General features: G+C 40.2%; 3 protein-coding genes and 1 non-coding gene across 8 annotated transcripts; 2 read left to right on the forward strand and 2 right to left on the reverse strand.

The window, feature by feature from the left end:
• Positions 1-9,242: 9,242 nt before the first annotated feature.
• Apoo (apolipoprotein O) lies at positions 9,243-75,882 on the reverse strand. Of its 5 annotated transcripts, none has more exons than XR_009589133.1 (9): positions 75,764-75,882; positions 65,245-65,352; positions 62,943-63,062; positions 53,526-53,580; positions 48,803-48,898; positions 44,621-44,712; positions 40,512-40,592; positions 27,540-27,601; positions 21,446-24,300 (listed from the first exon to the last, which is right to left on the reverse strand). XR_009589133.1 is itself a non-coding variant. In XM_060376753.1 (9 exons), exons 1-8 carry the CDS (start codon positions 75,770-75,772, stop codon positions 27,570-27,572), a joined length of 597 nt encoding a protein of 198 aa, XP_060232736.1. In that variant the 5' UTR covers positions 75,773-75,882; the 3' UTR covers positions 21,446-24,300; positions 27,540-27,569. The 5 variants fall into 5 exon arrangements, 4 of the variants coding, with proteins under 4 accessions (XP_060232737.1, XP_060232736.1, XP_060232735.1 ...); XM_060376753.1 differs by having other exon boundaries at positions 27,540-27,605; XM_060376752.1 differs by having other exon boundaries at positions 27,540-27,626.
• Positions 75,883-78,399: 2,517 nt separating this feature from the next.
• On the forward strand, positions 78,400-103,294 carry CXHXorf58 (chromosome X CXorf58 homolog). The gene is made up of 9 exons (XM_021664887.2): positions 78,400-78,506; positions 80,582-80,675; positions 82,101-82,247; positions 84,379-84,473; positions 84,964-85,075; positions 95,313-95,444; positions 98,861-99,090; positions 101,590-101,746; positions 103,121-103,294. The coding sequence occupies exons 1-9, from the start codon at positions 78,400-78,402 to the stop codon at positions 103,292-103,294; spliced, it is 1,248 nt and encodes a 415-aa protein (XP_021520562.2).
• Positions 86,957-88,738, forward strand: LOC132651498 (protein FAM90A1-like). Its single transcript, XM_060376756.1, has one exon. The coding sequence runs from the start codon at positions 86,957-86,959 to the stop codon at positions 88,007-88,009; it is 1,053 nt and encodes a 350-aa protein (XP_060232739.1). The 3' UTR covers positions 88,010-88,738.
• Positions 91,014-91,116, reverse strand: LOC132651533 (small nucleolar RNA U13). Its single transcript, XR_009589150.1, has one exon. It is a non-coding gene; the product is annotated as a small nucleolar RNA U13 (small nucleolar RNA).
• Positions 103,295-144,179: the final 40,885 nt, after the last annotated feature.

Here is a 144,179-nt window from a genome sequence, read left to right on the forward strand (position 1 = left end):
TCTAGGATGGGTAATTATAAAGTTTGCCTATATAGATTTATTTGAGATAAATATGGTTCTAAAACTTTTATTTAAGGGATATGGCAGAATTAGAGATTATGACATTCTGCTTCATAGGATGCAATTTAAAATAGATAATTAAAAGAGAGATGAAGAATAATTCACATATGCTGGTCCTGAAGCTTGTCAGAGATCTGATGACTATGGCATTTTAACATGTGTAAGCTTATTATGACAGAGAGTCCCAAAATCCTGGCAGTAGCTCCCCCAAGGTCTCCAAGAAAATTTGGGCACAACGCGACTCTGGATTATGGTATGCTAACCACTGGGAGAAACTGCGTCAAATGGCCCACTGCTAGGGCCCAGCCTAAACTGTGGACAAAACTGTGGACACCTGGAGAGTCAGGGTTTTACATTGCTAAGGGCGAAGTGAGGCTATTCTCTCATTTCTTTCTCCACAGAAAAAGTCTCTCATCTTCTGTGCCTGGTCACTGGACCGCCCTGCTCATGCTGCCATGAGACCACAGGAGCCAGGAACAGCTGCCTAGAGTGATGGACTGACTAGTTGTCACTGTCATTTTGATTGGAACATGGATTGGTACATATTTATCCTTCTCAGGTCTCTGATTACATGGATGGCTAAGATAAGCCAATGATTAGCTTGCAGCTAAAGAGCAGATAATTAGATCCATTGTTAGTTCATTTTTTTAATTTATTAGTTTCTTAAAACTACCGGATACTAGGTTTTTTATTTAAAAAAGGCAAGCAGGGTTGCCTTGCCTACAGGTTCATGATAATTACCTATGTCTTATGGTGAATACCTGGATAGAAAGCAAATGGAGTTTATGTAGGGTCTGAGGATATAGAAGTTTAGATTTTGAGAATCTAAAGAATGCTGTCTGGTCTGGGAAAATGTTTCAGGGTTGATGAATGCAAGAAAGATTGGAGGGTCTAAATAGGTGTTTTAAGGTATATGAATATAAATTGTAATGATAAAAAAATGATTTGAGGAATATTAAAAATGGAGATATTTTATATTTCTCCCCACCCCCCCGTCACTATTGCTGTGCTTAGGTTGCTATAAGATTCCAGAAGTTCAGAGTTTTGCCTTTTGCAAACTAAAAATTTATATGTTTCAAGAAATCAAAGTCATGAGACCTGAATCTGACATAGCTCAAACAGACCTCAGATGAGCTTTTCCCTGGTCTTGGGGTACCTTACTTTTCCCATTTACTAGACAAATTTTAATTTCTGTTTCTAGTATGAATTTATCTCAGCAGATATTCACCTGGTTGAGATTGCAAGCGAAGATTTGAACTTGCTGGAAGCTGACATGATTGTTCCCTGCCTCTTCAGGTAGATCACCTAACCGGACACTTCTGAGGACTGCCCCATTGCCCAGCCTTTGGCTGGCATTTCAGCCATCCTAGCCCCTAATGCCAACAGTCCCATTGTTAACGCTCAAAGAGTTTCAGAAGACCAGACTCTCGGCCCCAAATCCCACCTAACAGGCTGAAATGCTAAGTCAAATGGAGCTCCCTGACATTAGCTATTATCTTGGGGACCTGCTTAGCTGGAGCAGAAACAAGTATCACAATCCTGGATGTACAAAGCCAGAATTATAGCAGCTCAAAGGCAGAATCATTTGCTTTAGGTCATTTTTGGATCATGCTTGCTTAACAATTGTTAGGATATATTAGGCGAAGACTAGGGACTATACAGTTGATGGTAATGAGAACCCAGAATCACCAGTTTGTGGCTGACCATGGACTGTAAGAGCCTAAGATTGGCCTCTTTATAACAAGAAAAGGGGAGAATGAAGAGTTTAAGTTAGCCTAGGTATAACTCCATTTTGAAATAAAGAGCCATCTTGACTGGAAGCTGAACTCAGGTTCCAGGAAATATCACAAAATATGCACTTTGCAGAAAACACAGTTAACTCTCCTAGCAACTGCCTCCAGGAAATATCACAGAATAAATTCTTCATAGAAAATAGAGACAATCTCGCCTGGCAGCAATCAATGAGAATTGGTGGGGATCAGCTGGGAAAATTCTCCCCAATGTTTCAGATATAGTTTAGAAGAAAAGGAATTGTAATCATATGCCTTAGACATTGTGATTATGTGCCTCAGAGAAGGTCACCTCGCCACTCTAATTTTAGCTAATCCTATAACGTCAAGGCATGCCCCCCCACTTGCTGTCATGGAAACATGTGACCCCCTGTTTGTTGTCATGGAAACCCCTGCTCACAGACTTTCCCTTTAAAAATCCTGCTCATTCAGGGCTCCCTCCTCCTCGATAGCCTTCCTCCCAACATCCAAGCCCCACTGGGCAGCCTCTCCTACTTGATTTTCCTGTTCCCCATTCTGCCTTCCTAGAGAAAGACTGCTTAGAACACAGGTCCAGGCACATCACGTTCCAGGTCAAAATTTTCCAGTATTTTCCAATGTCCTCTGGGGACAGGGCCCCTCTTTTCAATCATGTTGTTGTTTGTTCATAAATGGATCAGTGGGATCACCCAGGTGCCTGTGTGCCTGCTGTTCCCTTCTGCTCTAGCCCTAACTGCTAGGACTATCTTCCTTGCAGAAACTGGCCTTGGACCCCCAGTGCAGTCGTAGTTGTTTGTCTTTGGCCTTTTCTAGGATGGCATGTTCCAGGATAACATGGAAATTGGCATATGGCTCTGTAAGTTTCTTTAGGGTGCCTCGACCTCCATTTAATGTCACTTGAAACTTATGGCTGGTACCCCCACCCTCTAGAGTCTGTGTGAAGCTGTGACTCACGAAGTGAAAGAGCCCTGTGACTCAGCTTGCTGCACAACGTCCATCCCCCAAAGGACCATTTTAGTTAAAAATGACATGAAAATGTTCAGTCCTGCCAGACAGGATCCTGTCCACCCACAATCCCAGCAATCTAGAAACAGAAACAAGAGGCCAACGAGTTTGAGGCCAGCCTGGGCTACACAGCAAGAGCTTGTATTAAAAATAAAGGAAGTCGCTAACTTAGGAACTGAACTCGTATAGATTAAATCTTCCTTACTCACTTGCCAATGGAAATTTAAACTAATCTCACGTTTAGTCACCCACAGGGCACTGCCTTCTCTTCGTGTAGTCTTTTCACCCTATCCCTACTAGGCTTCTCAGGGATGGCAAAGCACAGAGGCAGGCAAGCACAGGACACAGATTAGCCTGGGACCCTACTTGGTTTTGGTTATGTGTGTCACCACCCTTTTGTACTAATGTATCCAGCAGCTCCTTCACAGACTCACCTCCACAGTGCAGCTAGCAACACTGCACCCCCTCAGCACCCACCTGCATCTGCCCATGCACACTCTGACCTGTGAACAATAATGCAGATTTTTTTTTCCAATCCTAGTTAGAATGAGACTTAGACAGTTTCAGGTTTACTCCTGAAGTAATCAGGCACAGGGCTAGAAGGCCTGATCTGTCCTGAACTGGTTTAAGATACTTAAGAAGTATGCCAAACACACAATGACCTTCAAGTGAAATTTTAGAGGGACTATCCTATTTACCACGTTAGGTTTATACACAATGGGCAGGAATATGATTGAAACCAGACACATTGTGGGAAAGGACATGCAGGAAAAATGAATATATGGTGTAATCCATCAATCAAAATGGAGAGCCACCCAAAACATTCCCCTTAGAAACCAGCTTCTTCTCTTAAACTGCCTAAGAGGATGTGCCAAACAATAATTGGGGCTGGTGAATACTCTCAGCCATGTGGGCCAGTTAATCCTGACAGTGCATTTCTCTCTAATAAAGTGATCTGCTTCTTTTGCATATGTGTGGGAGCCTTATTTTCAGTTGTTTGGGTAGGAGGTCTAGAACCAGGGAACACCTAGTTCCTAGACCCTGAGCACTGGTAACAGCATCATGTTCCTTCTGTGACACTGTAAACTAGATATTAAAAGCTTGGATCTGGGCTCACATTTCAACTCCAGAACTTAGGGAGTTCTGGACATTGTGACATTTGGCCACTTATGCTCTCCATCATGTTTCCAAGGTATGCATTGAGGGTTATAAGAAACCTTCTAACTGTTCCTTTCTATTTCAGTAAAGTCCATTTTGACTGTCATTCAGCTTCCTGCACCTTTAATTGATTCCAGGGCAGTGCCTCTGCTACATTTTCAAGATTTTTTATGTGGCAACTCTCTTTTCTGAGCTTTGTTCTCCGGCCAGTTCATTCTTTCCTTTTCTGTCCACCAAATTGACCCTGTCTGTGTTTCACTTCTAGCCCCACAAGCCATCTTTCTTACCCCAGGCCATTTTGTCTCCACTCCTCTTTGCCAAGCCAGGACCCATGGCCAGCTTCATCAAGATGCACTTGTTCACCTGGCAGTCCTACATGCCTTTCTTTGAGTGCTCTCCACACCCAGATAGCCCTTTTCTTACTGTCTTGGCTTATGAACTTGTGGGAAGAAAATTTATTTTCTCCTTTACCATCTCCTTTATCATCAGAAAAGCTCCCTGACTCTCTTCAGCCTTCTCCTGCCATGGCTGAGGAGTCATCAGTTCCCTCACCAACAGTCTCAGTCACCCCAGCTCCCCACCCCCAGCGCCTGCTCTAGGCTTCCTTCAGAAACCATCATCTATCTTTCCTCTCGGGCACTTTCTCCGCCATCTTCTTCCCCTTGGGCACTGAATGCACTTCAGAGCTCCTTCATTTTCAAACCGCCCTCTCAGCTCTCCACTCTAGACAACATTCTATGGCAACCCATCTCTCTTTTAACTTCAAAGACTAGGCTCCACGGCTTCTTGACCTACTTATTGCCTGCTCACTTCCTTTTTTCTTTTTGAGGTTTTGAAAAAGGGTCTATTTGTTATGTAGTTGAGATTGGCCCTGTTCTTCAAAACAGCCCTGTGTTTCAAATGATTCTCTTGCCTCCACCTCCTGAGTGCTGGGATTAAGACATATGTCACCATGATACCTGTCCTGTTCGTTTATTTTTCTATTAAATTGTTTAGGCCAGCAAATTTGCTCAGGAAGTTAGAGCAGTCTGCCTCCAAGCCTGACCACCCAATCACATCCACTCCTTCCATTATGTTAGTTCCTCACCCCACCCGTGTTCTTTTTCTATTCTTTCCTCCATCTCTACCTTTTCCCCTTGTATATTTACAATCTTTACATCTTTCCTTCTGCGTGTGAGAGAAAACAAGCCCGAGGTCCTGAAAATCTTCCTGCCTCAGCGTCCATGTGTGCAGAATCCAGGTGTGAGCCACTATGCCCAGTATATTTTTCCTTGGAAAGGAGCCAGGGAGGAATCAGGAAGCCCTTGGGACTGACTACACACCCAAGTTGTACAGCCCACTTCACAGGTTCTCTGGAAACAAATCACCCAAACTGGAAGCCAGGCCCACTTCCTACCCCAGCCTGATTAGAGAGAGAGGAAATGCACAGGTATGGGGATGTAACCCAGGCTCTCCTGATATCCCCCCTTACTTACTGACCCTGAACATCCTAGTCAGGATTAGTGCCCCAAGGCAGGGACAGAGGGAACAGAGAAAAGCTATGTGCTGGGGAGAGAAAGGGCTGGGTAAGAAGAGACACAGTGTGGTCTACTCACTTGCGCCTGCAGGCCAGGATCTCTTTAGAGAACTGCTGTACATATGGCTCTGGCCGGCATGAGATGTACAACATCTCCCTTACATCTCCAAGGTCTAACAGGGGCACAGTGGATGGTGCCACGGACACACTGCTTTCTAAGACACAGCCCCTCTCTGTCTGAGTGTACCCACTTCAGAGTTCCCACACACTTCTCCATCATCAGCTGATTTACAGCACTGGATACCTCTTACCTCCCTTCTCCACAACTTCAGCTTCAGGGATCTGAACCTGTCTCTCGTTCAGTCTGCCGAGGGAGAAGGAAGCCATCCCCTGTCCCTTCAGTAACGCATTGCCCAGTGTCTCAGGCCTGACTCACCCATGATCAATCGATGTTCAACTACTCTTCTATAGTAGACTTACCAAAGTAAAGAAATGAATAAAGACAAACAACTGTGCTTAAAAAGACATATAAGCAGGACATGGTGGTACATGCCTTTATTATTCCCAGAACTCAGGATTCTAGGGCAGCCTGGTGTACATATGAGTTTCAGGCCAGCAAGGTATACATAGTGTGATGGTATATTAAAAACAACAACAATAAAATCTCATTTTAAAAAACTACAAAACACTATGCAATATGAACTTCATTGTATTTAACATGCACTTTTGTTTTTAAAGTATTTTCAACCTTTCTACTCTAAAGAAATGATAAGTGGTGTGAACTGAAGTTCTCAGGAAAAAAGCCACATCTACTTTAAACATTCTACAAGGCTGTGGACAGTTGGAATGTTAAGGGACCAAACCCAAATTATCTTGGGCTATCATAACTCTTAAATAGAGCTCTAGTCAACAGATGTGATTCATCAACCTTATACGTATTAGGTAAATCTCAAAGGCTAAGAACAGTATTTGAAGCCTAAATCAGAGCTTCCCATTCCCTCATTAGAACCACTGTCAAAGAAAGAAACAAGTTTCCCTTCAAAGTGATAAAAGATTTCATTTATTCTGGAGCCAAACATGAGTTATTATTGGCCCATGAACACAGATTTAGATCTCCCCAAAATATCACATCCCAATGACATAGCAATATCATAAACATTTTATAGTGACAGAACAAGAAGTCCAGAAATCAAGACACTTTTCCAAATATATCAGAGAGTACATCAGGCAAGTAGGTAAGAGTAAGATCTGGAGAACCCTGTTTTGGACCTTGGATGCCACCTGACACTTCTGGTGCTTTGGTCACTGGGAAACTTGGATTTTGTTAAATTAATACATTCCTAAATGTCTTATCTGTTTTTCAGGATGTTAGGTCTGACAGAGACAGAGAAAAGAAAAGGCTGTTTAGTAGGATAAATGTCACCCAAATTGTAATTAGGTCCTGGAACTGCAACAGTCTAGTCTTTTCACATCATTAAAGAGGGCTGGATTTATTTATTTGAGAAAAGATATCTCTATGCAGCCTTGGTTGTCCTAGAATTCACCATGTACAGCGGGTTGTCCTCCAACACACAGAAATCTGCCTACCACTGCTGGGATGAAGGCAGGCATCACACACACACCAACAGGCTCTGCAGGGTTTTAAGCAATCAATAAGCTTCTGCAGACGACTTCTTTCCAAGACTTCTCACTCATATCTGACCACCTACGTCATATACATATAACTGAAATCTGTGTTCCAAGGCCTGGGCTACTCATCTCCACACTAAACTTTCTCTTCTGTTTGAGGGGACAGTTATGTTTTTGTGTTGACAGCACATAGTACACAATGAATGAACAAACAAATAACACAATAAATACATTCAAGATTGAATTCTAAGTATGAAAATACAGTTCAAGAAAAAATAAAATGTGCCATTAAGCATAAAAATCTTGTAAAGAAATGTATAATATACAATGGCTATGGTGACTGGACACATCTGGATTCCAATTTTTCACAGTGATGTTAACTTTTTTCTATGAACCAAACAGTATGTGGTCTCAAAACAAAACTATATCCTTACATGGCAAGACAGCTATGATAACAGCACATTCAATAAAGAAAAATACATGTAAGTAGTTGGAGTTACCCAGACAGCAGATACTGCATAGTAAAAGAATTCTGAACACCCCATGGAATAGCATTTAAGGGAGAAAGCAGGAAAAAAAAAGGAAGAAAAGAAAGGAAGGAAGGAGAGAGAGAGAGAGAGAGAGAGAGAGAGAGAGGAAAGAAAGAAAGAAAGAAAGAAAGAAAAAAGAAAGAAGAAAGAAAGAAAGAAAGAAAGAAAGAAAGAAAGAAAGAAAGAAAGAAAGAAAGAAAGAAAGAAAGAAAGAAAGAAAGAAAAGGAGGAAAATCAAAGGGGGAGGAGGAAAAGAATCTCCCTGGCATTTTTTTTTTTTAAGTACAAAGGGCGGGGGTGGGAGAAAGCAGGTAGCAGGCACCAGCAAGGAGCAATGTCACCATCTACTGGTCAAAAAAACAGCAACAACAAAAACTCGCTTCAACCACATCTAAGGAAAATTGATCTTTTCCTTGGCTCTTAGATTCACCGCCCTAGGAAGGCTGTAGGACCCAGGCAGGATAAATGAGAAGATAAGCATCACAGGAGGCAGGATAATGTGCACTATGCACACAGACCATAAGAGCCTGGCAGTACTGCCTGTGAAGCCATAGCAAAGGCCCCAGGAAGTCCTAGACACACAGGAAATACACTAGCTAGAAAGTCATTGGATTGGAGGGCTTTGGGCCTGAGCAGTGATCCAAAGTGAGATCCCTGTTGCTGTCATTCACTCCAGGATCCTAACAACTTGCCTCCTAGCACACATCAGTGAGCAGACAGCCCCTGCAGTCTCTCCTATTCATGGGCCTTCTGCTTATCCGTTCCAAAGTCTCAGAGACTGCTTTTTTTGTGGTGTATCTGAGCAGAACAGGACTCCTGCCCCTGAGAAAGTTCTGTTTGTGTAAGCAACAGGTTACAATCCCCTGGCCTACATGAGCTCGAACTTTTATCTGAGTTTAGTGCTCCAGAAAGCAAAGGAAGATGGAAGACAAAGAAAATTATGAAAACGAATACCCTTAGCATTACTAAGGCATACCAGTCACCCCAAAGTAAACTATGAACTCCATTCTGCAGCACTGACAAGCTACTTCCAGCACAAACACACACATAACCAGTGGAGCATGTACAAAGACTTGAGTTCGAAACCTAGTACAAAAAATGCTATACTTCCATCATCCATTTATATACCTTTTTAAATTTTTAATTAAAATATAATTACTTCGATTCCCCCTTCCCTTCCCTCTCCCCAACCTCTCCCTTGCCCATTCTCTCTCAAGTTCATGACTTCTTTTCCTTTCATTGTTATTTTATGTTTTGTGTTTGAGGATGATTGTCCCATGGGTTTTTTATATCTATAAAGTGTCCACACAAAACACAACACTCATCTCAAAGCAAATAAGAGTGTTTGCTCTTAAGCAAAATGTAAGTACCCTTGGCCTAGGAAAACAGTATTCAGGGAACTCTGAATCCAACACTTTTTATGAAGTTTTTAAAGCTACAGAACAACAACAACAAAAAAAAACACGTCATAAATTGTGACATTGTTTATATACATTGGCAGAAACAACACATCACAGCAAAGCAGAGAAAATCTTCACTGTGGGTCTCAGCTCCTATCCAGCTGACACAGCTTTTGGGCTGCTGGAAGTTCTAGCACAGAAGCAACTCCTGAGGAAGGAATGAGGGGTACTTTACAGAAATCTTTAAAAGTGTTTCACACAGGATTAAGTCACAGAATCCAACCAAACCAATTAACAAACAATATTACAAGCACTGTTATTTATCAATCAATATCCAAATCTGTGCATTGCAGATACTCATTTTATAAAGTGTTTCAACCACTACTTTTGCTATTTACAGCAAATGATACACATGCATTACTCTGGGTTAGAGGCATGGCAAAACTGCGTATTTTAAGATTAGCTTAGGCTGTAAAAGTTGATTATGTGGAAAATCCATGGAGAGCAAGACTGGAGGTTACAGTGTTCTCTTGAAGGCAGGCTAAACAAACAAGCTTACTGAAGTGACCTCGAAGTATATTACTAACATTAGCTGTGAGGTCCAGCAAAAGTTCCAGGCTTCTTAATTGTAAGAGATATTTTCTACGCATGCAAACACGCCCAGTACACACATGTGCGTGTCTGCGTGCACACATTCTCTCCCTCTCCTCCCCCTCTCTCTATGGGTAATGTATGATAATTGCAAATCTGCAAGTATTTGGAAAAATGGAGGGATTGAACTAGAGAGATAACCTAAACATTTACTGCCTCTAAACTAGTTTTTACCTTGTGCATTCAGCAAAGTCCTACGTAATAAAGTTTTCAGAAAACACAAATAGGCAGCCTGCTTTAATGAAAATGTAAAATGATGTGTAAAACATAATGATAGAACCTGGCTATTTATAAAAAAAGAGCTTTTCAAAAAAACTACTTGAGTTAAATGAGATGCTCAAATAAAAAAAATCAAACCTTTTTTAGAGTTTATATCAAAAGTAAAGATAAATTCTAAACTATCGCCCTATTTGGTTCTTTCTTTATTCTTACAGGTCCCCTTGAGCAACTCTGCCCCCTTTTTTAACTCCCATGCTTACTATAAAGTCTTTATAACACCAATCAGTCCTAAAATTCCTTTCAGCCTTAAAGCTCAAAGTCTCCCTGAGGGGAGGTCCATACAGCTTAGGGGAACCCTTCAGGCTGTAAAACATAACCAAATGAAGCTAGGTCCCTGTCCTCACCCCAATATTCCTAGGAATTTATGCTGAGACCCATCTTAACTGTTGGGGCATTTCCCTGTCTGTCATTTGTCTGACAGTTCCTGTTGAACATGGGTTCTGTGTTCCTTGGCTTCTGTTTTATTCTAACATGAAACCCACTAAATGTTTGAGTGTCACTAACAGCAAAAACAGACATTTCCTAGACACATCCATACTCTGTTCCTGGGTCGTGTGTAGTAACACACTGCTTTTCTGGGGAGTATTGGCACAAAACCTGATTCATTATGTATTTGCTCTGGCAGAAATAAAGATATTATAAAGAGACACAACCTGAATATTAGACACAGACCCTAAAAACATGAAAAATTTCCCAGAAATCTCATGCTGGGAGAAGCAAAGGACATCAGCCAGAGAGGGAACTTGTCTTAGGGGAAAAAAATTTTCAAACAGTTCTAACAAGTTGTCAGATCACCTGAAAGGATGAGAACAAAGCCCAGATAAGTGGGTGTGAACACATATTGACAACAAATGCTTGGATGTGGATATGCTTGGCCTATTTAAACCTTGATCTTATTCAGGGACCCTTAAATTGAACTTGAAGGATTTTGTTTCTGTCCCTTTCCCAATACGACTGCATCCAATAAAACTCCCATTTTGGCTCTTTTAATTGGCTTGAGGAAGGGTGACCAGACCTGACTTGGCATACATTGTGACCTCCAAGTTCCATAACACCTCCACATCCTAAACCAGTTTCTTACCTCTGAGAAAGCAGCCTGGTACACAATAAAAGGGTGAAAAAAAAAAAAAAAAAAACACTTCAACCTCAGCTAATTAAAGAAAGAGAAGAAAAGGGACAGAGAAAATATTACCAAACTTAACCTCTTAATCGTTTGTGGTGCTAAGCCTTTCTCGCATCGTAAAGAAACAGGGACAAACGTTCTATCTTTTATGTGTCTTGTGTGTCTAATAATTGCTTTTGTATGTTTTTGGTTGTTCTCATGCTTACTGTGTCAAAAAGTATTTTAACTAACCATGGAGACTTCAGTTCTCTTTTAATTAATTTTTTTCGGTGCTAAAAATATTTTTGGTGTACACAATTAAAATCCAAGGTTTTAATTGGATTACAAATTAAAATATTGTGATCAAATATTAAAAAGCTTGAAAAAAAAGTATTAACTTACAAATTTGGGTACTCTAAGCATCCTAAAATATATTAAAATATGTTAACAATTCATGGTTCTAAAATAATGTTTTGTAAAACTTTAAAAATGCTAATTGTTTATATAAAACTACACTCATTAGAGAGCCATAGAATTTCATTAAGCTTATTAACATTCTATACATATGTTTTGATAAAAACTTTCTTCTAAAACACATTTTAAATATGTATTTGTAAATATTTTTCAGTTGTGCCAAGGGAACAATGATTATGGTTTCTTTTCAAAAATGTTAAATATAAAATTGTTTTATTAAGTCTGGATTATATATAAATTAATAGACATATGTTTATTAAAGATTTGATAAGTTTCCTTTTCATAATGGGAATTATAAGGAATTTAATCCTACCTGTCAGAACTGCTAAGCTCAACAAAAGTAACAGCTCATACTGGCAAGTAAGGGGAACACTCCTCCATTGCACACTTGTATAGCCACTATGGAAATCAGTGTGGCGGTTCCTCAGGAAGATGGGAATCCGTCTACCTCCAGATCCAGATATACTGCTCTTGGACATATACCCAAAGGATGCTCCATCTTACCACAAGGGCACTTGCTCAAACATGTTCATTGCTGCTCTAGTCATAATACCCAGAAACTGGAAACAACCTAGATACCCCTCAACAGAAGAATAGATCAAGAAAGTGTGCTATATTTATACAATGGAGTACTACTCAGCTGTTGAAAAAGACATCATGAAACTTGCAGGCAAATGGATAGGACTGGGGAAAAAACATCCTGAGTGAAATATCCACTTACACGTGGATTTTAGCTATTAAGTCAATGATAACCAAGCTATAGCCCACAAAACCATAAAAGTTTGGTATAGGGTAAGGGACTAGGGATAGGGAGACAGCTATCTGTCCTTAGGAAAGGAAGTACAACAAATAGTTAAGGATGAATGGGGAGAAGCTGGAAGATCACAGGGAGAGAGGAAACTGAGAAAAGGAATACGGGAAGAGACAGCGAAAATTAAGGGGTATTTAAGAAGTAGTATGGAAATTTCATACAATAGAAACTTCCTAATATGTACAAATATGAAGGCGATCTTAAAAACTGCCAAAAAATGGTGCAGAGTCACCAAATAAAGCCATCTCTTGTCACCAAATAAAGTCTCCAGTACCAGGAATGGATTACAAACAATTGAGTTGTTGGCCAAAGGAGTCCCATGAGATTTCCCCAAACAACCCATGCTGTATATTGCCAAGACAATATAGGTTGTTCTCCACAAACTGATGGCAAGGCAGAACTGCTGAAGACAACACACACACAACTCATTGAACATGGAGAGGTTGAGCTGGTGCCTACCTAAAACCTTCCTTCCTATGTTCTAGTGTCTTTGGTATGGGAAGGTACTCTCTGCAGACTACCAAAAGATAAGTATACCCACCAACCCAACCACAAAATCCTTGGATCTACAATGTTGTCCTGTCTGCAAAATATGCCAGGGCAGTGGTGGCACAAAGTTTGTGGGCATAAACAACCAATATCTGATTTGACATAAAGCCCACTCCATGAGATGGAACTTTTAGCCAATACTAACAGGGTCCTTGGATAGCCCAAGGACTAGGGTGAAACCAAATACTACTTGTCTAAAAAGGGGGAGGGGGGGAAATGTAGTAATGATATTGTGCTATACTCATAGACCGTTGCCTCATTCAGCCATCCTCAGAGAAGCTTCCTTCTTCAGCACATGTGAACAAGTTCAGAGACCCAAAGCCAGATATGATCCAAAGAGTGAGAGACCTTGGAACACTCAGATGGAATATCACCCTCTCCCCAAGGCTCAGGAAACCATGCAGAAGAGAGGGCAGAATGGAGCCAGAGAGGACGGAGGGTACCGAGGGAACAAGGCCCTCGAAATCAACATGAGAAAAATCTCATAGGAACTCAGACGGAAACAGAGTGTACAGGGCCTGTATGGATCTATACTAGATCCTCTGCATATATACTATGCCTTCCAGTTTAGTAGTAGTCTGGTTCTTGTGGTATCTCTTTGGCTCTTCTCCTTGTCAAATTCTAATGTAATACTTTTTGTTTTAACTTATTATCTTTTCTTTTGCTGTATTTCAATATTGTCTCTTAGAAGCCTGTTCTTTTCTAATCAGAGACAGAAAGAAAATGGATCTGCATGGGCTAGAGGTGGGGAGGATCCAGGAGGAGTAGAGAAAGGGGAAGCTGTAATCAGGATATATTGTGCAATAAAATAATCTGTTTTCAAAAAAAGGGAAAAGTAAAATTCGAAAAAGTTTTATTTATGTTTTCAGAGAGAACTGAAAGCACTAAGTGCTAGGATAAGATGCGAGGCTCGCACTCCAAGCAGCCTTCACCTTCCTTAACGCCAGGGGACAAGCCTGGCAACCATCAGTGTTCTGAGATACAGGCAGCTAAATATCTTGTAGACAAACTAAAAGAGAACTGGGGACATGCATTGCCATAGTCTTTGTCTGACTTTTTTTTTTCCTGTTAAAGATAAAAAATTCCCTGTGTTATTTAACCCTTCAGAACCTTCATGTTTTCTATTATTTCCTGGAAATTTATTTTACAGTCTACATTCATCTTGTAGTAATGTACCACTTACACCTCTGATCTTCTCTGATCCTTACTAATGGAATTCCTTGGTTTCCAACAAAAATAAATTATGCCAGTCTTTTGGGGAGGCAAGAATTTGTTTCTCCTTATTAACTAATATGAGATACTAGTTTTGGCTTGGTAACATCTTACTTTGTTATCAGCACAGATGAATTAACAAGAAACAGGAAAAGAAAATGATGGCTCATACATCATTACGGGGCTTATAAAATAATTGAGAACCTGTGAGATGGCTCAGCAGGTAAAAGTGCAGCAGATAAGTCTGACCACCCAAGTTTAATTCCCATGACACACATGACAGAAGTATTGTTCTCTGACCTCCACACTGGGATTGTGGTATGCACTCCGCCATAAATGAATGTAAAATAAGATTTGAAAAATAAAGTTAAACGTAAATTTTAGCCCACAGTACCAGACCCTGTCATGCTAAATGTAATTTCCACATGATGACTTTTAGAAAACAGTCATTTTTCCTTATGATTTTATAAAAAAGGCCTTGCTTTGGCAGTATCACAGACAGTATGCTTATCTATATGGAATACTAATGCACTCTGCTATGTTTGTAGGTGAGAGTATAAGTTGGTGTTGCTATTATGTAAACGACTGTACTATATAAGCTACTACATAAAGATTCTTTACAAAATGAGTAACAGAACTAAACTATGATCCACCAGTACTACTTCTAGGCATGTATCAAAAATAAATTCAATCAATGTTGCAGAGAAAAATATCTAATGGCTCGTGTTCACTGTAGCACTATCACAACAGCCAAGATGAATGGATGGATATATTTTTTAAAATGTGTTCTGGGTTACCATTATAACCTATGGATCTCCTTACAACAATTCTTGGCTATTTCAGAAATGTCCTCTATACGCTTTAAAAATATCCACCTATATGTATTAAAATATATATGAACACAATATGATGAAAGATACCAGCGGGAGATAATATTGACTTAGACAAAGATGACATGATGAATTTGCATATGGAGGAATCAAAACACATTCCTGGTACTTTATGTAAAAAGAAATCAATGGAATTAAGTGAGTAGAAGAGAATATTTTAAAGAGGACAAGTAACACAAAGAAAATACTGAAGCTCTGTGCTTTAAAGCAAGAGAAAAACTTTATTACTCGGGGGTTTCTGGCTCAGACACAGAAAAATTAATCTCTCTGTGTCTCATAGCTTCAGATTGATAACTTGGTCTTCAACTGTATAGCACTGAAAAGTCAAGTTGAGCATAAGCAATCAATCAGGTTGGATGTGACAGCTCTGTGACTTTCTTGTCTTTCTTGTCATGATGGACTGTAACCTAGACTTGTAAGAGGGGTAAACCCTTTCTCTGCCTCAGTTAGCTTTGTTCAGGATATTTTCTCACAAAAACAAAGATGAAACTAGGGTTTATCTTTTGCGTAGAATGGAGACATCAAGTGAGGTAGAAGCATTAAATGAAAGCACTAAAAAAAAGACTACTTCAGAATATCATGGTCAAAAACATGGAAAAAAGAAATATCCAATTTTCGTGATCCTGTGTGTGTGTGTGTGTGTGTGTGTGTGTGTGTGTGTGTGTGTGTGTGTGTGTTTGTAGAATATTTTGGATAAGATAGTGGGGAACAAGGATTTTCATTCCATCTCCCAGTGCTAAAGAAGATGAAAATGAAAACATTTAGTTTCTAGAGAGATATCTTATAATCATCAGCCATCAAAGAAGCAAGCTGGGGAAAAGTTTCCAAGGAAACTGAGGAACTTTCTGACCAAGTGCCATCAATAGTAGCAGAAAACTACAGAGAGTTTTGGACATTATGATAAAAGAAATGAAGGAAAGACTGGATCAGAAATGGGCAAGAGAAAGAAGAAATGTAATCCCAACAATAATTGGTATATAAAAATATCTTATGTATGGTTATGAATATATACATAGTCTACATGTGATTTTTTTTAACATAACGTACTCAGTACCGGATTTGTTTACAAATTGTTTACAAGTTGTGTTTGTGCTCCCAAACACAACTGTCAAAAAAAATCAATTAAATGATTCCTAAGGTTCTGTTATACTCATATATTGGTACCTTTTCCAGTCTTCATCAGAGAGGTTGCCTCCAACAGCTTATGGGAGCAAATGCAGAGACCCACAGGCAAACATTAGGCAGAGAGCCCAGGTTGAAGGACTCCTTTGCTTCCCTCCCCTCAGAGTTCAGGGAACTCCCACAAAAGAGGAGGAAGAGAAACTGTAGAAACCAGATGGGTCGAGGGCACAAGCCCATAGAATCACCTAAGCAGGGCTCACAGGGACTGAACTGACAATCACAGAGACTGCATGGGTAAGCGCTAGGTCCTCTGCATACATGTTATGGTTGTTAGCATGGTGGGGTTTTTTTTTGTGTGTGTGTGTGAGATTCCTGACAGTGGGAGTGTGGTGAGGGGGCTGTCTCTGATTCTTTTGCCTGCTCTTGGAACCCTTTTCCTGGGGTTGCCTCGCTGAGCCTTGATGGCAGGATTTCTGCCTGGAGAAGTTTTGTACCTGGTCTTGTATTTTGTTATTGTCCCTGGATAGCCTGCTCTTTTTGAGGGACAAGCAGGCTTAGAGTGTTGGGGAGCGATAGGAGATGCATTGACAGATGGATTTGGAAGAGAGGGGAGGCAGGGAACTGGAAAGAATGAAGGGAGGGGAAGCTGTGTTTTGGATAGTTTGTACAAGAAAAAAATGAACAAAAATTAAAAACAAATAAGTGCTTATGTAAACTAAAGTTATTATCTAGGACCAGCTTCCTGCTTGATTAATAGTAAAATTAAAATTTTAAAGAACAAAATAATGATAAAATACAAAGGAATATATTTAATCAATGTGACCATGTAAATAGAACAATTAGAGATGGCCAGTCGTCTTAAACCTTTATTTGGGGCAATTAACATGAGTTTTTAAATTTTTAATTTTCAATTTAAATAAACAAGATATATATATATATATATATATATATATATAATTATAAAATTCTGGTAAAGATGTTATCTCCTTGATTCTTATCTCAGTTCTGGTTCTACAATATGGTCCCTTATTGAGGGCATAAATTAACTTTAAAAGAAAATTTCTCATACTACAGGATTATGTTTTCTTCCCTATTAAGTAACTGTTCTCCTTTGAAACAACAAACTCCTTATTCCAAAAATTAACAGGATAACTTAACTCTGTGGCTTCAGATGTTTGTATGTGAATATGCATACAAATACCAACATGTTAAAGGTTTTAAGGATATTTTTACAACTATTACCGTTTTCAAAACAAATAGTTTTTCCAAGATCTGTATCTTAGACAAGCCTATGTAAGAGACAATGATAAATACGTTTTTATTGTCATTTTTAAAACCCTGCTTTAAGGCTCATGAAGACATTTTAGAATTTAAAGATAATCTTAATGTGTTACATCATAATGATATATTTTTTAAATCATCTGCTTTTATTTTTAAAATACTCATAAATGTTAAACTTTATCCTGCTCTGGATATCTTACCATATTTTTGATGTCTTATAAGCATTAATAAAAGTATATTCTTGCCAGGCATATTAGTTCATGCCTGTAATCCCAGAGTCAGGAGGAACTCTGTGAGTTCACGGCCAGCCTGGTCTACAAAGTAAGTCCAAGATAGCCAAGGCTACACAGAGAAACCCTGTATCAAGAAAACAAAAATGTAAATTCTTAAGCTATGTGTGGAGGAAGAGGCAAGTGGATCTCAGTGAGTTAGATGCCAGCTTGGCCTATATAGTGAGTTTCAGGACATGTAGAACTATGTAGTGAGACCCTGCTTCAAAACAGATAATAGGTATAGATAGATAGATGGATGGATGGATAGATGGACAGACAGATGGACAGACAGATGCTTTTTCTTTTTTTTTATTTTATTTTATTTTTTTTTATCAGTTACATTTTATTAACTCTGTATCCCAGCCGTGTCCCAATCCCTCATTCCCTCCCAGCCCCTCCCTCCCTCCCTCATCTCCACCGTGCCCCTTTCCAAGTCCACTGATAGGGGGGACCTCCTCCCCATTCATCTGATCCTGTTTTATCAGGTATCTTCAGGACTGGCTGCAAAGCCCTCCTCTGTGGCCTAACAGGACTGCTCCTCCCTTCGGGGGTGGGGAGACCAAAGAGCCAGTCATCGAGTTCCTGTTAGAAATAGTCCCTGTTCCCCTCACTTTGGGAAACCAATTGGTTACTGAGCTACCACAGGCTACATCTGAGTGGAGGTTCTAGGTTATATCCATACATGGTCCTTGGTTGAATGTCAGTCTCAGAAAAGACCAGATGCTTTTTCTAACAACAACAATAAAAAAACATTTCAAAGCATCTGTTATGCCTTGTCTTTATCACGTAATTTAGCCTGACGGTGGAGCAGCCTTGCTAGGCCACAGAGGAGAACATTGCAGCCAGTCCTGGTGAGACCTGATAGACTAGGATCAGATGGAAGGAGAGGATGACCTCCCCTATCAGTGGACTTGGAAAGGGACAGGGAGGAGATGAAGGAAGGAGGGTGGGATTCGGAGGGAATGAGGGGGCTATGGCTGGGATACAAACTGAATAAAATGTACTTAATGTAAAAAATTAAAATTTAATTAAAAATAATTTAGATTGGGTTAATAATACGAAAACAATGCGTTTTACCTTCATGCCTTGTAACATGCATATTCACTGACATCAAACTACAAACAGGAACTCCATATATGAGAACACTCTCATATGTACTAGCACTAACATATGACCACGCATGGAACCTGTATACATAGGAACACATACCTGTCTGCATATGTTCATGCTCAAGATTTGTACACGTGTGAAAACACGCCTATGTCCTGACATAGGACAATGCTGAGGAACTACTCCTATGTGAAAGTGCCTTATGCCCCGAGTTATAACTACTGGTCAGAAACTGCACACACGTGAAGACACTGGCATATGACCATGTATGTGACTGCATGCAGGTGAACATGCACATATGTGCCCATATATACTGCATCCGGTGTGTTAGTTTTTCTGCTGATAGGATGAGACACCATGATCAAAAGCAATTTGGGGAGGAAAGGGCTGATCTGGCTTACTTACATATCCTCGGTCACAATCCTCTGAGGAAAGCCAGGGCAGAAACTCAAACTGGCTGAGAACCTGGAGGCAGGAGTAGATGCAGAGGCCATGGAGAAGCTCTGCTTGCTGGCTTGCTCCTCATGGCTCGCTCAGCCTGCTATCTTACAGAACCCAGGACTACCAGCCCAGGGCTGGGACCACCCACAATGGGCTGGGCCCTCACACATCAATCACTAATTAAGAAAATACACTACAGATTTGACTACAGCCCAAGCTTATGGAAGCATTTTCTTCATGGAGATTCCTTCCCTCCTCTCAAATGACTATAGCTATGTCAACTTGACAAACAAACTAGCCAGTAAACCTGAGAACTGGGAATAGTACACATGTGAACGCAAACAAATACATTAACATATGACCACTGATGCTCAGAATGACACGTTATCACATGCATATGTGCCAACATTACGTCCAGGCTCAGGATTTTCAAGCATGTCAACACACACACGTGACAGTAAATGACTCTGTTCAGGAACTGCATGTGTGTAATCACACACGTGTACCACCGTATGGCCATGCTTGGGAACTGCACATATGTGAACACTATCATATGCACTGGCATGTTACCATGCTCAGGAACTGTCCATGTGTAAATAGCACATGTAACCACACTTGGGACTGCCTGCATGTGAATGTTCACATATACCCCAGCATGTTCCTACCAACCAGAAGTACATACAACAGGCCAGGCATGGTGGCACACAACTTTATTCCCGAGGCAGAAGCAGGTAGATGTCTACTGGGATAGTTCCACGACAGCCAGGGATACATGAAGAGACTGTCACACACACACACACACACACACACACACACACACACACACATGAAGAGACTGTCACACACACACACACACACACACACACACACACAAAAAATAAACAGAACGGCACACAAGTGAACATAGGCATTAAATGCCAATATATAACTGAGCTTGGAAACTACATACATATATGTATATATATACATACATATATGTAAACACGTGTATATACACTGACATATGACCACATGTGGAACTGGACACAAGTGAGCATGCATATACCACAAACATGTGACTCTGCTGGGAAAGTATTCATGTGACCAAGATTTATATGCTAACATGATCATATTCAGGAAATAGACACATGTGAACACATGAATATGTACCAACATGTGAACCAACATGTGACCACACGTGTAATATGACCAGGCTCAGAAACTACACAGTTATCAAAATGTATATACATGCTGACAAGTGACCATGCTTAGAACTGAATGCATATAAACATATACATTTGCCAAGACACATGTCCATGCTCAAACTGCACATAATGTGAACATGTGCTGACATGTGACACCCCCACCCTTAGAAGTAGCGCATATCAATACACACATTTGCACTGACATGTTTCATCTTAGCACTTGGAGCTGGGTAAAACCATAAAATGTATCCTGGTCGAGAAGGAACTTCTCTGTGGTACTAAACATGCATCACATACTACCAGGAAACAGCTTTGTAATACCCAGTCCTATCCTCCACAGAGAAGTCTGAAAGCAACTTTCAACCGTGACTAAAATGTTAGCAATGGAAAGTATTACCTTACAGTTAGGAGACACTCAGATAACTACTGATTAATAATCACCAAAGCATGCTGAGGTGTAAATCAAGCAATCTCAGTAAAGAAACTCGTGGAATCTCTATTCTGTAGAGGAAGCACAGACAATCCAAAGGAAGAAAGCCTAAAGTAATAAAAACAAAGCTGTAATTTTAGCATAACTTAAATACTTGCAGACTATTGCAAGTGGCTAGGGGAATTCTTAAGAGTCAAATTTGTTTCAGTTCATGGTAACTATGCCAGAACTGTTCCTGTCACTGCCTCTATTAAAAGTATTCAATATAGGGGCTGGAGACATGGCTAAGCAGTTAAGAGCACTGGCTGCTCTTTCAGAGGACCCAAGTTCAATTCCCAGCACCCTCAGTGCAGCTCATAACTGTCTGCAAGTCCTGTTCCAGGGGATCTACACCTTCACACACATAAACATGCAGGTAAAACAACAATGTATACAAAACACAAATAAATCACTTTTTAAAAGTATTCAACATTAATTTAATAAGCATATTATCTATCTGGGTGTGTCTATCCAACTGATATCAAATCCGGAAGGTGAACAATTAGGAAATAAACTGACAACACAAGAATACAAATGGATTTCTTTCCAGATCTGATTGAAATTTGAAAGTTCTACATTTGTTTTCACATGCTGTACACTTGGCAACCTTCTGGGCTAGCTGGCAAGTCGAGTCTCCTGCTAGTCCCATTCACCCTGGAAATCCAGAGTTCTATGAGCTGTACATTGAGGAACACAAAAGAGGAAGCCACAGACAGGCAGTCAGTACACATAGCAGTATCTTCAGTGCCCCACCTGGCATTTAAGAATTGGAAGACCTATACATATTAGGAGGCAACCAAGTCAACAAAGGTCATTGTTACTGGTTTCTGAATGTGTTAGTGTCATAGTTACTGTTATATTGCTGTGGAGAGATACAAAGACCAAGGCAACCCCTACAAAAAAAAAAAAAAAACATTTAAAAATAAAGCTACTACAAACATGGTTGAGCAAATGTCCTTGTTGTATACTGGAGCATCTTTTGGATATAAACCTAGGAGTGGTATAGCTGGATCGTGAAGAAGCACTATTCCCAATTTTCTGAGAAAGCATCAGCTTGATTTCCAAAGTGGTTGTACAAGTTTACATTCCCACCAGCAATGGAAGAGGGATGCCCTTTCTCCACATCCTCTCCAGCATGTGTTGTCATTTGAGTTTTTGATCTTAGCCATTCTGATGGGCATAAGGTGAAATCTCAGAGTTGTTTTGATTTGCATTTCCCTGATGACTAAGGATATTGAACATTTCTTTGTAGCAACTCTATTCATAATAGTCAAAAGCTGGAAACAACCTAAATGTCCCTCAACAAAGGAATGGGTATAGAAATTGTGGTACTTTTACACAATGGAATACTACTCAGCTATTAAAAAGAAGAAAAACATGAAATTTGCAGGCAAATGGTGGGAACTATAAAAGATCATCTTGAATGAGGTAATCCAAAAGCAGAAAGACACATATGGGATATACTCAATCATAAGTGGATATTAGCCATACCATATAGAAGAAACACACTAAAATCTCTTCTCCTAAAGAAGCTAAACAATAAGACCCTAGGGAAGATGCTCAATCCTCATTCAGAAAGACAAATATGACAGACATAGAAAGCAGGAGAAGACAGGGAATAGGACAGGAGCCTATCACAGTCGGCCTCTTAAAGAATACTGATCAAGGTTTCAAAACCGAGCAGAGACTCATAGCCAAACTTTGGGTAGAGTGCAGGGAATCTTATGAAAGATGGGGGAGATAGAAAAGACCTGGAGGAAACAGGAGCTCCAAAAGGAGACCAACAGACCAATAAAACTAAGCCCTGGGGGCCCTGCAGAGACTAATACCCCAACCAAGGACAACACATGGAGAGGATCTAAAACCCTGGCTCAGATGTAACCTACAGACTCATTCTCCAAGTGGGTTCCCTAATAAGGGAAGCAGGGACTTTCTCTGGCATGAGCTCAATGACAGGCTCTCTGATCACCTACCCCTGGGGGTGAAGCCTTGCCAGGCCACAGAGAAAGACAATGCAACCTGATGAGACCTGATAGGCTAGGGTCAAATAGAAGGGGAGGATGACCTCCCCTATCAGTGAACTTGGAGAGGGGCATGGGAGGAGATGAAGGAGGGAGGATGGAATTGGGAAGAAATGAGGGAGGGGGCTACAGCTGGAATACAATTTGAATAAATTGTAATAAATAATAACAATAAAAAATTTAAAAAACATTTAGCTGAGAACTTACTTACAGTTCAGAGGTTTAGTCCATTATCATCATGGTGGGAAACATGGCAGCATGCAGACAAATATGGTGCTAAAGAAGAAGCTGAAGTAGACATCCTGATCCATAAACAGAGTGAGAAAGACATGGCCTAGCTTAGTCTTTTGAAACCTCAAAGCCCACACCCAGTGACACACTCCTCTAACAGGGCCACACTTCCTACTCCTTCCCAAACAGTTCTATTAACTGGGGACCAAGCATTCACATATATGTGCCTATGGGGGCAGCTCTCATTCAAACCACCACAGTTGAGTCTGATTCCTTCTATTGGTTTCAGGAGCATCATCTCTAAGCCCCTCTCCTCACTTCTGAGTTGTAAAGTTTAGTCTGCAGACTGCCAACTGGTACGGCCCTAAAGAGTAAATATTATCAGGGAAGAACACACCAATTGGTTATCCAGTGTCAAAACATCAGCCCTGAAAACATACATATAACTAACATTGTATAGACTGAACAGGTTACATTTAGGAATATATGTATGTATGTATACATGTGTTTATATATATATATATATATATATATATATAACATGCAATAAAAATTGATGGCAAAAGAGGCCATGAATGTGAAAGAGAACAGAAAAGGATATATGTAAATGTTTGGAGGGAGGAAAGGGAAGCAAGAAATGATATGATTAAAAAGGCAACCCTTAAAAAAATAAAAGCAAAGAGTAAATATTACCTTTAGCACACACACTTATGCACATACACATCGACCATACACTGCATGTTTGTGCATGTAGACAAATAATACACACAGAAAAACACACACAAATAACCATGTGTACCCATAAACCATCTAGATAAGCACTAGAGACCGTTCACTTAAATTGTTACTTATTGTTACTCAGTAAAGAAAGCAGGCCAGCTCTGTTTGAATCTGGATTTTAATTATGTACATAAATAGTAATATAAGAACGAGAAGTTCTAAGGCTTGTACATTATTTCCATGTGAAGGATTGCAGATTAGTTGGCCTATAACATGGCATCAACCAAGATAGCAAAAAGGCTTAGTGTTGTTTTTCCTGAAGAAGAAAGCCAGTTTACTATATCCAATACTGATTTTGCCATTTGCTGTAGAAATACTGATTTACCATCTGGAGTTTCCAATGTTTACCTATAACTGAAAAAAAAGAAAATAAAAAATGTAAGTTAATTGTAGGTTTACATTACCATTTCATCATGATAAAGAGAACGAGCTAGAGAACACTGTAGCTAATCTCATTTTGCAGATGAGTAAACCAAAACTTAGGATGTGTGCCATCCACAGTACATTCAGACATTCAAATGGCTGAGTACCCAGGCATATTGAGGTACATGCTAAATGGCACAGCAAATACCATGCACCTCTTGCTCTCTAAAGACCAAGACATACTTCATGCAGTGGCTGCACAAGAGTACGGCAGCATTATCTTCAGACGATTGAATGTCTTTCCTCAGATCTTCCCTTACCTCATATCCTTCCAGGAATGAAACACACAAACTCACATACCAAAGACAACCTTAATCTACTCCAGATTGTCTTTTCCTTCATATGTGATGAACATGCTCCACAACTAGAAATTTATATGATTTTTGTGTGCTGGGGACTGAAGCCAGGGCATCACACATACTAAGTAAGTACTCTAGCAGTGAGCATACAGTCCAATGTCTGAGATTCCAGTGACTGACTATTCACTTGATCTTTTAATGTAATATCAAAAATTCTTAAAGACAAATAACTAGCTAATTGTTCTCCCTCAGTTTATTAACCTTTTTTGCCTAAGAATTTAATAAATTTACTGTTTTATTAAACACTGGAAGCAATCTATACTAACAAGGATTAAGTAAGCAATGGTACAGGAAGGTTCCATCCAGCAACTGGTGGAAACGCGTGCAGAGACTCACAGCTGAACACTAGGCAGAACTCAGTGAATCTTGTAAAAGGGGAGGAAGGATTACAGAAGTCAGAAGGGTCAAGGACACCACAAGAAAATCCACAGAATCAACCAAGCAGAGCTAATAGTGGTTCACAGAGACTGAATGAACCAACAATCAGGGAGCCTGCATATGTCTAAAGTAGGCCCTCCACATATATTTTATAGTTGTGTATTTAGGTCTTCTTGTGGGACTCCTAACAGTGGGATTAGGGCTATTTCTAATACCTTTGACATCTTTGGGGACCTTTTTCCTCTTACTGTGTTGCCTTGTCCAGCATTAATATGAGGGGAGTTAGCTACTATGGTTGCAACTTGATATGCCATATCTGGTTAATATCCCTTGAGAGGTGTGCAATTTTCTGAAGAGAAACAGAGGAGGAGTGGATGGGGAGTGGTGGTAGAGGGGAGGGACTGAGAGGAAATAGAGGGGAAACAATGGTTGGGATGTAATATATGAGAGAATAAATTAATAATAAAAAATTAAAGTAAGGCATGTTAAAAGTATAGCCTTGAAAATAACTATGTAAATAAGGAGGGGGGAAAGTGGACCTACAAATACTGACAGAGAATATATACAATAAATTAAGCTGAAGAAGCAATTTCATTAATTTAACACACCTGAATAGTGCTGTCTTTGAGGTAGTTTAACAAAAAGTGGAGACAAAATCTGACCAAGCCTTTAGATCCAACTGTCACTCTATGGGAAATACAGAGAAGAAATGGAGAGAAAAGCGGGACTGACACTAAATATAAATTTAGCCACCATTTGAACATGAAAAATTGAAGATCAAAAAAGCCAAGCTTTCCAGTGAATAAGTGAGAAGCAGGAAAATATTCCTTTTCAAAGACAATGAAGAGACTTAGTCACTAAAATGAGAGGCATCAAGATCTTGTTACAGGGCAAAGGCCCAAACTCTACCCGAGAACCAGCATATCTGGGAATATGGCAACAGAAGGGAGACTAGAAAATGAGCTTCCAGAGAGTCATCCAACTCCTTCAGAGACTTTACATAGAATGTGTTTAATAAGATCTTGTTATCAGTTAGTAAATTATTTGTATAACAGCAGAGAACTACTGATTTTACATTAGTATAAATGTCAAAGGAAGACTGATACTGGTTTACTGGTCATAGAGAGCAAATCAGGACCACTATGTAGGAATGACAAGAAAATACCTTTTGCTTACTATAAGCAGCCTCCTCCTAAAATATCAGAACTGTCCAAAAAGAGATGACCTGTGGGATGTTTCCTATCAATGAAGATGTCAAGGGGGTTGACAAGCAGAGCAACAGGGGATTCTGCTTGAGACTGGGGACTGCACTATACAATCTCTCTGCTTCTCCAAAAACATGAAGATAGCTGAGAAAGGAAAACCTCAAACTCGGAGTTTTTTTGAATTTTAAATCGCAGCTGTGATACACAATGATACAACACAACTTTTAAGATGGGCTGGAGTTGTAGCTCACTGGCAGAATGCTTTCCTGGCATATGTGAAGCGTTGGGTTCAATCCCTAATCTCTCTCTCTCTCTCTCTCTCTCTCTCTCTCTCTCTCTCACTCACACACACACACACACACACACACACACACACACACACACAGAGAGAAAACCCTCATATTCACTGCAGAAAATATGAAAAAAATATAAAGTTAGAAAGAAAAATGCACGTTTAAATTTTCTACTATGCCTACTGGTCTAACAAAATATCATACTGCCTTTCTTCTATATTTAACAATTTTAGCTCTGGGCCTGTCATCCTAGCTACTCAGGAAGCTAAGGCTGGAAGACTGAAAATTCAAGGCCAGTCCAGGCAACTTTACAAAAAAGTATCTAGAAAATAAAAGGGAAAGTAAGGGCTAAGTTCAGGGGTGGAGACAGTGCTTGCCCTGGGTTCAATCCTAGTACCAAAGGGGGGAAAAAAAAGATTTTCTACATGCTCCCATGTAATTAAGTATTCCGGAAACAATAATAATCCTCTTAATAGATATATCATGACTAAACTATTTCACACAGCTCAATAGCTAGGTTAATTTTTAATTCCATATTAATTTGCTAATCATCAGGAAATCACAAGATCTACATAATTTTAATATATATACAAAATAGTAATATGATGTTTTTGTATTTAGCTTGATAAATATTAAACAAACAAATGAAATGTAATATTAGGTTGAACATAAGACCAAAAGAATTTGCATTGAGTTTCTAATCTCTGGTTCTTGCTTATCTAAAAAATGCTGGTACTCCTGAGAAGGAAATACAATTAAATAAGCCATGGCACGTAAAGCCAGATATTAAAGACAGAATGAAATATTGACCCTTATGTTTCCACATCAAGGTTAAAGTGCTAAAATTAGGTAATTAGAGCAAATAATTTCAGCTAGTACTAACAATGCTGAAAATAACCAGAGTTTTTCATTTAGGGGGGTATTTTTTTTTTTACCTGATTAAAATGGGAAGAGCATGGAGTTTTCTATTTATTTCCAGGTGAATTCTTCACATTTCCTGGCTTGTAAAACAAAATTGAGAACTTTAATGCAACTTGAAAAGAAATGGTGAAACATTGCAAAGTGTCTTCAGTATTTGGCCAAATACAAACATGAATTATTATTATTATTATTATTATTATTATTATTATTATTATTATTATTTTCTTCAGAGGTGGTCAAGCCATTTTATTGAAGGGCTGAGGTGGGGTGTCAAAGGAAGGCCTGGCAGATACCACATTCTCAGCTGAAGTTGCAGTTAGAGATGTTAAAGGTGGTTATCCCTAAACTGAAGGGATTAGTCAGTTTCCTTCAGTGCCTTGTTATGGAAAGTAACTTGAGTACAGGGAGTGGAAAAAAAGCTACAGAACTTCTTATTCCAGATTCAGCCAAACAGTTTATTTCAAAAGAAAACAAAATCAAATCAATAATGAATGGATTTCTTAGTTCCTAGAATCCTAGAAGTCAGACTTAGTACTACATGCCACTATCACTGCTATAGAGGGCTTGGTAGACATAAGAAAGCTTCTTTGCATTATCTACAAGAGTCAATCCATTAAACATACAATCTCAAAGAAGTTTAAATTGGACCACACCGATTCTACCTGGACACCCTTGGAGAAGATATAATTAGGCCATGTCATCCATGAGAAGAAGCATAGAAAAGTTTCTAGTGAGGAAAATTCGTGTGCTAAACAGTTAAGGCTTTCCTTTCCCGTATATTTTAAAGACTTAGATTCTGAAATTCAATTAATAAGACCTGCTTGAATATCAATGATGGAAACTCATGAAGCAGAAGCCGGAACAACTGTAGGTTGCAGCTGGACAGGCCACGAGGCTGCGCTTCTGTAGACTAGCCTCAGGGCAGGTGCCCCTGGTAGCCCTGTCTCTCTCATCAGCGCTCATGAGTGAAGAGAGGATGAGAGAGCAAAAATGTGACTGTCACTCTACAGCATGGCTTCTAGGCGATTTTCAAGTCTACTGGGGTGGGTCAGAAGTGTTCTCTAGGTATTGCTTTATGCTCATTATACCAGCATAATTAACACTGTTTTCTCTTATTCACAAGAGGACCCTAATCTGGATGATAATATGGTCACCCTACCGACATGCCACATCACTTTATGATGGAGTTCTGGGGAACAAGAACATATGCATTGTTTGGTGGTTCAACATAAAAGACATAAGCCTGACTGATGGAACTCTGCAAGACCTAGTACTAGTGCTGCTCCCTCCCAGGATGGTCATTCCCCACCCCTGCCCCACATGCACACACATGTGAACACAAGCCTCACCATAGCCCATTGGGCCTTTCTGCTGTTACTCAAGCTTGCCAAGCCGCTTTCTGGGATATTATTTTGGTAAAAAATGTATCCCTTGCCCTAGAACAGTCAATCCCAAATTTTTGCTTGGCAAAATAATCATTCATCCTTTTCTCAAGATTTTCTTTATACCTTGCACTTCAATTTAGGTTATATTAGAACCTTTAATTCACTGTCACTATTCCCATCTTCTTCCTGATTTGTAGTATTCCTTCATGTTTGAGTCTTTTGTTAACCAAGAATCCTCATGACCACATACTAACCTGGAACCTCCTACCACACAACATTCAAATATTTGTTGAATAAACAAATAAAGTAGAAATTAGAGCTCTAGTGAGGATTTTATTTTTAAGTCTAGAACCACGCACAGTGTTACAAAAACCTCTAATCCAAGCACTTCAGAGGTAGAAGGACGAAGATTGCGAGTTTATGGCCAGTTTAATCTACATACAGTCTCAAAAAAAAGAAAGTTTGGGTGGTGAGCGATTCATTTAAAAAAAAAAAAAAAAGACATAAAAAGAAGGTAACCATTAAAATAACCATAGCTAACTTCTGGCTCTGCCATAAAAGCATTGTGGCTTCTCACCTAATTAAATATATTTGCATCTCAATTAACTTACTAACTGCCAAGTATATTTAACTATATTCTTAGATATTCTATCTCAACTGCAAAAAAAAAAAGAGATGGCAAATTTACAAGCTTTTAAAAAAAAATCACTCAGATGAAGAAAATAAGAAGGCAAAGCATTCCATTATACTGATTCAGAAAACAGCTTTGTTGCCAGGAATATGGCCTTGTTTAGATATATATATCACTTCTAGCAAAACAAATCAGAACCAGTATCTCAAGAGAAGGGGAGGAGGTCCTCCCCTTTCAAGGGACTAGGGAAGGGGCATAGTGGGAGAAGGATGGTGGGTGGGACTGGAAGGGGGCTGGCTACAGCTGGGATACAAAGTGAATAAAGCGAAATAAATAAATAAATAAACAAACAAACAAATAAGAAAGGTGGAAAAGTACTGCTCCCATGACCACATTATAAATTAAGAATTCTCTGAGATAGCACCATGATCTCAAAGAAAACAACATTCTCACTTCAAAAGGTAGTTTGTGACTCAATAATTAATAAGCCAAATATTTACTTGCATTTTCAGGGAAAGTTTTCTTAAAAAATAATAATTTTCCTTATAATCTAATTTTAAAGCATATTTGTTTTTTTTTTTCATGCATCCTTACCATGTCTACAAATACAAACAACAATTTCTGTAAGCACAATTGAAACCATGTTCAAAAAATCAAAACACTGGTTCCTAATTATTACACACTGTTATATAAAGGGGGGATTGCCAGTGTGATGTATAATTTTAACTTGAATGTATTTGGAATCATATAGGAGATACAGTTGTGTGTGTGTGTGTGTGTGTGTGTGTGTGTGTAAGACAAGTTTAAGCGAGGAAGAAAGACCTACCCTGGGTGTGGGTGACATCATCCCATCGTCATGGTCTCAGATCCCAGACTGAACATGAAGGAGAAAGTGAGTGGAATACCAATATTCCCTGCTCTCTGCTTCCTATTCTGTTGAGATGTCAGGAAATGAGAAGTCACAGCTGATAGCCATTTCCATCACCATGCCTTTCCAACCACGATGGATGGTACCTTCAAACTAAGACCCAAAATAAACCCATCCTCCCTTAGGGGGGGCCCTTATCAGGTACTTGATATCTCAATAATAAGTAACTAATACAGTCAGCCTAACATTGGAACAACTGAAGCCTCCTAACGTGAGGACTACGACTAGAAAGATAGATTACTGTGCAAGCATGAGTTTGTGAGTTTCATTCCCAAAACTCACATTAAAAAAAAATCCAGTTTATGTCAGAGGCAGTCCCTCTTCCCATCACTATGTAAGCCACTTGGACACTAAACTGCCATGGGCTACATCTGTGCAGGGGTTCTAGGTTATCTCCATGAATAGTCCTTGGTTGGAGTATGAGTCTTTGGGAAGTTCCCTGTGTTCAAATTTTCTTGTTCTGTTGCTCTCCTTGTGGAGACCCTGTCCTCTCCAGCTCTTGCTATTTCCCACTTCTTACATAAAATTCCAATCACTCTGCCCAAAAGTTGCCCATCAGGCTCAGCATCTGCTTTGATAGTCTGCAGGGCAGAGGCTTTCAGAGGCCCTCTGTGGTAGGTTCCTAGGTTGTTTCCTGTTTTCTTCTTCTGACTTTCAGAGGCCCTCTGTGGCAGCCATTCCTGATGTGATCTGATAGACTAAGATCAGAAGGAAGGAGAGGAGGACCTCCCCTATCAGTGGACGTGAGGAGGAGCATACATGCAGAAAGGGGAGGTAGGGTGGGAGTGGGAGGGGGAGGAGGGAGGGGCTTATCGGGGGATACAAAATGAATAAAGTGTAATTAATAATAATAATGATAATAATAAAGAAAAAAAAATCCAGGTATGGTGGCATGTGCTTGTAATCTCAGAAGTGGGGAGGTGGCTCAGAGGCCAGCCAGCCTAGCCTACTTGAAAAGTCCAGGTAAGTGAGAAACTCAGTCTCAAAGTAAAACAAAATAAAGAACCCAAGTGAACAGCACTAGAGAAATGGCATTATCCTCTGGACTCCACTCCCACAGTTGAGTGTGATAGATGTCTGTGTCTGCGAACCTGTGGCTGTGCCAGATGAAGCATGCACCAGAATTACCTTGGATTATGTGAATGGGCCCAATTGAATTTTAAATTAACAGAGACTACGAAGGAGGCAAAACAGGAGCTCAGAGAAGACAGTTTAAAAAAGAAGGCCTATCTTGCTCGCTTTGAAGATGAAGGAAGGGGTCAGCCTCAGTTGTCAGACAGCAAAAAAAGACCTAGGTTTACAACAGCAAGGAACTAAAATGTCAACAACCTAACTGAACAGGAAATTCTGTTCTAGGGCCTCTGGACAGGAATGCAAACCTGCTGACACCTTGATTTAGTATTAGACTTCTGCAAAGAAATAAATATGTATTGTGTTCAGCTTGAGTATATTTACTTGTTTCAGACAGAACAGGAAACAGTATTGTGCTGTAAGCTTCAAAATTTAAGAGCCAAGAGCATTACGTGGCTATAGAACACTTATCTAGCCTGTATGCAGCTACCATGATGAAAGAGTACATGCCTGTATCAGGATGCGAGGCTAAGCACTGCACTCAGGGTCAGCCACTTTGGACCCAGAGAAGAGCATGTCTGATTGCATGCGGGTTGATGCCCCAGGTCCCGCCTCTGAGAAAAAGGTATTGGACGGGTCTGATGCTCTTTGGGTGGATGACACCTAAATGAACATCTGTACAAAGTCCCAATTTATTTCTAATATCAGAGATCAGACCTCTACTCTTGCCTGATGCGTCTAAAACAAAAAGGGGGAACTGTAGAGAGCTGCGGAATGCTATGCCTTAAAGATAGAGCTGGTTTCCGCCTTCCACCTTCCCGATGGTGAGTGCTCTCTGTCACGAACAACTCCACATTTGGCTAAGCTTCCATGTATGTGGACCTATCTGCATTGCCCCCGTGGCACGCCTGGGTTGGCTACCCAGAGGCTATTTAAGCTGTGGGCTGGCTTTCCCCGGGGTCCGAGGATTGTTCAATGTTCCTGAATAAACTGCATTGAAAAAAAAAAAAAAAAAGAGTACATGCCTGTTAGGAGGGTAGGTCATTTACAGTTCCTACCACATGAAATTAACAAGAAAGTAAGGACAATGTGCTAGATTTTCCATGGAGCTGAAGTTGTTTTGAATGTGTCACTGTTCTTATATAACACTATTAGAAATAAACCAGGTAATGATTTTTCTTTTTTTCTTTTTATGGTTGAAAAGCCAACCTTCAGAACTAATTCATCTTGTTTGAAACTTTTTACCCATCAATTAAGAACTTCCCATTTCTCCCTCCTCCAGTCCCTGGCAACCACCATCAGTCAATATCTGCTTCTATGAGCTTGGTAACTCCATCCGTATATATCTCACGTAAGTGGAATCATACACTATATGAACTACTATGGCTGGCTTATTGCAAAGGCAAATCTTTTAAGATCATGTAAGTTACTCTCAACTAAACTTGTGTTTAGAGAGCTAAGACATCGCAAATGGGGGAAGAGAGTTCACAATGTGGTGGCTGCTATTTCCCTCGAATTTTCCTGCTGAGCCAGCAAAGGTTGAACTACACCTAATATTCAGCTTGAGAAGGTCTGCTCAGTTCTCATGTTGAGAAAAGTCTGTGCTTCTATGTTTTTCTGACCTTTAAAATAATTATTTAAAATACCTATTTTTGACCTTTAACACTCATTTGAGAGTAACTTGTTTCAGATTTTTGAAAAGCAAAAATCAGACATTTACTGGGAAGACAGTTATGTTTAGCAAATTATAAGAACTCCAGAAGAGCCATCGGTGGAGCTGCCTGTGGTAGATCACACACGTGATCTCAACACACGGGAGGCTGAAACACAAAGACATGCCCCAAGCTAGCCTAGATTACAAAGACCTTGTCTTAAAAAAAAAAAAAAAAGCTATCTGTGGCACTAAGGCCTGATTCATGAAACTAGTTTCAACCTCTGATGGTCAGATCGTCATATCTGAAACCGGGATTATCCTGAAAAGGTTTCAGATTAACAAGAACAATCACATACCGATGCTCTTAATAATTTCTAAAATAAAAGAATTATGAAGAATATCAGTAAATCAACCAGATAAAAAAATCTCTGATGTCCAGGAAAAGACAACAACCATGCTTGTTGATGCACACTTGTAATCCCGGCACTTCTAAGAAAGAGGCAGAAGATCCTAATTTCAAAGCCAGCCTGGGCTACACAGCAAGACTCTCCTCACAAAACCCAAACAAATTAGACTTATGCCCACATGGAGCTTATCGAAGGTTCAAATATGAAGCAAATCAAGAAGCCTATGGATTAACTTGTCCTGCTGCAGGTACTACAGACACCTTCTAACTATGTATGCAATCAGCAAAACCCATGCTAGAAACGCCACAGGCCAAATGTGCCAGATACCTTCAACAGATAAAAATTTTTAAAAAGAGACAAAAAAAAAAGCACTTGTAAATTAAGAATCTTAAAAAGAAAAAAAGAAGGCAACTAGAAGTCGTAAAAAGTTGACATGGTTGTACATGTCTTTAATCTTAGCACTCAGGAGGCAGAAGCAGAAAACTCTTGAGTTCAAGGCCAGCCTGGTCAACATAGTAAGTTCCAGGACTGCCAGGGTTACATAGCAAGACCTTGGGGAAAGGGAGACACACAGAGACAGACAGACATATAGAGAGAGACAGAAACAGAGACAGAAAAAGAGAGACAGTGAACGAGAGAGGGAGACAGACAGACAGACAGATATACAGAGCAAGAGAACAAACTTAAGTACTAAGGTGATAAAGCCATAAAGAAAGGTGGCCAGGCATCGTGGCTCATACCTATAATCCCAGCACTGATGAGGCTGAGGTAGGAAGATCACTAAAAGTTAAGGACCACCTGGGTTACACAGTAAGATCCTGTCTCAGAAACAAAATGAGAAAGCTATTACAATAAAATCCAGGATAGCATCTGCTTTTACAGTGGTGAAGAGGGCTGTACCTCAGATCAGCTATACAGAGGGTTAAGTGGGAAGCTGGCGGATTCTATTATTCATCTTAGATCATGGTTTACAAGGGGTTGCCTTTTAATAATTCACTTAGTTACAAAAAGGTTTTTAGAAGGTTATAAAAGGGCTAAAAGCTGGGGAAACTAGGTAAATCTGAGTGTGGGGTATGTATTAGATAATATTACTACCAACAATGAAAGCTTTCTTGGGTACGATTTTATCACTGCTTTTTATATAAATAAACCTCCATGTTCTTTGGAAATACATACTGAGTTATACATGATGTACAGAAAGTATAATGGATATCTAGAACTTCTGAACGGTTCCATAAAAGAATATACATATGTGCATATGTGGACAAAATGCATGTATTAAAAGATGGTAAGACAACATAGTAGATGCTAATCAGTGAATCTAAGTGAATGGTGCTAGTTTTGCAACCGTTTTATAGTTTTAAAACTTTTCTAGTTGGGTATAGTGGCTCATGCCTTTAATCCAAGCATTTGGGAGAGACAGAGAGGTGGATCTTTGTGAGTTTGAAGTCAGCCTGGTCTACATAGTGAGTTACTGAACAACCAGTTACACAGAGAGACCCTGGCTCAAAAAAAGCTTTTCCAAAAATAGACATTGGTAAATTAGTTCTCTCTCCTCAATCTCAAGTTAAAAGTCAGCCCAAGTCTACAAAGGCAGTCAAGAAAACAAAAACAAACACAAACAAACAAAAGAACAAACACTGCTCACAGCTCTGGTTGCTCTAACAGTATGCTAAAAACTACCCAATTAGCCATCAATGGCTATATTTACCCACACGAAAATATATAGTCTGCAAAAGTTAAAATAAATACGGTACTGTCTTATATTGCTTATAATCATATTATTAAAGGAATATAAGAAAAATAGTAAGAGTCAATTGAGATAGTTTATATGTTTATAATGATATGTGTTACATTTATACGCCAAGATAAAGAAAAATTAAGCCAGCTGAACTGGGTGTTGTGACTCATACTTGTAATCTTAGCACTCAAAAGACTGAGGGAGGAGGTTCTGGAGTTCAAAGTCACCCTTACTGTAACTATATAGTTTAGGGCCAGTCAGGACAACATGAAACCATGGCTAAAACAAACAAGAATATGTAAGATCGACCATAGTGTGTTTTATTTTATTTATTTATTTATATATATATATATATATATATATATATATATATTTAAACAAAAACAAAACTTTACAGAAAAACAAGGCAGCCAGGAACAGTAGCTCACGCTTGTAATCCTAGCACTCAGGGAGACAGAGGCAGGCAGATCTCTTGGGTTCGAGGACAGCATGGTCTACAAAGCAAGTTTAGGACAGTCTGGGCTACACAAAGAAACCCTGTCTCAAAAAAACCAAAAACCAAAAAAGCAATTAAAAAAAAAAAAACACCTTTCAGTCAGTGGTTCCCTCTGAGAGACAGGAAGGGCCCTGGGAATTCCCTAGTTCTGGAGACAAACAGGTAGGTGATTCATACATGTGTGGGTACATTGTTGGATTGGAAACTGTATACATATGACATATACTCATTTATAGAAAAAGAAACAAAAAACCATGTTGTGATGGAAGTACTTGTGGATACAGCTATCTTTACATTTTAGATAATTCATTTCAGCTGAAGCAAATAACTTCTTTAAGTGACCAATGACAATGACAAAATGAAATATACCCTTATCCTAATAACTACTAGAAGACAAAACTTTTACAATCAATTCCTAAAAGGGAGATGGATATGGCAGAGCAGCAAAGTGCCGGATTTGTTTTAGGTACTTGATAATACCACAGTTACAAGGAAAATACAGCTATGAACCAAGCCACTGTTGGACAGGGCAGCACCCCTGTAATCATCTCTACTTGGGAGACTGTGGCAGGAGAACAGTGTCTGAAGTGCCAGACTCTCCTACATGAAAATCCTGTCTCAAACAAAACAAATCCTGGCCATCACTCACACCATTTTAATTTGTGTATGTGTGTGCAAATGCACATGTGTATAGTGTACCTGCCTGTGTGTGTGTGTGTGTGTAAGCTAGAGGACAGTATCAAGTGCCACTTGTTCACTTTTGAAGATTGGATCTCTCACTGACCTGGAGCTCTCCTATTAGGCTAGGCTGCTTATCCAATGAGACCCAGGGATCCACCTATCTCCACCTACACAGTGTTGGGATTACAAGGGCAGGTCAGCATGTCTAATTCTTTTTATGTGGGTTCTAGGGATCAACCTCAGGTCTTCATGCTTGAAAGGCAAGCACTTTACTAAGTTATCCTCCCAGCCTGCATTTAAGATTTTAGGTTCCTGCTTTAAACATAATGTTCATTAATTTCCTTGACTGTACATAACAAAAAATATGTACTTCATCTATCATTACAATACAAAAAAAATTAGAAGACTCTTAACTGAGACGGGTAATTACACTTAACTTGAAAACTTCCAGCTGGTAGTGGTGGCAACACACCTTTAATCTCAGAACTTTGAAGAAGCAGATGGGTCTCTGAGTTCAAGGCCAGCCTGGTCTAATGAGTTTCAAGACAAACAGCTAGGGCTATACAGAGAAACCCTGTTTCAAAAACAAAACAAAAGCAAACAAAGAAAATAACTTCCAAACAAGTAAAAGACAAACAAGTGTCCCTTTATGAAGTATCCCTTGGTTCCCTTCAAAAAGCCAGGCTCTCTTGCTTATGTCTGTTCCCTTCTTCTGGCACTGTATGGTTTGTTTTGTACTTTAGTTGTATACGTTATCACCTTTTCTATATTAGGAATTATTTGACATATATTTATTTGATATCCAATTGAGAGAATGCAGGCAAAACACTCATACTCATAAAATAATAACAGTAAATTAATTAAAATATGTACAATGAAAAATGAAAATAAAAATAAGAAAAGAAGTCCCCTACAGGAGATAATTGCTTAACAGCTAAGACATTTTCTTTTCTGTTTTCCATTTATTCGCAACTACAAATAGCCTTCAACCATGCTGTCCTTCCACTTGGTAATAATTAGTATTTGATGAAAAAGCTAATAAAAATGTACCTGTGGTTAAAAAAAATTAAAAGACCTCTGAAAAGCCATAAAATCATACAAGGTGCTAGAGGAAGATGGTCACAATATGTCATCAGAAAAAAAGGTTCTTCATTATCAAATCATCTGTGAAATCTAAGCCTACCAAACCTTGAGCTAATATGGCCTCCTACTACAAAAAATTTGTAATAGACATCTAACACAGTCAATATCAATTTTATTTTCTCTTGTTGAGAACAGCCATCAGAAGTACACTTGCTAGGGCTTGCTGTGTAAATACATGGAGGAACACTATGAAGTTCCCATTAACTTTGAGGAAGGTGGAGATGTAACAGACAAAACAGAAATGTAGAGCCATAATGATGAACTATTCACTTATTTAACTTTTGATTATGTGTATGGATATTTGCCTACATGTACGTCTGTGTGCCATTTGCACACCTGGCACTCAAAGAGACTAGAAGAGGGATCTGTAGCACCTGGAACTGGAATAACAGACAGTTATGAACTGAATCCACATCTTCTAGAGGAGTAGTCAAGAGACCCCTCTAGCCATTTTTCCAGCCCCCGGTAATGAGCTATTTAGAATCTTTACCACCTGACTCCAAAAGGACTTGCACAAAAATCTATGAATAGCTTTAAATACCTGGGGTTTTAATCATATTTTTTCTTCCTGGGGTCTTCAAGTTACCAGAAAATGCTGGTCTGTTTAATTTGTTCTAACCATAGTCCTGCACTAGATTGAATTCTCTGAGCAGTCAGAGAAAGGTGCTTCTTGGTGACACCAACCTTTGCTCCTAGAAAATTCCCCTCTAAAGTTAGTATGTCCTAGTCTGTGGTTACACCACAGCCCAATAAATAGTAGGGACTGATTTGGTCTCGCTATCAGTGCACCTGGGATGGTGAGGCAGGAGGACTGCCGTCAGTTGGGGACTAAAGGCTGGGTTGGATGTTTGTTTGTTTTGGTTGCTGTGTTGAGTGGTACTGGGAACTGAATCTGGGGCCCTGTTAGGGAATGCTAGGGAAGCACTCTACCAATGAACTATATCCCCAGCCCTTAATAAAAGAGCTGGTTTAAAAAGACTCAAAAGGGACTAACTCCCTTATAAATCACCAGTATAAGAATCAAGTCTTGATGCTGGCTCAGTAGCACTTGTTCTTGCAGCGAACCAAGACTCAATTCCCAGCACCCACATGGTGCCCCACAACCATCTGTAACTCCACTTCCAGGGAATTTTATGCCCTCTTCTGACCTCCTTGGGTACCAGACATACACGTGGTACACAGACATATATGCAAGCAAAACATTCATACGTATAAAATAAAACAAATCTAAAAGCAATGTAAAAATTAGTCTTGAGATTACACTAAAAGTTGTTTGTGTATGCAATATGGAGAGCTTATAATTTAGCTTGCAATATTACCTCTAAATCCTGATATTTACACATATATATGTACATATTTTTGTGGTGCTGGGGCCCTGTGCATGCTAAGCTCACTTTTTTTCTTATTGAGCTACAACTCTAGTGCATTTATTTAAAGACACTGTGATGTGCGTATTAATGATACAAAATAGGGGGCTTCATTATTAAAACATTTTCATGCATGTATTTATTTAGTTCGCTCATATTTGCCCCTTTTACCTTTTATTTATATCTTTTTATAAGAGTATTTTCTTTTGAAATAATTGGAGACAAACTTTTTTGACCTATACTGCAGAAGTATGTTAACATTAAGAACCCCAGTTTGCCATTAGCTGGATCTCTGAACACAAAAGAGGCATTCTTTTTTTTGTCTTTTTGTTTGTTTTTGTTGTTTTGTCTTTTTGTTTTGTTTTTGTTTTTCTAGACATGGTTTCTCTGTGTAGACCAGGCTGGCCTTGAACTCAGAGCTCCATCTGCCCCTGCCTCCTAAGTGGTAGGGTAAAAAGGTGTGTGCCACCACCGCCTGGCTCTTTATCAAAGAGAGCATTTCTACAGGCCACAATCAGCTATGTGGCCACTAGGAGAGATGAAAAGTGGTACACCCTTATGATGACACAACCTACTCTCTCTGCTATTCATCTATCAGATGGCACAGAGAATACAGCCTATGACAATTCCCTAACATACCAAAGCTACACCTTTAGATGGGAGATAAACAAATAATACTAAAGGCAAAAACAGAGCTTACGACTAAGTATAAAATCAAGGAAGGGTGTACGTCTCAGTTATCCTTTTTTTTTTTTAACTGAGAGCATCATTTATTCCATTTGAATCTAGGGCTTTTTTCTATCACTTAACAATTTTATGTGTATGGATGTTTTGCTTGTATAGATGCATGTGCACCATGTGTGTACTTGGTGCCTTTGGAGGCCAGAAGATGCAGATACATCAGGAATACAGTTGGTAAGCCACCATGTGGATGCTAGGAATCTAATCCAAGTCTTCTGGAAGTACAGCCAGTGTTCTTAATCACTGAGCTATTTCTCCAGCCCAAATACTTTCAATCACATTTATTTACATGTGTATGTGTGTGTAGGTTAAAGGACAACTTGTGGGAATGAGTTTTCTCTTTCCGCCACGTGGGTTGTCAGGACCAAACTCAAGTCATTAGACTTGACAGGAAAGCCCTCTCTACACACTGAGCCATCTCACTGGCCTTAAATCCATTTATGGTACAACTTTTGGATAATACAGTACACTCTGAGGAAACTATGTATAGAACAGAATAGAAGTTACATTTTAAAGTTACATTAGGATGCATTTTGGTCATTTTTTTAACAATTATTAATAACTAAATACTCAGACATTCTACTGTTACTCCACAAAGGACACTCGAAAATCTAAGTAGGATATATGACTAAAAGCCAGCAGAAGCAGCAATTAAAGGAATAAAGTTATTTAAGTATTTTACAAAACCTTACAAGAACCACATATTTAAATCAAAAGAAAGATAATACAAATGCTTCTCACCTTCTGGACATGTTCCTTCCACAAATCTTCTACAACTATGTACCCTCGTAATCCCAAGTCATATAACTTCTCTCCGCTGACCTTGAAACACAAACAGAAAAGACAGAAAATTCTCTTTTATGAGAGAATTATTTTCTCCCATTTCCAAAAGTACTGCATTTGACTGCTGTGGTGGGGGTGGGAGGAGGGCTGTGGTGTGTGTGTGTGTGTGTGTATAGCTACTTACTACAGGAAAGCTTGGGACATATCCATTAAACCTACGTAATATGCTGGGGGTATAGTTCAATAGTAGAGCACTTGCCTAGGAAACATCCTGGCTTCAATCTCTAGTACCACAAAACAAAGAGAAAAGAAATTTCTACCTCAGTTTGGTGACTTACATCTGTATCTCAGCACTTAGGAGGCTGAGGCAGATAGATTGCTGCAAAATCAAGACAAGCCTGAGTGAAATCCTGTCTCAAAAGCAAAAAAAACTGTGGTATAACAGAAAAATAAAAACTAAATATTGAAAATAAAATTTAAAAAAACAAAGGTAGGAAAAGGATAAGAAGAAAAATAGTCAGATTACATTTAGTTATCTCTTAAAATGACTTGCCATAAATTATGTGCATATCTTTCATTACTGGTGCTAATGGTCAAACCTGGGACGTTATGCATGCTACTGATACCTACATCCCAGCTCCCAAAAGATTCTATCTTCTAAGCGAAATGTAGGAGACCACTGATGATATGAGAAATTCCTAAAATCCCAAAAAGGAAGATACATCCACCTAACCCATCTAGTACCCACCCTTGTACATTGCAGCCAACCAGCTCAAACTTAGGTGAAAGTCACTCATTCGTTTTAAAGACTTAGATGTAAAAATGTGAACTCAATGGAGATGCTTCTAATTTTCCCAGGCACTGCCATGATGAAGTCTTTTAATTACTATAGGGATTTTGTAGGTAGCATGATCCAAAATTGATCTTCTAACACCCCATGAGGTCCTGGCCTTAGAGAGTCATGACCTTAAAATTTGTTTGCCTATCTTTGGCTAGCTGGCCTGAATTACTGGAGGGAGAGAGAGAGAGAGAGCTAGAAACAGAGAGAGAGAGACAGAGACAGATAGACAGACAGAGACTGAGACACAGAGGTGTGTGTGTTGCCTGATGTATACAGTACACCACAGATGTGTGTGATGCCTTCAGAGGTCAAGGAAGTTAGAAGAGGGCATCATCAGATCATCTGGGACTGGAACTACAAATAGTTGAGAGCTGCCATGTGAGAATCAAACCTGGGTCCTCTGCCAAGAAAAAAAAAAAAAAAAAAACAAGTGTTCTTCACTGAGCCAACTCTCCAGGTACCTAAAAAATTTTTTCCAAGTATTGGGTCTTTAAAAACTGCTTCTAGTAATTTTCATTCATTGGTTCTTACAACAAAGAATGCTGATTGCTCTATACCATCACACTTCAAAATCGTTTGTTTGTGTGTTTGCTTTTTGTGTGTGTGTGTGTGTGTGTGTGTTTGTGTGCTCATGTGCACACAGGTACATGTACATCTGTCATGTGTATGCAGCTAAATAGGAAGGCCAAAAGAGGGCATCAGATCCACTAGACTGGAGTTACAGGTGGTTGTGAGCTGCCTGATGTGGGTGCTGGGAATCAAACACTTTTGGATGAACAGTAACAGCTCTTAACCATGGGGCCCTCCAGCCCTAACACTTAGAATTTTGAAAAGTCGTTACCATTCTCTTCCTAATTTTTATAATTAATCTTTGTATTGTTTTACAAACCACCTTCACATGAGTTATCCCTATACTACAGAACACTAAGGACATGAAGACTATTAATGAGGATATACTTAAGGGCCAACTGATTTGTCTGCAGTACCAATGCTTGTAAAAAGGAGAGGTCTCCACCCCCCTCCCTGTGGGGGAGCAGCCTTGCCAGGCCAAAGAGAAGGACAGTGCAGCCAGTCCTGATGAGACCTGATAGACTAAGGTCAGATGGAAGGGGAAGAGGGCCTCCCCTATCAGTGGACTTGGAGAGGGGCATGGGAGGAGATGAGGGAGGGAGGGTGTATTGGGAGAAAGTGAGGAAGGAGGCTATAGCTGGGATATAAAGTGAATAAACTGTAATTAATCCGAAAAAATAAAATTTTAATTAAAGAAAGAGGTCTCTGTAACATGCCAATTTCTGCAAATCATATTCCTCAGTTGTACCTACTGCTCTTAAAATATGGTATGTTAAGAGTCTTGGGCTCCTTGTTAGATATGTTAAGGAAATAACACATATGATACTGCTGTCCTTGGTTTTTTACATTTCTGAAAGGAAAATAACGATTTCTATCAATATGAGGGTAACTTTTCTTTTTTTGTAATTTGGGCCTGGAACTTTTACACATGCTAGGCAAGTGCTCTGCCACCAAGCTACTACTTCCCCAGCCCCAAACTATGGTGATTTTATATTATTTTTATCTATATAGTACGGAACAGAACAGAATTTAAGTGGTTAAGTGATGTGCCCAAGATTGGGCAGGTTTCTAAGAAAGAGGTTTCTAAGAAAATTGAAAATGTAAAAAAAGAACTAAACAACATGATATAACATTGGAAAACCTCTTTCATGGCTAGTGCTCTTCTGGCTTGGTTTTCTTGTAGTAAAATATGCATGACATGATTTTTAAAAGCAAATAAAATTTAAAATGAGAAAAAAAATATATAACACAAAATTTACCGTTTTAATTGTTTTAGGAGTATCATTCAGGGCAGTAAAGCTATCCTTACTGCTCAACCATTACCACTATTCACTTTCCGTATCTTTTCATCATGTCCTACTACCTTGGTGGTAAATACGGAAGATGTTTTGCAACAAATGCTGAGTTACAGAAAGCAAAAAAGGCACCTCTTTGTGAGGACAGCCACAGCTGATTCACAACCAGCAGCCAGCCCCTGCCCACCATTTACTTCTTAAACTTGAAGAAACTAGAATGATGTTTAACGCCTTTTCTTTTCTCAAAGCAAGGCAGACATTATTCATTGTTTCTGAGCTGGAGCTGGGACTGGGACAGGAACATTAACAACCTGCCTCCAGGACTGTTACAATCTGAAGCTAATGATGGAAAGGTCCTGCCTGTTCTCATTACCAAACATATCAATTTCTCACTGCTGTGGCCATTAGATTCCCACCTACAACTGAAGCCCATGGGAATTAAGACATCCGTCATGAGGAATCCAACGATCCCAGTGTTGGGCTGGGCTGGCTCATGATTCCAATGACTGCACTGCTGTCTCTTCCTAAGACAGCATCTCCATGTAACATGGAACCTCTGGCAAGTGGATCCCTATTTTCCTAAGCTGCAGAGTACCTCTCACCGATTTTCCCAGGGATTCTATGTGTACAGCGCCACTGACTTCAGACCAGTATCTAAAGCTTATTCTCAAATATCATGACATTCGAATCACCTGGAAGCCCAGCTACAACACAGATGGCTAGTCCACATGCTTACACTGCGTAATTCAATTAGCCTGAAGTGGAGCATGAGAATTTGCATCTCTGACAAGTTCCCAGGACATGTTGATACTACTGATCTTAAGACTGTGCCTGGAAACCCTGTGGTCTACCTTTACCCAAGTTATCAGCCAACTGTGCTCTATCTACTTGTCATGATGTCATCAAACTAAGGTCTAAAGAGTAAGAGGACAGTTAACTGAAAATCCCAAATACAATCCCCACAACAGAGGCGACCACACACCTGATGCCACAGTAATGAAAGTGAGTCTAGCACCAATACCAGGGAGAAAGCATGAAGTCTAGAGCACAGTCTGTACAGATAATACCAATGAGGGCAGGCTGAAAGTAGCCTGTAATTATCAGCTTTGGAAGTTCAGTCTTTAGATTTCTATATAAGTATGTGAATGCTATCTTAAATTTTCTTGGATTAATATTCGAGTTAGTACGTATTCTGTGAACACTGACATTACTGACATGAGATAAATGGTGGGAAAAAAACTTTTAAATTGGCTATAAAATAAATTGTAGTTTGGTGTTTTAAGAACTGCAAAATAAAATAAACCAGAAAGTCACACAAAAGCTAGAGCAAAGAACATCCTTGCATACTGGGTCTGACTCACCTGGGCAATGGAGATGGCTTGTTGTGGGTAATAGATAGAGGCACCTAATCCCATGAAAAAAGGAGGATACACCAGCTTCTTTATTTTTGAACCTGATCAATAAAAAGTGGTACATACTATCAGATGATTTAATATCCTTACTCTCACAATTTGCCTCATACTTTCAATGCCAAACAAGACATCTTAGACCCTAAATGGAGATATTACTTAATAGTGCATATAACAAAATGAATTACTAATTCTTTACAGCTTTGCAATATAAAAAATTCATACATTTCACCCATTTAAAGTACAAAAATACAGTCTTTGAAACTTGGTAGGTTCTTCTTTTTCCCAGCCTTTACCACCTGGCTTTGCCCCTTATAATATATAAGAGAGAAAGAAGGATAGAGGGGAGACAGAGAGATAGACATCCCTGAATCTAATTTCTTATTTCCTCTTTACTTGTGGCTGGTCTTTGCAACTTTGTGGGTTCTTTTTTCCCACTCTTTATCCTCCCAATTTCACCCCATCACTAGATAGAAAAGAAGGCTAGAGGGGAGGGAGAGAGATAAAGATCCTTAATTTAACTTCTTTCTTGTTTCTTGTTCACCGCGACTACTAACAAACCTCAAACAATCTCCCTGAAGAGCCAACAACCAGCCACCCCATTTCTCAGGGCCCTAGCATTTACAAACCCTCTGAAAAGTTCCCAGCATTCCAAATATCACGCAATTGAAGAACTATCTGCAGCTGGCAAAACCATGCCTCTGCTAGAGCAGGAGGCAAATCGTAGTCAGCTGTAGTGGACAGTCCAAAATAGCCCCATATCCCCATACCTGGAATTAAAAGGATAACGCATTCTTATAATATTTCTGTGTTTTTAAAGAAACCAAAATTTCAGAATTCTCACTACAACAATGATTTCTATTGTATTCACAAAGCTGTATAACCATCATCACAATCAATTCTATTACTCTCAAAGCCCTCACCTTTGAGGGTAAAACATGCTTAGCATGCACAAGGCCCTAAAATTCCCCAGTACCAAAAAAAAAAAAAATGGAAGGAAGGAAGGTAGAAAAGGTAGGAAGGAAGGAAGGAACTATAAACACATAAGGCTAAGGGAAACTTATTTTTGATCTCTATGGATTTACCTACTCTAGTAATTTTATATATGTGGAATCATATAAAGTATGATTCTTTGTAACTGACTTCCTTCACTGAAGAAATATTTCAATAGAGCCACCATTAATTAATTAATGCAATGTTGCCTAAATTGGCCTGAAAGTATATATGTTTTTCTAGGTTTTGTTTGTGTTGCTTTGCTTTTTTACTTCGTTTTGCTTTTTTGAGATAATCTCACTATGTAGCCCAGACTAGACTTAAACTTGTGACTTTTCTGCCTCTGCTTATTTTATGGTAGGATTACAGGTGTGGGATTACAGTGCTAGGATTACCAGCATACCCAATTTGAAATCATCATTTCTAAAAAAACAAAAAAAAAGTTAAAAAAAAAACCTATATAAATACAAAAGACAATTGTTCTTTTCCTCTCCTTCCTGAGAGTTCATTAAAAAAGTACTAAGAGAAAAGCATACAGATCAGAAAACTCAGAGTGGCCACTGGCAGAAGCAAATAATGCAGGCTGGGATTGTACATCAGTGGTAGATTACTTGTTTAGCTTAAGTAAAGCCCTGGGTTTAATTTCCAGCACAACAAAAAAAGTGTCAACTGTTAGGAATGTAGCACAGTTGATAAAGCACTTGCCTGACATGTACAAGATCCCAGGCTGCTCCCCCCAATAGGTATGTGCACACACACACACACACACACACACACACACACACACACTGATGTTAGTGCTTAAGAGTAAAGACGTTAGCTGGAGAGATGGCTCAGTGGTTAAGAACACTGGCTGTTCTTCCAGGGGACCTGGGTCCAACTCTCAGCACCCACATGTGGCTTACTAATGTCTATAACTCCAGTTACAGGGATCTAACAACTACACACAGAGATTTCATCACAGACATGTGGATAAACACTAGTGCACATAAAATTAAAATATATAATTTTAAAAAAAGGCCTTTTCCTCTTACCCAGCTTACCCTAACATAGAACCTGCCTACTGGCAAGCCACAGCTATATACAAAGTTCTTACTAGCACTGTAATAGCCTTATTCTGAACCATAACTCGACAAACATAGATCAGCAGACGTTGGATGAGAGCCTGCAACATAAAAGGAGCATATGGAGAACCAGACCTCATAGAAATGACCAAAGGAAAATATTCACAAAGAAAAACATAAAACATAGTACAATCTCTTAGAAAGAACTCGATTATTAACTAAAAGCATTCAGGAAGGAAAAGGAAAGCAAATCCTCAAAGAAAATGCACATACATATAACTCTTGAGCTGAAGAAGGCACATTAACAATTTTCTCACCAAAAGCTATTTAAGCATCTATGTGTAGTCACCATGCCACAGAAATTCCAAACATTAAAGATCATCAAAATTTCCAAGAATTAAGAGAGAGAGAGAGAGAGAGAGAGAGAGAGAGAGAGAGAAGCAAGTATCTAGACTGGCTACACACTCTGCCATCTGCTGGTTTGGATGAAAAAGAACTCCAAGCTATCCAAACTGTCATGTGGACAGACATAAAAGGTCTTGGAAAGTTTGTCTTCCATGTACACTTTTTAAAAAGTAACTTAAGCATGTAGTTCAACAACATGGCTGAATACACCAAGGAGGAGGTGACACAAACACCCAGAAAATGGGGCTCATTAGTGAGTATGAAAAAGTCCATTACAACAGCTATGTTAGAGTCTCTGTCTAGGCGACAAATGGAACTGGGAAGAAAGTGGACCACATACAACAAAGAGCAGGATATAGCTTTGGCAGTGAAAACAAACTGGTAGAGGATAAAACAGGAAAATGTGCAAGAATTTATGCCTCGGGTGAACCAAGGGTGGCACCAATGCAGTGTTCATCCTCCTAAAATAACACCTTATCCACAAAGAGGGATACTAGAGATATCGGTATAAACCATGGCCTCTCTTATGGTGGTCAGATTACAGTGTTCTTTGTTGGGATATCTCTACATTGAAGTTTTTAATTGTTTGGGAAAATCTCACTCTGTAGGCTAGGCCGGCTTGGAACTCACTATGTAGCCTAGATTGGCATTAAGACAGTCTTCTTGCGTCTTAGCCTAGAATTATCACACTAAGCTTCTAATTCATCTATGCCATAAACATTCCTTTTACAAAAGTAAAACTCAAAATAAATCATTAAAAAAAAAATCTCATGCTGGGCATGCTGGAGCACGCCTGTGATCCCAGCACTTGGGAGTCAGAGGCAGGCAGATCTCTGCAAGTTCGAGGCCAGGCTGGTCTACAAAGTGAGTCTAGGACAGCCAAGGCTACACAGAGAAACCCTGTCTTGAAAAACAAACAACAAAAAAATAATCTCTTCATAGTGAAGCCTTTTATTATCATTATTGTTTTGTGATATAGTAAGTAGTACAATAAAGTAATATTTTCTGGTGCTTAAATCAAGTCCATGGCCTCAAGCATAAAAGGATTCTGCCACTGAGCTATGCACCCCAGCCCCCTCACAATAATATTCAGAGCATTTTTAAAGTTTTTATATCATCACTAACTGAAGAAATTAATAAACTAGTAAATCACTGTCCATCACTCTCCTCCTGTGATTAATAGCCTGATCATAACAGTGAAACTTTTTGTTTTGTTTTGTTTTTCAAGACAGGGTATCTCCTGGAATCACTTTGTTGACTAGGTTAGCCTCTAACTCACAGAGATCCACCCGCCTCTGCCTGCCCCATCCTGGAATTAAAGGCATGTGCCACCATACCTGACAACAGTGAAACGTTTACAAACAATTTGTTAAGTGTGAAAAACTTTGAACAGAAGTTTACTCTCTCTGTACCATAGAGCAATAGATATTTGAACAAGCAAATGTGCTTATTAAGTATAACTAATTTCTTTTCTTACAAAGTATATAATTTCTGTGTATGTTTAAAATCAAATATAATGGGGTAAAGAAGCACATAAATTATATATTGAGAAGTCGACATTCAGGAGTCAACTTATCTAAAACCTATTAAATACAGATAAATAGCCAAATATATACCCTATCTCTTCCATATAAATTGACTGGGGAAAAAAAACCTAAAAAATTGCACCTACCTCTAGCAAAAATGAGTCCAACAAAACCAGCAAAACCAATAACACCAAGTCTTGGGAAAAATCCAGGAGGCGCATTTTGAAGATATTCATATTTGTCTACAATGGAATAAGATTGGGAAATAACTCCATAAATTACTCATTAAAAAACAAAAGCAAAAGTCTCATACATAACTACAACATACCATACCAAATGTTCCCCAAACACACATTCTTTGCTTTCTGATAATACATATTTGTTTTTTGGTTTTGTAAGTCTGGTTTCATTTAGTATGGAGTGGCCTTCAACGGATGACCATACTGCCTCACTCCCAAGGGCTGGGATTACAGGTATGTGTCACCAAACCTAGCTCACATTTTTAAAGATAGTCTTGCTACACAGCCCAGGCTGAATTTAAACTTGCTTTGTATCCCAGACAGGCCTGGAACTCACAATCTTGCTTCACCTTCTGAATGATGAACTGACAGATACATACCACGAGGGCCAACTGTGCCAATATATTTTTGTAATGGAAGTTTTGGTTTCTTTAAAAACTCAGTTATGTTATGTAAACAAGTTTTTGTTTTAATCCCAAGTGTGGGACTTTTAGTTGGGCTATAGGTTGTCCACAGGTATTAATGGTCTCACACGGGGCATGGCTTTTGGCAGTTGGTAATGGCCTGCCTCATGCCTCATGTGGCATGGAGAGGGGCATGATCTAGGACTCTTAGAGGATAAAAATATGGGAGCCCAGAAAGAGAAGGTATGGAGTGCAGTGTTGACCTGTAGCGGTTTGGAGACACCAGAGAGATGGGACTGTGTGGCAGTTTGGGGCAGAGTGACAGAGAAAAACACTTCAGAGAGCAGCGGCTTGCAGGAGACTGCTGGCTGCATCTGCTGTTGACAGACATTAGTATATCCCCCAAAATCCCATCAGAAGATTAGTATAACCCCCAAAAGCCCATTGACCCTAAACAGCTGGGAGAAGTAAAGGAAGTCCATGCTCCCTCGCTCCACTAACCTTCTCTCTCCTACATAGGGTTGGGAGGTTGGAAGGGCAGTAGAGGCCTAAACACCCCAAATAAAGTACAGTTTTTAAAACGAGCACTACATATTTCTATAGAGGAATTTTAATTCAGAACATGGCTACTCTGGCAAGGGATCACATCCAAAGACCTTCTAGGTCTGTGCAACCCATCTGGAATACAAACACAGTTTTAATCCAGGAGAGCTCTAGAGGCAAGCGATCTGAGTTCAAGGCTAGTCTGTAAAGTTTCAGGTAAAGAAACGCTTAGGTCCAGGCATAGTGATACATGCCTTTAAATAACAAACTGAAGGTAAAGTTAGTTGGTAAAAGGCATCACCCTTGTTGAAAGTAATGTGTTAATCGAGTACCAGAAAAAGTGATGAATCAGAGAAAGATTTGACAGACTAGGATATGCCCAACTCTCATGAGAAGAGAGGAAAGGAAAGCTACTTAAGGAGCAATGCATAGAGGGAAAGGAGGCAGTTTTACCAGCAGAGTTTTACAGAGAGAGGTTGAATCAGAGAACAAGATAGACACAGCTAAAGACAGAACAAGCCAGAGAATGAGAAGGGGCCAGGAGATTAGAAAAGACTGCTGTGGTTAGCTCAAAACAAAGCATGTCTCCGGACTTGGATCTGCATGTCTCCTCTCCTCACTGAAGCCAGCGAATTCTGGCTTGAAGTCTCATAGTGAATTAGAGTCTGACTGGGCACTCTCTCCTGTTCATCACCACAGACACTGCCTCTGTCTCTGAAGTACCAGCGGATGTGATTCTCTGCACCACCCTCGCTATCTCACCCCAGGGAACCTTGTATTCCATCATTCATGAATATGTTTTATGTCTCCCCACACAGAATATATGCTTCCTCATGATAGATTTTTTTAGACATATTCTACCTTCTCTCAGTGATAACAGTGGATATTCATTCAACATCTTTGTTCACTGCCAGGTACAATGACATATACACATGTGTCATTGTGAAACCCATTACTTTGTATGCTCACCTTAAAAATTAATAATTGAAATAGGCTGCCAAGAGTTGATTCATATTGGATGAATTAATAAATGACCTGAAGCTAGGTCATGACTTAGAAAGCCTTCATTCTCTCTCTCTCTCTCAACTTCATCTTTAGCCCTCCCTGTATTTACAGTTCTTCCTGGAAAAGCCAATACTGAGTCCTGTCTCGAGGCATTGATCACACTGTGCCTGCTCTGTGGTTCACTGTCCAGAGTCCCACCCCTTCATTTTAACTAACACTGTGAACATGGTTAACACTGCTCCTTGAAGATTTACCTTTAGAAATCCTTCCCTGACTGCTACTATCTCCACAATCTTTTTAACTAGTCCACTTCCTCTCAACCTTGTAACTTTCTCTGTATTCGGAATAATATTAAATAATTTATTATGTATATCTCTCAATGACTGTTACTATCATTTCTTTTGTGGATGGGGGGCTGATATTTTGTTTTAACGCAGGGTATTGCTATGTGGTCCAGACTGGCCTCAATTCTGTGATCCTCCTCCCTTATTAGTCTCCTGAGTAGAACCCATCACAGTGCCTAACTTTGACCACTGTCTTAATGTTGATCATCAATGCCTGACATGATGATGACTTAACAAAAGTACTCTGAACTGAATATTAACAAATAAGAGTCATTAGTTTTGTCCTACTGTAATGGCAGATACATGCCAGTTTTCATTTTCCCGGATTCTCTGGGGAATACAATAATCATTTTAAACATTACTATAGGGTTTGTTTTATATCTGTATTAAATCCCACCTGGTCTTTTGTTAAGTTTGACTTTAACCTAGCTTTTACTGTCTATCCTTTTTTCTGGATCATTGAGGCAAACTTCAGACATGCACACAGTTCAGTTGACAGGAAGATAGCTAGAGGAGTTTGGTGAGCTGAGCCAAAGGGAGTGAATCATAAGGAAATGGGAAAGAAGACATATTTAAAGATCACACCTAAAGCCAAAGCCTACCTTCTGGTAATATGCCTTAGCTGTGACTGCTGGAAAATAGACTAGAAGTCTTGGCAAAATGAAATGTTTCTTCATTTTGTAATACGGCTGGGCTTGGTGGCACACTCCTGTAATCCCAGCACTCAGGAGGCAGAGGCAGGCAGATCTCTGTGAGTTTGAGGCCAGGCTGGTCTCCAAAGTGAGTCTAGGACAGCCAAGGCTGTTACACTGAGAAACCCTGTCTTGAGAAAAAACAACGTCTTTGTAGTAACTCTGTTCAGGAAGAGAAAAGACAAAATACCTCAATAATGCCTGCTGCCATTGCCATTAATCAGTGGGAAATGACAAGTTAACAGTGAGGGGAACTCCTCAGTAACAAGTGGTGGTAGTCTGAATAAAATGATCCCTCCTCCCTTACTGGAGTAGGTGTGGCTTTGCTGAAGGAGGTGTGTCACTGTAGGTTTCAAGGTCTCAGAAGATAAAGCTTTACCCATAGGTCATTCACTTCCTGCTGCCTCTGGATCCAGATATAGAACTCTTATCTCTTTCTCCAGTACCATGTCTGCCTGCACACTGTCATGTTTCCCGCCATGATGATACTCTGAAACTATAAACCAGCCCCAATTAAATGTTTTCGTTTATAAGAGTTGCCTTGATCATGGTGTCTCTTCACAGCAACAGAGCACTGACTAAGACAATTATTCCACCATGAGAGCAAACCCTTGGAAAAGTGAAACATTAATGTGCTAAGATGTCCGAAAGAGAATGAAATATCTGTCAATATCTCTACTAATTTACTAGTTCCTGGCTAAAATTAGACAAAACATTAGACTACAAACTCGGTTTATGAGTGCATGTGACAAGTGGCCCATAAGTGAGACACAATCAAGGACAATAAAGCTTTTAAAATGTAAGAACACTACTATTTATGCATACTTTCCCAGGTAAACCAGCTCAATTTTTTCCTGCATCTGGATTTGTGAACCTTTCTTTAAAAAGTTTTTTGCTTTTGTTTTTGTTTGATTGTTTCTGGGACAGGATCTCTCTATGCAGTTCTGGCTGTCCTGGATCTCACTATGTAGAACCATAACCCATGAACTAGCAGAGCTCCATTGTCCTCTTCCTCCTGAGTGCTGTAATTAAAGGCATATCCCACCACGTCTGGCCTGTGTAACATTTACTAATGGCAGCTAATGAATTAGTATGACTAAGAAAGTTCAGTGAGGAGTAAGCAAGTTGTAGTCCACTATAATCTTTAATATTTTTAAGCACTGGACCTTATCAATTCTAAGAAAACATTCACTACTGAACTATCCAAGCCCTGGACTTTGCTTTTTGTTTTTGTTTTTTGTTTTGTTTTGTTTTGAAACAAGAGTTTCTCTGTATAGCCTGGACTGTCCTAGACTTTCTTTCTAGATCAGGCTAACCTCAAACTCACAGAGATCTGCTTGCCTCTGCCTCCCTGAGTGCTGGGATGATATATGCATGACACAACATGCCCAGCTCAAAACTTTTTTTTAAATCCAGGGAGCACATGCTAGCCCAACAAAACTAATAATGAAGAGATTCATGAAATACTACACCTCTGAAACCTGCTTCAAACATAGATCACCTTCCACAAAACATCTACAGAGCTCTAAATTTTTCCATACAACCTCAAGGACTCTAATTTCCAGAGCCTATTCATGAAGAGCCAGTTCAGTAATTCAAGAGGAAGAAGTAATTGATTTTGCCTAATTAAAACTCAACTTACCTATTCCCCACTGGACAAAGCCTTCCACCTTTGGTTTAGTTCGGGAATATATCTCCTAAGATAAAAAGAGATATAATGAATAGGGTTTACCAAATAAATTATCAATATTAATACTTTTTGGTGCTACAGGGGAATTCCCTGCCTCCAGCAGGTTAAGCATCACTACTACTGAGCTACACCTCCAGCTATTAATGTTTTTTTGAACAAAGGGATCTACTTTCAGTTTTATTGCTTTTCTCTCCTTTTTTGTAATGTTCCTTTCACTAGACTAACCTATTCATCAAAATGCTTTACTATTGCCACAGGAAGCAAACATTCCTGGTTTTGAAAACCTAGTCTTCTTGCTGAAGGAAATATTAAGATAGAAAATTAAAGGACTGGAGTGATAGCTCAGTGGCTAAGAGTGCACAATGTTCTTGCAGAGGGCAAGAGTTCAATTCCCAACACCCACGTCAAGTGGCTTATAATGACTCAAGCTCCAGGAGGATGCTGAGAGGACCAGGCCTGACCCTCTGCAAGTCACCAGTCCAGGAACTAGGTAGTAAGTCACCAATTCCAGGAACAAGACAATAAAATCTCCTGCATTTGCATCAGAATCAGCCCTTGGTGGTCTCTGCAGTCCATGAGACTTGGGCATAACATCTTGGGGGCTTGTCCGTGATTCCCAAGACCACCAGGATGCCTGAAACAAAGGTTTAAGGACCGGCTGGTAAGTGTCTTTTCTGTGTCTCTTTGTCTGTGTCTGTCTCAATGTTCCTCTAGTTTCTGTTTCGGGTCTTGAGGATCTGTCATCTGTGTGGTCGGGAACGGTTACAATAGACATGCTAGACAACTGTGGGCCACAGGGGTGGGTGGTACCCCATTGGAGGGGACTGAGAACCCTTAAGTTTCTGTAAGGGGGGACAAAACGCCCCTAGTTTTCTGTGATCTCTGGATAAGGACTCACAGGTCACTCACACAGTGCTGAGGCAATTCCCCACTGTCCTACTTTCAGTTTTTCTCAGCACAAGCAGCGGGATCTGTTGTCTGGCTCTGTGTATGTCTTTCTGGTTGACTGTCTTGTCTGTCATACATATGACACATACGTAGTGTGTGTGTGTGTGTGTGTGTGTGTGTGGATGGGTAAGACTGACAACATGGGACAGACCCCTTCTAAACCCCTAGACTTAATTCCTGCCCATCTCAGGGAGGCTCGAGACATGCTCCACAGGCTCCGGTGGTGGCAGTGGTGAGGAGGTACCAAGGGATGGCTACAGTATGTGGAGGCCAAGGCTTGGCATCTCTGCCACTGCTCCAGCCTCTGGTCTGGTGGAGCTTGACAGAGCCCATTTGGGATATGCTGATTCAGCAGAATGACAGGCCGCCTTTCCAAACTCTGGTGTAGTTGGGTGGAGCCCAAGGGGAAGGCCAACCCTAATGAAACAGAATGGAGGCCCCATCAAGGGACAGGCCACTGTTCTGAGTGTTGGGTTTTCTTCTTATTTTCTCTTTGTGCATGCACTATACCAGTATATTCTTATCTTTTTGTGTTTCTATTTGCTTGTGATGGTCTCAAGTAGGCCGGTGACCAAACAGCTGTGCACTGCGGTGACCCTACCTGCCTCATGTTCCCAGCACTACAAGCTGGGACGCCTCTGGTTGCCGGAGGAAGCACGCCTCAGGGTGGACATGTTGGGAAGCAGCCAAGTGCGGGATGGCCAACAGCACCATAGCCCACACAATTCCGAAAACCCTAGCCTCTAGCCTCTTGCTGTGGATGGGAAAGAGCCTGCCAGGAAGGCGGGCAGGCAGCACTAACTGCTGTTGGGCTGGGTAAGTGAGCAGGAGAGAGCTCATGCCAAGCTTCTGCTGCCAGCCACCACTGCACCATAGCTACCGCTGCTTTCCCTGAACACTGGCTGCAGGCATGGGGTAGGTGGGGGCATGTAGTCAGGGCCAGGTGAGTTCAGTGGGAGACCACTGCACCCTGGCTGGCGCCCAGCCACACACTCCCACCTGGAAGGCTAGGATGGCCTGGCTGGGGAAGATGGCTGGGGGAGTGGTGGTGTTGGTATCATGCACGGCATCAAGCCACCTCCACCCCAAGGGTTGTTGCCCCTGGGCAGAAGCGCTAGCTGAAACCCTCAGGCAGAGGGAGCTTGTGCTGCTGTGAAGAGTGCAGCTTGTGAAAGCCTGACCTCCAGGACAAGCAGTGAACTTCCACCGTGGCAGTGCCCACTACTCTGGGAATTGAAGGGTACTCCAGTAGTTTTGGCGGCAGGCAGGTACCAAGGAGTAGCTGTGGTGTACAGAACTGCCCCTGCCGCCCCCTGAAACCAAGCAATGTTGCTGGGAGCCCCAGCTCCTGCCTGGATTCACAGATAACAAAGCACTTGAATTTACAGCTGGTGGGAGTAAGGAAAGTTTTGTCTGTTTGTTTCAAATGTATGTATGGCCATTACATGTTTATTTCTGACTGATCATAAATGGTTACTATGCTCTGTATGTCTTGGTTATAGAATAATAGTTATTGAATATGTTTAAAGGTTAACTTCAAACTCTTGTTTAGAACATATATATCTGTGCATTTGTGTTTGTAACATCTATAAAACCCAGACGTTTTTAAAGAGCAACCATGTGGCCTGTCATATGATATGACTCTGTCATCTTGAAATTGCCACGTGGTGTGGTGTAGGGCAAAGAAAAAAATTACAGAACCTCTTAGTTGTTATGAATTCTGTTTATCATCCTTTCTCCTTTTAGACTAAGAAACAAGTCTCATTTTCAATTGGTATTGATTTTACAGACTGAATTGTTTATACTGATAAAATTTAGTCCTGACTTTTAAAATTATGGTTATGCTTTGTGACTTCACTCCTAAAAGGGGGTACTTATTTTGATATTGCAAAAGCAGATTTCTTTTTTAAAATGTGTTTAAGGCTATGAAACATTTTAAAGTTTATCAGGTATTTTATAATAATGTCTTTATGGATTTTATATACATGCATACATATATACATATATGTATATATATACACATGTATGTATGTATATAGATATATGTGTATATATACATATATGTATATACATGTATATATGTATATCTATATACATACATGTATATCTACATACATGTGTATCTATCTATATACATGTATCTATATACATATATGTACATACATGTGTATCTATCTATATAGATATAGATAGATACACATACATGTATATACATATACATACGTGTATCTATCTATATACACACATGTATACAGATAGATATACATGTATGTATATGTATATACATGTATGTGTATCTATCTATATACATGTATATATGTATGTATATATATCTATATACATACACACATATGCATGTTTTATATATATAATTATATATAAATTATATATATATATAATTATATATATATATAATTTATATATATATAATTCAGGGTTGTATTTTTGAGACATCCTGTGTGATTCAACCTTGGTTTGTGAAGGTCTATTCATATCTGAAGTGTGTACCAGGCTGCCATTTCCTGAATGAATGGATTAATGCTGTTTCCTTCTGGCCAATAGGTTTGGTATGGCCAGAATAGTTCAAATACAGTTTTAAAATTGTTTTATACTGTTCTATTATGTAGTTGGTTGTAAAACTTATTTGATTTCAATGTTAGAACTTGGTAACAAGAAACTGTAAAAGCTCCACAGTGCTATGCCTTGGGAGGCAGCAACACCACCAGTGACACCTAATGGCTAAGTTTTAAACTGCCCACCACAACCTGTAGCAGCATGTGGCTGGCCAGCATGTTGGTTCAGGGATAAAGAGGGTAGAGCCATGGTTTTACTGCCATCTGAACTAATGGCGTCACATGACTGGCAACCATCTTCGTTGTGGAATAGTCATGGTATACCAGCATCTCTGTTAAGGGCTGCCAAATGTGTTCAGTTCCCTGTTTAGCACTAAGTGCAACTTCTGTCCTTTAAATGTTGGCTGCTCAGTCTTAATGCGATGTCGTAGGATCAGCAAGATTTGCCAGTCCCTCTCTGAACTGTATCTATGATTCAAAGTTTTGCTTCAAAAAAAAAGAGAGAGATCCAAGGATCCGGGATAGCGGCACCAGAAGGACACTGTCTGACAAGCAGGACAGCAGTGACTGCATAGCAACCAACAGACCAAACTCTGGGCCATAAAACACAAGCTATGATGTCTCCCAGGTGAGAGGAAACCCCACGGTGTAGGAAGCAATCGTGTTCAGGTCACCTAGCTAAAACAGGGAAGAGTTCCCTGGTCCCAGCAGGCACTTGGTTGCCAGCCCAGAGGCCATATGCCTGTGTGTTCTGATCACTATCCCAGACTGAACTGTGGACATCACTATACTAGAGACTTGAATTTCCAGTTGAGAGAAAACCCCACGGTGAAGGAAGCAACTGGGACCGACCTCAGGTCACCCAGACAATCCCTGGAAAAGATCCTGGGGTCCTGCGGGCACTCAGCCACCAGCCCAGAGACTGGCCTGTGCACCCAAATCACCTACTAAGAGAGAACTGTGGGACTCAGGGCACCAGACACTGTGTTTCTCTGTTGGAAGGAAACCCTACGGTGAGGGAAAGAGCATGTCTGACCTCAGGGAACTTACCTGAAATGCCCTCAACCAGAAAAGTTCTCGGGAACTCAGGTTCCTGCAGGGGCTCAGCCGCCAGCATGTGCTTACTTTATTCACCATCCCAGACTGAACTGTGGACACCAAAACACCACAGACTGGGTCTCCCTTTTGGGAGGAAACCCCACAGTGGAGGAAAACCTCAGGTCCAACCTCAGGACACCAATCTCCAGAAAAGTTTCTGGGCTCCTGCAGGCTCAGAGCTCTAGCCTCCTGCTGCACACATGAGAGCTATGCTCCCCTTCCACTGATTACCGCCTGGGTACTGGGACACAGAGCTCCAACAGACCTACAGAAGCCTGGGATCCACAGGATCAGACCCAGACACTATCACAAGGCACAACCTGTTTCCCTACCTAAACTGACCAAACCATGGGGCTCCCTGCTTCTTCAAGAGGGCTGCACCCAGCAAACACAGTGTAAGAACAGCAGCAGCAACTACCCACTAAATTCAGAGCAAGAGAGGAGAGTCCCCCTGAATACCAACCACCATAGTTACGACACAGATCCATATGCCTGAGGTGAGATGTGGCAAGTCCTGAGAACCATTGGCCATTCAGTGACCATACCCAAAAAAGCTGGGGAGGCCTCCTTCAGAACAACCATCTTTCTGCCAAGGGGATTCTCCCCACTGCTGGATTCCAGGAGGTACCAAAAACTAACAGCCAATACCTGAGACAGCCAGATGGGTGGAGGCCAGCGTAAAAGCAAAACCAACAAAAGCCAAAGCAACATGGCATCTCCAGAACCCAGTTATCCAGGGGCAAGCAGCCCTGGACACCCTATGATAAGTGAAATCTAAGATGATTTCACATAAGCATATCTATGCTTATGAAGAGGATAATAGAGGAAACAAAATGCATGAAGAATTAGAGGAAGATAAACTCAAACAGATTATGGCCATCAGTAAAGAAATACAAGGAGATGCAGCCAGTTTTTAGTCTTCAGAGAGGAAATAATTAAGTCACTAAAAGAAATAAAAGAAACAGAGGAAAGTTCGAAGAAATGGGTGAAGGAACTGAAGGAAAAACAGGAAAATACAGTCAGACAGGTGAAGGAAATCAATAAAATAGCTCAAGATCTAAAGATAGAATTGGAAAAAGATAAAGAAAACACAAACGGAGGAAATCACGGAGAGGAAGAACTTAGGAAAGAAAACAGGAACTGCAGAGGTAAGCATAACCAACAGACTATAAAAGATGGAAGAAAGAATCTCAGGTGTGGAAGATACAATGGAAGAAATCAATGCATTCATCAAAGAAAATGTTAAATCTAAAAATTCCTGATACAGACCATCCAAGAAATCAGAGACAACATGAGAAGACAAAAACCTGAGAATAATAGGAGTAGAGGAAAAAGAAGATTCCCGTCTCCATGGCCCAGAAAATATTTTCAACAAAATCATAGAAGAAAATTTCCCCAACTTAATGGAGAGGCCTATAAGCATAGAAGAGGCCTGCAGAACACCTAATAAATTAGACCAGAAAAGAAAATCCTCCTGCCACATAATCAAAACAGTAAGTATACAGTGCCAACTGAAAACTCCAGAGGCCGTGCAAGCCACCAAAACCCCAGCAGAGATATCCTACTAGACCTGAAAACTCTTCAGTCATAAGAACCTCAGGCCACTCAGGCCAAAAGACCAGAGAGAAAACAAATACCAAGGGAAAAACATCCATCCAACAAATTAAAGTCAGAAATCAGTACCTAAACCCAAAGCCAGACAACTAGAGGCAGTTTAAGAACAAAAATCAACAACAAGGACAATATGGTACCACCAGAGCCCAGCTATGCTACTACAGCAAGCCCTAAATATGCCAACACAGCTGAAGTACAAGAAAATAACCTTAAAACTAATCTTAGCAGCCCTTAAGGAGGAAACAAAGAAATCCCTTAAAGAAATACAGGAAAAAACAAACAGGTGAAGGAAGTAAATAAAACTGTTCAGGACCTGAAAATGGAAATAGGAGCAATGAAGAAAACACAAACTAAGGGTATCCTGGAGATGAAAAGTGTAAGTAAGTGAACAGGAACTACGGACAAAAGCATCAACAGAATACAAATTAACTCAAAAAATCAGTATCCCTTTGTTATACAAATGATAAATGGGCTAAGAAAGTAATCAGGGAAACAACACCCTTCACAATAGCCACAAATAATATAAATATCTTCATGTAACTCTAACCAAGCAACTGAAAGACGTGTATGACAAGAACTTCAAGGCTCTACAGAAAGAAACTGAAAAAGATATCAGAAGAGGGAGGGGAAACTGCAGTCAGGCTGTAATATATCCTGAGAAAAGAATAAAATTTTTAAAGAAAAAGAATGCTTGTGATGCAGTCATGAAGCCTGGAGTTCAGATCCCAGCACCCATATAACAAGCCAGCTATCCCCAAAACACCTATTATCTCTAGCTCTGCACAATCTGATGTTCTTTTCTGGTCTCCATGTTTACATACACTCTCACAGGTGCACATATATGCACACACACACACACACACACCCCAAAAATCTACCTTTTTAAAAAGAGAAAAAAAAAAGTCCTATATATCAAAGTCTAGAGGGGCAGTCCATTACTTTTGCTGGCTTAATCATTTTGCTATTTTTAAAAATTAGATTAGGTTGGTCAAGAAAGAACAAGAAATTCCTTGTCTGAAATATAAAGCCAGGAATTAGAAGTAGTTATCTTCATGAAGAATTAAATGTACCCAATAATGCCATCCTAATTACAAGAAAATGTTTCCATTTATGAGTACTATAAATAAGCATGTTGATACTCAGCATATGATATGGACAAATATTTTGTTGTACCAAGCATCATAGAAAAAAAAAAGTGTTTAGAAAAGAAGCTACCTCAGGTTGAAAAGTAAACAGGACGGAGAGGAAAATGTGGTCGGGACATACTATGTGAGAGTATGTCCCGAGTATGTCTATGTGAGAGAAAAATAAGTAAAAGTGAAAAAAAAAAAAAAAAAAAGGAAGAAGAAGGATGCTTGTGGTGCAGTCACGAAGCCTGAAGTTCAGATCCCTTTTTCTGAGACAGGGTCTCCTTATATAGTCCAGGCAGACTTCAACCTTACAGAAATCCTCCTGCTTCAACATCTTTAGTGCTTTGGTCACATACATATGCCAACATGATTAGCTGACAAAAATACTTTTATTACAGAATAGATGGTTTGAAGTATAGGTCAGTGGTAAAGTTTGCATAGTATGCTTATGTCACTAAGAGTTTGTGCATTTTTTTTCCTCAAATGGTAAACAAAAGTTCAGCAATGGCAAAACTGATGAAACAAATTTTTACAAAAAGTCTTAGATGAAAACTGAATTTGCCGATCTCAATTAAAATAAATCTGGATTATCTTGTATACATCTACATATTAGTTTCTTTATTTTTTCCTTCCTTTTCAAAATCAAGAGCAAGTACAGCAAATATGTACCAAAGGCTACAAAAGCAATCTATAGAGTGTAAACTTTGATTTAAGATGTTTAAAATCAGGATACATTCAATTCCTTAACAACAAATGTCTGGAACCTAAAACATGAGTAAGGACAGAAGCCAATCTATCCCTATTTCAGTTTAGTCAGTGCAGTGAAAAGTTCATTACTCAAACATGTAATTCTACCCTATTATAGTATCTACCTTCCTATTACAGCACTCAAATACTTTCTAGTCTCTGGGGTTTTTTGTTGGGTTGTTCTATGCTTGCTTGGGTTTTTTTGTTTGTTTATTTGTTTGTTTTTTGTTTCTTATTTGTTTGTTTTTGAGACAGGTTCTCTATATATAGCCTAGATGTCCTGGAACTATGTAGACCAGGCCAGTTTTAGAAATCAAAAATCTACCAGCCTCTGACTCAAGAGTGATGGGATTAAAGGCCTGTCCCATCACACCTGGGTATTTACTCCTGGATGAATATCCCTTATCTGAAATGTATAGGAATAGATGTTTCTTAGGTTTCAGGGGGGATTTTTTTTTTTTTTTGGCTTTCTGAGTTTTTTGGATTTATAGAGTGGGTATTTTTAGTATGAAAATCTAAAACCAAAATAATCTTGGATTAGGGATGTTCACCCTGTAGTAACTTGTCGTTTCTAGAAGAAGATAAAAATCTGTTTTCTGCATGTGTGTACACTATGAGCATGCAGAGTTATGAATAAGTACAGGTTTGGGTTGCCTGAGTGAGGGCAAGTTTGGGTGCAGGTGTTCACTCTTGAGTGTTATTTCTCAGGAACCATTTACCTTGTCTAATAAAATAAAAATCTCTCACTAGGACCTGGGTCTTGCTGATTAGGTTAGCTGGCCAGTGAGATCCAAGGATCTATCCATCTGTTAACCCAACACTGGTAATTCCCCTTGGTGCCACCAGGACACCAGACTTGATTGTATCTGTCCTGCAGGTACTGTTAAAGAACACTTGTAAGTTAGACACTCTTAACTAAGGACCTTTATTACACCTTTTTCTAAAAGCATGAAGTCAGAGCTGGGCATGATGGCTTACATCTGTAATTCCACCACCTATGCTAGTCAGTGAGGCAGGAAGATAGTCTGAGGACAGTCTGGACTACGTAGTGAATTCCAGGCCAACCCTACAGAGTAAGATCCTATAAAATGAAATGAAGGAAGGAAGAAAGGAAGGAAGGAGGAAGGGAGGGAGGGAGAGTGGGAGGGAGGAAAGTAGGCAAAGGAAGGAGGGGGGGAAGGAAGGAAGGAAGGAATACAGCCAATATTATTCTGTTTTTCAATATAGACTTTTCATTATTAACTCTTAAGTAGACGTACCTGACACCAACTTGTATATGGCTCAAAATGATGTCGGAGTTCTGAGATGTTTTCTTCAAGTTGAGTCCTTGGCTCCTCCACATATTTAGACCGACCCTCAGGAACTGAGTAGAGTGAAAGCTACACATATTAAAACAAAAGAAAAGCATATACCATGAAATCATATAACGTGATCAATTTTAAAGGTTAATATTTCTATAATTTGTAAATTACAATTACCCTGGGGGTTGCATGCAACCTCTAACTTTATTTCAGATGATCTTTGTACCTTGCTTCCTCAAAAAGGACAAGGACAAGAGGGTAGGACTATGAAGTGCCATGTCTTCTCCCTTTCTAGTGTGTTGTTTTGTTAGTGTGGGGTAAACCCAGGGCCTCAAGTATGCAAGGCAAGCCCTCTATCACTAAACTGAACCTCCAGCCCCCTTTATCAACTTTACAGATCAGTAACTGGTGTTTCACCTCGAACTTAAAGTGGAAAGAAATTCTACTATTCTAACAAGTGAATGGAGGAGTTTGGGGACCTGGTATTTGTGGGGAAGGTACATGTGACAGTCTGAGGACAACTTAAAAGAATCAGTTGTCTCCTACCACGTGGGTTCCAGGGATTGAACTAAGTCATCAGGCTTGGCAGCAAGTGCCTTTATCCACTGGGCCATTTTACCAGCCCTTGGGTTTGGTTTGGTTTGATTTGGTTTGGTTTTAAGAAAAGAAAGCTGAGAGGAACTGAAGAATAACTGGTTAGATGGATCAAATATCAGACTGCTACTCATCAAAGCAGGTGAGCAAATTCACTGCCTACTAAGAAAACATGCTTCTCAGTAGCCACTACTAGCCACTTCTTCCCCCTCAACAATGCTACTGTTCTAAGGCCTGAGAAGAGGCGAAAGACAAGCTACCTTGCTTTATGCAACCACTATAGAAGTAACCTTGCCTGGCCACTTCGGACATTTGAACACCCCTTTATTCCAAGGCAAAAAAAATAAAAGAAAATAAAAAATCCAAATATTGGGAGATACAGATTAAAAGAGAAGATAAACAATTGAGAGAAGATGTCTTTTTTTTTTGTTGCTCTAGTATGTACTAAGTACTTATTTAAGCATCTCTAATCTTGCCAGGAACCAGAAAGAACCCACGCCTTTAAATTCTTAAAAAGAAAAAAAATATGAATATATTTCTTAGCTTGATAAGCAGTCCAGAATCTGGCAGGCCACTCTAAAAAGTAAGTTATACAGAGACCTACAAATGGACAATGTACAGAGAGTGAGAGATTTTGGAACACTAAGTCCTAAATGGGATGCCTTCACCAAACCCCTCTCTCCCAGGGCTCAGGGAGGTGTATAGAAGAGGAGTTTTAAGAACTGGAGGGAATGGAGGACTCCAAGGAAACAGTCATCCTGACACAACAGGACTGAAGCACGTATGAGCTCAGCGTGCACAGGGCCTGCACAGGTTCAAGCTCAACAGGATCCCAGCGCTGAGAGAAGGAAGTGGACACAGGCTCCCATCCCTAACCAAGACGCTATCTCCAACTGACCTGCTGCAGAGGAACAATTAGTTCTCACCAATGAGGTCTCACTGGGTACAGTAAACACACTTAGGAGCAGGGCCCGTGCCCAGCAGCAGACGGCCAGCACAAAACAAAGCCAATGGTGCTTTTGTAGACTGTTTCATACTGCTTTGTTTGAAGTTTGTTTTTTTTTTTTTTCATCTTACTGGCCTCTGTTTGTATATTATAGTTTCAGATTTTGTTTTGAGAGAGAGAGAGAGATTGTGTATTTCTTGTGGTTTTTCTTTTTATTGCAGTTTAGGTTTTTGTTTGTTTGTTTGTTTGCCTATTTGTTTGCTAAAGAGAGAGAAAGTATACGATTGGAGAGGTGGAGAGGTAGAAAGGATCTGGGAGGAGCTGGCAGAGGAAAAACCAGAATATACTGCATGAAAAATTTTTAATAAAAAAATAAGTGCTTACTAAAAAAAAAAGTAAGCTGTGCTTATAATCCACTGGGATACAGTAAGCTCTCCACTAAAAACTAAACTATGAGTTATTCCTTAATTATGCCCTTATCTACATTATACTATCATCTGTGGAAAAAGCAGTCTAGAAATCTCCCACAGAGAAAACAAACTATCAAGAAATGTATAGGTCTTCCTTTCAAATATTTTCTAAGTGTGCTAAGGGTATATGTTAGTATCTAGGACCTCAAAGAGTAAAAACTACAAATCTTTCATCATCTTGATATATAATTTATAAAAACTCTAACTAAATCAGATGTTTACAATGTACCATACAGTATCCGTACTTTACCTCATCAACCTTTATGCAATTTTTGTGAGCTGAATCCTTTTTGGGAGCTGCATAGACTCTGAAGGTGAGCAGGCTCAGGCTGGCTGGCCCAACAGATCTCTGAATTACCTGCAATGCAAAGGCAATCATAATTTTTTTTCTCCATGCTACAAATCAGGTACAGACAATATAAGCAGGGCCATAACCTCAGCCACTTCCACCCAGAAAAGCTTACTGCTCTTCCTGAGAAAAATGCATTTTTGAAATTCTGAAGATGACGAAACATAAGCATGTGTTTTGGAGGAGTTCAAATGTTCAGACTTTATCTTAATTTCCCAAAGATAAATGTTTCAAAGCCTCCAATTGAAAAATGTTTTAAAAAGTCAAGCAAATTGATCCCAATTTACAAAATATGAATCTCTGAATAGTTTCCAACTCTAACTCATCATTGTTCCCTCATACCTGCCTCTCTTCCTCTACATCCTGTCTCAGGAATGGTGTCTGAAATTCACTCTCAGAATATAACAGGTCAATATTAACTGTCATCACTGTGCTGTACAATAGATTTTTTCAAAACTTTAACCTCCTAACATTTTGTACCTTTTGATTGATATCTTTTCCAATCCAAATCCCAGCCACTGATAGCTACCATTCTCCTATCTGCTTCCACCAGTTCAGTATTTTTTAATTACATTTAAGTAAAGGCAAATACAGGAAGTAATGAACAAGTGAATTACTTCAATTTAGCCACTCCATAATAGGTACACATTTCAAAACATGCTTACATAGCAAATATATGCCTTTTGCCCATTTAAAATTAAAAATAAGCTGGGGGGGGTAGGTGGTGGCACACACTGGGATTAACCCAGTACTTGGGAGGCAGAAGCAGGAGGATCTCTTCAAGCATGAGGCCAGCCTAGTCTACAGAGTGAGTTCCAGGACAGCTGGGACTGCTACTCAGTAAAACCCTGTCTCAAAAATCAAAAATAAAATAAAATAAAACCCAAGGTCATCTTAACCACTGTCCTAAATCCTTTTGGTCACTAAGATCTGGTAATTGTGCCTATTAAATGATCTCACTTCTACTTGTTCTTCTTTATCCCTTACTATACAGTCCTTCCTTGAGCCTCATTTCTTTCCTGGATTGCTTTTAGCAGCATCCTAATTGGTTACCTAACCCTCTATGGATTCAAAACACCGCACAAGAAACAATGATCTAGAGGACGGAGAGATGGCTCAGTGATTTAAAGCACTTGGCTGCTCTTCCAGAGGTCCTATGTTCAATTCCCATCAACCACATGGTGGCTCACAACCATCTATAATGAGATCTGATGCCCACTTTGGTATATAGGTGTACATTCAGCTAGAGCATTCATATACATAGTAAATAAATTAAAAAAAAACAATGATCTAAACTACAACCCTGATTAGATTCTATCCTTACTTGAGATTTTTTTACTTATTTATTACCTAAAACTTTTTATGTAAACTAAAGATTTGCTACAACCAGCCACAACCACTTTCTCTAACCACACTCTACTCTGGCCACAACGTATGAATCTCTTTGTTGAACAAGGAAATGTTCAAGAACTACTCATTCATTGCCTCTTATAATGAGACATGGGGAAGAGAAAACAGTGAAGGATATCGTTTTATCTAGGTAGCCATGTGTAGCCGGCGTTTGCTACTTTATGGGTTCCTTTTTCTCTCTTCCACCCTTCTCCATCCTTCTTCACCCCCTAATACTATACAGGAGAGAAAAAAAAATGATAGGGGCCAAGTTATTGTTAGACTACTTCCTACTTCCTCCCGATTAAGGGCTTTGACTTCCTTGGGGTAAGTTTGATCTTAGATGTCCAGGGTATCTACTTTCTTCTTGTTTCTTTGCACACGACTACTTGACAAACCTTGACAAACCACACAAACCACAACCAACAGAGCATCCAACACAGAATACAACAGCATTCAACCACCAACCAGGCAGGTAGCCAGCCAGCCAACAGCAACCCTGCCTCTCTGGGCCCTAGGCATTTATATAGCCTCTGAAAATTTCCCAGAATTCCAAACGTTACACACTCACAGAAACTAAAACTATCTGCAGCTGGCAAAACCACGTCCCTGCTAGGGCAAATCATAATGACCTGCTGTGAAGCAGACTGTAGCCACACACCTGGGGTTAAAACGAAAACATATTCTCATAGCATGTCTGTGTTTTTAAAAGAAACCAAAATTACAAAATTCTCACCTTAGTCATATTACAGCATCACGAAAATCACAGTACTAAGATCTGCAGTCCACTATAGAGGGTCAGATGCTGAGACTCAGGGCCAAACATTGGACAGAGCACAGGATGTCTTATAGAGGAAGAGAGTGGTGGGATTAGAGGGACACAGAGGGGACCGGAGACCCACAAGGAGGCCAACAAAACTAAAAGATCTGAGCCCAGGGGGTCCTGCAGAGAGTGATGCACCAGTGAAGGACCAAGCATGGAGAGGACCTAGACCCTCTGCTCAGATGTGACCGATTGGTAGCTCAGTCTCCTTGCAGATCACTGAGTGCGTGGATCAGGTCAGGGGCTGCCTCTGTCATGAACTCAGTTGACTCCTCTCTGTTAACTCACCCCTGATGATGCAGTCTTGCCAGACCATGGAGGAAGACGATCAAAACAGTCCTGATGAGACTTAACAAGCTATGGGCAGATGGCAATAGTGGAGAACTCCCCACTAGGGGAAGGGGATGGAGGGGGAAGAGAGAAAGAGGGTTGGATTTGGAAAGTTGAGGAAGGGAGCTTTAATCAGGATATAAAATGAACAAATTGTGAAGAAAAAAAATTAAAATTAAAAAAAGAAAAGAATTCAGCTGCTTGGAACTCTTAAAGGACATCAATATATTGGCTAATCAGAGGTTTGAATATAGCTAAGTTAAGACCCAAACTGAGGCTCAGACAAAAGCTGAGTTGCCATTCGCAGCTTTGCAAACCTCAAGAAGGTTGTAACTGAGTTCAGTGTACCTAAATCTAGCCCATGTGGCTAATCTTTCTCTCTGGTATGATTCTATTCTCCAGCACAATTTCACTCTAATATAGTACATTCTCTAGTGTGGACCCTCTTTCAACTTTTATTTCACAGAGCCCACCAGGAACTTAATAGTCAGAAGAAACTAAGCAACTGGACCACCATTTGGTAAGACGGGGCCCTACTAAATGCTGTAAAGGGGTAGGATGTCATTATTTAAAAAGAAAACAAAAAACAAACAAAAAAGCAATGGCCTTTCCCTCAGGGTCCACCTCCCTTAGTCATTCAAGTAGCTGGAAGTACAGCTATGTGCCACCATACCCAGTGGCTGCCATTATCTTAAATACAGTGTTTCTTTGTCTCTTCCTTCTGAAGCTTCACAAGGACTTATGATTACAAAACAAATCCAGCCTGGTAAGCAGGATTACACATGATAACAACTAGAATAGGCCAACTAGAACTTGACTTCAAAAATCAGATGATTCTCACACCTGCTGGACTTAAAGACACAGTAAAGCAGAAATGGTTGCTGGCTTCTGGGAAAGAGCTTCTGAGAAACTTAGGAGGTTACTCAAAAAGACTCAAGCAGCCAACTATGCAGACTTCTTGGGTCAAGGTCAGCCATAGGCTAGGTGAGATCAAGGCCAGCCTAGGCATCATAGTCAGGCCCTGTATCAAACAAAATCCAAAAGACTCAGATTAATTCTTCAGCTCCAGCCACAAAAGTAGGTAACTGAAAATCAGCCAAGATATTAAATCTGGCAAGGTCATAAACATTCAGATCATAATGAGTGCACAGAAACTAAACTGTTTTTGCTGCTTTGCAAATTAAAGAGCACTGCCCAGAATTCTGCAGCTTGGCGACCACACTGCTGTCCCAGGAAAATTGCTTTAAAAACAAATGGAAAGATCAAGTTAATCAAGAAGCTTCCAAATCCCCAAATCCCTGACAACTTGCCTTCTAACACTACCCAGTGGATAGTCTCTTCTATTTTTATGTAGGAGGCTGTGCTGTTTTTATGTCAACTTGACACAGGCTGCAGTCATTTGAAAGATGGGACTCTCAACCAAGAAAATGTCTCCATAAGAGCAGGCTGCAGATAAGGCTGCAGGGCATTTTCTTAATTAGTGATTACTGTGGGAGGGCCCAGCCTGTGTGGGTGGTACCAACCCTGGGCTCTATAAGAAAGCAGGCTGAGTAAGCTGTGGAGAGGAAGCTAGTAAACATCACCCCTCTATGGCCTCTGCATCAGCTCCTGCTTGAGTTCCTGTCACGACTTCTTCAATGATCAACAGTGATGTGGAAGTATAAGCCTAATAAATAAACCCTTTTCTCACCAACTTGCTTTTGGGTCATGGTGTTTCAGCACAATAATTACCCTACGACAAGGCCCTTTATTTACTCTTCCAAAAGTACATACCTTCCATCTTACTAGGCTTTCCATGTAAATTTATACAGCTCTTTCCTTTTCAATAAAAGACCTTTCGTATGCCTACAGAAATGAGGTTTCAGAATTACCTGATGACTTTTTCAAAAGCATAATTCCGGAATCTTCTTCTAAAGAGTTTGACTTGGTAGAGCTACAGGAACTCCAAGAACTTATTCCCACCACAAACCAAGTTTCAAAAATCGCCATTCCACAAGATGCTTAGGGCAGAGACACTGAACATAAGCAAGTATGAATAATTAAGTGCACTTATTTTTAAGAACATCATAAAAATACTGAAAATTGTCAAAAAAAAAAAAAAAACCAATAGCATGACTAATTTATATTCCAGAATACCCTCCCATCTTAATCAAGGTATGCTAATATTCTCCTCTTCCTTCTTTTCTAGGGGAGGGGTGCTAGGGATTAAAACCAGGAGTTCCAGCATGTTCTATTAGCCTTCCACCACCCTCCATCAACAATTTTGGTTTTGTTTTTTAAAGATTTTTTTTGGGGGGGAAGAAGTGAAAAGGTGCTTGTGAGCCACCTGATGTGGGTTCTGGGAACCAAACTCTAATCTTCTGAAAGAACAGCAAATACTTTTAACTGCCGAGCCTCTCTCTAGCACTTTTTCTTTTCTTTGTTCTTCTTTTTTTCTTTTTAATAAATTCTGAAGGTTTTTGTTGTTGTTGTTGTTGTTCTTTTTTTATGGTGATGGTGGTACTGAGACTAGAATCCAGTCTCTCAGACATGCTGGGCAAGCTCTCTACCACTACACTCCATCCTAGACTAGAATTTTACTTTTGGAGATAGGTTCTTACGTAGTTCAGCCTGCCTTTGAACTCCATATTTAACCAGAGATGACCCTAAACTTCTGATCCTCATCTACACCTCCTAGTGTTAGGATTACCTATGAGGGCCACCATGCCCAGTTTATGTGAACCAAGGGCAAAACACTCTACCAACTACATTATATTCCTAGTCCCTGAATTTATTTTAAAATAGACAGTAATCACAAAAGTATGTATATCTTTATTTAGCAAAGTCACCCAAAAGTCTGATGTGTACAGTCAGTATTACTGGGAATGGCTTCTGTGAAAAGTGGCAACAAAAAAATCCAAAGGTTAGCTAGGCATGGTGGTGGACACCTTTGATCCCAGAACTCGAGGAGGCAGAGGCAGGTGGGTCGAGGCCAGCCTGATCTACAAAGTTGAGTCCAGAACAGCCAAAGCTACACAGATGCCTAGATTCCTCCTTTGGAGATTCTGAGGTCATTGGTCTAGAGTCCACAAAAGTCACGGAAACTTCCATAAGTTTCACAGGTGACTCAAACATGCAGTCCAGGTTGAGACCCATCCCAATGTAATGTACTTGTTACATCTGTACCAATAACCACCTGTACGATTTAAATCAAAGTTTTAAAATTACATAGAGGTACTTAAAACCTACAGATCACCAGATTCCACCTAACAAATAAATCCTGAAGACTGGAGACCTGACTTCACAGTAAACAGTGCTGGCTGCTCTTCTACAGGACCCAAGCTCAGTTGCTGGTTCCCAGCACCCATGTCAAGCTGCTCACTACTACCTCTAAGGAACCCAAAGCCCTCTTCTGGCTTCCAAGGATACCAGCACACACATGGCATTCACTTCCAAATTCATATAAATGAAAAAATAAAATTAATTCTTTTTAAAGTAAAGTAAAACTGAAGTATGTGAAGGGTCCTCCAACTACATCTTAAATAACCATGATACCTGGCTAGATTTGGGAACTCTCTTCTAGGTAAGAACTGAATCATTCCAGAGAACATTAACTATGCCCAGGCTATAGCCAGCCAGTGATAAAATCTGTGAAATGAAAGAAATCTAGTATTGCACATGGGGACTGGATACATGTTCAATATTTAAACTTCCTGTGACAGCACAAAGAAAAACAGCTTCCAACAGCAGAATACAAATTCTGGCACACTTTTCAAATGTGATTCGTTTTTTAACTCCACTGACGCTCCCTACTGCCCTGGGCATAAATAGCTAAATCAAAACAATGGTCACAGAGGGCTGGAGAAATGGCTCAGCGGTTAAGAGTACATATTATTCTTACAGAGTATCCAGGTCAACCCAGGACCCACATCAGGCAGCTCAAAATACCTGAAACTGCAGTTTCAGGGAGCCAACACTTCTCTGACTTCCTTGAGCACGTACAACAAATAGACATAAATAAAAAATATAATTTTAAAAATCAATCATTGGTCATAGTTTAAACATGAAATGCCCTGAACAAGCTACACACATTGCACTTCCCTATCACTGCCTACACAATCAACTCTTGTACCTTCCAGTCCTAGTCTCCTCAAGGTGGCAATTCTCAAAGACAAACCAGTCTTATCATTTGTTTTGTCCCCTCTAAGCAAACACTTGCGATAATGAAACTCAGTAGAGTCCTTGCAAAGCCTTTTTGCTCCTCGTCCGTGCCTCTTCCAAATCCTACCCATTCATAAAACCATCAACCTCAAAAACACAGGATGCACGAATTAAGGATCTTACTAAATAAATTCTTAACTATTCAAAGTATAATGACCAGCAGCATCAATGACACTGATATGCTCAAAAAAAAAAGGAGAATCTGAGGTTCTATCCCAAACCCAAACTACATTTTTTTTCTTTCAACATGTTTTTTTTTTTAATTTTTATCCCCCCTGTAGCTCCCTCCCAACCCTCCCTTCCTCCCCTTTTTCCACGCATGCTCCTCCCCAAGTCCACTGATAGGAGAGATCTTCTTTTCCCTCCTTCTGATCCTAGTCTATTAGGTCTCATCAGGAGTGGTTGCATTATCTTCTTCTGTGGCCTGGTAAGGCTGCTCCCCCCTCAGGGGGAGGTGATCAAAGTACAGGCCAATCAGTTCATGTCAGAAACAGTCCCTGTTCCCATTGCTATGGAACTTATCTGGGGACTGAACTGCCATGGGCTACATCTGTGCAGGGGTTCTAGGTTATCTCCACGCATGCTACTTGGTTCGAGTATCAGTCTCCGGGAAGACCCCTGTGCTCAGATTTTTTGGTGGATACAGAAATTGTGGTACATCTACACAATGGAATACTACTCAGCAATAAAAAACAAGGAAATCATGAAATTTGCAGGTAAATGGTGGGAACTGGAAAAGATCATCCTGAGTGAGCTATCCCAGAAGCGGAAAGACATACACGGTATATACTCACTCAGATAGACATATAATATAGGATAAACTTACTAAAATCTATACATCTAAAGAAACTAATCAAGAGGGAGAACTCTGGCTAAACTCTCAATCCCCATCCAGAAAGGCAAAGAGGATGGACATCAGAAGAAGGAGAAAACAGGGAACAGCACAGGAGCCTGCCACAGAGGGCCTCTGAAAAGCTCTGCCCTGCAGACTATCAAAGCAGATGCTAAGACTTATGGCCAACCTTTGGGCAAAATGCAGGGAATCTTATGAAAGAAGTGGAAAATAGTAAGATCTGGAGAGGACAGAAGCTCCACAATGAGATCAACAGAACCAAACTAGATTTTAACAAGAGTCGCATGCACATTAAAGTTTAATGGACTGTGGTTCTCAACTGCTAACACCTGTTATCACCCTTACTATCCTAAAATAAAATTCTTCATTCACTGACATATGTGATTTTATTTATATATAATATATACTTATTTTTATATATTACATAATCCTATAAAACACCCTGTACACTACCAGCCCAGCTACAAACCCTGTGATCTACAATGCTGACCTGCCTACAGGATATGCTGGTGCAATAATGGCACAAAAGTTGTGAGAGTAACCAACCACTATTTAATTAGAACTAAGGCCCACACCATGAGCTGGAACCCATGTCTGATACTGCCTGGGTGCCCAAGAACCTGATACTTAAGGCCCACGGATATAGGGGAAGACCAAATACTACTGTTCTGCTGAAGAACATAGCCATAAAATGACTAATGATATAGTGCTATACTCATAGGTCAGAGTATTGCATAACCACGATCAAGGAAGCTTCCTCCTACAGCAGATGAAGACAAATACCCACAAGTGGACAATAAGCAGAAAGTGACAGACCTTGGAACACTCAGTCCTAAATGAGATGTCTCCAGCAAATCCCTCCTCCCCTCAGGGCTCAGGGAACCCTGTAGAAAAGGGGGAGGAAAGATTGTAACAGCCAAAGTGGATTGTAGATACCAAGGAAACAAGGCTTTCTAAACAAAGCATGACAGACACACAGATAAACTCACAGAGACTGTGGCACCGTGCACAGGGTCTGCATGGGTCTGCACCAGATGGGGGCCCAGTGCTGACAGAAGAGGACCCAGGTTCCATTCCCAGCACCCACATGGTATCTGACAACCATTTGTAACTCCAGTTCCAGGGGATCATATTCCTCTTCTGGCCTCTGTGGGTACCAGGCAAGTATGTAGTACACAGACATACATGCAGGCAAAACATTAGTACACATAAAATAAAAAATAATACAAATGTTCAACACAACTAAAAACTCAAAGAACCCTTAGAATTTCCAAAACATACCCAAAGGGGTAGTTCCAGTCAGTTGAGAACCACTGTTCTACAATCACATTTTTCCTTCCCTCTCTCTCCCTCTTATTAAAAAAAATTAAAAAAAATTAGGCATGAACCTATGCTAATATTTCATTTCCATCAAAAAATTTACCTGTATCAAGATCATGAAAGATTTTCAAAGAGCCCAAGTCAATGAATATTTGCACACACTTACCTAAATATACCTGACATGGGCATTGTTGGCTGCAGATCCAGTTTCCATTACACTTCTTCCTTTCTAAAGAACCCTATTGTGTTCATGAAATCATTCCTTTTCTATGTTTAAGCAAAGTGACCTTGTTTAGCCTAAGCTAACCAGAGACCAACATTCCCCTGGTAACTGCTATTGGGCTATGGACAGACAACTGACCCATGTTTGTCCAATCAAACCTGAAGAAAAAAATCCAAGTGTGGGACTTTTATCCTCTCCTCTTCCCCAAGTTCCTAGCAGTCAGCTTGAAACCGTAAGGAAAACTGACAAGGTCATAGTAAACCCAGAAGAGCCAGGAGTTTGATGACACTGTCTCCATCCTTCCTCTGGGTTTTGTGACATAATTCTCCGTACTTAACAATCTGATTTTACTACCCTAATTTCACTATGGGGGGTGGGGGGGACAGGCAGTTAAGTGTAGTTAAGCGACACACAGCACTGGGAGGCAGAAACCATGGTCTTATTTTGCAGCTGCAGGAAACTTTTAAATGGATAACACAAACGTGAGGTTTCATTAGCACTATTCTGTGAATTTTATGCTCCATGGAGACTTGGTTTTTGTAGCTTTCTGGCTGCCTGTGATTATTAACACACTCTTCATAGAACACCGGTTGTCCTGGAAACCGCTATGTAAACCAGGCAGTCCTCGACCTCACAGAGATACATCTGCCGCTGCCTCCTGAGTGCTGTGCTTAAAGGAGTGCACAGCCTGTGATTTTTTGTGAGAAAATATAACTGGCTTTTACGAAAGAATAATTTTATGATAAAATACAGGTTTTTGAAAGTCTTCACTGTAAATGTCTATCTTACGGAGGAAAGGAGTTAAAAAAAAAACTGTAAGGAAGGGGAGAAAAGTCGACTTCTCCATACTAAAAAGCTCCTGCTCCCTCAACACGCAGACATTATCAAGCCAGCCTCCCCGACACCCTCCGAAGCTGACCCTCCCCCACCAACAAGCCAGGTTCTGAAACGTGATCCTGCCAAGCAACCAAAGCCATGGACGCTTAAGTACCCAGGCCGGGCCTCATCCTACCCACGACCCCAAAAGGGTATTACCCGAGGAAGTGGGTACGATAGAGGCTTTTTAACATTTCAAACTGTTTCATTCGCGAGAGAAGGGCCAATCCCACCCACCGAGGTGCCGGTACCAAGCGGTGAATGAACCGCCCACCCAGGACTTGGTCATCCCGGAGAGGGGCATAGTCTCGGGACGAACCGAGTCTGCTCCCCCAAGAGGCACCTCGGAAGCGTGGGAAGGGCTCCCGGTGGCCGAGACAGCTGTGACCCGGCTCCACGTTCTCACCTTGAACATGTCGCTGGCAGCCGCGACTCCGGCAGGGTCACCCCTCCCTTAGCCCCGCCCACTACGGAAAAGCGACGACGGAGGCCTGGTCAGATCATAATTCCAATGACCGCGGTTGGTGGCGCTGCGGCGCGCGAGAGGGCGAAGCCGCCGCCGCCGCCGCCGCCGCCACCTCAACCCGCCAAAAGCTCCACCTAGACGCCACTAGGTGGCGCTTTACGTCGCTTAAGCGACAGAAAAGGGCTCACGCGCGCGGGAGCCTGAGGAACTCAAGCCCCGCCTCCTCATCAATCCCGCCGCCTTGGCGGCTGTTGCTAGGCTGCAGAAGGCAGCCGCTCCGTGTGGGCGGCGCGCTGTGGTAAGAGGAGGGCGGCTCTTCGAAGCCCTGTCGCGCCTGGGAACCGGTTTTAGCCTTCACCGCTGGGCATCCTGGTGCAGGTTGGAATCCTGTGAGCTGAGGCGGCCAAGCGGTGGCGCTCCACCGACCCGAAGAGGCTGCACCAGCCTCGTCGAAAGAAGAAGCAAGTGGCATATCAACTGTGGGGCACCGATTTACCTCACAAAAGGTTTTTTTCCTTAAAAAAAAAAAAATTTACCGTGGGCTGAACGTTCCTTAAGTTTTAAGTTTAAACTAAATGTACCACGTTATTTAATCGCGAAAAACTGACTTTTTTCTTTTTTAAGGTATTACAGTGTAAATCTGAGAATCAAATATTTCTCCCATTTAATACTTGTAGAAGCAAAACGGCAATATTTGGCTATTTGCAAGAAAAAAACAAGTATTAACACTGGCTTAAACGCATAATTTTATTTCTTTCATACAAGTCGACGGGCGTGATTCTCATGTCTGAGTGTCCAAGGCTTTGGAAAATCTAAACCTGGATCCAATTCCAGGTAGTCTGCCTTTGAAATCTCTGCACTAGCCTCAGCTAACGCTAGCCGGACCCTTAAAGACGGTGCGTTTCGTGTTTCGTTCTGTATTTCTGTCCTAATTCGACAGAAAATGGAAGCCCCGTGGACATCTATTTGTTCAACGGAAGGTCACTGTCCTCTTACGCAAATACTGCTAGGAACATACCTGCCCTTGAAGAAATTAGGGTGTTTTTTGGTTTGTTTGTTTGTTTTTTTGTTTTTGTTTTTTTTTTTTTGTGGGTTTTTTTTTTTTTTGGCTTTTGGTTTTTGTTTTTTGTTTTTGTTTTTGTTTTTAATTTGCTGCTCCTGAGGAAAAAAAAAAAGCCCACTGGGACAAAATTGAGCATTTCGGTAAGAAGGTGTTAGGTTTGTCGTAATATTTGAACTTTGGCTTCGTGATTTGTGGTCATAGTTTGTTTATTTGTTTGTTTGTTTGTTTGTTTGTTTGTTTGTTTAAAGCAGGACTTTGCAGTGTTAGCAACTTTCAGCCAGAGTGACAGACCAACTCCCAAATGTTAAGGGTGGCTTTTTTTTTTCCTTTTCAACAGAACTGTATGTTCCAAGCCATCCCCATCTCCAATCCCTAAGGCGAAATACTGAATAGACTCTGAAGTCTCTACATCAGTAAGGTAACATCTTAAAAGTGTGAAGCGTAGTGATAAATTACAGCCGAAGCTCTTAATGCACGTGGAGGGAGCACAGGGGGGGACTGTGTAAACTAGGAAAAGAGGGAAATGACAACTTCACCTTCATTAAACTCTAACTGAACTTTAGCATTTCTTCCAAGTACAGTGTAGGCAACAACCCTCAGTATTAGCAGTGCTGTGTCACCAATAGAAAGCAGAGATATTTTCATACCATTTACAGTCACAGCAGCTAACTAAAAATATCACTTATGCTTATTACTACAAAAATGCAATAGATATTAGATTTTTATGTTATGCAAAAAGAAGACATGTATTACTGCAATTTCCTTTTAAAAGGTATTTAGAAGATATGACTAAGAATTGTTGGGTGCTACCTCCAAACTGGAATATAATACTTCAAACAGTAAAAAGTTACAGGTAGAATCAAGTAATTTCATATGTGCTTGCTCACATCACCAAATGGTCACTGAAGCACAAAGAGGTGAAGTAATTTGCTCAAAGTCTCAGAAGTGTGTGATAAAAACTGGACAAAAAAAAAAATCTTCAGAAAATGTGTAAAAACCTTCCACCTGATTTCCACAGTCAGTAAAGTACCCTCTGCCATTAAGGAGTTTTTGAGGAGAATGACTATCCCTAAATTTTTGCTCCAAAAAGTTAACTTCAAGAGCTATGTGTGGTCAAGAACATCTGTAATCCCAGCACAAGGGACGTTGGGGCAGGAGAATCAGTTTAAGGCTACTATCTGCTACATAATGAATTTGAGGCCAGCCTCAGCTACCAAAAAAAAAAGTTACCTTGAGCTGTAGGGTGAATAGGAGGGAAAAATAGGAGAAAGGAGAGGCCGGTTAGGAGGTTATGGATAGATCGGCTGTCTTTCTGACATACTACAGGGTATTTTAGTATGGAAAGAATGCAAATTGGAAACAATACTAAAAGTACAGTAAAGAACTCCTTTAAAAAGAGTTCTAAAATTGAAACAACATATGACATTTGAGTCTAGTTCAAATGTAATAATGTGGGGATTATAACCTTTAAAGCTTAATGTATGTGTGTTCAGATTACTTCTTTGTAGGGAAAATGAAAAAGTCCTCAAATACTGGTGCTCCAAAACCAGATAGTCAGCTCTCAGAAAAAATCCACAAGACACATTCGGCACGTGCTGCAAAGATAAAGGCAAGAAAAGAGTAAGAAGCCATCTTTTTGCCTTTTGTTGTTTTCCCACAACTTAGACAAATTACAAACTTATGCACTTTTTTATTGGTTTGGGTTTTGTGGGGCTTTTTGTTTTGTTTTATTCAAGACAAGGTTTTTCTGTGTCACCCTGGCTGTCCTGAAACTCCTGTAAACCAGGTTGGCTTCAAGCTCACAGAGATCCACCTGCCTCTGCCTCCTGAGTGCTAGGACTAAAGGTGTGCACCACTACACTGGCTAAACTTAACAAAGTTTACTCAGATAACAAAACATTTATTAATGTGTAAATTAAAATTTTATGTTTTTAAAAATTACATTCAAGTTGAATATTATAACTTTAGAATTTTGTAATTTATAAAGCATGTTAACATATCTGCTTGACTATATTACAACCTTCTGAAACAGTTTTATTATTACACACTATAAGTGAGAAAGGACTGGCTTGGTGATTACAAGCAACTTCCTGAGGACAAGTTCTGTTTTCAGCACCCACATTAGGTGGCTCACAATACCCTGTAATTCCAGTTCCAGAGGATCCAACACTTCTGGCCTCTGTGGGAACCTGTACTCAAATACACAGACCCGTATGCAGACACACACATACACATAATTAAAATATTTTAAATCTTTTTAAAAGTGAGGGGAAAGCAACTGAGTAGTTAAATGACTTTCAGAAAGTTAAACCAGAGAATAAATGACATCAACTAGAATGCAAAAGGTTTATTTCTGTTGTCTGGGATGCTCTGGGTTTGTTTTGTTTGTTTGTTTGTTTGTTTGTTTTGTCATTTTATTCTGGTTTTTGGTTTGGTTTGGTTTTGAGACAGAGAATCTTATTTTGTGTTCCTGGCTGGCCTGGAACTCACAAAGATTTGCCTGCCTCTGTACTCAGTGCTGGGACTAAAGTTATGTACCACCATGCCTTTTCTATTTTTTTTAAATGTGTGTACGCATGTGACCACTTTGGGTGCTGTCCTCAGGAATGCCATCCAAATCCTTTGAGACAAGCAAGCTCTCTCATTGGCCTAGAGTTTACCAGTTAGGCTAGACTGACTAGCAAGCTCCAGGCATCATGTTGTCTCCACCTCCTCAGCACTGGGATTACAAGCACATGCCACGATGCCAGGCATTTTTATGTGGGCTCTAGGGATCAAATGCAGTTCCTCATGCTTCTATGATAAGCTTTTAGCAAGTTCTTTCCCCATACCTTCTCGGGCCTTTTCTTTTCTACATCCTGTAGTCCACATTTTGCCAGCCAGTGGTGACATTGTACAGATGCCCCTCTCTTTGCATACAGTCCTGTAAGATTGGGTGGGAGAGCACTGGAGGAGAGACCTGTGAAATCAGTTAGTACTGGCTTATTATCTAAAGTAAAGTATTTCTCTAACTTGGCGGGAATGAATATGGTTTGAGCAAAGATCAAAAAGGGGAATTTCTTTTTCTAGGACATAGTCATAGCTCCTAGGAAAGGAATAGGGTCTTGTGCAAACTCAACTATGATAGATTGCATTTCCATTGCACTTAAATCTGTTAGGTGTAGCCTGCAGGTAGCTATTTTGTGTGTTATTCTTTCTTCCACCCTTCTCCACCCCTTTTCTTCCACCCTTTCAACCCCTAACACTAGATAAGAGAGAAGAAAGGAAACAGATCCCTGAATAAAGTCAGGGGTCTGAAAGTGGGTGATGTTATTGTTAGACTACTTCCTGCTGATTAGGAGTGTTAAGTTCTTGGAGCAAGTTTGATCTTCCCTGTTAAGATATCTAATTTCTTCTTGTTGTTTCTCCTTTGCGCACGAGTACTTTACAAACCACAACCAACAGCAACCAACAACAACCCACACAACTCTCAGGGCCTAGGGTGTATATACCCTCTGAAAATTTCTCAGAATTCCAAATGTCACAAAGTTTCAGAAGCTGCAGCTAGCAAAATCATACACCTGCTGGAGCATGAGGCAAATTATAAATAGCTACTCCGAAGCAGCCCCATGTCCCATACATGGGATTAAAAAAAACATATTCTTATAATATTTCTGTGTTTTTTAAAGAAACCAAAATTTCAAACTTTTCACTAGAGTCAGACAGTGCTTTAAGGAACTAGCACTAAGGAACCTGAGACAGGAGGATCTGGAGTCTGAGGCCAGCCTGAACTACATGCCAATTTCTGTAGTGAGACTCTACAGAAAACCTGGTTTAACCTCTACAGTTAAACCTGACTGTAACTGAATTGTTGTATGTGCTGTGGCGTATGTGCAAGTTCATGCATGTTTGTGCAAGTTTATGCAGGTATACATGCACATGAGTATATATGTGTGAAGGCCAGAGATCTTCCTCAATAGTTCTGTAGCTGTGTGGTAGAGTATGTACATTTGTTCACAGGTAAACTCACCTGACATATGCACATACAGATAGAAGTCAGAGGTAGACCTGAGTGTCTTTCTCTATCACTCTCCTCTTTATTTATTTATTTTTTTAGACAGTGTCTTTCACTGCATGTGGAGGGTACGATTTTAGCTAGACTGGCCAGAAAGCAACTGGAATCCTCCTGTGTGCACCTACCCCACCTAGTGCTGTGATTACAGAAGTGGACTACAGCAGCCAACTTTTACATAGGTCTCATGCTTGCACAGCTATCTCTCTATCAACTGAGCCATTTCTGCGGTCCTTTCCCCTTCTCTTTTGAGAGAGGCTTATTAATTGGACTGGAATTCACTAACAAGAATTAGTGAATTATCCTAGGCTGAAGGAGCCTCAGGGATCCACCTGCTTCCCACTTCCCTAATGCTGGAATTACACACATTTTCAAACACATCCTTTTATATGGGTTCAGGCTATCGAACTCAGGTTCTCATTCTTTACAGGTTCTCATTCTTTACCTACAAAGCTATTTCACCAGCCCCATGAATGTTTTTAGAAGGCAGATTTTTCTTCTCACAACTTCTATTTATTCACATTCTTTTTTTCTCCCTCCCTTTTCCTTCTATCCTCCCTCTTCTTCCCTTATCTTTCTTTTTTCTCTCCTCTCCCACCCCCAACCCCCAGTAGTAGTAGAAATTAAATCCCAGGATCTCTGACTAAGAATATTCTTACTTAGTAAAGTTGTTACCTAATATGTACAAAGTCTTTGGTTTAATTTCCATCACTACATAAAACCAGGCATGGTATAATCCCAGCACTAAGAAGTTAGAGGCAGGAGAATCAGAACTTTAAGGTCATCCTCAGCTGTATATCAGCTCTTCAAAGCCAGTCGGGGTTAAATGAGACACTGTCTCAGAGAGAGAGACCAGGACCGTATCCTCAAGCTCAAATTCACTGTGTGGTCAAGCTGGTCTGGAACCCTTGATCCTCCTGCCTCCACTTGCTAAGTGCTAGGATCATAATATGCCACTGTGCCTAGCTTTATGTTTGGGTCTTGATAAAGTTTTAACTTTTTTTTTAATCTCAAGGAAATATTAATTATTCTATATTCTCATTCTGATTAGAGCCTATAAAGGACTAGTTCCTATTACTCCATCCAAATGTTCCTCATTAGGTCAGTCTTAATAATAGATAATATAAGAAGATGCAAAATTTGAGAGTTGTCTAAGATTTTAGGAAAATGAAAAGTACTTCATGAATAACCAACCTCTTTTTCATTTTATAATTATTAGAGAGATTTCAGCAATAAAAATACAGAAAGCCTGGTTCATTTATGTGGACAAAACATTGTTTAAACTCCTAAAACACGCAATTTGTGCAGCGGTATGTATTTTTTTTGTCTCTGACAGATATTATTCCTTAACTAATTAAAGACCTATTAATTAAAGATAGAACAAATAATGCTCTTTATCTCTTTGACTTAGATATCATAATTTATGTAAAGTTCTTAAAAATGCTTCTTTTGTTAGTCTTAAATGGATATTTCTGGTCCTTTGTTTTGCATTTTTATATTTATTTATTTTTATTTTATGTGTATGGATGTTTTGCCTTCATGGGTATACGCACACCATGGCATGCAATGCCTCAGGAGAACAGAAGGAGGGCATTGTATCCCCGGGGACTGGAGTGAGAGCTAGTTGTAATGTGGGTGCTAGGATTCAAACCTGGGTCCTCTGGAAGATCAGTAACTACTGACCCATCTCTCCAGCCTTTTGGGTTTATTTTTAATGTGGATGAGTATTACTGTTGTCGTGTTTCAGTTTTTGAATTTATGTCCTTATTTGAAGATAGGAGACAGTGATCTTACAACAACAACAACAAAAAAAAAAAAAAATCTCTGGATTAAGGACTGGAGTTTACCACTGGAGCTCAGTGGTAAAATGTGTATTCAACGTGGGTGAGGCCCTAACACTGTAATCCCTAACACTCCAAAAAAAAAAAAAAAAAAAAGCCTGAATTTTAAAATGCACTTTTCTTTTACCCAGCATTTTTACTTCTTTTTTAAAGGATTTGTTTATTATTTATATGTGTGTGAGCCTGAGTGAGTTTATGTGCACCATGTGTGTACAAGAGCCTGCATAGGCAAGAAGAAAGTATACGATCTTCTGGAACTGAAGTTACAAGCAATTATGAGCTATCATGTGGTTGCTGGGAACCAAACCACAGTCTCCTGCCAAAGCAGTACATGCTTTTAACCACTGATCCCAACAGTTCCACTTCTAAGCGTTTTCTACAATATAATTTTATTGCAGCCTTGGTTCATAAATGCAAGTAAATGTCTGTGTCTTCATGTGTAAATCTTGGAATAGTAACATGATTCTACAGTAGAAAGATAACCAAGATATAGCATGTTAGTAAAAAGGGCAAGTCAGAATAGTATGAGGAATATAATTGTATTTGAATATATTCTCCTTCCCCACAAAAAAAAAAAAAACCTCTGGAAACTAGTCTTCTATCAGAATAGTTACATTAGAGGAACTTTAGCAGCCCTGAACAATAAATTCTGAACAATATTTATACTTCTTGACTATTTTATCCACAGATTTATTTGTATTATTATACAAAACTTTTTTTTTAATTATGTTATTCCTTTCCTCATAATTTTAGGCTCTCAGTAAATAAATTAAGTTAATCAGTTATTCTTTTACATATTTATTCCAATGCTTCAAATTAATATTTTACATTAATAATACTTTCTTGTTAAAATCCCAACATTATACATTTTATGGCATTATCACAGGCATAAAATTGAATGGGGCTATTTAAGGAAAAGAATGGAAATTTTAGAGTCAAACAGATCTAAGTTTGAGACCTAGGTTCCTCATTTATAAAATAAGACTGATAATATTCTAATTGTGTTGTTATTAGGATTAAATGAGGTACTATATATATATATATATATATATACATACACATACACACACATATATCATATATATATGATAGCACCATATTTCATGGTAAATAAAGATGCTTAAAAACTAGTTGCAGAGTTCCAGGACAGCCAGAGCTAGTCGCTTAATACCATTATTATTCCCATATTACCATGATTCATTCAACATTAAACACTTGTTAAGTTTCTTGTGTATTTCAGGTACTGTATTAGACACTAGGGGTATAATAAAGAAGAGAGATGCTGTCTCTGCCTTCATGGTGCTTATAATCTAGCTGGAGACAGATAAGTTTATATAGATAAATGCAATAGATTATGGGAATGTATTGTCATAGGGAAAGAACAATGCCTGTAATCTCAAAAGGAATGAATACTCAAATTTAGAGACCCATTAAATTAAAATAACAGACTCAAGGCTACATAGATGACGAATGAAGGAGTCAAGAATAGAAATCCATCTCTTCAGAACACTAAGAAAGTTCATGCTTCCCTTCCTGTAATCACTAAATTATATCTGAGCAGGGCACTACTTTCTGTTTACAATGCCATCATTTATTTCAGGAATATTGTGTGGCACATGAACTACTGAAGAAAGTAAGCCCAATAGAGGCTGCACTTGCAAAAGATCCTAGCATCAAGTGTAAAGTCAGATTCAGGTAATGTGAGTATGCTAATTTATTTCACAGGAGAAATAATAGAAATTATTTTTTAATCCTGATTATTTCTCAGGACAAAATTAAAAAGTAAATGTTTTCCCCATCCATAAGTATAAGAATAGTTGTGACTTTCACCTTTGGATCCATTTTTTTTTTTTTTTTTTTTTTTTTTTGCTAGGTTTTTTTTCTGTTGTTTCTTTTCATTTTGGTTTTTGGTTTTTCAAGACAGGGTTTCTTTGCATAGACTTGGCTGTCCTGGACTCACTTTGTAGACCAGGCTGGCCTCAAACTCACAGAGATCTGCTTGTCTCTGTCTCCCTAAGTATGAAAGGCGTGCACTGCCATCCCCTGCTTTTGCTAAATCTCTATATGTTCTTTATATGCCCTGTAATTGAAAAACTGTATGAGCTGTGTTAAGTACATGAGGGAAAAACATTGGGGACCCACAGTTGATGCTGCATCACTAATTTTTTTAAAATCTTTATTTCAGATTTTGTGGTGAAACATTTCCACCATTCATCGTGTTTAAAATTTTTTTTAAAAACAATGGTCATGGTTACAAGTATTTCAGTGGGAAGGATATGCTAAAGCCATCAAATAAGGTGATGTTTCCTAATGTATGTTTTATATTAGTATTGATTCTTAACATCTTTGTGATATCTAACTTGCATTCCATTATGCAATTTATGTTGCCATTAATCAGCCCACCAAACCGGCAACTTTTTCCTAAGCACAATGTTTCAAAGTGTCTCCACTAAAACAAATTTGAAATTTACTACTTATATGAGGCTCCAGAAAAAAAAAAAAAAAAAACTATCACTTTTTTTGCATTAAAATTTTAAATTCTGCAGAATGTAGGGTGCAAATTTTTGTTTTAATACAATTTTGGTTTTCCTTTGATTTTATAGCTTACCTAGAAAATATGTGCTGGGCTTTGGAACTGAAAATGTACATTTAAGTTGAGCATGGTGGCACAATTCTGTAATCGCATACTGTGGCAGGAAGCTATGGTGCTTAAGACCAGCCTAAGCTGCATTAAAAAAAAAAAAACAAAAAACAAAACAAAAAAAAACTTTTCTAAAAGAAAGAAGAGCTGGGGAAGAGGAAGAAAACTTTCAAATTAGTTCTTTTTGTCAGAAGTGCTCATGGTATCTTTAAATTTCAGGAAATATCACCATAGTTGTGTCTAGCATAGGGTAATTCTGGGGAACGTGTCAAACTGCTGCCTCTACTTTTAATAGTAAAGATCTCCAGCAGAAATCTATACAGCAAGATCCTTTGGCCCTTGCCCTGAATATAATAAAATTAAAAAGTTGGATATAGTCATTTTAGCCATTAATAGAGATATTCTAGGCTTGTAGTGTAACTTTATGGTAGAAAATTTGGTTAGTAGATGGTATGCCATACATTCAATTCCAGACAATGCAAAAAAAAAAAAAAAAAAAAAACTTTGAGATATATGTTACACAAAAAGCATGGCCTATCTGAAATCATGCATTTGTTCTGGAGAGAAGACTGCAACAGCCTGGCAACTTCTAACTTGATCCGGTAAATGCAGCATTGAGTCTCTGAAGATTATTAGAAAAGTAACAGAAGCTGCTTTGCTTTTTATTTTCAAACAGTATCAGGGAAAAATCAACTCCATTTCACAAATGTAGCAAATGGACAACAAGTTCTCATTATGCAATATGCTATGGTGTTTCAAAAACATTAATATTTACCTATATAAAAATTGGAATCAAATGGAGAAATATAGAAAGAGTTTATTGAAACAGTTTCTCTGGCTGTCCTGGAACTCGCTCTTTAGACCAGACTAGCCTCCAACTGAGAAATCCATCTGCTTTTGCCTCCTGAGTTCTGGGGTTAAGATGTGTGCTGCCATGCCCTGCTTGAGAAATATATTTTATATCATGTTCATCTGCAGAGTAAGCTGAGGTTGGTTCTATAAAATACTATCTATTGTTTCTATTCCAAGATTACATAATAAGACTTTCCCAGGAACTGAAATTCCTCTGGGTCAGTTCCATCATCCTTGATATGTTTAGTCTTTAAGAAAATGAGAACCTCAGAAGGAAGAAGTCACTAAAAAACACTGTTTATACATTAAAACGTATTATAATGTTCCATAATAACTCCATTCATTTTTGTTTATATATGAAGTAACGGTTAGAGGGGGAGAAAAAGCCCAGTGATATAAAAAAGAAAATGTGACTTCCCTTTCCTCCAGCATCCTGAAAACTTCATCACATATCTTGCTGTGTCTCCATCATCCACCTGTCTGAGAACCTGCTAACAGACAGAAGGAAGACAGCTGGGTCTTAGGAAATCCCTCAATACCTGAGAAAGCCTGACAAGACTCCACAAGGATAGGTCAAGGGACAGATCCTTATACTTCACCTGACAAAACCATGGGAGGCCAGAATTTTCCTAAACAGAGAGAACCAATGAGGCAGAAACTTCTCCTACTAGTAGAGAATCCTGGAATGAAATGCAAAGATTGTGGGGCCTTTGGACACACTATAAGAAGCAGGAAGTGTCCTATGAAGTGTTGGGATGGGGCCAAGGCACCACAACCCTTTGGTGTAAAGATGGGAAAGGAGAACCGGGACCCACGGAAGCCGCAGAACCCCCAGAGTCCTAAGCTAGTGATTGAGACAGAGGAAGAGAGAAGAGAGAGAGAAAGACAAGAGCAGCAGAGGAAGGCTCTCCTGCTCAAATTTCCCAAGAAACCTTCAGAGAGGAAGCAGAGCTGGAAGGATACAACACATTCTGGTGACTATCTAAGGCGTCCAAGCAGACCTAGTTTCATCCATATAAACAGAAAAGTATCCCTGAACCGGCCTCAAAATAGTCTACCATTACGTGAGACATCTGATGGGCAACTTGTGTCCCATATAGCACCTTCCACAGAAGATCCTAATATTATCTTCCCACTTGAAGAAAATGAAAGTCAGACCTTGGATGGCCATAAAATGTCAAAAACAGCATTTGGGCACAGTGATGAGAACCCAGCTTTCAGTGAGAATCCAGCAGACCAAAGCACAGAGCATTGCTTCCGTCAAATTCCCCAGGCTGTCTTCAGTGTGCAGGAAATGGGCCACATGGTTAATACTCAGTCACCAGGCCAGCATTTTGATGGGAATAAACACTGGCATCTGTATTCTGTAGTACATACAGCTACCCGGGATGCTGAACTCATCTTCAAAGTAACCAATGGGAGAAATTTCCAGGTCTGCAACCAGAATACCCAAAATTCTTTAAAGAAATGTCAACTAAGCCCCTACCAAACACCTCAGAAAAGCACTAAAACTTCTACATTCGGGGCTTTCCATGCTGTGCCATGTTCTAATACCAGTGGAGTTGAACCAAAAGAGTTACCTCAAGGGAACAGCATTGAACAGCTTCCACAAAACACAGCTCTCCTGAATGTCACCCAGCCTCATACTGAGACTCATATTAGCCATGTTCCAGTCCAACACCTTCGAATGCTCTTCACTAGATTGGCAAATGACTGCTGGAGCTCCAAGATCTTGTAAGCTTCTGCATCCCATCCTCCTGAAAAGAAAGTATCTCCTGATAAGATCTCACCCTCCCAGAAGCTGTGTGAGGGATCATACTCCTGGGGGCACTGACTATCTTCATAAATAACGTTCCAACCTCCTCCTTTGAGGAGAATAAATGAGAACAAGACCATATGCAAAGAGAGATTGTTTCCAGCCTCAGAGGAGCTTGTGGTAACTGTTCAATGGAGAAGAGAAGAGCAAAGGAAGCTGACTGAGCCAGTTGATTCAGGTTTTTAGGACAGTGAAGCACATTAACTGGCAAGGTACCATCAACAGAACGACAGACACAGCTGCTAACTGTTCAGATCACATAAATTGCACTTCAGATGGAGCTTACTCCAAAGTGAAACGTTAAGGAGTTTTATGTGAAGTCTGTAAAAACTTGAGTTAGCATGTACATATGTTCTTGAATTGGCATGTACATGTGTTTTTCATATATAAGTAGAAAACCAGAGGTATCCTGTTTGGCATCTGGATGATCTCTGAGACCTACATCTTCATCCTAACATCAGAAGGGAGTTCTTGTGGGTAAAAACCATCACTTACAGATGTTCTTTAATGAGTTGTAAATATGTTTTAAAAATATGTTTTAGTGTTAAAGTCCTAGAAAACATGCCAAAGAAAAAAGTTTACTGTTCTGCCTTTCCCTCATATGCTGCAGCTGTTACTCTCATGGAGTAATCAGCCCTAATAGTTTGTTATGTTGCCTTCATTTTCTCCATGAAATTAGATTTTATAATTCTGTTTGTTCTTATTATTAAGATGTTATACTATTCAGCCTGATTTTTTCAATGGACACTATAATGTTCTTTTAATGAACAGAACATACCCAACTTGAAGAGAACAGTTTGGACTGCCCTTGTCCCTTTCATTCCTTTTCAAAACAAATATGACTAATGTAAATTCATAGTTAAAAGAAAATTTGCAATGGTGGGATTTTTTTCTCATTCTAAGCTTACATTTTTGCTCTTTGAATAAATTTTTTTTTCAGAAAACTGATCCAGATTTTCTGTTTACTTATTTCTTTTTTGTTCTGGTGTTTGTTTATTTGTTTGTTTCTTTGAAACAGGGTCTTTCTATGCAGCCCTGACTGTCCTGGAATTCACCATGTAGACCAGGTTGGCCTTGAACTCCCAGAGATCTGCCTGCCTCTCCCTCCAGAGCTCTGGGTTTAAAGGCACATGACTCTTACTTCATGAGCTTCTGATTGTCCTACCTCCACCTCTAGAGTGCTGAGATTACAGGTGTGCTGAAACACCCAATTTATGCAGCATTGGGGATCAAACCCAATTGTGAACCACTATGTGAGTTCTGGGAATCAAACCCATATGCTCTGTAAGAGAAATCAGTGCTCCTAACTGCTAAGCCATCTTTCCAGCCCCTCATTTGTTTCTTCTATAAGTGGGTCAGTTTTACTTTGTTTGGATGTTTAGTCTAAGTTCACTTATCTTTAAAAATATTTTTATTATTGTTATGTGTAAAAATGTTTTTGCCTGCATGTCTGCGCATCACATGCATCCCTGGTGCCTGAGGAGGCCAGACAAGGGCATGGATCCCCTGGAACTGGAGTTGCAGACATTGTGAGATGCTATGTTGGTGATGGGAACTGAACCCCAGGTCCCCTGGAGGAGCACCCAGTGCTCAGGTGGTCTTGGGCAGCACCTGTGAGGGGGTCACCTGACCCCCAAGTTGAGAACCGTTGTTTTAGTACAATAGCATAATGGTGGGTGTGTTCTCATTTCCCACTTTAATAATCTGTTATCTCAGTATTGATAATTTATAAGAGAGATGCTGAGCCATCTCTCTAGACCCTCTAATTTCACTTATAAAGGAGGAATTTAACACATTTTTGCTCCATCATTCCCCTCTATATTTCCATTTCTTGTTGCTTTCCTTATCATTTTCCAGCTGTATTTCTCATGTGTTTACAAAACAAAACAAACAGCAAGTGTGGGGGGGAATAAGGAAAGTTAGACAATTTATAACACCTGATTTCAAGATTTATAAAGCTATAGTAATTAGGACAGTATAATGGTGGCATAAAGACAGATATAAGAGTCCACCAGGAAAAAATAGAAATACATCTATATATAATCAAAAATTTCTCCAAAGGTGCCAAGGTAGATCAAATGGTTCTCAAACAGTGGTTCTCAACCTTTCTGATACCTCCACCCTTTAATACAGTTCCTCATATTGTGGTAACCCCAACCATAAAATTATTTTCATTGCCACTTCATAACTGTAATTTTGCTAACAGGGGCAAACTCTGTGAAGGGGTCATGCTACCCCCAAGTTGAGAACCATTGTGTTAGTACAATAGAATAATGGTGGATTATTCTATTGAATAATAACACATATGGATGTGGTCTCATTTCATTTCCCATTTTGACAATATTTTCTCAGTATTGATAATTTACAAGACAGTTGTCATTATTATTGGTCCACCAAACAATTTACTAAAGCCTTGCTACCCAAAGCATGTGCAGCCCTACACACCAGCATCCACTGGACCATTTTAAAATGCAGAACCCAGAGACTAGAGAGATGGCTAAACAATCAAAAGTGTGCGCTACTCCTGCAGAGGACCCAAGTTTGGTTCTCAGCACCCTATCATGTGTCTCACAACCACCTGTAACTCCAGCTTCGGGAAATCTTGACCTGTCTGGCCTCTTTGGACATCTGCATGCATGTGCATATATGCATATACAACTAAAGAATAAAATATCTTGAAAGAAAGAAAGAAAGAAAGAAAGAAAGAAAGAAAGAAAGAAAGAAAGAAAGAAAGAAAGAAAAGAAAAGAAAAGAAAAGAAATGCAGAAGCCCCAGGTACTTCTATCCCCTGGCCCAGAATCTATATTTTAACAAGTCCCTCAGGTGATCCTTGACACCATATCATTTGGAAGGACTTTCCTAAAAGCGCTTCCTATTCCTGGTCTGGAGCACCACTTAGGTAACTGATACCTTTTTTTTTTTACCATGTAAGACAGCAATGTGCCTACATGAAAATGATATTTAAAGGAGGCACATCTAACATAATAGTGTGAAAACCCAGTTATTACACTTACAGGCTACAAAAGGATCCGATGACAAGCCTTCACTGTTAACATACAACAACTGTTATTCTATATTGAAAAATCCCTATCCCATTTATTCATATAAGAAAAATATTAATAATAGCCACCCCTGTTGCTTGATTATTCCCCCCCTCTTTCTATGTCTGTCTCTCTGTCTCTCTCTGTCTCTCTCTGTCTCTCTCTCTGTCTCTCTGTCTCTCTGTCTCTCTGTCTCTCTCTCCCTCTCTCCCTCTCCCCCTCTCTCCCTCTCCCCCTCTCCCCCTCTCCCCCTGTCCCCCTCTCCCCCTCTCTGTCTCACTTGCTCTTTTCCCCTCTCTGTCTAAAGTCTCATATATACCCAGCTGGCCTTGAAACCATTATGCAGCTGATCTTGAACTTCTGATTCTCCTGCTTCTGCTTCCCTATGCTATTGCTACAGGTGTACAACAGCATATCTGATTTTTTATAAGTTCTAAGAATCAAACCCAGGACTTCATGCATGCTAGGTAAGCACTCTTACAATCTTGCTATATTGTCAGTCCTGCTTAATCACTTTGGAATGGGGGAGTACAAAGGCTGGAGGTTGCATGTCCTCATTCATTTTTCCATCTTGATTTTTGAGACAGGATCTCTTACTAAACCTGAGGCTCACCAATTTAATTAATCTGGCTAGCTGTGATTTTCAGAGATCTGACCATCTCTGTCTTACAGCACTGAGGTTTCAGATGTATGCCATAATACCCGGGTCTTACATAGTGGTCAGAACTCTGGTCCTCACACTTATGCACAAGCATCTTACCAAATGAACCATCTCTTCAGCCTCTCTGACACTACTTGATCAGTTTTTATCTACTGTAATCTCAAATGTGCATTATTTCACTTAATTCTCATAAAACTATTCTGTATATTTTGTTAACATAGCTTCACTTTTAAGAAATGAGTATGAAAGTAGAAAGGAGACTAATGGTGAAGTGAAAGGGGATCATTGGGAGGAGAAAGAAAATGCACATGGATAAAAATGCCATAATACCTAATAATGAAAATATAAAATCACACATTCAAAAAACAAAAAGACTAAGTAGCTCACTTAAAATCTTACAAGGATGTAAAGGAACTGACACCAAAGTCCTTGTTTTTAACCACTCCTGAGGTCAGGGATGATACAGTACATTTTCTCTCACATGGCCCTCCCTCTGTTAACTATGGTGAGAAATAGTATTCCCACTTTGTGAAAAAGCTAGAATTTGAAGAGACTTGGAGGCACAGAACTGAGATTTGAATGCTTATCTATTCCTACCATACTGCTTACATTTCAAGGCTGAGGCAATTTCAGCAGGTATTGAGCTTTTATTTATTCTGTATCTGCATATAATGAATTATTCCAATCCAAACACAAGGGTATACCACTTATCAGTACTTCCACAAGAGGGAATTTCTAGCAAGAATGAACAACTGATTATATGTGATGTCTGACAAGGAACATCTAGACTATCAGACAGGACTGGTTTTTTTTTCTCCCCAAATACCTCTGGTGTTTGTGTAAATAAAAATGTTCCTAATTAGCTTACATAACACTTGGTCCCTGCTTCACAGTTGCTATTGAAGATGTGACCTCTTAGCTTCCTCCTCTGGCCACCTGCTGTCATGTCTCCCCTTCTATTATGGACCCACCTTCTGAAGCTATAAGCCAGACTATTCCACAAATTGCTTTTGGTCCTGGTATTTTTCACAGCGATAGAAAAATTACTAATATACCTCTTACAATTAGGCTTCTAGGCATGGATTTCTTTGGACACAGGGCTAGAATAGACCTAATAAAACTGCGGCAATATGTGCATAGGAAAACTGGGTCTTGGAGAAATCAGTGGTAGTGGCTAAGTGGGGCACTGGAAGGGAGGAACTGATAATTGTTATCATTCTTAGGTAATCTGAGCTAAAGTAAAATATGATTATTTCTAAAGAAATCCCTAAAGCAGGAGCTACAAGGATTTATAACTGTTCAGTTGCAATGATTTATTTTTACCTTTTGTGTGGTTGAGCTGTTTTAAAAAAACAACCCACAGGATATTATAATAAAGTATAATAGAGAGATGCACCAATGTCGTCTTTTCTTCAGGTGCATAATATGCAAAGAAATTGGTGAAATAAAAAGCAAAAATAACCCACCCATATTTTCATTAAGCTGCTCACTTCAGTGCATTAAGAATAAAATATGACCACTGAAATATTTTCTTCCCATTTCATTTTCCATATATATCATGAAAGCTTTGGAATTCAAAACAAAATTTAAAATGACTATTCTGGATAATAAAAATGAGAATTAAAGAAAAAAATATGTAAAAAAATATGTAAAGGCAAGCTATTGTGTTGTATTAAAAAAAAAAAAAAGAACAAAAGCTCTGGGTTTTTATCCTGCCTGAACAATTTATTATGGCCTCCTCTGTGTTAAGAGTTTCCATACTTTTACAAATAGCACATTCTGCCATACGGGGGGGGGGGGGGATGATCTGGAATAGAAAGAGATTTGAATTTTCTTCTTTGCCAGCCTCCCTCCACATAAGCAGACCCTCTGTGGCCAGAAGCACAGATCCATATTATAGATAGATGTTAGAAGATTCAACACATGCTTATGGTAACGTGGGAGTACTTTAGTCTCTCCCAGTAAGTATAGCTACTATCAGAAGGATGGATATATGTGGGAGGATTCAGTGTGACTAGAGCCAAGACAAAGAATATGCGCCTCTATTTTCTGTGATTTTTCTCTCATTGGTCTCTCAGACACTTTCTTTGAATGAAAACTGTTGACATTTTAGAGAGAAGGAAAAAGCCTTTATTTGCTTTTCTTTGGCTACTGAGAATGAAGTCTAGAGGAAAGGGAATTATAAGCAACTTGACACTTCTACATATCCATTTAGAAGCAATGAGTTAACAAACAGAAATGCATCAGTTCCAGAAACATATTCCATTCTAGTTCCTAGGGCACCCTCCTTAATCACCAGACAGCACAAATGAGATCATGGTGTTCTTTTGTTTTCATTTAAATGAAAAGAACATTTTTAAAAAGAAAAAAATCTTGGGGCTGGAGAAATAGTTCAGCAATTGACAGCACTGACTGCTCTTGCAGAGAACACAGGTTCAATTCCCAGCACCCACATGACAGCCCACAACTGGCTATAATTCCAATTCCAGGGAATCCAACACCATCACACAGACATACTTGCAGGCAAAACACCAATGTGCATAAAATAGGAATATTTTTTAAAATATTATAAGCTATGGTCCAGGCTGGAGAGAACACTTAGTAGTTAAGAGTACATACCATTCTTGTGAAAGACACTAGTTCCGTTCATAGCAGCTACATCAGGCAGCTTAAAATTGACTGCAGCCCCGACTTCAGAAGATCTGATGCCCTTTTCTTGCCTCCTTGGACATGGTATTCACATGTACAAATTCATATATATAATAAAATATAAAAATATTTTTTTAAGATTTAAAAACATTTATGTTGTACTGGTATATTGCCTGCATGTATGTGTGTACCACATGTGTGCAGTTCCGACAAAGACCAGAAGAGAGCACCAGATTCCCCTGGAATAGGTGGTTGTGAGCTACCATGTGAATGCTCTGAAAGAGCAATGAGGGCTACTAATTGCTGAACCATCTTTCCGGTAAAAATTAAAATATTTTTTAAAAAATAAAAATTTATGGTCCCTTGGGAGCTGTAGACTATACCTGTAGTTATTTTTAAACTATGCAGCAGTGGCTATGGGAACAAATATCAAATGGTCTAAAAATCCCTATATAAGCCAGACATGGAAGTCCATGCCTATAATCCCAGCACTTAGGAGGTACAAACAAGAAGACAAATACTTTAAGTTTATCCTTGACTATACATCAAGTTTAAGGCCAACCTGGATTACGTGAGACCCTGTCTCAAAACAAATCCCTATATAGCTGGGCATGGTGACTCATGCCTGTAGCCCCAGCGTTTAGGGATCTGAAGCAAGAGGCTTACTACTAAGTTCCTGGCCAACCTAGGCTACAGAGAGAGACCTTATTTTAACTCCTTCATCACCCCCCACAAAAAAACAGCTATATGATTTTTCTATTAATAGCAAGATTATAAAAGTTAGTAATGATTTTTGTTACATTTGTCAGAAAATAAATAAAATACATGCCAATGATTAAAAATATGTTATTCTGAAAATCTACTTTCTTTATAGGCAGTGGCTGATTCTTATAAGATAATGGGGAAAAGGACATTTTCTCAACAAATTTTGGAAGATGAGCATTTTTCCCAAAAGTTCAAAGTAGCCGATCGTATGGATGTTGTCACAGTAAAAGATTATATTCAAGTAAGAAATTTATATGTAGATGTTGAAAAATCAAATAAAAAGTTTTTCTGACCCTCTCCTCCAATAAGAAAGAATCATACTTTTTAAAAACTCATGGTAAAATACATACAACATAGCTAGGTGTGGTGGGACATGCCTGTAATCTCAGCACAAAGACAGGAGGACCTCTGTGTGTTCAAGGCCAGGCTGGTCTACAAATCAAGGGCAAGACAGCCAAGGTAACACAGAGAAACCCTGTCTCAAAAAAAAAACCTGTAATATTTAACATTTGTGGAGCTATAATCAAAGATTAAGAGTGCCAGCTGTTCTTCCAGAAGAGCTGAGTTCAGTTCCCAGTACCCACATCAGTTTACAATCACCTATAACACTAGCCTCAGAGGATCCAATGCCCTCTTCTGACCTGTGAGGGTACAGCATACACATGCATACATGTATACACATACATACACACACACACACACACACACACACACACACAGGGACAGTGGGAAAGGAAAGATAATGAAAATTAAAATCTTTAAATTTAAAAAAAAAAATTTAAAAAAAAAAGAAAAGAAAAAGAAACTTACCAATTTGAGACTGGCAAGATGGCCCAGTAGGTAAAAGTGTTTGATACCAAGCTCCTGAGTTTGATCCTCAGGACCCACATGGTAGAAGGGGAGAAAACCAAGTCTACAAAGATGTCTTCTGATGTCTGACTTTATACAAATGCTCTCATGTTCTCTCTCTCTCTCTCTCTCTCTCTCTCTCTCTCTCTCAATGAATAAAATAAAATTTTAAGCTAATAAGTGACGAGCTATCTCTGGTTTCAGGATACAGAAAGAATTAGAAAGCAATGAGAGTTCTGTTCAAAGTCTCTTGATATACCAAGGGAACTGGTAGTTGATCATTTTAAGGCTGTGTGTCTACAGATGCAAGACACAGAGTAAGGGTAGTGGGCCTGGGTGACAGACAAGGACAGAAGTTGAAGGAATCTGTCTGCCATAACTCCTGAATTTCTAATTTGCATAGCTAGACAGAGAAGTGCTGAACTGGGGTACTTAAGGCCCATACCCAATAAGAACAAGAATAATAAATGCTTCTATAACACTCCCTCCCATTTTTCTCTTAACAGTCCACAGAGGCAGTCAATGAAGAAATCAAAATTACCACTATTCTGATTCCTAATGTTAAAATAATATATGTGACTTCAGCTTCTTCATTTGTGTGCCTCTCTTTGACATACAAAGTTAATGCAGAGCCTTAAAGACTCTTGATTGTATTTTCTTTCTCTTAGAGATTTAGCCTATTAGACTAGGGGATTAGATCAGAATATAAAACTGGGAATACCAACTGTCTTTGCTAAGAACATGAATTACAAACTCACAGGTTGCAAATATATCGAAGATTGAGGTCATAGAGAGGAGGCCCCAAATATTTACACTGGAAAAGAGAGATAAGATTACTTATGAAAGTGAATGATGTTTAAAAAATCTTTACAGGTATATCATTTCCTTTCGAGTTTATAAATCCTGAAACCCTCTTTATGGATAAGAAAAATGAAACTTTAACGAGGTCCAAAAAACTCACCCAAAATCATTCAGTGAATGAGTGGCAGAGTAGATCAATGACCAGGTCTGAGACGTTTGATGTCTGTATGCTCCACTCTGGGGAAATTAAGTAGACAGGCTGTCTTAGTCAGGTTTTATTACTTCAATAAAACACCACAACCAAAACTCAAGTGTTTATTTGGCTTACACTTCCAGATCACAATCTATCATTGGAGGAAGTCAGGACAGGAACTTAAGCAGGGCAGGATCCTGAAGGCAGGAGCTGATACAGAGGCCATGGATGTATGCTGCTTACTGGCTTGTTCCCTCATGGCTTGCTCAGCCTTCTTTCTCATAGAACCCAGGACCATCAGCCCTGGGGTGGCACCACCTACAGTGGGCTAGGCCCATTGATCAATAATTGAGAAAATGCCTCACAGCTGATCTCATGGAGGCAGTTCCTCAACTGAGGCTCCTTTCTCTGTGATGATTCCAGCTTGTATTAAGTTGACACAAAACTAGCCAATAAAGGAGGCATTCTCACTTACATGGGTGTGGGATTAAAGAACTAGTGATATGAACTGAAACTATGGAGAGCACATTTCACAATTTTTGTTGTTTTGAGACAAAATCTCATGTAGCTCAGGCTGACCTCAAATTGGCTATATAGCAAAAGGATGACCTTGAACTCCTAATCCTTCATTTACCACATTTCATGTGCAGGAATTACAGTCTTGTACCATCACTCTTTGCTGTCTGCATTCCAGTGTGTCTGGATCAGTTGTTTGTTTGTTTGTTTTCAGCACCAGAGCTTGAACCCAGGTTCCTTTGCATGATAGGCAAGCACTCTACCCCTAAGATATGTCCCCAACCACATACAAAGCAAATTTCATAATCAATGGAGAAAAATCAGTCGGCACATTGAAAACAGCTGAAAGTGCTGGCGTAAACTCATCAATCAGAAAGTTAAGGCAAAGAAGATTGCAAGTTTGAGGTCAGCCTCCATTACACAGTGAGCTCCAAGCAGCCCTGAGTTACATAGCAACATCCAGTCTCGAAACCAATGTAAAAGCAAACATTAAAAGCTCTCTTATAACAGAAATTTCAGCTGTCACACCCCTAAGTTTGAATCAATTGCTAGCACTTTAGACTTCATATTTTATACGTTGCAAAATATGATTTCTCATAATACGAAGATTTTTTTGCCAATGTCACTTCATTTATGAATTGAAGATCTAGCTGTAGCATCTGTGCTTTATGCAAAGGCTTGCAGTTATACTGTGAAAACTAGAATTGGCTGTCTCTTCTTGAGAGATTGGTGCTACTCAACAAAATGGTGGCAACTGACATTTCTGCATGACAAAATGGGGTATGTATGCATGTTTGTGTGTATGTGCGCACTCGAGTGCACATGAAAGTAGGTGCACATGAAAGTTTAAGAGTATGTCATAGAACCAAAAGTCCTCATTCCTAGCACTGTAGCTTTTCATCCCCTAAGCTTTTCTCTCAAACACACATTTATAATGTTAAACCGAATCTTTAAACTGTGTTTTGAATTTGCTTACTTGATATCATTTTAAATTAGAAAAAAGTAAAACAAGATTCCTACAAATATTACAAATGAAGATAACGAAATCCTCCAGTTAGTACCAGAGATTAACTCATCATTTATAAAATAATGTGTGCCAGTGTTTGTGCATTAGCTAAACATTTAGTGAGTGTGGCACTGAAACTGCATGGCATAGGTCCTGCCTTCCAGTAAGGGAGTTAAGATGAACATAGATAACAGAAACATCTAGTCGGAATGAAAGTCATAGGAGAGAGATGTCGATAGGGTTTGGAGATAAGCGCCAACCACTGATCATTCTGCATTTTTTTTTCATATAGTACTGCAGTCTTATGGACGAGATCCCTGCATCTTCTGGTGGCAAGAATAACTGCTGGCGAAGATTAAATCTCAAAAGCATTCCCAAGACAATGATGATGTATGACATAGTTGAATATGCAGAGTCTGGAGTAATCTCAGCCCGTTTACAAAAAGAAAAGAAGTATTTGTTACAGAAACCGCAAACAAAAGAGATGAGTCAGCACCAGCTAGAGATTGTTTCTAGAGTTAGGTAAAAAACCATTTTTTTGAGCTTACAACACTAATAGCATTCCTAAAAAGATTCCCTTTCTGATACACAGTCCACTAAAGATAATCATAAGGCATTTGGGGAAACCAGAATTGGGGAAGACTGTACCAAACATATACAACCTTGTAAGTAGAACACAAACTAAGAGGTACTGAGGTGCTGATTTGTACCACCATGCAGGCACCTCGAGCTAGCAAGAGGCTGCCCTGACAAATGTGAAAACAGTAAGGTAGTAAAAAAGTGACTCTTTCATTAGAGCAGGTGGCAGACGCTGAGAGGGTGCTGACAGAAACAGAGCCTCAGGCCAGCATGGCTGCATTTCAAGAGAACATAAGACGCAATGCAGACTGGTAACGTGCAAGAGGGAGCCTTCGTCAGGAAGTGGTGGGGCACAGTAGAGTGAGAGGGGCTGAGTGGTCCTCTCTGGAGAGAGGAGCCTGCGTCTGTTAATATTTTTTGTTTTCATAAATACAGCCATTGCCCATGCAATATGGAACTGAAGGATGTTTTCTTCCTGTTGAAAGCCTTAATTGTACTGTCACTTTCCTGGCTCCCGTTGCCTAGGATCAATTGCATATAAATTACAGTGGCATTTTTACCTTCTTTACTAATAACAAGCAAACCAATTTGTATTTTGGAAAACCATGTTGTAGCAAAATACATGTATTAAGGTTTGAAGTGACAAGGACAGAATATGATTATTCCAATTAGATATATTTTAATTTCCATTACTAAGATTCACCCAGCACATCTTATTTATTTATTTACTAATCTGCCTTTATTAAGAAAAAGAAAGTAGTAATAAGGCTGAAGAGGACTTGTTGGTAATATATTTTCACACGTATACTTGCAATGAGAAATATTCCTTTAGACTACAAAGAAGACACTAGCAAGCAGACATATTGGAGATTCTCAGAAGTGGAGATGAAAGGTGCTGAGCCAACAACATAATTTAACTCCTTTATTTTACAGTCAAGGCTGTGCACTTTCCAGACAGATAGCCTGGTTCAAGGCACAGTCTGTCAACATGAAATATATTTTCTCTAACTCATACATATGAGCATTGAATATAGAACTTAACCCTATTACCACCAAGGTCAAATAAATGATATCATTATGCTCCCTGCCATATATAACCTTGAACTCCCTGCTATTTGGATTCATGCTACCGATTGTCCAGGAATGAGTCATTTAGGAGCCAAACAGCTAGCCAAACTTTAAATCAACTGAAGGAAAATATTTTCATAAGAGCATCTTTAGAAAAGTCCTAGTCTGGGATCTCCAGATCCCAGGAGCAGTTTATTCAGAAGGTGATCCCAGGACCCACTGAGGGGGTAGAGCAATGAAATAGAAAGGACAGCCCAGACTGCATGTTAGCAAACCAGTTACCACTGGAGCTACCTGAAGTTTCATCCTTCTTGAGAATGTTAGAGCCAGTGAAACACAGGGTACACTAATACCCAGAGGCCATTGGTTAAGTGTTGGCCAGCAGAGGCACTATTCATGGATGCTTTTAACCTTCTCTGCACTTGGACTCTTGTTCTGAAAGACAGTTCTAAGGATAGATGAAAGCATTTGGATAGTAGGCTGATCTGCCCTGGAACAGTAAAGCCAAGGAGACTGAGTGCATGCTGTCAGCTGTATCTGATCTCAGCACTGATTTAATATAATAGCTTCACTAGGCTGGAGGGATGGCTCAGGGAACAAAGTGCTTGCTGACCAGAGTTCAGATGCCCAGAGTCCATGTAAATAGTCAGGCAGGTGAGCCAGGCATGGTGGCACACACCTTTAATCCCAGCACTTGGGAGGCAGAGGCAGGCAGATCTCTGAGTTCAAGTCCAAGCCTAGTCTACAGAACAAGCTCCAGGGCAGCCAGGATACACAGAGAAACCCTGTACCAAATAAAACAAACTTGCCTTTTCAACTGTTATAAAATGTCAATTCTGGTGTTAGTTATGGTATTTAAAAATTCACGCTGAAGGCTTGCCTCTGTGAGATTGAAGCCAGCCTGGGCAATATAGTGAAACCATGTCTCAAAAAAAATTTTTTCAAATGGCCACTACACAGTGTTTTCTAGGAAGGCTTATTTTGAATTGATAGCAACTTTTACCATTTTTGTCATCATCATTGTCAACATCATCATCACCTATACACACACCTCCACAAGCACCAGGTGAAGAACAACGTTATGCCAAGTGGTGGTGTGCTCCCAGTACTTGGGAGGCAGAGGCAAGCAGATCCCTGAGTTCCAAGTTAGCCTGGTCTACAGAGTGAGTTCCAAGAAACCCTGTCTCAAAAAAAAAAAAGTATGATGCTATGTAACTTCACAGAAATGATGGCTTTAACCTAAAAACTGACATGCAGTGTATACATACTGAGGTCTATCAATGCATGCTAGAGAAGGTGTTACACTTTACAGTTTGCTTCACATTTAAATCTTTTGTTTTTTGTTTTGTTTTTTATAATACAAATGTTTTGTAGGTGTCCACCCATTACAACTGTTGCTCCTTTTTACCAGCCCTGGGAAGGGCAAGGTAAAATAAAACATCTGGGCCGTCGATCCAAGCGAGCAAAAAAGAAAGTTGAAAAAATGAAACAAGCCTATATGTCAGCTAAAAAAGAAAAGGCTCCCTCCAAGGTAACTTCAAGTTTAACAAGCAGCGAACTCATTTGTTATTTTGGACAATTTTCAACCTTCCTATAAGTAATTTTATTTGTACAAGGAAGTGCAAGTTCAAATGTGAAACACCTTTGGCATACCATACCTGGGTAGTATGAAGCTACTTTCATCCTGCTAATTCTTTTATTGCTATTAAATTTTTTGTTTGTTTTTTGGAGGGTGGGGCTTGGTTATTTTGAGACAGGGTTTCTCTGTGTAGCCTTGTCTGTCCTGGACTCACCTTGTAAACCAGGCTGGCCTGGAACTCAGAGCTCAGCCTGCCTCTGCCTCCCTGAGTGCTGGGATTACAAGCGTGCGCCACTGCGTCCAGACTCTATTAATTTTTTTTTTTTTTTTTTTTTTTACAAAGGGTTTCACTATGTGTCCCTAGCTGGCTTGGAAATCTGTGTAAACTAGGCTGGCTTCGAATTCAGAGATCCACCTGCCTCTGCTGAGATTAAAAGTGTGTGCCACCCACCTGCACTTTCTGTTCTTAAACAAGGCATGGTAGCACACACTTTCTAGTACTAAGAAGGCAGAGGCAAGAAGATCATGAGGACTAGGCAAGCTGGATTATATATATTGTTAAGCTCAATGGCAACCTGAGATGCACAACTATCTTTGGCAACAGTCCCATGTGATTTGACACCTCATTGTGGCCTCCAAGGGCACTGCATGCACATGGAACAGAGACACACATGCAGACGAAACACCCATAAAGCAGAGACACACATGCAGACCAAACACCCTTAAACATAAAATCAAAACAAAGGTTAAAACTTTTTAGAGAACAGAACTCTTACAGAGCCTCCCAAGTATTGAGCCACTCAACTCTATGCCTACCACTGTCATTTTTGAGACATGGTGTCTTTCTGTGTTGCCTCAAGTGAGAGTCTTGTTTCAGCCTCCTGAGTAGCTGGTGCTATGAAGTTCTATTTAAACACGGAAAGCTGGGCTATGGAAAATCTGCCTCCATACTTACATATTGTAGGGATATTTCTGATGAACATGTTTTGATGTACTACTTTGTAATTTAAAAAAAAAAAAAATTCTGCTGGGCTGCTGAGATACTCAGCAAGGAATGGCACTTGCTGCCAAACCTAATAACTTGAGTTTGATCCCCAGACTCCACGTGGTAAAAGGAGAGAGCCAACTCCAAAACATTGTCTCTGACCTTCACACTTGTGCCATGGCACTTGCATGTTCACACACACACACACACACACACACACACACACACGTGTGCACAAATAGACTAAAAATATCCTTAATCCTGCTATAAATTTTCAGAAGGTGAAGCTAAGTAAAAATAAAGAATAAAAACACTGTACTTTTATTTGTAATTCCACCTAGGGAGCACAAGCAGACATATTACAAGCAAAAGAAAAGAAGGTCATCTTCTATTCTCCATCTTTTGAAATTGTGGCAATTGAAGAACCCATAACAGACTCAAAACTGGATAAAGAAGAAAGGGAATTATTTGCCTGGTATCAAGACCTCTATCTTAAACATTCCTCTTTGTTTTAAAACACTAATTGACAGAAAGCAACAGTTGTTTGACAATATTGTCTGTCTGTAAATAAAAGGCAATTGATCACAAAGAAGTCTTCAATATACTTTCTTAGCTAGTTGCATGACATATTTGTAAGCTCTTTTGCATTAAAAGTATGTGGGAATGATTTATTTTCACCTGATTTGATTATTTTTATTAGATGTCCTGGAACTAGCAATATACAGTTTGGTTTAAGAAAGGATACAAAGCCGGGCGTGGTGGCAAATGCCTGTAATCCCAGCACTGGGGAGACAGATGCAGGTTGTGAGTTTGAGGCCAACCTGGTCTACAAAGCCAATCCAGGACAGCTAAGGCTACACAGAGAAATCCTGCTTCAAAAAGCAGCAGCAGCAGCAGCAGCAGCAGCAGCAGCAGCAGCAGCAGCAGCAGCAGCAGCAGCAGAAGAAGAAGAAGAAGAAGAAGAAGAAGAAGAAGAAGAAGAAGAAGAAGAAGAAGAAGAAATGAGACAAAAATTAATCCCTAAGTGTTTGATTCAATGTTGATTTTTAATTAAAAAATATTTGACCAGGCCATGCTTAACATAAATATTCGAATTCACAGGACGAAGGGCTATTCTTGAGTAAGCCTCCATTATCTTTGTTTGGCTGCATGTTGTTTTTGTGAAATGGCTTTGGAACGAATTACAATAAAATGATAATAGGTCTATTGTGACAGTAGACATGACATAGCACACCACATCATTACCGAGCACTGTAAGCACGTGGGGCAGGATATAGCATCTGCTTTGGGTAGTTTTCAAATATAAAGACTGTTTTGAGTAATATTTCTCTATTTCCTTTTGAATTGACAAATTCACCTTCCTGATAAGAGCAAATTATTGGTTTCTTTTGTGATCCAAGCTACTGAATCATATTAAACATTACCAGAGACTATGAGAGCTAAAACAAAATGCAGTTGTTTATTGAACTTTTAAAGTGAAATTTTTATTTTGCTTGGGATATAAAACACAGGTTGATTGTTAAGCACAGGTTGATTGTCCGGATCTCATGACAAGGACCTCATTTTCTGTTAAAATGCTCTCTTAAATGATAAATATTAGAAAAAATTTAAATTATTCCCACTGGAATATATTTAACATAAACATATACTTTTTAATATTAATATAGTTTCATTTGAAATCCACAAAAGAGGCATAATCCCTTCTCTTTAGAATTTGTTTCAACACTGATTCATTAAAAAAAAAAAAAAAAACAGCAATTAGGCCCCCTGAATCACACATAGTCTCATTCATTAATTTAAGAAGCAGTTCCTCATCTGATCAAATGCATATAAGATTTAATTCAGCCATAGTACATACAATAGCAAAGAGAAAGAAGACGTTACATAGAAAGATGAGAAACAGGACAAAAGAAGGGCACATTATTTATGTCTCAAAGAGCCATTTCTCTTATTTTATTGTCATTTCTGCCTCATCAGAGCACGTCTAACCAGTGCAGCCACATCATAGAAAACCCTTTACAAAGCAGAACTGCACATAGTCCAATCCCTATAATAACTTCTTTCTTTTACCTACATCTTTCTAATCTATGCCAATGCCTGTATATATTTGTTTTAATTTTATTAGTATTTAATTGTATAAATTATAACTTTAATGCTGACATTTTCGTACATGTATATCGTATATTTTGAACATATTCACTTTCTATTCTCTTCTTATCTCCTCTCCTGCTGGTCCCCTTCTTTTTTTTCCCAAATAACCTCCCTTCTACTTTCATGGATTGTTTTTGTTTGGCTGGTTTGGTTTTAGGTTTGGGTTTTTTGAGCAGGGTTTCTCTGCATAGCTCTGGCTGTCCTGGAACTTCTCTGTAGATCAGGTTGGCCTCAAACTCTTAACTGCTTTCCTCTGCCTCCCTAGTGCTGGGATTAAAGTTGCATGCTGCCACACCCCGCTTGTTTTTGTTATTGTTTTGTTTTTTTAAAAAAAAATACAAATGAGAGAAAACACAAGGGATATGTGTCCTTTTAAATATAGCTTATTTTATTTAACATGATCTTTAGTTCCATTCATTTTTCTGAAAACATAATTTTGTTGTTCTTTTTAGCAGAATGAAACTCCACTGTGTATATATACTACATTCATTTCTTTACCCATTTATGGGCATCTAGATAGGTTCTTTAGCATGACTATTGTGAACAAAACTATGACAAAACATGGCTAATACACTTTATCACTACTATATATTGATGTCCATATTTTGGGTGATGCCCAGAAGTGGAATACTTGGATCATATGCAAGTTCTATATTTAGTTTTATGGAAAACCTCCATAATAATTTCCAGCATTTGTTGTTTTTTGTTTGTTTTTTTTTTTAATCTGTCTTCTATTTTTTATGAGAACTGGGTCTTTTTAAACGAATGGAATATAATAGAGGAATATTCTATAGAATAGAACAGAACAGAATGGAAATAAACATATATGGGTACATAAACCTAAATTTGACAAAGATGTCAAAAACATTCATTTGGTTAAAAAAGAAAAAGCCTCTTCAACAAATCATGCTGAGAAAGCTGAATGTCCACATATAGAAGAATAAAATTGGATCTCTATCTCTCATTTTTCACAAAAATCAATTCAAAATGGATCATAGACCTTAAACATAAAATCTGAAACCTTGACACTTCCAGAGGAAAATAAGTTAAACACTTCCAAATACACGCATAGGCAAGGATTACCTGAATAGTACCAATAGCACTGGAAATAATCCCCAAAAACTAACAAATGGGATTACACAGAACTAAAAAAGTTTCAGCACACCAAACGATCAGAGAAAGCCTATAGGATGAGAAAACAATCTTTGCAAATTACCTGTCGTGAATTAATATGCAAAATATATGAAGAACTCTAAAACTTCAAATCTCAGGTAGCCAAGATGGCTCAATGGGTCACATTTGTCACAGAAACGAAAACCTGAGTTTGAGTCCCAGAAACCTGAGAGTTGACTCCTGCTAGTTGTCCTTTCACCTCCACATGTGAACCATGATATGACCACACCCACACTGGAATGCACACATGTCACACATATCACACACACAAAGTGTTAATATAAACACCAAAAAAAATCAAAAGCATCCAGTTAGTAAATTGTCTAATAAACTGAGCCAACAGTTCTTTGTTTTATTTCACTTTATAGCCCTATTGCAGCCCCCTCCCTCCTTCCCTCCCAGTCCTACTCACACACCCCTCCTGCTTTCCCCCTTTTCCTTATCCTCAGAGAAGGGGAGGCCCCCCATGAGTACCACTGACCCTGGTACATCAAGTTGAAGCAGAACTAAGCTCATCTTCTCCCACTGAGGCCAGAAAGGTAGCCCAGCTATGTGAAAGGGATCCAAAGGCAAGCAACAGAATCACTGAAAAGTGAGTACATAACATGTGTGTCTTTCTGCTTTTGGGATACTTCACTCAGGATGATCTTTTCTGGTTCCCACCATTTACCTGAAAAGTTCATGATTTCCTTGTTTTTAATTGCTGAGTAGTATTCCATTGTGTAAATGTACCACAATTTTTGTATCCATTTCTCAACTGAGGGACATCTGGGTTGTTTCCAGATTCTGGCTATTATGAATAAAGATGCTACAAATATGGCTGAGCAAATGTCCTTGTTGTAATCTTCAGCATATTTTGGATATATTTCTAGGAGTGATGCAGCTAGGTCTTGAGATAGAACTATTTCCAATTGTCTGAGAAAGTGCCAGATTGATTTTCACAGTGGTTGTACAAGTTCACATTCCCACCAGCAGTGGAGGAGGGTTCCCCTTTCTCCACACCCTCAACAGCATGCCCTATCACTTAAGATTTTGATCTTAGCCAAGATCTTTTTCTTAGAAAAGAAATACTAATGACCAATAAATATTTGAAAAGGATATTCAAATAGTGGTGATAGGGTAAAAAGAGAGGTTGATAAAATTCGTGTGACATGAAAGCAGACATCAACTATAAAATGCCACAGTGAAGCCTGTGACTTAGTATACTAATTTTAATTTTTAATTTTTAAACATCTTTTATTTTAGGGGCTGGAGAGGTGGTTCAATGATTAAGAGCATATACCTTATTTCCACAAGACCTGAGTTTAGAATCATGTCACAAGAATTACAACCACCTGTGATTCCAGCTCTAGGTGGATCTGACACCACCTGCTGGCCTCCTCAAGCAACTGCACTCATGTACACATACCCTCACACAGACACACATATACAAATTATTTAAAAGAAATCTTTTTTGTTTGTTTGTTTTCTTGAGACAGGGTCACTCTATATAGTCCTGGTTGTCCTAGAGCTCACTATGTAGACAAGGATGGTCTGGAATTCACGGAGATAAGCCTGCTACTATGCCTGACATGAAAATAAATCACCTTTTAAAAGTTGTAATTTGTAGAATGGAGAGACAGCTCAGTGGCTGGAACACTTGCTGCTCTTTCAGAGGACCCTGATTTGCTTCCCAGCATCCACTTTGCATCTTAGCAAGATCTGTTACTCCAGTCCCAGAGGATCTGACACCTTCTGGCTTCCATGGTCACCAGGCTTGCATGTGGTGCACAGACAGGCTTCCAGACAAAAACACCCAACATGTAAGGTAAAAATAAATAAATTGTTAAGAACTAAAACATAAATTGTAATATTATACCTATAAAAGAAGAGCCAGGTGTGGTGGTGCACAGAGTTAATCCCAGCACTCAGGAGACGGAGGCAGGTGAATTGCTGTGAGTTCGAGGCTAACCTAGTTTGAAGAAGAAAGAAAGAAAGAAAGAAAGAAAGAAAGAAAGAAAGAAAGAAAGAAAGAAAGAAAGAAAGAAAGAAAGAGGAGGCTGGAGAGATGGCTCAGTAGTTAAGAGCATTGGTTGCTCTTCCAGAGGACCCAGGTTCAATTCCCAGTAACCACATGGCAGCTCACCACTGTCTGTAACTCCAGCTCCAGTAATTCCAACACCTTCACACAGACACACATGCATGCAAAATACCAATACACATAAAAATACAAATTAAAAAATTCTAAAAGAAAGAAAGACTGAGTTAGAGGGTTGGAGCCATATCCCAGTTGTAGAGTACTTGTTATCAGCCCTTGGCTTCATCCTCAGTAGCAAAGGAGAAGAGAAGGAGATGCAGCAGCAGGCTGAAGAGAAATTAAGAATACCTTAATAATTAGTGGGATTGAATTGTGATCACACAACTTCAGCAAAGAAAGAGAGGGAGCACTGGGCCCACAGGCACCTCCGTCTTCCATTTCCAGCTGCCAGAGCCATCACAGTATTTATTCTGGGTTGTTTCGTGTTTTGTTTGCTTTTGTTTTGTTTTGTCGTAGGATTATTTTTTGTTCCTGTTGCTGCTGCTGCTATTCTGGTTGTTTTTGTTGTTGTTTATGTTTGAGATAGGTCTCTCACTGAATAGCTCAGGGTGTTCTGGAACTCACAGCCCTCTTGCCTCAGCTTTTAGGTGCTGGTGTTTTAAACAGGCATAAGTATGCTTGACTCATTCCTTTTCGTTGTTGTTGTTGTTGTGTTTTAATCAGGGTTTTTCTGTGTAGCCTTGGCTGTCCTGGACTCACTTTGTAGAACAGGCTGGCCTGAAACTCAAAGAGATCCACCTGTCTCTCCCTCCCAGAGTGCTGGGACTAAAGGCATGCACTGCCTCACCCAGAGACTTGACTCATTTCTATTATTTTAAACCACCTAGTTTTGGAGTACTCAGTCCATCCTCTCTGGGGAGCTTATGTCCCCATCCTGAGTCAGGCAACTTTGGCCCTCCTACATATGGGCACAAGGATAGACTTTTTTTTTTCTTTTTCTTTTCTTTTGGATTTCGAGACAGGGTTCCTCTGTGTAGCCTTTGCTGTCCTGGACTTACTGTGTAGACCAGGCTAGCCTCAAACTCACAGAGATCCACCTGCCTCTGCCTCCCTGAGTGCTGAGGATAGACTTTTTGCCTGCAGAGGGCTAAAGAGAAGTTTTCTAGGCTGGAAAACAAGGTACAGCTAAAGTGAGGTGATTATACCAGATGAGGATTAATTACATTAAAACACACAAACAAAAACCACAGTTACCACTCAGGTCCATACACCTGAGGTGAGCTGTGGAAAGTCCTGAGAAGCACCAGCCATTCTGTGACCATACCCAGAAAGCTGAAGAGGCCTCCTTCAGGAAAAATCATCTAACTGCCAAGGGGATTCTCCCCACTCCAGAATTCCAGGAGGCACCAGAAAATAACAGCCAACACCTGAGCCAGCCTGATGGGTAGAGGCCAGCGTAAAAGCACAACCAACAAAAGCCAGAGCAATATGGCATCTCCAGAACCCAGCTATCCAGGGGCAAGCAGCCCTGGACACCCTAGCATAATTGAAATTCAAGAAGATGAACTTATATCTATGCTTATAAAGAGGTTAATAGAGGAAACAAATAAAATGCTTAAAGAAATAGAGGAAAACAAAGTCAAACAGATTAGGGCCATCTGTAAAGAAATAGAGAAAGATAAAGAAAAACAGATTATGGCCATTCATAAAGAAATACAGTAAGATGCAGCCAGTTTGTGGCCTTCAGAGAGGAAATAAGTAAATCACTGAAAGAAATAAAAGAAACAGGGGAATGTTCAAATAAACAGGTGAAGGATTTGAAGGAAAAACAGGAAAATACAGTCAGACAGATGAAGGAAGTCAACAAAATTAGTCTTCCTAGAATTCAATGAAAACGAAGGCACAACATACCCAAACTTGTACAACCACTTTGGAAATCAATCTAGTACTTTTTCAGACAATTAGGAATAGTGCTACCTCAAGACTAAAAGAAGCTAATCAAGAAGGAGGACCCTGGGTAAGATGCTCAGTCTTCATTCAGAAAGACAAACGGGATGGACACTAGAAAAGGGAGAAAACAGGGAACAGGACAGGAGCCTATCACAGAGAACCTCTGAAAGACTCTACCCGTCAGGGTATCAAAACATATGCTGAGATTTATAGCCAAACTTTAGGCAGAGTGTAGGGAATTTTATGAAAGAAGAAGGAGATAGAAAGACCTGGAGGGAACAGGAGCTCCAAAAGGAGAGAAACAGAACCAAAAAATATGGTCCCAGAGGTCTTTTCTGAGACTGATACTCCAAACAAGGACCATGCATGGAAATAACTTAGAACCCCTGCACAGAAGTAGCCCATGGCAGCTCAGTGTCCAAGAAGGTTCCCCAATAATAGGAACAGGGACTGTCTCTGACATGAACTGATTGGCCTGCTCTTTGATCATTTCCACTTGAGGGGGGAGCAGCCCTATCAGGCCACAGAGGAAGACAACGAAGCCAGTCCTGATGAGACCTGATAGACCAGGATCAGATGGAAGGGGAGGAGGACCTCCCTTATCATTGGACTGGGAGAGGGGCATAGGAGAAGAAGAGAGAGGGAGGGTGGAATTGGGATGGGATGAAGGAAGAGGCTACAGCTAGGATACAAAGTGAATAAACTATAATTAATAAAAAATTAATTATTTCGAAGAAAAGAAACACATCAAAACAACAACAAAACATTTAAAACAAACAGACAAACAACAACAACAAAAAAAAAACACCTTTCCCCTGCTCTGACCATACATTCAGGATTCTGGTAGTGAGAACTGCACCCTCTAGGAAGTTCAGAAGAACCTTTTCTAGAAAGTCTGACCAAGAAGAAAAAGACTTCAAAATACTGGTATGGGAGAAGACAGTACTACAACTAATGGCTCAATTAGCCAATGAGACAAAGCAGCTAGGTAGTTTGTTCTACACAGAGCCTCTGATATGGTTTTCTAGTACCTGCTTCTTTTTTTTAATAATAATTTTTTTTAATTTTTTTTATCAGTTACATTTTATTAACTCTGTATCCCAGCCGTGTCCCGATCCCTCATTCCCTCCCAGTCCCTCCCTCCCTCCCTCATCTCCACCGTGCCCCTTTCCAAGTCCACTGATAGGGGGGACCTCCTCCCCATTCATCTGATCCTGTTTTATCAGGTATCTTCAGGACTGGCTGCAAAGCCCTCCTCTGTGGCCTAACAGGACTGTTCCTCCCTTCGGGGGTGGGGAGACCAAAGAGCCAGTCATTGAGTTCCTGTTAGAAATAGTCCCTGTTCCCCTCACTTTGGGAAACCAATTGGTTACTGAGCTACCACAGGCTACATCTGAGTGGAGGTTCTAGGTTATATCCATACATGGTCCTTGGTTGAATGTCAGTCTCAGAAAAGACCCTGTGCCCAGATATATTTGGTCCTTGTGGAGCTCCTATCCTTTCCCCATCAGACTAACTCCCCTTCTTTCTTGTGATTCCCTGTACTCTGCCAAAGGTTTGGTCATGAGTCTTTGCTTTGAAAACACTGCTAGTTAGAGTCTTTCAGATGCGCTCAGTAGACTCCTGTCATACGTTCAATACACATCCCATCTGTCTTTCTAAACGAGGATTGATCATCTTACCCCATGTCCGCTCAATTGATTATCTTTTTTAGGTGTATAGATTTCATTATGTTTATCATATCTTATAGGTCTATATAAGTGAGTATATCCCATGTTTGTCTTTCTCCTTCTGGGATATTTCACTCAGAATGATCTTTTCTAGATCCCACCATTTTATCACCTTACACCCATCAGAATGGCCAAGATGAAAAACTCAAGCGATAACACATGCTGGAGAGGTTGTAGAGAAAGGGGAACCCTCCTCCACTGCTGGTGGGAATGTAAACTGGTACAACCGCTCTGGAAAGCTATCTGGCGCTTCCTAAGACAAATAGGAATAGTGCTTCCTACAGACCCAGCTATACCACTGCTAGGTATATACCCAAAGTTTGTTCAAGTACACAAAAAGGACACTTGCTCAACCATGTTTATAGCAGCTCTATTTGTAATAGCCAGAACCTGGAAACAACCCAGATGTCCATCAACGGTGGAATGGGTACAGAAATTGTGGTATTTTTATACAATGGAATACTACTCAGCAATCAAAAAGGAGGAAATCATGAAATTTGTAGTACCTGCTTCTTAAACAGGCACAGAAATGTGGCATCAGTGGACAGCTGCTGCTGCTGAGAGCTTCTAGTGGTTGATATCGTGCTAAGATGCTATCATCTACAGAATTCACACAAAAGAACTACACTGCCAAATTACAAATATAAACCACAAAAGAACTCATAACATTAGTTAAGTTTACAATTTAGTGTTGGGCCACCTTCATAGCTGAATATGCAGCCTATGGGTATTGAACCTGTCTGTATGTAGCATGAATAACAAAGATAGAGGGAAAAAAGTCTTTGAAGAAAATAGACAGGCCATCTGAATCCAGAAGGCCTTTAAGAAAAAGACAAGAAATAAACAAAATGAGAGCAGTGTGATTACACACATACATATGAGTGAGCACTTGGCATTTAAAGGGTTAAATTTGAAGAACTCTACAAAACCCAGCAGTTGTGGGGCACACCTTTAATCCCAGCATTCAGGAAGCAGAGGCAGACAGATCTCAGAGTTCAAGGCCAGCCTGATCTACAGAGCAAGTTCCAGGACAGCTGGGGCTACCCAGAGAAACCCTGTCTGGGGGAAGAACTCCCCCAAGGAGAACTGATGAGATAGCTCAGTGGATGGAGATGCCTGCTGCAATGTCTGATGACCTGAGTTCAAACCCCAGGACCCACATGATGGAACACTATAACCCCCATGAGTTGCCTTTTAATTAACCTCCATAATTGAGCTGTGGTGTGCATATGCCAACATGCATGCACACGCAATAAGTTTTTCAGGGTAATGACAATTTTCCACAATTTTAAAATAAAAAATAACTCCATGAGGAGCAATAGAAACTGACAATTTTCAAGTGATGCAATGGTGGCTCAAACCTGTAATCCCAGCACTTGAGAGGCTGAGGCAGGAGGATTGCAAGTTTTATTTAAATGTAAACCACCATGTTTTAAAAAGGATTTAAAAAGAACAACCTGGATTTTTAAAAAGAACAACCAGAAAGTTTCAAGTAATATTTTAGAATGCTACCAACAAAAAGACAAATATCAGCCTCGTATTTCCAGAAAGAAGAAATTAATCACAAAGGTTCAGGGGCAGCCTTCTCTGCTGTAACACTGGAAGCTACACAACAATAAAGTGATGCCTTTAAAATCCCAAGAAAAAAATCTTTACCTAGATTTCCAAAGCAAGCCAGATCCTCGCTTCAATGAAGATATAATAAGGGTGGTTTTTTTCTAGTTGTACAAGATTAGAGCAGTTTTACCTTCCATTTGCTTTTCTCAAGCAACCCTAGAGGATATTTCACCAACACCAGAGCACAAAGAAAGATGAACTTGACATTCAAGAAACAGGGTATCTAACACAAGAGAGGTGAAAGAAATACTTGAGATAATAGGTAGGAGAAATCTTGAAATAGGAGCCAGGGAGCAAACCTGATAAAACAAATCACAATTGAGCCAATCAGATGACTCCAGAAACTTCTGAGGAAAACAAAATCATAACACTAAGGAGTCAGGGGCTGGAGAAGTGGCTCAGTGGAGCATTGCCTATTCTTCCATAGGTCCTGAGTTCAATTCCCAGCAACCACACAGTGGCTCACATCTATCTATACTAGGATCTTATGTCCTCTTCCTGTGTACATGCAGAGTGCTTATATACATAAAATAAATAAATCTTTTTTTAAAAGCTAATTATGAGTCTTGATTATGAAAACTTCCTTTAACCACTGAGCCATCTTTCTAGACCTATATACATCTTATTAAAAACCTTTATTTTAGGGGCTGGAGAGATGCCTCAGGAGTTACGAGCACTGGTTGCTCTTTTTGAAGCCCTGGATTCAATTCCCAGCACTCACGTGGCAGTTCACAATTGTCTGTAACTCAGAGAGGGGGCGGTCCTGACACCTTCTTCTGCCTGCTGAAGGCACTGTACACATATGATATACAGACACCCAAACATCCAAAACAGTCATGCACATAAATATAAAAATAAACAATTACAATTTTTTATTTTAAAATATATATGTATGCTGAGCATGGTGGTGCACACCTTTATTCCTGGCACTCAGGGGGCACTCTGGAGAGGTAGTGGTAGAGGCAAGTGGATCTTTGTGAGTTCAAGGTCAGCTGTTATGCCAGGTTTACGGGACCCTCAGAGACCACCAGGACCACAATAAAGCTCTCTTGCAATTGCATCGAGTTGTCTCCTGGTGGTCTCTGAGGGTGCCGTGAACCTGGCATAACATTTGGGGGCTCGTCTGGGATGCCTCGGGACCTCTAGGACTCCTGACCCGGAGAGCTTAGTCCCCGGGGTAAGTGTAATGTCTTCTATGTTGTCTGTCTGCCTTAACTGTTTGTTTGCCTTTATTCTTTGTTTCTTATCCTGAAAAGCCTGGAGGTGCTTACGGGAGCAGCCAGATTAGGTATGACAGACATGTCGGGGCCTAGGCTGTGGGGGCTTCAAAAGATGTTTTGTCGTCCTGGAATTTCTGCCTCCTCATGACCCCTAGGATAGGGGGACTGGAGTGAGGATCTGTTTCTGCCTCCAGAGTGAGGATCGGTTTCCTGGAACTTCTGTGGCAGAGAAGTCCAGGTTTTGTCTGTTTCTGCCTCCTCGGAACCCCTGAGATAGGGGGACTGGAGTGAGGATCTGTTTTTACCTCCTCGGAACTCCTGGGATAGGGGAACCAGAGTGAGGATCGGTTTTCTGGAACTTCTGTGGCAGAGAAGTCCAGGTTTTCAGTATTACTTGGTTTCTGTGTGTGATTAATTATTTTTTTTGTTTTGTTTTGCTTTTTGTTTGTTTGTTTGTTTGTTTTCTTTCTTTGGTGTTGTGCCCGGAGTTACTGTTTAATTTTTGTGATGAATTGTTTGTGGTTTTTCGTCTACTTGAAAGTGCTTGATTTTACTTTTGTTTAAAACTGGGGCTGTTTTCATTTCTATGATTTCAGTTTTGTCCTGTGATGTTAGCCCGGGTATATGCTGTAAGTTGTTGCCTTTGGTTTCGTTTTTGTCTGAGATGGCCGGTTCTTTTTGTTGAAATTGTTCTCCTTACCTCTTCTGCATTCTCTTGAATTCTCTTGACATATTGACCGATGATATGGGACAGACTACTTCCAAACCTCTTGACTTGATTCTGACTCATTTTGGAGAGGTTAAAGCTAGAGCTCACGGTCTTTCAGTTGATGTGAGAAAAGGAAAAATGATGACTTTTTGCAGCTCAGAATGGCCCACCTTCAAGGTGGGCTGGCCACCAGAAGGAACCTTCCACCTTCCCACCGTCTTAGCAGTGGAAGAGTTTTTCAGAAAGCATGAGGGCACCCAGATCAGGTGCCATATATTGTAGTTTGGAAGAACCTGGTGACTCATCCACCTCCATGGATTAAGCCCTTTCTGATTCCCACTAACAATTCTCCTTCCATAGAATCTCCAGAACCAGAGGTCACTGCTCTGGTGACTGAGACCAAGAAAAAGGATCCCAAAGGTGCCCCTTCAACTCCCTCTGCTCTCCTTCACCCTATTTTCAGGATGGAACTCCAGAGGAAGCCATTTTTCCACCCCCTCCATATAGACCTCCTCCCACCCCTCAACCGGCTCCTTCAGGGCCAGACACTTTACCACCATCTGGCCTGGTGCAGAGGACCTGGAGCTGAGGACCTGGAGCCGCTGAGCAGCCTCTCCCTCTGGAATGACAGAGGCAGATTCCACAGTCCTTCCTTCCCCTACGGGTTGCGGGACCACCAGATGATAATGGTAATCAACCTCACCATTATTGGCCTTTTGCCACATCAGATCTTTATAACTGGAGAACTCAGAATGCCAAGTTCTCTGATAACCCTAGAGATTTGATTGATCTCCTTGAAACTGTTCTTTTCACCCATCAGCCCACCTGGGATGATTGCCAGCAGCTTTTACAGGTTTTGTTTACCGCAGAGGAGCAGGGACGTATTATTTCAGAGGCGTGAAAAAATGTCCCAGACGCTAGAGGAGTTCCAACTACAAATCAAGCCTGTATTGATGATTACTTTCCTACAGGAGGCCCAATTGGGATTACAACACAGCTGAAGGTAGGGAGCCTCTCCTAGTCTACAGTCAGGCTCTATTGGCAGGTCTCAAAGCAGCTGCAAGACAGCCCACTAATTTGGCCAAGGTATATGATGTCAGGCAGGGAACAGATGAGAGCCCAGCCACCTTCCTGGAGAGAATTAGTGAAGCCTTTCGCATATATACACATGGAGATCCAGAAAAGCCTGAATATATAGGTACGGTTGCTTTGGCTTTCATTAACCAGTCTGCTCCAGACATTAAAAAAAAAAAAAAATGCAGAAAAGAATAGGACAGATGACGTTGCAAGATTTGGTTCAGATAGCTGAGAGAGTGTATAATAACAGGGACAGTTCTGAGGAAAAGCAGTTAAAAACAGGAAAGGCTTTAAACCTGGATCTGGCACAAGTCCTCTTGGCCAACAATGTTTCAGACCCCAGAGAAAGGAGGTGCCAACTTCAGTGGATAGCTCAAGACAAAGGACCTAAGGGATGAAGCAGACCACCACTGGGTAAGAACCAATGTGCATACTGCAAGGAGGAAGGACATTGGGCTAAAAACTGCCCTCATAAGGGACCCAGGTCCCAGACTAAGGTCCTGGCTTTGGGGGAAAACTGAGGGGGACAGGGTTCGGATCCTCTCCCCGAACCTAGGGTAACTCAGAGTGGAGGGGAAACCCCTGGACTTTTTAGTAGATACTGGAGTTCAGTATTCAGTGCTCCTGAAACCTGAAGGACCAGTCTCATCAAAAAGGTCTTGGGTCCAAGGGGCCACCAGTATGAAACAATATCCATGGACTACCCAAAGAACAGTGGACCTAGGAAAGGGCCGAGTAACCCATTCATTCATGGTAATTCCAGAGTGTCCTTATCCCCTGTTGGGGAGGGACCTGTTTACCAAAATGAAAGCTCAAATTCATTTCAAATCAGAAGGGCCTCAGCTACTAGATGAAAAAGGCAACCCAATACAGGTGTTGACTCTAAACTTAGCCTCTGAGGCAAAATATAGATTGTTTGAAGAGCCAATTACCCCCTCAAGTGACTTGCAGACATGGCTGTCACGTTATCCCCAAGCCTGGGCAGAAACTGGTGGAATGAGATTGGCAAAACACCGACCCCCAGTGTTTGTTGAACTCAAGCCTGGGGCAGATCCCGTTCGAATACGTCAATATCCCATGCCCCAAGAGGCTCGAAAGGGGATAACTCCTCACATTCGAAAACTACTGGCTGAGGGGGCCTTAAGGCCATGCCAGTCAGCCTGGAATACTCCCTTACTACCAGTAAAAAAGCCTCATACAAATGACTATCGCCCCGTCCAGGATTTGAGGGAAGTCAACGAGCTGATAATGGATATACATTCAACAGTGCCTAATCCATTTATACTCTTCTGAGTTCTTTGTCACCTGAGCAGACTTGGTATACGTATACGGTATTAGATTTAAAAGATGCTTTTTTCAGCTTATTATTAGCCCCCAAGAGCCAAAAGTATTTTGCTTTTGAATGGAATGACCCTGAGAGAGGAATAAATGGACAATTAACATGGACTCGCTTGCCACAAGGATTTAAAAACTCTCCCACCATCTTTGACGAAGCCCTCCATGAAGATCTGGGTGAGTACCAGAAAGAAAATCTGGATATTACTTTAACTCAATATGTTGATGATCTCCTAATAGCAGCAGGGTCAGAGCAAGCTTGTCTGGAAGGCACACAGAGACTTTTGCAGACCTTGGGGGACTTGGGCTATTGAGCATCAGCTAGAAAGGCACAACTTTGTAAGACTGAACTGACATATTTGGGCTATACTCTAAAAAAGGGACAGAGAGATGGCTATCAGGTGCTAGAAAGAAAACAGTCCTCAGTATTCCTCCACCTACAAGTCATCGTCAGGTGAGAGAATTCTTGGGGTCAGCTGGCTTTTGCAGACTATGGATACCTGGGTTTGCAGAAATAGCTAGACCCCTTTATGAAGCTACCAAAGGAACCAAAGTCTTTGAATGGACTGCAGAACAGCAACAGGCATTTGAACAACTCAAACGAGCTTTGTTGTCAAAACTCAAACCAGCGCTTGGGCTACCCGACATAACCAAGCCTTTCCACTTGTTCGTGGATGAAAACAAAGGAGTGACAAAAGGGGTGCTGACACAAACATTGGGGCCTTGGAGAAGACCAATAGCATACCTGTCTAGGAAACTTGATCCTGTGGCTGCTGGATGGCCACCATGCCTTTAAATCATTGCAGCAACTGCACTCCTGGTTAAGGATGCAGACAAATTGACACTGGGCCAAAATCTGATTGTAACCCCCACCCCCCATGCCATAGAAGGGGTACTTAAACAGCCACCCGATCGATGGTTGAGTAATTCCCATATGACTCATTATCAGACTGTGTTAATTAATCCTGGTCGAGTTATTTTTCAGCCCCCTGCCTCCTTGAATCCAGGGACCCTCCTGCAGGACCCAGAGTTGGAACAGCCTCTACATCAATGTGAAGAAATTTTGGCTCGAGCACATGGCATTCGTGAGGACTTTAAGAATACACCTTAAATACCCTTGCAAAATGCTGACCACACTTGGTTCACAGACGGAAGCAGCCTCATCCATGAGGATCAGGGGAAGGCAGGTGCAGCAGTAACAACTGAGACTGAAGTAATATGGGCTCAACCTATTCCTCCAGGGACATCTTCCCAACGGGCTGAATTAATAGCCTTGACCCAAGCTCTGACTATGGGCAAAGGGCTGGCTATCAATGTATACATGGATAGTCATTATGCCTTTGCCACCACCCACATAGACAGGGCTATATATCAGGAGAGGGGACTCCTCACAGCAGAAGGAAAAGCCATCAAAAATAAAGAGATCTTTCAGTTCCTAAAAGCCTTATGGCTTCCCAAAAAGCTAGCCATTATTCATTGCCCTGGACATCAGAGAAATAATACTAAGATAACAATGGGAAATAGCCTTGCTGACAGAACAGCCAAAAGCATTACACTCCAGGAAACAACTGCTGTTTTGGCTGCTATACTACCAGAACCACCTGATCCAAACTTACCAAATGCACCCCGGTACACAAAAGAGGAGATCCAATGGCAAGAAACCAGCCCATGAGTCAATGCTTAGAAGGATGGTGGCATTCAACTGAGGGTAAGTTGATCCTGCCAAATTCTCTAGCCAGAACAATCCTTAAAAAGATTCACAGAGTTACCCACATGGGATCTAAGAGAAAGGCAGATGCTGTCCAACAATCAAAAGTAACATTCCGGGACATACATAAGACTGTAGATGACATTGTGACTAACTGCAAAGCTTGTCAACTGACTAATGCCACTGACCAATCACAACATCCAGGGACCCATCTTCAAGGTAAGAGACCTGGGGCTTATTGGGAAGTTGATTTCACAGAAATCAAACCTGGAAAATATGGCTACAAATATCTGCTGGTGTTCGTGGATACCTTCTCGGGATGGACTGAAGCCTTTCCCATGAAAGATGAGACTGCCCAGATTGTGGCAAAGAAGTTATTGGAGGACACTTTGCCCAGGTATGGCTTTCCTCACATGATAGGGTCAGATAATGGACCAGCATTTATGTCAAAGGTAAGTCAGAATATAGCTAAGTTTATTGGGGCAGATTGGAGATTGCATTATGCATATAGGCCCCAAAGTTCAGGACAGGTAGAGAGGATGAATAGAGCATTAAAAGAGACCTTAACTAATTTGACCTTGGAGACTGGCACTGACTGGGTAATGCTCCTCCCCTTTGACCTCTATAGGGTTAGGAATTCCCCTTACCAGCTAGGTTTAACACCCTTTGAGATTATATATGGGATGCCAGCTCCTATAATACCCAACCTTAAGACTGATGCTATTGCTGAAATGGATGTAGATGATTTACTTTTTCGGGTCAAAGCCACCCAGTGGGCTCATAAACATGTTTGGCCTAAACTACGTGCTCTTTATGAAGCAGGCCCGGTACCAGAGCCGCACAAATTCTGGCCCAGAGATTGGGTATAAGTGAAACAGTTTCGTCAGAATACACTGGAACCTAGATGGAAAGGACCCTACATCATCTTATTAACCACTCCCATGGCTATCAATGTTAACAGGATTGCTGCTTGGATCCACTACTTGCACGCTTGGCCAGCTAACCTGTTCTCCATCCCAGAGGATTATCTGACTCCAGAGGCTCCAGAGTGGAAGGTCTCCAAGGAAAAAGCCAACCTGCTCAAGCTAAAGTTACAGCACTCCACCAATTAATAACTATAACTTTAAGTCTTTTTCAGAATCAGGCAGCCCGTAATCCACAACAACCCCTAAATTTAACTTGGAGTGTTATCCATACACTCCAGGATACAGGAGAAATTATGAGTTCAACGTCTAAGATAGCCCCTCGAGGAACCTGGTGGCCCAATCTCCAGTTTGACCTGTGCCAACTGGATAAGGGGGATCAAGATATGGATACATGGATTACACATTTGAAAAAACTGGTTTGTGCTGGTCCTAGTGAAGGTGGAGGCTGCTTCATGAGGCCATTCTCCTTCCCCAGAGAGCCAGGCTGTGGACACATGACACAAAGGATGGCCTTGTGAGATACCCCCTTCTATGTGTGCCCTGTGGAAGGGAGATCAAAATACGGGGTTAGCACCTGTGGGGAAGCAGATAAATTTTTCTGTTCGAGCTGGGGGTGTGAATCCACAGGCACTGTGCCCTGGCGTCTCCCAGAGAATGACCTGATTTCAGTTTCAAGAATGGACCTAAGCGCTAACCCACCACTTAAAAAAATGCCACACCCTGTTTTGTAATCCGGTACTGGTAAACTTCACTGACAAAGGTAAAGCCTTCCACTCCTGGGAAACTGGGAGAACCTGGGGTCTTAGGCTATACTAGACCGGATATGATCATGGATTCATTTTTACAATTAAATTGCAAGTCACACCACCCAGTACCATTGACCATCCTGTGGCTATGGGACCTAATGATGTCCTAGCACCTAGACCGGCACCTCCAAAGCCAAATTCTACGATGGCTCCAGCCCCCGCAAACACTAAGGCTCTGGTTAGTTCCACCTCAATAAGGCCCCCTTCAGACCCTGATGACCCCCTTTGGTCAATGATGCTGAATACTTTCCAGATTTTAAATGCATCTCAACCAGAACTTACTTCTTCCTGATAGTTATGTTATGATGTTAGGCCCCCTTATTATGAGGGAATAGCACTCATTGATAGTTGTATTATTGGGGAGGCTAAGGACTGTAGATGGCAGCAGAAAGGAAATGCCCGAATGACTTTACAATCTATAAAAAGGCAAGGTGTCTGCCTAGGAAAAGTACCAGCTCCCTTTTCAAGAGTTATGCAACAAAACTGAGAGAGTAACTGCCTCGGATGATAAATACCTGATCCCTCCCCCTGAGGGATGGTGGGCCTGTGGATCAGGGCTGACTTCCTATGTCAATGGCAAAATATTGTCTGATCATAATGATGATTGTGTTTTAGTTCAATTAGTGCCCTAGCTGATTTATCACTCATAAGAAGAGGTTCTTAGCCAATATGACAATGAAAAAGAACCCCAAAGAATGAAAAAGGAGCAATCACTGCCATAACTTTAACTGTTCTATTGGGACTGAGATTGGCAGGTGGGACAGGTATTTCATCTTTAGTGATGCAAAAGTATTACAATGAGTTGAAGGAATCAATCGATGCAAATATTAAGCAATTTGAAAACTCAGTTACTCATTTACAGGAGTCATTATCCTCACTGGCTGAAATGGTGTTACAGAATAGAAGAGGTCTAAACTTGTTATATTTACAGCAAGGAGGATAATGTGCAGCACTAGGAGAAGAATGTTGCTCCTATGTGGATCATTCAAGGGTATTCAAAAACTCTATGGCTAAAATAAGAAAAGGACTAGAAGAAAGAAAAAAACAAAGAGAGGCAAGCCAAAGCTGGTTTGAAATTTGGTTTGATGCCTCCCCATGGCTTACTACTTTAATTTCTACCTTGCTAGGGCCCCTTCTTATTTTTTTGCTTTTAATCACTGTTGGACCATGCATTCTTAATAAGTTATTGGGATATATTAAACAAAGACTTGGAATTATACAATTAATGGTAATGAAGTCCCAATACCAACAGCTTAGAGATGACCTTGAACTGTAAGAGCCCAAGATTGGCCTCTTTAGTTACATGAAAAAGGGGAAATGAAGAGTTTAAGTTGGCCTGAATATAACTCCATTTTAAAATAAAGATCTTGACTGGGAACTGAATTTATGTACCAGGAAATATCACAGAATGTGCACCTGGTAGAAAACAAAGTTAACTCTTCTAGCAACAGCCTCCAGGAAATATAACAGAATAAATGTTCCATAGAAAATAGAGACAAACTCCCTGGCAATAATCAATGGGAATCGGTTGAGAATCCATGGGAAAATTCTCTCCAATGTTTCAGATGTGGTTTAGAAAAATAGCCATTGTGATTATATGCCTTAGCCATTGTGATTATATGCCTCAGAAAAGGTCACCCCGCCCTGCTAAACTTCACCCAATTCTGTAATGCCAAGGCTTGTGCCCCCCTGCTTGCTGCCATGGAAACCCCCTGCTCACAGACTTTCCCTTTAAAAATCCTGTTCACTCAGAGCTCGGGGTCCCACTTCTCTACTGCTGCGCCAGTGAGACTTGGGTCCCGAGTTCGATCACTCTCGTAATAAAGCTCTCTTGCAATTGCATCGAGTTGTCTCCTGGTGGTCTCTGAGGGTCCCGTGAACCTGGCATAATGCAGCCTGGTCTACAGAGTGAGTTCCAAGACAGCTGCAGTTATGTAGGACAACCCTGGATAGATGGATGGATAGATGGATAGATAGATAGATAGATAGATAGATAGATAGATAGATAGATAGATAGATAGGGATGGATGGATAGATAGATAGATAGATAGATAGATAGATAGATAGATAGATAGATAGATAGATAGGAGATATCTTTTAATGGTATAATAAACTTTGCTTTGAAACTTATTTTTATTTTTTCATGAATTTCTTTGATCAGTTTGTGTTTGGGAACTTTATTCTTTCCCTGCCTTGTATATGATAGAGCCAGAACTTCCTTGGAGCAGAAGATCTTTTAATGAGGGGTGGGTAGCAGCCCCAGGGACAGTTTCATACTTGTGCTCCATGGTCACAAGTTCTGTCTCCCAAGGGCTTGAGCAACACTGTTGTCACCTTAGGCCTTCTTGCCGGCCCTTCTTCAGGGCTCATGCTCCACCCTTTACTTCTCTCAGAAGCATGCTTTGCCTCAGAGGCTCCTATCAGGCAAGTGCAGAACTGAATGTCTAGAGGTCACCCCCTCCAACCCTCAAGGTGGGAACAGGCTACTGGAAAAGATACCTCAATAATTACCACTGTGTCAGAAGAACCTTGACTGACCAGTCCAGCAGCCACATACCACCTACTCACCTCTGCTAAGAGGAACTATACTCCTTACTTTTACAGCAGTTGCCTCCTTGCTTTTTATTTTACTTTGCTTCCATATTGTCTTCACCTCTTTTTCATCTAGAGGTTCCCTGCTTACCTCTTTTAAATGTTTTAATTTTAATTAATATTTATTTATTATGTATCCATTGTTTTGCCTGCCTGCACGCCAGAAGGTGACACCAGATCTCATTATAGATGGTTGTAAGCCACCATGTGGTTGCTGGGAATTGAACTCAGGACCTTTAGGAAGAGCAGGCAGTGCTCTTAACCTCTGAGCCATCTCTCCAGCCCTTTAAATTTTATGTATTTACTTACTTATTGGTTTTTGGAGACAAGGTTTCTCTGTGTAGCCACAGCTGACCCAAAACTCACTATGTACAACAGGACGGCATTGAACTCAGAGAACCACCCACCTCTGATTTTGTCTTGGTCTCCCAAGTTGCTGGGATCAAAGGAATGCACCACCGTGCCCAGCTTTTTTTTTTTTTTTTTTTTAAGATTTTCTTTTTCTTTTACGTGTATGAAATTTTTGCCTCCATTTATGTATGTGCAGTACTTGTATGCAGTGCCTGTGAAGTCAGAAAAGGGAGTCAGTTCCCCTGGAACTGGAGTTACAGGCAGTTGTGAGGAACAAATGCTCTTAACCACTCAGCTGTGTCTCTAACCATCTTCTGTTAAAAAAAAAAAAAGAAAAAAGAAAAGAAAAGAAAGATTTATTTATTTTTGTTTTTTGATTGTTCTTGGTTTTGGTTCTGTGTTTGAAGTTTATTTTTGTTTTTGTTTTTTTGAAGGGAGTTTGTTGTTGTTGTTGTTGTTGTTGTTGTTGTTGTTGTTTCAAGACAGGGTTTTCCTGTGAATGTGGAGGGGTATAGAGGCAGAGGGGTGTAGAGGCCAAGAGTAGAAGAAGTTGGGAGCATAAGGAAGAGTGACCAAATGGCACAGAGACATAGAAGCCTATAGTCAGAGGGCCATTGAGGCTGAAGGACAAAGAGGCCAGGGGATGTAAAGGCCAAGTGACAGAGTGCATAGAAACTGAAGGACAGGGAGGCTGAGGGGCATAAAGACCAAGGGACAGAGAGGCAAGGATAGAAGAGGCTGAGGTGCGTAAAGACAGAGTAGACAAGGGACATAGAGGCTGAGAGGCCAAGGAGCATAGAGGCTGAGGGACAGGTAGGCCTACGGGCATAGAAGTCCAGACTAGAAGAGGTTGAGGGGCATAAGGACAGAGTGGCCAAGAGGCACAGAGACAGAGGGACATAAAGGATGAGAGGATGAGGGGCATAACAGCCGCTGAGGGACAGAGAGGCTGAGCGACAAAAAGGCCAAGGGACAAAGAAGCCGATGGACATAGAGAGTGAGGGACAGAGAGACACAGGGACAGAGAGACCTAGGGCCATAAAGGCTGAGAGACAGATTGTGAGGGGCCAAGCGGCCGGTAGGGGAAGCTATTGAGAAAGACTGAGAGGTCAAGGGACAGAGAAGGGGTGGGGAGGAGGGGCCGAGAGGCATAGAGGCTGGGAGGCTGAGGAGCACAAGGGAAAAGGAGAGAAGAGCTCAGGGGCATAGGAAAAGAGGAACATAGAAGCTGAGAGGTAGATGGGGACAGAGGCTGACAGACACAGAGGTCAAGGGGCATAGACACAGAAGGAGAGAGAGACTGAGTGACAGAGACCCTGAGGGGGCAGAAAGGCCAAGGGACAGAGAGGCTGAGGGGCTGAGAGGCTGAGGGAGAGGTAAAAAGGCATAAAGGCCAAGGATAGAAGAGGCTGAGGGGCATAAGGACAGAGTGGCCAAGGGGCACAGAGACAGAGGACATTGAGGATGAGAGGCATAGAGGCCAAGGGACAGAGAGGCTGAGGGGAAAAAAGGCCTAGGTACATAAAGGCCAAAGGTCATTGTGGCCAAGGGACAGAGAAGCCAAGAATAGAAGAGGCCAACAGACATAAGGACAACGTAGCCAAATGGTATAGACACAGAGGGACAGAGAAGCTGAAAGGACAGGAGGCATAGGGACTGAGGGACAGACAGGTTGAAGATTGAAGAGGCTGAGGGACATAAGGGCAGAGTGGCCAAGGGGCATAGGAACACAGAGGCTGGGAGTCCAGGGGACATAGAGACTGAGGGACAGAGAGCCAAAGGGTAGAAGAGGCCGAAAGGCATAAGGACAGTGTAGCCAAGGGGTATAGAGACTGAGTGACAGAGAAGCTGAGTGGTGGGAGGTCATAGAGGCTGAGGGGCTTAGAGGCAGAGGAACAGAAAGGCCGAGGACAGAAGCGTCTGAGGGCATAAAGACAGAGTGACCAAGGGGCACAGAGAGAGGGGGAAATAGGTGCTGAGGGACAGAGATGCCAAGGGGCAGAAAGGCCAAGGGACAGAGAGGCATAGAGGCTGAGGGAAAGAGAAGCCAAGGTTAGAAGAGGCTGAGGGGCATGAAGAAGAGATGACAGGAGGGACACAGAGGCCAAGGGCCATAGAGGCTGAAGGACAGAGAAATCAAGGTACAAGAGAGGCCAAGAGCCTGGGTGGTGGTGGGTGGTGGGTTTCAGACATCCTCATTCCCTACCTGCTGCAGGGTGTGACTGGTATGTCCTGCCCTCTACCCTGAATTCCCCAGCTCAGGGGTGGGTCTCCTCTCCCAGAGCCCCTTCACTATATAATCCAGACATTTTGGTTCCTCATTCTCTCATTCTCCCTCCCTCCCTCCCTCCCTCCCTCCCTCCCTCCCTCCCTCCCTCCCTCCCTCCCTCCCTTTCTCTCTCTCTCTCTCTCTCTCTCTCTCTCTCTCCTCTTCCTCTTCTCTCGTCTGTACACGTGCCTCCCCCTCTCCCTTTTTCTCTCTCTCCCTCTCCTGCATGGTGGCAGAGAGCTACTTCCAATAAGCCTGCATTTATATGCTCTAACTTTGCCTTGCAATTAGCTCATTCCACTGTTTCAATAAGCCTGGTCTCTATATTAGTCAATTTTCCATTACTGTGACAAAATGGCAGAACTGCTCAACTTACAAGAAGGAAAGGGTTGTTTTGGTAAAGAGGTTCCATGCCAGGTTGTTTGACACTGTCCTTTTAAGCCTTGGAGACACACAGGGCACTGTGCCAGTGCTGGATTAGGGATGGAAGCCGAGAAAACTCACTTCAGAAACAGAAGCTTAAAATGCAAGCTTTGTTTTCTGCACCCGCAAGCAGGTGGCCAGTTCAGGATCTGAACTCTGTCCCTGAAGGGAGATTGTGCAATATTTTTACAGGATGGGAACGCAAAGAGAGGGGAAGTGGGGTGGACTGCTGTAAAGAGAGCAGGAACAGGATGGGCTGTTAAATTGACCAATCGTATTTTGACACAAGTGTTCGAGCAAGGAAGTAAAAATGGGTGACTGGGCCTTATTCAGGTCACCTGGTTTCAAGACCCTCAGCTTTTGGAGTCATGTCATCTCTCGGACTTTGGCCTGGAAATTAGAATGATAGAGGAACAAAGGGGTGGGCAAGCTTCAAGTCAAGACAGGGTAACACATTTACATGTTGTGTGCCTTAGCAAGATGGAACTTGTTCCTGAGATGGCCGAACCCAGAAAACTGTCTCTTAACACCAGAATTGCGTAACAGAAAAGGTCTGTTCACGTCATGGCAATTGGGAAGCAAAGAGAAGACAGGAAGGGGCCAGGTCCTAATATCTCTTTTTTGATAGTACACACTCAATGATTTAGCTTTCTCTGTCCACCACTGGATCCCGCTTCTTAATGGTTCTACCACCTTTCAATAGTGTAACCAGCTGAGGATCAAGCCTTTAACAATATGGCCCTTTGAGGCCTACCTACAAACCAACAGTCTCCAACTCTGAAGACAGCTCCAAAAATCGCAGGCCTCACCAGATGTAGTGGTGCACACCTGTACCCTCAGCACTTAGGAGGTCAAAGTTGAAGCTTTGCATTCAAGGCTAGCCTGAGTGACAGTGAGTTCCAGGACATCACTAGCTACAAAAAGAGGCTCTCTTTCAAAAAAAAAAAAAAAAAAAGAGGAAAGAAAAAGAAAATTGTCAGGCTTTATGTGTAAAATGTATAACTGACAAAGCACTCCTGATAAGAGAGGCAATCAACAATGCCTTCCTAATGACAGTATTAACTATGCAACCGTTTATGTAGAAGCTGCTGGGCTAATTTTCAAGGTGGCTTGACAGTGATACACTAAGCAAGCACACTGACAATGGCTGCAAATTTCCAAGGAGCAATTTTTGGTAATGAGGTAATTAAGGATTCTTGAAGATGAAAAGGAATGTCGTGGGTATTTCTAAATAATCACAACCATTGTGAAGAAGTGACATGGAATAATAATAATAAGTGAGTCGGAGCCCATGGATCACTTCTTCCTTTGGCGATCCAACAGCCGTTTTCCTAAACAATGCTGATTGACAACTCCAAGAAATGTTAATTCGTGTCAAATCAAATTTCAAGGCTTCTACTTTGTAACCTGTACTTGGTTAAATTGTCTGTTTAATGAAATGAATCAGGTTTTAGAAAGAAAAGAATTGTTTTTTTTTTTTTTTTCAGCTAAATCATTGAGGGTATGCTATCAAAGAACAGATATTAGGACCTAACCCTTTCCTGTCTTCTCTTTACTTCTCAATTGCCATGAGGTGAACAGACCTTTTTTAATAGTTCTTCTATTTAAATCTTATTAAATCTTTGTCTAGAAGCAACGTGAGAGGCCCAGCACCTTTGGCCAGGAAAGGCAGAAAAACTGAATATGGCCCAACATTCAAAACTCTCTGATCCTAGTCTATAAATTTAAAGTATTATATTCAGCTATGATTCATAGAAATGACATTAAGCTTAAAATATTCAAGTGTGTCATTTTTTTTAAAGTTCTCAAACTAAATCATTTCCTTCTGTATTTTTGGAAAAGTGAATATTCATTTCTCCCTGGTGATATTAAATTATGACAATCTTTGGCATTCAAATTAACCTGCCAAATTACATCCTCCCCAATTCTCCAACATTTGCAGATATGAAAAGATTCTGAAAATGAAAATAAAAAGATATCACAGTTATGGGCCACAATTAAAAAAAACATTGTACCATTCCATCATGGAATTTTTTAAAGACTCAAATATATTCTAAGCATATTTTGGATCAATAATTATTACCGATTTCTATAAATAAGCTTTCAATGTTAAAAGATGTTGAATTAGCATTTCCAGAAATCTATGACTAATGCCATTATACTATCTGTCTGAAGAGTTTTATTATGACATCATCTCTTCAGAAACTTTAAATATTAACCCATAGGTTATTCTTAGCATGTTTTTTTTTTTTTTTTAAATTCAGGATACTTTGTCACTTTGTACAAATAAATGAAGGTAATTTTTTTTCTAATGTCATGCAAATGTTTTGTTTGGAAGCTAATTTCTCTCACTGTGTCCAAAATGTAACTTCCAAGCCTACTGTAGCAGATGCTGTAATTGGGCTACCCAGATCTCCTCGACTTCATTGTTTAGCCATCTTCTGGCTTGCCAGTCCCTAGGCATCTTTGTTTATGGCAGCCTCCAGGCCCTGGGCTTATGCAAGCAGGCAAAACGGGTCAGAGTCTGAGAGTAGTTGGTTGGAGATATCCCAGTTCCTTCTGCCTTGTGGAGTGTGTATAAACTTTATGCTGGGTCTCAGAAATTTCGCAGCACAGTTGAATTTGAGTTCCCCACAGTGGTAACTGATTTTTTTTTTTTTTTTTTTTTTTGGCTTCCTGGTTCCACCTTTCTTCTGTGGTGTTTTCCTACTAAGGTGTACTTTGGTTTGGTTGTGTTTTTGTTGTGTTTTCATAGCTTCTTCTTGCCAGAAGCCTTGCCGGCACTTGTGCTTTTGCTCCTGCCAGCCTGCAGCTCACCAACCTGCAAATGCAGAGGCATTTGAATTTGTCATTTCCTGGGCTTACAGTGCAGCAAACAGAGCAAATGTCAATTTTGTTAGGAAATGACTTTCCAGCTACTTCTGGATTTGTCTTCTTTGTAGTCTGTATCAAAAGACAATCATTTTATTCCTCAGCTAATCCCTCAAGATAAACAAATCTACAATTGGTTCTAGCAACCCGGAGAGAAAAAATTGGGTCTCTGAAGATAGGTTCCAGTCAGTGATTTCAAGGGTTCAAAATTCAGCTTCAAAATTCAGTGAATTTTTATCCCCAACTCTACAGAAACAATCTGGTACAATTGAAGAGGAAGGAATATTTCCCATCTCATTTCATGAAGACAATGTCACCCTTAATAGCAAAAGCAAAGGTCATGCAAAAACCAACCAAACAAACAAAAAAACCTAACAGGATAAGCTTGTTCATGAACTTGGACACAGAGATTCGTTGAAAAGGTTACAAATCAAATTCAGAAATATAGAACAAGAACTGTATGCACCACAACTGGAGGTAGATTTCAGAATATAAGTGTTTGATATTCAGAAATCCACTGGGGATGGAGAGAGCTGGCTCAGTTGTTTAACAGCATTTGATGCTTTTATAAGGGACCTGGTTTAGATTCCCAGCACCCACATGGCAGCTCCCAACCATCTGTAACTCCAGTTCCAGAGAAGTCTGTCATCCTCTACAGACCTATCATGGGTACCCGGCACATGGTCCACGTACACGCATTCTAAGTACACACATAAATGTGTCCTTTAGTTCTATCCATAGGTGAAAGTACTTGATGCAGAAAAATTACTTGAAATAAAATGGACACCTACAGTAAACATAATAAATACTTTGCAAATTAGAGGAACTTTGTTAAGTTGATAACTTAATAAATCCTACAAATAACTCATGCTCAATGGCGAAGGTTGATGTTTTCCTCTAAGAGGTACCCTTAGAGGTACTCTTATTTAGCATAGTACTGAGAGTCCTAAAGATTGCAATAAAGCAAGAGATGGAAATGAAAAGCCTATAGATTGGAAACAAAGAAAAGAAACCATCCATATTTGTAGGCGAGAGGAGTATCTCCATGTCAATCCTCAGGAATATACTAGAGAGAGGAAAAAAAAAAACGAGCAAACCTTGGAGAGTAATGAGTTCAGCAAGATTTCAGGGTATAAGAAAAAGACAGAAAATATTCAAATTTCTATACAACAGCAATGAACATGTGAAATATTTTTTTTCTTTTTCTTTTTTTTTTTTTTTCTGAGTAACCAAGCCCACTCAGTCAGGTAACATGAACCTAGGAGAGGGAGTGAGGAATGAGAAAAGAAAAAGTTAAGAGACAGAGATCGGGAGGTTCTCAGCAAATGCTGAGACAAGTTTATATTCTCCAGTCACCTCTTTATACCCAACAGCCCTTACCTAAGCTTTTTGTAGGAATACAAGTAATACAATAAGTGAAGTCTAAGCCAAAATGAAAACTGTGTATAGAAAATTTAGAAGTGTATATAGAAAATTAACCAACTTTATGATGCATCTTAAAGTCTATGGAGAGTTTCACTCTAACTTTCTCAGGCAACAAGAATAGGCCAAGAATCAATCTTCTCATGTGTAAAGGCAAGACATTAATCAAGCATTTTATTTGAACAGCTTCCAACATCTGAGACAGAGTTCTCTGTGTAGCCTTGGCTGTCCTGAAACTCACCATGCAGACCAGACTAGCCTTGAACTCACAGAGGTCTACCTGCCTCTGCCTCTCAAGTGCTAGGATTAAAGGTATGAACCACCACATAGAGTCTGTGAAAATTTCATTGTAAAAATTTAAAACACAGCTGGGTATGGTGGGTACATGGGAAGGGGATGCAAGAGGATCAGGAGTTCAAGGTCAGCTACATAGTGAGTTCAAGGGCAAGCTGTGCTATATGAGACTATGTCTCATAAAAAAAAACAAAGAAGAAAAATAATAAAAATAAAAACATGATACCATTTAGAATTATTGTTTAAGTCAGGTGTGATAGCAAATCTCTGTGAGTTCAAGGCCAGCTTGTTATACATACAGTGTTCCAGACAAGCCAAGACTGCATAGTGAGAACCTCAAATTTTGTATGTTTCAAAAAGAGACCTAGGTATAAATCTAACAAGACAGACATAAGCTCTTCATATTAAATTTTTTTAATGCTGATGAAAAGAATCCAGTTTAAAAATGCCAGATTCAGTTAGCATATAAATTCTTCCCAAGTTGAAACACAGGTTTAACACAAGTCCTATCAGAAATCCAGCAGGACTTTTCTTGGTAGACTTAACCTTATTCTAAAAGTTATGTAAGAAAGACAAAAGAGGTAGAATGGTGAAAACAATTTAGAAAAAGAATAATTAATTAAGAGTAACAACCAGGAATAATTATATTACCAGATAGCAATATACTATGCAGCTACAGAAATCTAGACAGCATGATACCAGTGGGAGAAGAAACACATAGATCAGTAGAGCAACACAGAATCTGTAAATGGACCAAAATAAATATGCAAATAGATTTTTTTACAAAGGTACAAAAGCATCTCAATAGAGAAAGAATGTCACTTAACTGATTAGACAGCCATAAGCAAAATAAAAACAAAAAAATTAACCTGAATAGTATGCAAAAAAATTAAAAATAGATTATTCAGGAACATTGAACAATCCTCAGACCCCGGGGAAAGCCAGCCCACAGCTTAAATAGCCTCTGGGTAGCCTACCCAGGCGTGCCACGGGGGCAATGCAGATAGGTCCACATACATGGAAGCAAGCCAGATCCTCGGCCTTAGCCAGATGTGGAGTTGTTCGTGACAGAGAGCACTCACCATCGGGAAGATTATAAATTTTTAAAAAATATTTATTTCTTTATTTTATGTATGTGAGTGCTCTATCTGCATGTATATCTTCATGACAGAAGAAGGCATCAGATCCCAGTATAGATGGTTGTGAGCCCCCATGTGATTCCTGGGAATTGAACTCAGGACCTCTAGAAGAGCAGGTAGTGCTCTTAACAGCTGAGCCATCTCTCCAGCCCCAAATTATGAATTTTAATACAAGATAATAGAAACCTAAAACTTTAAAGATAATATGAAGAAAAAAAATCATCAATAACTAGAATTATAGTGGTTTGTTAGACAAGATTCCAAAAAGATAACCCATAGAAATCAGTAAGTTTGGCTTTAGGAAAATTAGCTTTAGTACAATGAAAGACCCTCTTAAATGGATTTAAATACAAGCTATGTACTAAGCAAAAATATTTGCAAATAACATGCCTACTGTAACAGGGCCCCAGAACTTAGTAGGCCCCAGAATTTAGCATAACGGATCCATGGTAGAAATACCATTCAGACTGTAAAAGTCAGCGCTTAGACAGCAGCACTACCTGCCAAAAAAAAAAAAAAAAAAAAGGCCAAATCCTTCAAAATCCATAGTTCTGGGAAAGTCTCTAAATGTACAAGTCTTACTTTTTGGCTTCTGTAGTTCTGCTTCTGGCTAACTATTCTTGTAAACTTAAGTATGTCAAACTTTCTGCTTAATAGCTCACCCTGAGAAAGGCTTGGGGCTACACTGAGATCCTAAACACCCAATGTAGTCCCAGACTGGCTAATAAAGACTTTCTATTTGCTTAAACCCACGTTTGAGCAGTCTTCTCTGGTGGATATCCCACAATACTACAAAGAATTTATTTCCTGAATATATAAAGAAGGAGGGGGAAGGGGAGGGGGGGAGGGGGAGACAGAAGAGGAGATCACTGTTCACCCCACAGAAGTACAAAATTAAAAAATGCTTATGTGGGCTATAATCCGTTTAAACCACAGAGGTTAGGTGCCTAGTAAAGAGAAGATTTCCCAAAGAAGGGGAAATAAAATATAGTGTTATGGAGACATGAAGGGGAAACTAGAATAGGAGGATTAAATGAAGAAGGGGATGGAAGAGTAGGGTCAAAGAAGGACTATGGGGAGGGACAACTGATGTTAATTTTTTTTTTTTTTTGAAAAACATAGAAGCATTCTGTTCAAGAAGCTTCCTAAAATGTGCACACACATGAAACAAACTCACATGGAGTCACCATATAGTGGAGGAGACAATGCTTCAAGTGGACATTTTATACCACCCAACACAAACTCCAGTGGCAGGAATGGATTATATGTCATTGAGTCATTGGTCAAAGGGGCTCTGTAAACCCATCCCCCAAACACCACAAGCTGTTGCCAAGACTATTAGTCGCCTTCCATGGCCTGATAGTAAGGCTCTGCTTCTGGAGACACCATTGATTCATGTAACAAAGCACGGAGAAATCAAGCTGGTGCCAAACTAGAATTTTCACCCCATACTGACTAGCATTCTTGATGCTGGAAGGGACTCTGTATGCTCCCAGAAGAGAAAGGAATCAGCAATATTATCCAACTGCAAAGCCTGTGACCTGAAACAGCTACGTGCTTGCATGAAATGCTGGGGCAACAGTAGCCCAAATATTATGGGAGTGACCAGCTGTTTTTTTTTTTTTTTTTTATTGCATTTAAGACCCAATCTATGAGATGGAACCTATTCCTGACAGTGCTAAAGTGGCCAAGAACCTGAGCCTTGATAGGTCATGGGTTTAAGGGAAAGCCTACTACTATTATTCTGTTAAAGGAACACGGCAATCAAATGGCCTCTAATAGCATTTTGGTATGGCCATAGATCAGTGTATTTCTCAACTCTTACCAGAGAAGCTTCTTCTTTCAGTAGATGGAAACCAACAAAGAGATTTACAGTCGGACAGTATGCAGCGAATGAGTCTTTGGAGCACTCAGTCCTAAGTGAGATATCTTCCTAAAACCCCTGCCCTTCAAGGCTCAGAGGTCTAAGCAGAAGGTCCAAGCTGAAAGATTGCAAGAATCAAAGGTGGTAGGTGACTCCAAGGAAAACTGTCTTTCAGGCACAGCAAGACTGTTACGTGGATGGACTCACAGAGACTGTGGCAGCAGGCATGAGACCTTGTACAGGTTCCAGCCAGACAAGGTCCCAGAACTGAGACGGGGAAGTGGACAGACATGAGGCCTCACCTCTAACTGAGAAACTACGTGCGACTGGTGTCTGCTGGCAAAGGGAAAGTCGGTTTTTTCCAGTGGAGTGTTGCTGGGCATATCGATCACACTCCAGAACAGGCCCCATATGCCCAGGAGTAATTGGCCAGCACAAAGCAAACTCCGTGGGATTTCTTTTTGTTTGTTTGTCTATTTTTTTATTGCCTTTTGTCTTATGGGGGGGTTATTTGGGTTTTTTTTGTTTTTTTTTTGTTTTGTTTTGTTTTGTTTTTTGTTGAGGGGAATGTTTGTTTTTGTTTTTTGAGAGAAAGAGACAAGAGGGAGGGAGGGGGAGAGGGAACATAAAGTTGGGGGTGGAGAGCATCTGGGAGGAGCTGAAGGAGGGAAAAACATGATCAAAATATATTGTATGAAAAAATCATTAGGCTTGGAGAGAGAGTTCAGTGGTTAAGAACATTTGCTACTTTTACAGAACACTGGGGTTTCACTTCCAGCAACCACACGATAACTCCAGTTTCAGCTTCAGGGAATCCAACATCCTACTTTGCCTTCCCAGCCATACGCATATAAGTACACACACACATAAATAAATAAATAATAATAACAAAAATTAAAAAGAAAAAATCTCAGTAAATTAAATAATACCAAATGCTGATGAAGATGTAGAGGAACTGGATCACTTCATTAATTGCGGTAGAAATGTAAAGTGATCCAGCCACTCTGGAAACACAGTCAGAACTAAGCATGCATTAACCATGTGACTAAATATTCCCACTGTTAAACATCTATTGTGAAAAAAAAAAAAAAAAACTTTACCCAGAAAAACACCGTAGATGAATGCTCACAGAAGCTTTACTTATAACAGCAAAATGCTAGACATATCCTAAATCCATCTCAGTGGGTGAATGATTGGACAAACTTCGGTATATCTGTAGAATGGAAGAGTATTTTGAAATCCATAGAAATGAATTATTGATATTTTAGCAACAACTTCCAAGGACCTCAAGCTCATTATTCACGGTGAAAAAAGTTAACCTCGAAAGATTATACACTGTACGATTCCATCCATATAATATGCTTGGAATAACAAAACCGTAGAGGAGAAGAACAAATTAGTGGTTGCCAAGCAACAAGAACAGGAGGCCAGAATGGGAACTGTATGCAAACGCAAAATTCTGAGACAGTATTCCTTCGAGATGATGGAACATATCTATGCCTTGATTGTGATGATCAGTCTGTAAATCTACACATATAATAAAATGTACCCTCAGACTCGCACAAACAAATGAAGGTTCAAAATGGTGAAAACTAAACCAAGTGTGGTGGCACATGCTTATGATCCCTGTACTCTGGGGGTGGAGGCAGGGGAACCATGAATTGAAAACATATCCAGTTTAAAGCCTGCCAGGGCTACATGCAATCCTCTTTTAAAAAAAACAGAGTAAAACAATAGTGAAAATTGACTATCTATAGTACAATTATCAGTAATTAAACTGATAATTATAATTATTTTCAGTTTTCTGGTATTTTTTATTATATGGGATATCATTATTGAGGGAAGCTAGAACCAGCAAACATGGGGTGATTTGTAATATTTTTGACACTTCCTATAAATTTTTTCCAAAGGAAAGAAAATTTTAATTCTATGAGTTTGTTATCATAATGAGAAAGAGAAAAAAAAAGCATAAAAGCTCTTTGGTTATTAAAGAAAGAATCTCTAGGTGATACTTAGAAATGTTAGGTGTGGATGTAGCTCAGTGGTAGATCACTTGCTTAGCATGACTGAGAATCTGGTTTCCATCCCCAGCAAAGAAAAAAAAAACACAAATATATGTGTATAATATTATAATTATAATATATGTGTGTGTTTGTGTAGATATGTGTGTATAAATATATATTATACACACATACATACAAAGTAGAACAGCAAACATATTGATGTACATAAATTTCTAGCAAAATGTAAATTACCTGTCACTATGAAAGCCTTAGGAGAATGTCTTGGAGCATGAATGAGTAAGAGGAGTTTGAGACCACTGGAGTGGAAATGCTCTGACAGGACATTTACTGATTTTTCTTATCCCTGTATTTCAATCTAATCTTCTGTCTTTGTTTGACTACTGTTGAGGATGCATAAGGGTTCATGAATTATACATTACATGATGATAAAATATCACTCTCTGTCTTATTAAATGTTTGCTGTTTTCAATTCTATTTGTCTATTATAAAAAATTTACATAAGACTTTCTGTTCCCAGAATTTGCCTAGTATAGCTTCCCAATTTTTATTTGTAATCTTTGCTTGTTTTTATGTGTGTCCTTTCTTCTTTCTTTCTTCCTTCCTTTCTTTCAAGACATGCTCTCATGTAGCCCAAGCTAACCTCAAACTCACTACATGGCCACAGATGATACTAAATTCTTGACCCTCCTGCCTCCATCTTCTACACAAGCATGTGCCACCATATATGTTTTCTTTTTTTTTTTTAATATGAACACAGTGGGCTCTATTTGGTAATTAATTCAACAGTAAAAATCAGATTTCTTTTTTTTTTAATTTTATTTTTTTCTTATCAGTTACATTTTATTAACTCTGTATCCCAGCCATGTCCCGATCCCTCATTCCCTCCCAGTCCCTCCCTCCCTCCCTCATCTTCACCATGCCCCTTTCCAAGTCCACTGATTGGGGAGGACCTCCTCCCCATTCATCTGTTCCTGTTTTATCAGGTATCTTCAGGACTGGCTGCAAAGCCCTCCTCTGTGGCCTAACAGGACTACTCCTCCCTTGGGGGGGTGGGGAGGCCAGAGAGCCAGTCATTGAGTTCCTGTTAGAAATAGTCCTTGTTCCCATTGAACGTATGACAGGAGTCTACTGAGCGCATCTGAAAGACTCTAACTAGCAGTGTTTTCTTTTTTTTAATGTGTGTCTTTGATAGAGAACCAATAGCTGGTGTATTTTTCCCAAGTGAAAATTTTTCACTGTTTTAGGAAGAAATTGAACCCAGCTGTGGTGGCACACCTAAAATCTGGGAAGCTGAGGCAGGCAGCCCAGAAGTCTGAAGGCAGCCTGGACTACATGAGACTTCATCTTAAAAATTGTAAAAGAAATGCCAGGCGTGGTGGCACATGCCTGCAATCCCAGCACTCAGGAGGCTGAGGCAGGTGGATCTCTGTGAATCTGAGGCCAGTCTGGTCTACAAAGCAAGTCCAGCACAGCCAAGACTACACAGAGAAATCCTGTCTTGGAAAAGAAAAAATAAGAACTTTCAGACATTAAAAAAAAATACTTTAAAATTTTTGTCTGATGAACTCAGTGGCAGGCTCTTTGACCTCCCCACCCCCGAGGGTGGCGAAGCCTTGTTAGGCCACAGAGGAGGACATTGTAGCCAGTCCTGATGAGACCTGATAAGCTAGGGTCAGATGAAAGGGGAGGAGGACCTCCCCTATCAGTGGATTTGGAAAGGGACAGGGAGGAGATGAGGGAGGGAGGGTGGGGTTGGGAGGGAATGAGGGAGGGGGCTATAGTTGGGATACCAAGTTAATAAAATGTAACTAATATAAAAGATAAAAATTCAATAAAAAAATGTTGTCTGTGTGTATCTGTGTGCATGCCCTATGAGCTGCCCAACATGGGTGCTGGGAAAATGTAGTAGAGTAATAAGCACCTTTAACCAATGAGCCATCTCTCCTGCCCCAGAAAATTTTACCCACTTGTTTTATTGTGACAGCTTACTGTTTGAGTTAATCTTTCGTTCATGTTCTGTGTCTCATATGCATTCAGGACATTTCACTGCCTTTTCCTTTTTGACTTTTGCTGGGATGATCCAGTTTTCACTGTCTTCTACTTTTTTTTCCCCTCTTGTGACTTTTAAGGTTTATATACTACTTTTATCCTAATATTATTTTGATTAATTTGCTCAATTCCTAATCTTTATTTCTATATTTGAAAGTGTACTATTTAGGGCTTGGGCAATGGTGGTGCATGCCTTTGATCCCAGCACCCAGGAAGAAGCAGGCAGATCTCCGTGAGTTCAAGGCCAGCCTGGTCTACATAGAGAGGTCCAGAGCAGCCAGGACTACATAGTGAGACCCTGTCTCGAATATATACATATATATGTACATATTTATTTATTTATAATATATATACTACTTAAAATCATTATAAAAATTGAAAAATGTAACCAAAATTTTTGGTGTCCTTAAAAACTCACTTATGTTATGTAAACATGTTTTTGTTTTAATCTCAGGTGTGGGATGTGGGACTGATTGAGATTGTTCACAGCAGCAAACTGTTTGCCTCATGGACCTCTGAGAGGGCTCTTTTGCCAGCTGCAGATAGTTTAACTCTGAGGGCTCTGGAGAGGGAATAAATGCCAGAGTCCAGAGAGTGTTGTGGGCTCTGAGAAATAAGTAGGCTGCTGGTGCTTCCTCACTGCTGCTCCTGGTTGCTGTTGATACAGCATGATGAGAAGATGGAGATATCCTGAAGAGGATTGGACTTTGCACAAGGAATCTGACGACCCTAACCAGCAAGGAGTAGCTAAAGATAACTATGGTCATTCTCCCCACTAACCTTCTTTCTCTCCTACCCGGTGTTGGGGTATTGGGGTGGAATAGGGAGGGAGAAGCATAAGAAACATAAATAAAATAGATTTAAAAAAATAATGCCTACAGAAAACTATCTACATTTACCTCCCGGACCCATCAAGGCATTTGTCACATTTACTCATGCATCTAATATTTTGGTGAAGTATTTTGTTTATTGTTTTGTGCAACAGAGCTCTTTGGTTTGCTAGATAGGAATGTTCAGCAATCCCAGGAACATTCCTTAAAGAGATTATCTTTTAAAAAAAAAATTGCCTTCGGGGCCAGCAAGATGACTCAGTAGAGAAAGGCATCTGCTACCAAGTCTGAGAACAGGAGCTGACTCTGCAGGACCCGCATGGCAGGAGAGAACTGACCCCGAAAGTCATCCTCTGACCTCCATGTGTATACACCATGGCATACACACCCCTACTCAAACACATACAGAAAAATAAATGAAAATGTAATAAGCTTTTTTAACAAAAAAATAAAATCACCTCTGTAGTTTTGTGGGCCTGTTCCACCCTCTCTGTTCTAGTACATGGATCATTTGGTCCTTTTCCTTTGCCAAGATCTCACTGTCTTAATTCTTCTGAAGTCAGTTACTGAGTTCTCCAACTTTTTTTGTTTTGTTTTGATTATTATAATTCTTTTGCTTTATCAAAGACATTTTAGAGTTTGAAATTTTTTACAAAAAGCCTTTCTGGGACTGGGTTTGCTGGCAATCTTTTCCTGAATTTGGGGAGAGATGACATTTTTATTATTACTAAATGACAAAACAGCTAAAAACTTAGTATCCTGTAACATTGGATATTTATTACCTCACAAATCATGTGATTCAGCAATCTGGGTAGAGTTCAGGGCCTCCTACCTCAGGATCTTTGGCTCACTCACGAGGCTGCAATCAAGTTGTCAGCCAGAGCTGCGTTAACGCTCAGCTGGGGGATTCCACACTAATTGAGCTGTCTGCAACTTAACCTTGCAGGCAGTGAAGAGGGCTGGATTTCTCTTGCAGAGAATCTGAATTTGGTTCCCAGCACCCACAACAGGTAGTTCACAATTGCCTGTAACTCCAGCTCCAGGGGATCTGATGGCCTCTGAGGGCACGTACACGCGCACACACACACGCACACGCACACGCACACACAGTGTATATTTGGAGAGATCCTCAAGAGACCCTAGTTTCCTTGCTATTGCTCTGATAATCACCATAACCAAAACCAACTTGGGAGGAAACGATTTATTTCAGTTTACAGTTCCACGTGCTTGCCATTGATGATGGAAGCTAGGGCAGAAACTCCCAACAGCAGGAACCTGGAGACAGGAAAGAAACAGAAAAGACCATGGGTGAATGCTACTTACTGGCTTGATCCCCATACCTTGCTTTTTCATACAACACAGTACCACCTGCCGGGGGTGGCAAAACCCACAGTCATCTGAGCCCTCCCACATTAATCATTAATCATGAAATGACCCTCACAGACTTGCCTACAGGACAATCTGATGAGGTGCTTTTCTCAATTGAGGTTCCCTCCTCCAAGATGACCCCAGCTTGTGTTACATTGACAAGACAAAAAACAAACAACAAAACTGAATAGCCAGTAGTCAAAAACACTAAATGCTCTTTCAGAGGACCTGGGTTCTATTCCCAGTAACCACATGGCTGCTCACAGCTCTCTGTACTCCAGCTTCAAGGGATCTGATACCCTCTTTTGGCCTCCTCGGGCATCTGGTGTGTAGTGGTGCACATACACACATTCAGGCAGAACACTCAACGTAAAATAAATAAACCAAAAGGCTACTTTTAAATGTGTGATTCCTTGCTAATTGTTGGCTTCTCACAACTACATCACATAAGAGTGAGAGCGTGAGCGTGAGCGCTCAACAAAGCCACAGGCTTTTAGAAAACCTATCTAAGAGGTGATACTTTATAAAACTTGATGCCCCTTCTGTTTATTGCTAGAGCATTCCCACCTTCGGTGCATGCTTCAAGAGAGGGATTGTGGAAGGAGGTGAATGCCCAGAAGGCAAGGATCACTGGAAGCCATCTTAGGCTGTTAGCAAGATCCTCACAATAAGACTTCAGTTCAGGAACACATCGTATTTACTCTGGCCATCTTTGAAGTTTTTTCATTGAAGTTTTGTTGTGTTGAGCCTCCAGACCTTGCACATCCTTTGTAAGGATTATGTCTAGTGATTTGGTATTTCTAGTGCTATTGCCAACATTACTGTTTTAAAATTCAATTTCCAGTCATTTGATACTATTGTACACAAATACAGTTGATTTTTTTTTTTTAATGTATTGACCTCATATCCTGCGACCTTGATTAAACCCATATAGTGGTTCTAGTAACCTTTTGGTAGGCTCTACAGTGACTGGCTGTCTATACAAATGGGTTGCTTTTTTCTTTCTGATTATATATCCTTTCATTTTCTAGGCAAGTACTTCCTGTGCTAGCTATTGATTACTATTCCTTCTTACATCCTAGAAGCTCCTTCTAGAATTGCTTTTTTTTTTATCCTTCAGGAGTGTGTTTTTGGGGAAAAAAGTGTTTGCTATGTAGGCATGAGCCCTAGCTGCATCCCTAGCACCGACATAACAAAAAAAAGTCAGGTGAATTAGCATGTCCCTGGAACCCCAGAGCTGGAGAAACAGAGACAGGGGGACTCTTGATGATTGCCTGCCAGCCAGCCAGTCTACATAAATCAGTGAGCTCTGGGTCCAGATAGGGACCCTGTCTCCTAAACTAAGGTGATGAACCATTGAAGGAAATACCTGACCTTGGCCTCTGGCCTCCACGTGCACACGTGCTCCTGAGCATGCACTCATGCACCCACAAGTTAAAGTTCTTTTAATGATAGCTGGTTAGGGCGGAAAATATCTTTATTGCTCCAGCATTTAAAAAAGCTTTACTTAGTGTATAGAGTGGTGTCAAGGGCTACAGGTCTTTCTTTTATTGCTTCAAGAATACTGTTTCATTGTCTGCCAGCTGTCACTACATTGAAAGTCTACTTGTCTTTGATGTCCTGAAGTTTTATCACTCTGAGTCTAAATTAACTTTGATTTATCCTACTTTGGACCTTTTTGGTTTCTGTGCATGAAGACTAGTGTCTCAGGGGTAAAAGTGCTTGCACCAAGCCTGACAGCCTGAGTTCTGTTTCTTGGCACTCACATGATATAAGGAAAGAAGTTGTTCTCTCTGGCATGCTGCCTGTGTGTGCAAACACACACACACACACACACACACAGAGAATAAATAAATGTAAAAAAAAGACTAAGTTTGTTGATATTTTTTAAACTTATCTTCTAATTCTCCAACTTTTTGATGTTTATAGCATTATTGTGGGTTTCTAATCTAAATTATGATTTGTATTGTTTACATTTTAAAGACTTGTTTTTATTCAATATGTGTGTGCATGTGTATGTACATATGCCTCCTGTATGTAGTGCCCTCAGAAGCCAGAAGAAGCCATCAGATCCCTAGAACTAGAGTTGATTACATGCTGTTTGTCTCTCTGTGACTAGCTTATTTCACTTGACAAAATGACATCCATATCTAACCATGTTGCATATGGCAGGATTTCATCCTTTTTATTACCCATGACTGTAACGTGTTGCTTTTATTTATTCATTATTCAAATGGCCAAGGTGTATATGAAAACTTAATGGACCTTTTTGGTTCTTTCTGTTTACTGCTTAGTGTGGATAATACTACGATAAACACAGCAATGCAGAGGTCTCTTCAACATAACGATTTCATTTCCTTTAGATACACACTCAGAAGTGGGACTGTGCCATCATATGGTAGTTAATATTTGAGGTCCCCACACTGTTTTCCATAACAGCTGTGGAAATTTATATTATCTCCAATGGTTTGCAAGAGGTTCCCTCTTCTTCCAGTTTCCCCAACAACTTTGGTATTGTAAGTAGGATGAAATGATAAGTAACGTTGAGTTTTGTGGGGTTTTTTTTGTTTTGTTTTGTTTTGTTTTGTTTTATCAAAAAAAAATGTCATGTAGTACAAGCTAGACTTGAACTCACTTTGCAGCCAACAATGATTCTGAGCACTTCTGACCCTCTGCCTCCACTTCCAGTCACTGGAATCACAGTTTACTTTATGGTGATTCTTTGAAGTTCATACAATATTTTATCTCCAAAGACTTTGTTTCCCATCTGGTAGTTTTCTGTGGGCATGCCTAAGGACCACTCTGCTTTGGGCACTGGGGTTAAGCTGAGATTTCCTCAGAGACTAATATTTCCATCTGTCCACACCCATGGGAGAGAGCATGTGCTTGGACATGGGCTTTCTTTAGCTGAACTTGCCAAAGATGTGTTTTGTGGTTCCTGCCTTCATGTGTGATGAAAGGGGGGTTTCTTTTGTCCTCTTAAGTTATTATGGGAACTCTTTGGCTGCAGCCAAAAGCCCAATTAATATTTAAGTGCTGATTAACAAGAGGAGGGAAGAAAAGTTTTATTAACTTTATGAGGTATAGGGAGCATCACAAGTGTAAAATTTGAAGCAGTGAACAAAAGGAAGAACAAGACATTCGTGTTGAAATGACAGGACAAATGGACATCTTGACTAGGGTAATTAGTACATTCTATGAATGTTACTAAGATACGCATAGGCACATAGGCAGCTAGAGAGATGGCTCAGGGGTTAAGAGCACTGGCTGCTCTTCCAGAGGTCCTGAGTTCAATTCCCAGCAAACACAGGGTGGCTCACCACCATCTATAGTGAGATCTGGTGCCTCTTCTGGCTGCAGCGTACATGAAGACAGAGCATTGGATACATAATCAATAAATAATACAAAAGAAAAATTTTGGGAGGAGGCTTCAATCGGGACATATAATGAACAAAAATAAAATAAAATTAAAATTATAAAAGGCC

Source organism: Meriones unguiculatus (genome assembly GCF_030254825.1).
Source record: "Meriones unguiculatus strain TT.TT164.6M chromosome X unlocalized genomic scaffold, Bangor_MerUng_6.1 ChrX_unordered_Scaffold_30, whole genome shotgun sequence".
NCBI classification, from domain to species: Eukaryota; Metazoa; Chordata; class Mammalia; order Rodentia; family Muridae; genus Meriones; species Meriones unguiculatus.

What these genes read in the sequence shown, in the direction of transcription:
- Apoo (XM_060376752.1), bottom strand. An exon ending in CATATACAAGTTGGTGTCAG is followed by an intron (nt 53,581 to 62,942) that starts GTACGTCTACTT and finishes TTTTTATCTTAG; the next exon opens with GAGATATATTCCCGAACTAA. An exon ending in CTTTGTCCAGTGGGGAATAG is followed by an intron (nt 48,899 to 53,525) that starts GTAAGTTGAGTT and finishes ATTCCATTGTAG; the next exon opens with ACAAATATGAATATCTTCAA.
- LOC132651498 (XM_060376756.1), top strand. Translation starts at nt 86,957, where the DNA reads ATGAAATGCAAAGATTGTGGGGCCTTTGGACACACTATAAGAAGCAGG.
- CXHXorf58 (XM_021664887.2), top strand. Translation starts at nt 78,400, where the DNA reads ATGAAAAAGTCCTCAAATACTGGTGCTCCAAAACCAGATAGTCAGCTC. An exon ending in AAGATAAAGGCAAGAAAAGA is followed by an intron (nt 78,507 to 80,581) that starts GTAAGAAGCCAT and finishes ACTTTTCACTAG; the next exon opens with AGTCAGACAGTGCTTTAAGG. An exon ending in AAGTGTAAAGTCAGATTCAG is followed by an intron (nt 84,474 to 84,963) that starts GTAATGTGAGTA and finishes TCTTTATTTCAG; the next exon opens with ATTTTGTGGTGAAACATTTC.